A 122,952-nucleotide genomic window follows, 5' to 3' on the forward strand; every position below is an offset into this window, starting at 1 on the left:
ATTGCTACCTGAATAGCACTGGCCGGCATCAGTAAGTTTAGCGTAGTTATTAAACAGGGATTAAGTCTGGGCCCTGAAGCCAGGCGATCTAGGTTGAGTCCTGCTACTGACTGTATGGACTTGGACAAGTCACTTGGCACCTTTGGTTCCTCATCTTTGAAATGAAAAAAAAAATGGTGTCTATTTGTTGAGGTTGTGAGAATTAAGCAAGTTAAAAATGGAAAGTTAATAAATACAGAACTGTGTCTAAAAGTTGGTGCTCAACAAATACTGGCTGTTTTTATAATTCATATTTTATTAGTATTATATCTAAAGCACACATTATCAAACAGCCTTTATACTATAAGAGGTATACAACAACAAAAAAATTTAATTAAATGTATATATTAGTGTTATGTTTACTAAATTAACATTTAATCTTAGAACACACATTATTACTGGTTGTAAAGTCTAATAAAGAAAAAGTGATCTATATTTTATAAAGAATTTTAAATGAATACATAGACTGTTAAAGAAAACAACTGTAAAAATTTCATATTATAGGTAGAACTGTATTTATCTTAATCATGGATTATTACTATACATTTTTTTCAAGAGTAGCCAAGAAAGTCATACATGATATCCAAAAAAGAGCAAAAATAGAATAAATAAATAAAACTCAATTCAGCTTATAAATCACTTGATCCTAATTAAATCATAAGCATATTGTGGAATAAAGCCCAGATTCCTACTGGTAAAATTTCATTTATTTAAAGTTTCATAAAATCTGTTCAGCATTCTATGTTGGTATCTTGGAAATAATCAGCTCTCTGACATTATTTATAAAGTATACTCATTTAAGAAACTGTGAAAATCTCAATACACTGACAAATTGCACCCTCTAGTGGAAAAAAGGTATATTCACATTGAAAAAATCTAGTGTGTTTCTGCGTTGCAACTTTGATACACTCAAAGGTGCTTCTGGCTAAAATTTTTAAAAATATAATTATGTTTTGGGACCTGAACTAATATATATTTTACCATATTAGATATATATTATACTTTCTGGGTCCCCAGGAAGTTTCTCTGAGTTTCAGAGTTCATTATGTAAATAGGACAGTAAATGTCGGAAAAGAAAGAGACCTTTAAAGGAAAATTTTAAAAAGAAAATTAAAAGATATAATTGGACCTTACATGCAGGCATATGTCAATAATTTCTGACAGAATATCCTCACCTATTTATTTAATATAGAAATATTTTTGATATATCATATCTTTTTGTGTTAAAGATGTTTAGTTACTCTATTAGCAACTTTTATCTATTTTCCTGAGCAAAGTCTTTAGTTGGAAAGATATGTAGTTGCTCAATACTGGAAGAAGAATTTTTAAAAATGGTTAAATAAAAGCTGAAACATCATCTACTCCTTTCATAAACTGAAGCAGGGGCATAGGGAAGGGAAAATAACACTTCTGAGAACAGACCATACGTCAAGATCAGTGCTGGACTCAGTATCCCCACTGCACAGCCTCAATTTTATAGTGATTAAGAACAGACTCATACAGGCTGTTATTACATTTCTGTTTACTAAAGTTCTCCTAATGACAAAGAAAATTGAATATGGACTACAAGAGACATGAAGGCATAGTCCACAGCAACTGCCTAAAAGCAAGAAATGTCTTTATTTTTAACACACTGACTGCCACAATAGAAAAAAAAAAATTTTCCTTGAGTCACAGTTTTATTAAAACAAAATGATCCTTTTTAATTTGTTATTTTTTACTGTTTTCTGTGCATGAGTTATATGCAATGCAATCCACATTTTTAGAATTAAATTATAGCAATAAGAACATCTACAAGTAAGGTTTTCATGAACCAACTACAGGGTTTTGTTTCACAAGGCCCAGGCTCAAAACCAGCCTGAGTTAAATACAACTCACATGGCAGTCGATGTGTTAAAAAATCATCAGGCAAATGTTTAATTCTACTTGAATTACATGTGATTTTTTTCAGTGTAAAAATGTTAATTACTGCTAGTAAAATTCTTATTTTTCAAAAAGAACTGAAACACTGAGCATCTCCCCATGTTTTTCACTCGAGTCTGAGAAGCAAAAGAGCTGACACTAGCAGAATGTGTTTTGAATACAGATGGACTCCAAAGCCGAAAGCATCCCACAATATTCTATGCTAATTCTATGGTTACCGACCTCTTGTTCCAGCTTTTGTTTCTCATGAATCTATGTGACACTATCAAACTCAGGCATAGTTATCACCTAAAAATGAGATCCTCTTCTCATCTCTCATCTCTGCTAGAAAGTAGCTTTTCCTGCTTCTTGGCTTTCCTCTCTCTACCACAGCATGACCCGTACAAATCTCTTCTGTTTTCCTGAGCAGCTGCACTCTGTCCTTCGCTTTGCACACCTCACGCACCCTGGGCACAACAAACGTCTGAAGTCCCACTGTGACTACCTTTTATGTTCAGCAGGCTCTGGAGAGGACTTGCAGGTCTCCTTCTTGTAGAGCATTATGCTAAGAAATAAATTTTTCTCCCTGTGTTACCACTTTGCCAAGCATGTGCTGCCCTTGACAAATGGACCTAAATCTTTTCAAAAGAAAGCAAACACAATATTTTTCTTTGTTCCCGAAAACTCCTGTAGCCCATGGCCTAATTCTGACACTCTCCCCGCTCCCTTCTACTTTGATCTCGAAGCCCCCATCTGGAACCTGCCTCAGTGTCCAGCCGTCAGGGAAGGTGTGTTCTTGCCCCTGTCGAATGCCTTCCTCACCCTAATGCAGTGTTTTTGCGTGTCTGGCCCACTTATTATTTCTACTAAGTGCTTTATTTACTTTACTCATTTATAAATCTTTTTATTTTACTCAATTTTTACTTTTTGTTCATCCCTGTTAAAAACATAACCCTCACTTCCTAAACTTTTATTGGCTTTATTCTTCAACCCATTACTATGTTCTTTTTATTCCTTTTCTTTACCCATTTTAGTTCATTTTTTTTCTTTTTCTTTCTTTTATTTTTCTTTCACTCTTTCCACACTAGATAGGTTAGGACCACAATGGAGAGGAAAGAAAGAAGAGTGTCTTGTGTCTAGTGGGGGAAACATATTAATTGGAAAACCCTCAAATAAATGTAAAATTATAGCTACGGTATGTCCTACAGAGAAGAGGTATGTGGTTTTATGAGAGAGTATGACTGGGTTATTAGTCTCTGCAGAGAAATTAACAGAAGTTTCCCTAAAGAAGAGGTCTCATAAAATTTATCAAATATTTTTCTGTACCAGTTGAGATGATTAATGGTTTTTCATCTTTCACTTTGTTAATACGAAGAATTACACATTCATTTTCAAACATTAAATTTTTTATTCCTCTGTTAAATCCAATTTAGTTCAATTGTATATTTCTCTTTCACACACACACACATAACTTGTATTTGATTTCATTTAGGATTTTTGCACCTAAGTTTGTGAGTCTCACCTATAATTTTCATTTCCTGCAATGTATTTGTCAAAGTTTGATGTTACGGTTATGTTTGTCGTTCCTCCATTTTAATTTCTTGAAGAGTTGTATCAAATCGGCAATAACAAATCCTACCAAAAGTTTCTCAAGTTTTTACGTGCTCTAATACCCATAGTTCTGCTGTATCATTTCTTTATTGTATGCTTCACTATTTCATAACTTGCTCTTGTTAAAATTTTTCCCATTTCTCTGGATTTATTTTCTATCTTGTGCTAATCTTCTGTTTTAATAAGAACTTATAATTATATATTTCCATCCATGTTCTAAGTACTAATACAATAACTTTCACTTCCAAATTATTCTTTTGATCTGTATATTTCCGATAATTTCTGTTATGTTCCTTTCAATTATTACTTTACGTATTTTGTTTTGTTTCTGATAATTCTAATATCTGCAGGCTTTGTATATTTAAAGCCTACAGCCACTGTTTTTATAATTCTTCTACTGTTTTAACATTTTATTGCCTTTTCAGTGTGGCCAGTTTTTGTGGGATGCGTCATACAGGTGACAGGAATCTTTGTCTGAATCCATGTGAATGTGAGTTTTTGCTAGGACTTTTCATGAAAGGTATTAAAATGTTATTTATTCTCAATCCCCAAGGAAAATCCGAGGCAGGCACGTTTCCCCAAATCTCTCTCTGCAGGAGGGGTACAGCTCCGCAGCGGTTCCTCCCCTCAGAGTTCGGTCCTCCTGCGTTTCCAGGTGTCCGTGTGCAAGCGACGCGGGGTGGGGTCTCCAGTGTGGCCCCCCCCTCCTGTTTTGTCCCTTCTTCACCTCGGGTCCCCGAAGGCTGCGGAAATCGCACGACCTCGGGCCGCGCCTTCCCCACACGGTCCTCGGACCGCGCCGGGAACTGTCACGAAGGCGGCATCTCGGGCAGTGGCTCCCAGAGCTGTCCTGGTGGATTTTCTTTTTTTGGTTTCCCTTCCTGTCCTACCAGTCGTACACTTGTACGTGGATTTTTCTGATTTTGTCTGGGAATAAAAAGTTACAATTTAGTGGCCGTCGCGTTTACATCTGGCCGTTTCAATCAGAGAAACACCCGGACGACAGCAGCTCGGGTCCCCAGGCGCGGACGACAGCAGCTCGGGTCCCAGGCGCGGACGACAGCAGCTCGGGTCCCAGGCCCGGACGACACCAGCTCGGGCCCCAGGCGCGGACGACACCAGCTCGGGTCCCCAGGCGCGGACGACACCAGCTCGGTCCCCAGGCCCGGACGACAGCAGCTCGGTCCCCAGGCCCGGACGACACCAGCTCGGGCCCCAGGCGCGGACGACACCAGCTCGGGTCCCCAGGCCCGGACGACAGCAGTCGGGTCCCAGGCGCGCGCCGGCGTCCGGCGCCTCCGGCAGCTGCCGTTCGGCGGATTAAGTCCGCCCGTGCGGGTGAGACGCGCCCGCGCTCCTGCGCCCCTGCCCGTGACTTCCAGCTTCCCCTCGTCCCGCCCTGTCGCGGTCCCCTCCGTGGCAAACCCCGGCGTCCCGACCGCGCCGGCCCCCGCCGCCGCCAAAACCCGGAGTAACGGACTCCGGGCGTAGCTGGGGCCTCCCGGGGAGCACGCAGAGCTTACAGAGCATGCGTGAAGAAGGGGCGCGCGCATGCGCATTGGTCCACACAGGGCCGCGCGCCGGTCGCGCCGGGCGGCTCGGAGGCTGCGCGCGCGGCTGACGTGTTCGGCGGCGGCGGAGGCGGCGGGGCTGGGGGAGGGGCGGGCGCGGGGGGAGGGGGAGGGGCCGAACCCGGAAGTGGGTAGGCGCAGGGGCGAGCGCGCCCGAGTGGAGCTCGGCGGCCGCGAGCCAGCGGGGGAGCCCTGCGTTCCCGGTAATGGCCCGGGGGGCGCTGGCCCGGGGCGACTGGGCGGGCCGGGTGGCGGGTTCGCGGGTGGCAAGCGCGTGGCCGCCTGGCCGGGGCCCGCGACAGCCCCGCCGCTGCCTGCGGTCGCCCCTCCGGTTGACCCCGCTGGTGCTCCGCGCCCCTCCCGGGGCGTCTGTCCCGGGGCGGTTTCGCCCCGTCGCTCGTTCCGCGAGCTGCGCCGCGCCCGCCGGGAAGGCACGTTCGCGGGGACACTCGCGTTTCGCGGCCCACGGCCTTATTGTCACCACCCCGGCGCCCCCAAACCGCGGCTGCAGCCCCCCGGCCTGCGCCGGCCGCGGTCCCGGAGGGATCCCCCCTTTCTGCCCGGTGATTTCCACCCTGTTCGTGAATCGGGCCCGGAAGGTGCTCTGGCTGCCTCTCAAATTATTCTTTTGTTGGCTGTCTCTTCTAACCCGGCCCGCCTTGCTCTCCGCCCCAGAATCTTGGCCATGAGTGTAACCTGTGACTTTATCATAATTTAGTTGTCATTTAGAAAGAATTAGCGGACGAATGCCGTCACCTCGTTTAGGATTGCTTTGCCGTGGAGTCGTTTTACGTGGTTCTCGCTCTTTTCGCAGACCATGAAACCCTGGGGCACGCCCCTCCGGAGGCTGTTATTCGAGACAATCTAGTTTTCCTGTATACATCTCTGAAGACACTTATGAAGTTTCTTGTTCTGAAATCGCCGTACTGCAATGAAGAAAAGGAGAAAGGTTACTTCACATCTTGATGAGAAGATCCATCTAGGCTATCATAAAGGTTCTTCGGGAGGAAATGTGGCAGTGGAGTGCGACCAAGTGACCTACGCTCGTTCTGCAGAAAGGCCAACTCCTGAGGCTCTTCGCTGTTATCAGGAACTTCCTCCCTCTCCAGATCAGAGAAAGCTTTTGAGTTCCTTGCAGTATAATAAGAATTTGCTGAAATATTTAAATGATGACAGGCAGAAGCAACCATCTTTCTGTGATTTACTTATCATAGTAGAAGGGAAAGAATTTAGTGCCCATAAGGTCGTGGTTGCTGTTGGCAGTAGTTATTTTCATGCATGTTTGAGCAAAAATCCAAGCACAGATGTTGTCACCCTGGATCACGTAACACATTCAGTTTTTCAGCATTTGCTTGAATTTCTTTACACATCGGAATTTTTTGTGTACAAATATGAAATACCTCTTGTTTTAGAGGCTGCAAAATTTTTGGACATTATAGATGCAGTGAAGCTGCTAAATAACGAAAATGTTGCCACTTTTCAGTCGGAGCTAACTGAAAAGGCATCACCAGAAGAAACACTGAATGAATTAACTGAAAGACTGTCACATAATCATCAGTGCAAATTCTGTAGTAGACATTTTTGTTATAAAAAGTCTTTAGAGAATCATTTGGCTAAAACTCATAGGTCCCTTTTGTTAGGGAAAAAACATGGGTTAAAAATGCTGGAGCGAAGTTTTTCCACAAGAAGATCAAAAAGGAATCGGAAGTGCCCTGTTAAGTTTGATGACACTAGCGATGATGAACAGGAAAGTGGTGATGGGTCAGACAATTTGAATCAAGAAAATTTTGATAAGGAAAAGTCAGATAGAAATGATTCTGAAGATCCTGGAAGTGAATATAATGCTGAAGAAGATGAGCTAGAGGAGGAAATGTCAGATGAATACTCTGACACTGAAGAACAAAGTGAAAAAGATCATAATGATGCAGAAGAAGAACCTGAGGCTGGTGATTCTGTAGGAAATATTCATGAGGGGTTGACACCAGTAGTCATTCAGAACAGTAACAAAAAAATATTGCAATGTCCTAAATGTGATAAAACATTTGACCGAATAGGTAAGAAAAGAAAGCTTTTCTCTCTTTAATGACTTACTTTTCATGGATATTTTAAAGTTGATAATTAAAAACTAAACTTTGAAAGTAACTTTTAAAAAGAGTGCTTAAGTAGGGAGGATACTTTGGTTTTCAATACAGCGTTTTATCATGTTATTTTAAATTTGCTGTGATTCAAGAACTAATTTAAGTATTTGTATTGGCTTTTATTTTTCCCTTCATATCCCAACAGTGAAAAATCATTAGATAATGTATTTGGTATGAAAGACTCCATAGTATCAATAATTGTAGAGCTTAGACTTATATGAAAATTTAATTTTTCAGATATAAGTGCTATTTTTGAGTCCTTAAAGAAAATTAGATTATATTGGATTTAATGATTTATATACTGTTTCCCTTTGTGTATGGTAATATACTCTTTGGTTATTATAATAATAAGTCAACTTTTTTCCTATTAGAAAAGAGTTTGTAGGAAATGTGTTCTCTAACCTTAAGTTTTATGTCCGTACATACTTAATTTCAAGATGTCTAATATTTGCTAGTAAAATAATTATACAAACTTATATGAACTGTTCTAAGTGAATTTTTAAATTTCAAAAATTAAGCTATTTCCATGTAAATTGAAGTTATGAAATTGTAAAATGTATTCTACCACATATAATGATAAAACAATACATAATTAGTGCAATCTGACCTGGTAAAATTACTTATACCATTTAATATATCCCCATATGTCTTGCAGTGTTGAGTTACTTATTTGTATAGCTGGAAATTGGTTTTAAAGGCACTGGTAATCATTTGCAATCAAAATATGTTACAGTATACACTGGCATAACAGTGGTAACTTCTTTTTGCTTTTTATGATGACTTTTGAAATATTTTTCTCTTTGAATCAGAATACTTTTGACAATCCCGTTTAATAATAATTACTATTTTAACTACGAGGCTCTGTGCAAACATGAATAAAATAACTTTTCTTGTGTTAATAGATTGGAAGAGCATATGTATACAAGTAACTTGTTAAAGACAGGCTGGATAAATGCCGTTGTAGAGATATAAACAAATACTATAAGGGTATGTATAGAGAAGAGAACAGCTTTTTGGGGTTGAGGTACATACCTGAGAACATTTCATCTTTCCAATAAACTTCTTAGGCTTTGTACTCTTAGCACATGCTTCCTGTATTCTACCTTAATTGACCTAATTTGACTTGGAGATGAGTAAGCAGGGATCGGTTCACAAATGGCATTGCAGGTCTAGCATGCAGGTCTCAAACTGACCCACTGAACACTATGCCTGCGTAAGAGATGCTGTATAAAGAGAGGGGTTCTGTGTTCAGGTAAGATTGGGAAGGTTGTATATAATTCACAATCTGTATTAACTCTACCAAATTCTCTAGTAAAGAAACCTGTTAATTTTGTTTAACCTAGCATTCCGTTAAATCATTTTACCACAAGACACTTTGGGGGTACTTTTCTTAATGTCCCAGGAAGCTAGAGTTTTCTGCCTATAATTTGAGAAAAGACTGCTCAAGATTAAGAAGCTAATATACCAAGAGGAAGGCAAGGCATTTTGCAGCGGTTTTTTTTTTTTTTTTTTTTAACCAAGTTCAGACCAGATAATTGTGGGAATCAATAGGTCACATTGTAGGCTTATTTCCGCCTACCTTTCTGAATGTACTTTACATTACACCCCTCTTTTGTTTAGCTGCATTAGGGCTGCTTACTTTTTACCTGCACTTTCTTATCTCCGTTATGTTAGCATATCTATGTCTATATCTTACTCTTACACCATGCCAGTTAAAAAGCATAAGTTACGGTGATATCACATTGCCTGCGTTTTTTGAATCCAGGTCTTGGGTGAGTCACTTAAACTGTTTTTGTTTCCTCATAAGTAAAATGAGATGATGCTAATAGTACCTTCTCAAGGGGGAGGGAGTTATTATGAGAATTAAATGGGATAGTTCTAGTGATCACTTAAAATGTTGCACAAAGTCTAGGTGTTCAAGGAATGCTAATTACTTACTATCTTTAATATATTTATTATGATCTGCCAAACTCTGCTAAACAAATATGAAATGATGTATTATGTGTCCTCAAGAATCTTAAGAGTTTAATGAGTACATGCAAAAACACAATCAAGTTACATCAAATATAATCTCATCAGTATAAGTACAGAGGACTAAGGGAATCAGGTTAGGTTTTGCAGATCAGGTAGTATTTGAGCTGAGACTTAAAGAATAGGGAAGAATTTACAAGGCAGAAGGACCAACATGTGCAAAGGCATTGAGGTGTATTGTGTTCTGGGCATTCATGAGGTGTGGTGGTTTCAAGGTGGGCAAGGAGGCATGATGAAAATGACAGGAGGTAAAGATGGGCAAGTTGTGAAGGTCAGATTCTGAATGGCTTGTATGCTATACAGGGGAGTTGAGACTTTATCCAGCAGGTGATCGAAACTGTTGAAAAAAATGTGACAAAGGAAACAGCTGTGTAAGAGTTTTAGAAAGATCGTGCTGGCTTCAGTGTGGAGAAGGATATTGGAAAAGGGAAAGGAAGGGATAAGAGCCAGAGAGATAGGAAGGATCATGTAGCAAAGGACCAGAAAGAGAATACAGCTTAGACTAGAAAGATGAGTGACATGGGGAATGGGATGTAGGATGAGGGTAGAGCAGAGAGTTACACTGAATGCAGGCTAAGTGGACTGGCGATTGGTGGAGTGAAACGGATATGTAGAAGAAGATTCATGTAACTTAAATGTCCTCTCATATCATCTCTATCAGAAGCCCTATTTATTTAAAAAAACAGTTCAAGGTCCACCTTTTTCAATCATCTTCATATCATCCACATTCCTTTAATGGGATTTAAAGATGGCGACCCAGATTTTTGGTTGTTATTTATGTCTTATTAGATCATGAGCCTGAAGGTTATGTATTTTACTCTGGTTAGTATCTTTAGTATCTCAAGTCATTTCAAGTAAGTTTTCAGTAAGCACCTGTTTGCTTGAACTAAGTTGAAAGGTTGGTGTCTGACTTGACTTTGGGCTTGCAAGAAGCCAGTTAGGCATCCTTTCTAAGCTTCTGACTTGGCTGCCTCAGAGTGTGTTCATGAGAGATGAATAAGCTCTGTGACCTTCTGGAACCATTAGCTCCGCAATATGTAATCTACCAATTTGATTCCATTACTTTGGATCTTTTATCCTTTCTGATGTATTTAATAGTTGCTTGGAGTAGGACTCCTGATCCAGTTATATTTTTCCTTAGGCTACCAGCTGTCCTCTCCTCAGCGAATTCTGATGCAAATAAGTCCTTTGACCTTTCCCCTTATACCAAAAACCTGGTGGGTAAAAAGGCAAAATAAGGAGTTGACAGATGGGGTGAGACAGAAAACTTGGATATTGTCTCTATAGAGAACTAAAATCTGTCCTTGGATTAAATTCACAATCTCTTCTAGAGGTAGAAAATGTTCTGTACCTGTTTTTAAAAAATGTGACTCACTTCCATCCTGACAGAAGTTCCACTTGGCTCTTAGTAGAGAAGGGTTATAACTTAATTGCATATTCTTTAGGATATGCCATATGAATATTTCAAGCTACACTTAAGATTTAGCAGTATAAGATATGTAATGAACTAATTTGGTGATGTTTCTCTTCATAAAAACTGCGTACAAAAATCTGACTGTGGTAATTTTGCATGACCCATATGAGGGAATAAAATCTTCACAGGGTCAAATTTGTTTATATGAAAATAGCTTTAGTTTATGACTCCTGATTTGAGACACAGTTCCTGTTGGGATTCAGTTCAGAAAAATGCTGTGGATAAAATTTCTTAATGTTATGTATTTTCTGTTGGCAATCAAAAATGCTTGGGTGTAGTTTAATATTCTGTGAAGGAATACTTTTTTTTATGGAAACTTTCATAAGTTTGAACATTTTGATTTATACATTATTATTGAATCCCCTGCCCCATAAAAGTGAAGAAACAGGTGTAGATGTTGACTTTCTTCTCAGGAATACCCTCCCTATACCCCTACCAATTATTTAAATGTGAAATTTATTTGAAGATGAAAATTTATTTTCCCACTAGTCACTGAAGATCTACCTAGCTCTTCTGGGTCCGGCATTTCCTCAGAAGTTACCTCTCCTGTTCTTGTTCAGAAATTCAAATCCATGGAGAGGACAATTCAAATGTTGCAATGCCTATGTGCATAAAATTTGAATTAGAAACTTAAAAAAGTCTTTAATTTATTTAAATTTCTATATTTTCATTGGTTTCTTTGCTGAATTTATTTAAAATGATTTTTAAAAAATCATTAGGTTTACTGAGCGGGGGTGGGGGGGGTGGCAAAGGCCATATATGTAACCTAAACTTTGATACCCCCATAATATGCTGAAATAAAAAAAAAAATCATCAGGTTTACCTAATTTTGGCTATTTCAGTTTAAATTTCCAAACTTTCTCATTTCTGTTCACTTGGGAATAAAAACGAAGAGATTTAAGCATTTAGAGGTTAATAAGTTATCTTTCAATCTTAAGAGTCTGTGCTAAACACATATAGTTAATCCCTAGTTAAGAATGGACCTGTTCCAAAGATCACTTATAAGGTTAGTTATTTAAAAATCAGACTCTGTAGTCTTGATTTGTTTACTTTCTTTTTTTTGTATTACCATGAGTGTGTATTATTTACATAATTTAAAAAGTGAGTTTTAAAAAAATAAAATGTGAAAACTTTCACAATCAAGGAAAACATTTTTTTTTTTTAAATTCCGTGTAGTGACATTTATCTTTTCCTAGTATTGTTAATAGATCTGATATCTTGAACCCAGCAGGGAAAGTGGTAGTGGTAGGCTGTGTATATGCATGTGTAAATAAGTGGTTGGCTATTGCCTTAGAGGTGGCAGCGAGGAAACAGAGATATTAGGTAATTTTAGCAGTGGCAAGGGGAAAAAAGCAAAGTCCTTCCAATGTTCTCAGGAGGCTAAAATCACTGTTTGATCTGTTACAGTGGATATTCATAAATCAGACTTACCCTTATGTATATTTGAGGCATACCTACATGTGCATATTGTGACTAGTAACCAGTATGATAATAATGGCTTATATTTTTTAGTGCTTACTGTGTGCTGGGGTGTTTTAAGTGTTCTGTATATTCTATTAACTCATTTACTTCTCATAACTCCATGAAGTATTACTAACTCTGGTACAGACAGGTTAAATTATTAGCTTAATTACGATCACACAGTTAATTTAGAGGGTGCCCAAACACTGACTGAGTTTTCTGATGTGTAAAATATACATAGACTATTACTATGGTCTGTACCTAAATACCTGATAGATTTTTCATTCATACTTTTGTTTTTCTTTGCCTGTGATTGATGTCCTTCCCCTTACCTTAAGGAAAATACCTTGGTTTCCTTTGTTCTAATGTGAGAAGTGCAATGTAATTAATTTTTAGATAATATAGTACTTATTATATACAATCATATAGATATGTCTAATAAATAGGTGAATCTATTTTATTTTATCGAGTAGACGACTAATTATTATCTCTTTTCCTCAATGGCCTTGGAGTAGTTGAGATTTTTTTCTAATTTGCATGATATATATAGGATGTATCCTTTTTTAAAATGCCTGACTGAAATGCTGTATTTTCACATTAGTTTCAGCCTGAAGAAAAAATTATTTATACATTTGTTGTGTAGGAGAGAGCAAAGCTAAGCTTTTAATTGAAAATTATTCTTCATATTGATTTTTTTTCTTATTTTTATTGCCTTTTGCTTAGAAGTAGCCTTCACTGAAATTTCTGCTTTAAGCTACTAGATGTGCACATTTACAATACACAGATTACACAGCAATGATAATAGACATCATTAAGTCATAACTTATATGTCAGATACTGTTCTCAGTGCTTTGTGTGTATGTGTGTGTTTGTTCTTACAACAGTCCTATAAAGTGAATACTATTATCCCAATTTTTCAGATGAGGAAAATTTAAAGAATAGAGAGGTTACCTGTCCAACGTCATATAGCCTGCTATTTAGGGAGCCAGGATTCAGGTCCAGGTGCATGCATCTAGGGATATACATAGTGAAAGTAAAGTATGAAAATAATCTTACATGAAGAATAGATCTTTTTCTAAAGGTTAATTTTAAATTAAAAAAACGCATTTAAAATTTTAAGTTCAGAGGATTTGCTAACAGTTTTCAGAAAATTTCCTAAATCTCATAATTTCCAATATTTGTGAACATGAATAATTGTTTTTTTAAATGACCCGATTTTTTGAGGAAAAGTATACTTTGAGCAGTAAGCCCAAAGCAGTTTTTAAGGTTTATCAGAGGTAGAAATTTAGATAAACTTTTTGCTTATTTTGTATGTGGATTTGGGTGTGCATTTTAAATTTGCTAAGTCATGAGATTTTATTCCATTGTCAAATTTCAACCATAGTGTGGCAAATGTACTGAATTTAATTTCTCTCTTTTTGCAGGGAAATATGAGAGCCACACCCGTGTTCACACAGGTGAGAAGCCCTTTGAGTGTGATATTTGTCACCAGCGATATTCAACAAAGTCTAACCTAACTGTTCACAGAAAGAAGCACAGTAATGAAACAGAATTTCATAAGAAGGAGCACAAGTGCCCTTACTGTAATAAACTTCATGCAAGCAAGAAGACTTTAGCCAAGCATGTTAAGAGGCAAGTATTATCTTGCTTCCATATTGTGCCTGCTAATTTAAATACGTAGAAAGCTTAAAAACATCTAGGAGCGCTTGTCTCCAATTCGTTCATTGCTTAACCTTTTGCAGAGACTACAAATTAATTAAGAAAAGAGCAGGAAGCGTTAATTTGTTTATATTTTTTATACATGCTATTGAGATGAAGTTTTTGATTGTTAAAACAAAAATATAGTCTATAAATAGTAGTTTAAGATACAGCATTTTGATTATCCTGTTTTCAGCCTTGGGTTTTGGCAAGGATGTCTTCAGAGGTAAATGGCTTTAGAACTCTAGGAAATTTATTTCTTATACTCAGCTTGTCTTTAACGTGTAAAGGTTTGTGAGATAAAAAATGTTTAGTACAAGATTGTATATTTAACTCTAAAAAATTAAATTTACTGAAATCTGGACTTAAAGAAATCAGGTGAATTACCTTGTAGGTTATCTATAAATAGCTAGGTTCCTGAATGTATTTAAAAGATAATTAGACTTTTACAATTTCTGCATAAATTCAGGTATCCATATAAATTTATTAAAATATTAATAATAGTGATATCTTTATTGTTAAAGAGCTTACATGTGCGTGTCTCCTTATGAAAGGAATCAGTACCTGATTCTTGTAATTACTATCAACAGATTCATATGGAATATTTATTTAAGTAATACAATCTTTTTCTAATAATCTTTTTATTTTTCTCTGATAGGTTTCATCCAGAAAATGCACAAGAATTTATTTCCATTAAGAAGACTAAGAGTGAAAGTTGGAAATGTGATGTAAGAGTTTTTAATTTGTATTAGAAAACCAAAGTTGCGGGGAGTCAGCTGCGCTCCCCGCAAAAGGGGTTTTATCTCTTTCTTCGGATCAGGTCTCTAAGTTGACCACGCCAGTTTGCAGGGAGTTAGCTACGCTCCCCGCAAAGAGGTTTTTTCTTCCGATCGGGTCTCTCAGGCAGGGGTCATCGCAAAGGATGAAAAAATAGTAGGAAACAGAAATAATAATAATAATACACAGAGCCAAAGATATAGTTTATAAAGTAAAGGTTTATGAAAATAGATAAAAGCAGGGTATCCGGATGGGGATATTTCCTCCCACTAGAAATATCTCCAAAACTGAATATCCACACAGGTATTTTATAGGGTAGGTACAGGCTCCCGTTGCCAAGGGCAACGGAATTCACATACTAACAGGCAGTTTGCTTTAGGGTCAAAGTCTTCTAAAAGGCAACTACAGATCCTTTAACTAACTCTAACTAGGGGAACAATGAGTTGTAAAATCTTCTTGGGGCAAACTTTAAGTTTTCTGATAAGGCTATTACTTCAAAAACCAGAGACATCTTGGCTCCGTGATTGTGTTCTTGGAGACAGAGATGATCTCAGAAGTCAACATGAGCTGTGCTTTGTGTTAATTACTTTAACCGCATGGCTCCTTCCGGGCCCGGCTTGGGCATTAGCATCTCTCTCTGATCAGCTCTCATCTCCGGGGGTCCTTGCCAGCTCTGGCAACCCACGGCTCTAGGAAGAGGCCTGCCTTGTCTTTCAAAACAGGTGAGAACCATAGGCCCAGCTTACAGCTGTCTCTTTGAAGTGCAGCTTTTACTGACCAAGGAGACGCCCTCCTGAGACGAGGCAGCTTTTGAACCAACACATTTCTTTTTTCTTTAAGGCAAAGCCTTATGTGACTTCTGAAATCAAATCTTGTCTCCAGAAATACAGGGGGCATTTCTATGACTCAGTATTCTTAGGCCCAACACAAAGTAAATGTAATGTTGCCTTTTGAGAAAGTAAGGTAATTAGGTTTTAAAGTAATATAATTTAGCTTACCTCACTTTTAGAATCTTTCTTTTCTACAAAGCTATTCTAATATTTTTTGTAAATTAAGCATGGTAGTTTAGCTTTTAGATGATAGACCTAAGAAGTGGAAATCCTAGTTTTTATTGTAATCACTATGCCATGTATTTGTAGTTGTGAATATAAACTGACATTACTGTTGTAGAGAGTATAAAATATTAGAATTCCCACTCATTTCTCGGTATCTGTTGCTGCATAATAAACCACCTCAAAACTAAGTGGCTTTAAACAATCATTTTGATGTCTCACCCTTTTGGGTGTCAGGAATCCAAATTTGGGGCGGTGATTTGCTAGGTCATTCTTCTGTTCCATATGGAGTCATCTGAAGTCACTCAGTTGTTTTGAGCTAGTAGATGATCCGGTCTTGTCTGGGGATACTTCCAAAGTGGCTCACTCGCACGGCTGGTGGCTGGTTTTGGTTGATGGCTAAGGTCTCAGCTAGGACCGTGGACCGGGAACTTCAATTCTTCTCCACTTTGGTATTTTCATGAGGCTACTTGAGCTTCTTTTTAGCATAGCAGCTAGTTTCCAAGAGTGAGTGTGTGTTCTAAGAAGGCTAGGTAAAAGCTACAAGACTTTTTATGGCCTAACCTCAGAAGTCCTGGAATGTCATTTCCACCACATTTTCTTGGTCAAACAAATCACTACAACCTGGGTAGATTTAAGGGAGAGGAATTAGACTCTAGTTTTCAGTGGGGGTAGTAGTAAAGAATTTGTGGACATCTTTATCTACTACACCTCTAAAATATTTTTTCAGTCTTTCGGGGAATATTGTTTAAAGGAGTCACCAGCTGTCATTTTTGCCTTCTTTACTCCAAGGATTCGATTTATATAGACAGCAAAATTCTTGCCATTTCTCTGATTTCAGCTTCTAGAAATTGTAGTTAATTATTAACTACAGTGTTTGAATCTGTATAAGATAATGTCTTCTCCTTACTAAGTTTCATCATCCTCAGCTATAAAATGATCATGATAATTTTATCTACCTCACAGGATTATTGTGAGAAATAAGTAAAATAATCTGTGAGTTCCTTAGCATTGTGCTTGGAATATGTGGTATTTGTTGTGGTGTTATTAGTGTTGCAGTCTACCCCGCCTTTTTTAAAACATGATATATGTCAAATTTCTTTAAAAGTTGTATCTTCTGACCACTTCAGGGATAATTTTGAAATGATTTCTTGTGGTTTCTTATTCATATTCTTAAGTATATGGCAACAATAAAAAAGCCTTTTATTCCTGACATATAAGAGACTGAAATACATACTTTATGGATTTGGAAATCCTGACTAGAATTAAGATAGTAAGATTATTTTGTAGCCTATTAGAAATGTAAAGAGTTGAAACTCAGCTAACTTTCTTACTAATTTAAAATAATTCCATGCTATATTTCTTCCAGGGCATTTTTTTTGCACAATTAGAATTTAATTTTACTTTTTGTAAGTTTTCTATTGGGAGAAATTTTCCTTTACTTGAACGTATGTATATTTTTTCTCATTATGAGCTTTGTATTTTAAGTTTTAATTTAGGTTCTCTTACATTTTATCTGCATTTTTATTTAGATTTGTAAGAAATCTTTTACCCGAAGACCACACTTGGAGGAGCATATGATTCTGCATTCTCAAGATAAGCCCTTCAAGTGCACCTATTGTGAGGAGCATTTCAAATCACGGTTTGCACGGTTAAAGCATCAAGAAAAGTTCCATCTGGGTAAGTAAGTTACTTTTTCTTAACGCAGTCATAGCAGTTATTGATTACTCCATCATGCTGGTGGAGCCTGCTACTGTTGAACCACGCTTTTTCTTTTAAAAGCCTTGTTTAGAGCAGTTTTATGTTCACAGCAGCATTGGAAGAAGGTACAGATAGTTCCCATGTGCTCCCTGCCTCCGCACATGTACAGCCTCCCCCACGATCAGCTCCCCCACCGGAGTGTGCATTCGTTACAGCTGGGGAACCTGCACTGACATGTCATTGTCACCCAAAGTCCGTGGTTTACAGTAGGGTTCACTCTTAAGGGTTGGTGGTTGTAGACAAATCTACAGTGACATGTATCCATTATTATAGTATCATGCACAGTAGTGTCACTGCCCTGAAAGTTCTCTTTGCTCCCCCCGTTATCTCTCCTCGCACCAGCCCCTGGCAACCACTCACCTTTTTACTGTCTCCATAGTTTTGCCTTGTCCAGTATGCCATATAGTTGGAATCATACTCTACGTAGCTTTTTCAGATTGACTTCTTTCACCTAGTATATTGCTGACTAATACAGCTGGCCCTCAGAATCCATGGGTTCTGCACTCATGGATTCTGCCAACTACGGATCAAAAGCATTTGTAAAAAAAAATACAACAATGAAAAATACAAATTAAAAATTTAGCATAACAACTATTTATGTGGCGTTTATATTGTATCAGGTATTGTAGGTAATCTAGAGATGACTTAAAGTATATGGGAAAGTAATGCACAGTTTGTATGCAAATACTACACCATCTTATCTAAGGGACTTGAGCATCTGAGAATTTTGGCATTTGTGGGGGAGTCCTGGAACCAGTCCCCTTTGAATACCTAGGGATGACTGTATTCCATTGTCGGGATACTCCATAGTGTATCCATTCACCTACTGAAGGATATCTTGGTTGCTTCCTAGTTTTGGCAATTATGAATAAAATTGCTGTAAACATCTCTGTGGGGGTTTTTGTGTGGACAGAAATTTTCAACTCCTTTGGGTAAATACCTAAGAGCATGAAGGCTGGATCAGATGGTAAGTGTATATTTAGTTTGTAAGAAACTGCTGAACTGTCTTCCAAAATGGCTGTACCATTTTGCATTCCCACTAGAAATGAATGAGAGTCTCTGTTGCTTCATGTTTTCACCAGCATTTGATGATGTCAGTGAATTTTGCTCCATTAATCTATTTGTCTGTTTTTTTGCCAGTGCCACACTGTCTTGATTACTATAGTTTTATAAGTAAGTCTCGAAGTTGCATAGTGTCAGTCTTCCTACCTTATTCTTATTCTTGAATGTTGTGTTGGCTATTCTGGATCTTTTGCCTTTCCATATAAATTTTAGAATTAGTTTGTCAATATCCATAAACTTGCTGGGATTTTGATTGGGATTGCATGGACTGTTTAGATGAAGTTGGGAGGAACTAGCATCTTAACAATATTGAGTCTTTATGTCCATGAACATGGAATATCTCTCTTTTATTTAGTTCTTCTTTGATTTCTTTCATCCAGGTTTTGTAGAGCTTGTGTATGTTTTGTCAGCTTTATATCTAAGTATTTCATTTTTGCGGGTTGTTGAACCACTCTTGGAGAACTTTGAGTACTGGCTTAGGCAAAGGAAGTCATATAAATTGGGACGAGTACTGTATATGTTACAGTTTCTGGAGATGAGTCAACATAATTTCCTTTTTTTTTTTTTTTTTGTTGGCAGATGTGTCAGGTCAGTAGACACAAACTGTGCATTTATTCACAGCTGATTGTTGGATAGGTTTTTTTAGTGCTTGGGATAAGGCATTTTTGTTTTGGAAATGACCCATTTTTCAAGGAATGGAATAAACTTAGTATATTTTGAATTCAGTATTGTATTTGATGAATTCTCTTCCTAATGCTTATTACCGTATAGACATGTGGTCTAGAATTTCAGTGGTCCCCAACCTTTTTGGCACCAGGGACCGATTTCATGGAAGACAATTTTTCCGTGGACCAGGATGGGGATGGGGGGTGGTTGTGGGATGATTCAAGTGCATTACATTTTGTCAGACCTCTCTGCTAATGATGATCTGTATTTGCAGCCACTCCCCAGTGCTAGCGTCCCCGCCTCAGCTCCACCTCAGATCATCAGGCATTAGATTCTCATAAGGAGCCACAACCTAGAGCCCTCGCATGCGCAGTTTACAGGAGGGTTTGCACTTCTATGAGAATCCATTAATGATGCTGCCACTGATCTGACAGGAGACGGAGCTTGTGTAGTGATGCAAGTCCTGGCGAGTGGCTGTACATACAGATGAAGCTTCACTTGTTTACCGGCCGCTCATCCCTGTTGTAGCCCAGTTCCTAACAGGCCACGGACTGGGGGTTGGGGGTCGCAGGTCTAGCTGATAGTATCGTTTGGTAAATTTATGACAGTTAATCCCAATAATGAATGATTGTCATCCCAGATAGACACTTTTCCCCTGTTCTATTCATTGCTTTTGTAACAACTTAGATAAAAATGTATACTTCATGCTTATGAAATTTCTAGATGACATAAAGCTGTCAGGGGCATTTAATACACCAGAAAATGAAAATGTGAAAAAAAATCTGTATGCTATGCAGTAGGTCAAAACAAATTATGTTAAAATTAATTAAGAATAAATACAAAGTTGTAAACTTACGGGAATGATCTGACTTTTAGTCATTGGGTCTTAAAGAACTATTAACATAAAATGGTACGTAATCCAAACTCCTCATTTTACAAATAGGCTTAATAGTAGAGGCTTTTTAGATATAATATGAACCAATAATGTGACATGATTGACAAAAATCAATGTAGTTTTAAACTATATTAATAAAAGTGCATGTTTCAGAATTAGGGAAGTAATAGGCTTATTTTGAACTGATCTAGAAAATTGTGTAGAAATTTTCTGGATACCACATTTAAGATGGGTATTGACAAATATATATTTTAGAGGTGGGTAATTATGGTGATATAGGGTCTTAAACTCATGTCATGTGAAAAATTTTGAAGGATCTTGAAATACTCTGTCTGGAAAAAGGAGATAGATCAGCTGTCTTCAAATACTTTCAGAGTTCTATTGTGCAACAAGGGATACTTAATCCTTGTGATTCTAGTATATAAGACTAGTATAAGCTGGAAGATGATTATTTATCTTTTTAGCTTAACCCTCTTGGAATTGCCTTTACTAAGTTGTTCTTTCAGCAGGGCGCACTGGCTCACGCCTGTAGTCCTAGCACTCTGGAAGGCAGAGGCGGGAGAATCACTTGAGCTCAGGAGTTGGAGACCAGCCTGAGCAAGAGCGAGACGTGGTCTCTATAAAAAATAGAAAACTTAGCCAATGTGGTGGCCACGCCTGTAGCTGGAGCTACTCAGGAGGCTGAGGCACCTGAACCCAGGAGTTTCAAGTTTGCAGTGAGCTGTGATGACACCACTGCACTCTAGCCAGGGTGACAGAGCGAGACTTTGTCCCACACACAAACACACAGTTGTTCTTTCATAGGATTCCACCTCAGCATTTCTAAGACGCAGTCATATAAAAGAAGTTTTTACAAGTTACCAAAACTGTAGTTGGAGACATGTTCATGATTACGTGTTTCATGTGAGAAATTTTTAGAGATTAGTTTCAGGAAAAAGAAGTTTTTATTGGTGAATTGATGGCCACCTTTCTTTCTAAAATTAAAACTTTAGGTAATCATCTTGATCTTACCTTATAGAAATATCTTAACAAAATATAGTAATTTTTATGACTAACAAATTTGCTTCTACCTTTTTTTTCTGTTCCTGATTTTCTGTTTCAACTTTTATTAAATATATCATTTAGTAAATAAATAAACATTCTAATAAGATTGGGTAGAAATTCTAAGGTGTAAGTTTAGTTTCAATGTAAATTTTTTTAAATGTTAAAACTTACAAATGAAAGTAAGTTGCCTTGCACAATAGTTACTTTCCCATTAGTGAAAGTATACAAGCATATAACCATATGCTAAACTGATCGGCTGTTAAAGCTGGTGGAGATGGCATTACTGAAAAGTGGTTGAACTGCAAGATTTTTCAGCATATCAGTAATGAGAAGTGTTCCTGAAATGCTAGGCATTAAGGTTCAGCTAACCTGCTATTTCATGTTCACTGAGAAAAATTTACCCAAGGGAAGTACATACTACATTCAAAGTAGTAAATATTTATTGAACAACTGCTAACTATATGATTAGCTCTGTGTTAAGGTCTGGGGATACAGCTCCCGCCAAGTTAAATTACAGTGCAGTGGGCAATCAAGACAGTAAATAAATCATTACATTATAGTGCTGTGCATACACAGATATTTTGAAAATGACTGCGTAATTCATATAATTTTTAATAAGAGTTGACATTTACTAGGTTAGGTTGACATTTACTAGACGAAGAAGTTTAGTAGGTCTGGCATGATACAGAATTGTAAGTCGAACACTTCATAGCCAGGCTTGTTTTCTAAGTCTGACTTAGCTACTTAACATATGATCTGGAACACCCTCACAGATTTCCAGTTCCTCATTTGTGTAATGGCATTAATAATACCTACTTCATAGACGTTGTGAAGATTAAATGAAGTAATAATGTATAAAAAGTGCCAGATGTAGAGCCAGGCACGGTTTGCATTCTCTTTCTCTGAGTGTTATCTTTTCTAGTATTATAATTATTAATATTTTCAGGACTTTTGAGAAATACGGCTTATGAAATAGTAGCTTTGCATTTTGGGGCCATCATTATTTAAGGGAAAAAACAAACCCAATAGAATATTGCTTTGAATATTTTATATCTCTGTGTATACATATATATTCACGTGTATTTTATATATACATGTATGTATATATCTATACATATGTACATACACGTATAAAATACTCAAAGTAATATGCTATGTTTTTTCCTTAATGCTGTTCAAGAATATTTAATGTTATATATACATCATTTTTTAAGCTTCTTTTGCATCACAACTCTGTGCTGCTTTACCCTTGAATTACTTCATGCTTTTGATAAATAGATCATGAAATTGGGTGTGTATCATGATCAACTGGAGGGCTTATTAAACACAGATTGCCCAGAGTATCTGATTCAAGGGCTGGGGAACCTGTGGCCTTCTGATTTCCAGATTGTTCTTTTATAAGCATCAAAGGAGGCAAGAAAAGTTTCATTTTTCTCTGCTGAACCCCTTTTAATAAAAGGATTTGTTCTGTAAAATTTCAGTCAAAAGGCTGCACTTAAGGACCTGGAAGGCCACAAGTGCCTTAAGGCCATCCATGGCCTCAGGATGTGTTTTGCCAGCGAGTCCGGGTGATGCTGGTCCAGGTGACCCAGGACTGCTTTCAATTACTCGAAGCCATGCTCGAACTATCTATATTCAGATTATGTATTCTGTTAAGTCAGAGGGAAAGGTATCTAAGTACTGTAATCTGGACAGTTAAGGGAGAATTTTTAATATATCTGTATTTATAAGTATAAAAGTTATAGTTTGGCTTTAAAAAGTTGGCTCTTATAATTCTATCCTATCTGAAGAATTGGCATGCAGATCTGCTTTAGTTAAAGTTCCCAGCTTGGCTCCGTAAGTAAAAGCTCAGAGAAGTTCACCTGCATGCAAAACTGGGTATCCAGTGTAGGGAAAACAGGAGTTGTTATTTTCTTTGAAGAACCCTGGTAAGTGACTGAACATGAAAGAGAATGCTTCCTCTCTCCCTTTCCCAGCTGGAGCCTCCAGCTGCACATACAGTTATTGCTTTAGAAGAAATTTTGCTAGTAGATATTTCACTCTTCACCCAACACACATTTCCCATAATAAGCGCATCTTGGCTCTTTTATTTACTTTATCTGTTTATTTCTGACTATACAAATACTGATTCTCCTTTTCCCAGCTTCTTGGAGCCGTTTTTTTTTTTTTTTGGTTGCCGAGTGGTGGAGAGGTTTTTTTTATAGTACTTAACACAGTGCATAATGTGAATTAATAATCAATAAACACTTGTTGAATGAGTTAATACATGACTAAAAATTCAGATCTCATGAAAAGTGAAATATTAGAGATATTAAATGAGAATATGTTAAAAGACACTAATATGATATACAGAGGTCATCTCTAATCTCTAATGTGCAAAACATGTTGAAATTTACCCAGCGCTGTTGTGACTACCACGCAGTTTTGCTTATCGATACATTTCTTAATCCCGGTGTCCTAGCTCCATTTTTTTCCAGTGTGCTATTATGTTTGCTTGTTACAACTGTGGTCCCCAACTGCGGCCCGTTAGGGACCAGGCTGCAGAGCTCTGCTGCAAAACCCGCCCCCGCCATCCATGGAAAAATTGTCTTCCACGAAACCGGTCCCTGGTGCCAAAAAGGTTGGAAAAGATTGGGGACCACTGCGTTAGGATATCTTCTTCATTTTGTCTTTCCAAATTCTGAGACATCTTTGAAGTGTACAGCTTCCTTGAACTGTATTTACTTCTTGTTCACACATCCTTTGTCTTTCTTTTAGTTTGTCATTCAGTAGGACACTGTTCTTTTCTCCAGTTGTTTATTTGGTGAAATCATGGTGAAATTTAGAATCCAGCAAATGTCAATATTACTATGAGAATTCTGGGCCTCATTTTGTAAGACTAAACAGAAATGTTTCACAGTATTTTGAGTCTACTCAACATTACTAAAAGCTTACTAGAAATTGTAGTGTATTTCCAAACCATGAACTCTCTTAGCTCTGGTTTTTATTCTTCCAAAGTTTATTATTACCTCCTTTTCCCAGAAATTTAGTATGTAGCATTTTCTACTTTGTTCCATTGTGATTTCACTAAGAATTGGCAACTTCCATTTATTGGTTTATTCAGCATTTATTATATGTCTGTCAGATGCCAAGCCCTACACTTGGCTCTAGGGATATAGAAATAATTGTAGCTTGTCTTCTAGGAATAAACAATGTAGAAGAGAGTACTATAAACAAATAATTGTAGTGTATTATGACCTATGCGATAATAGTGGTAGGCATAAATTTATAGCATACCTATTAAATTTAAATTAGTATCTACTCTTTAAACTTTAAATGCACACTGTTTTTTCCTTTTTAGGTCCTTTTCCATGTGATATATGTGGTCGCCAGTTTAATGACACTGGAAATTTGAAACGCCATATAGAATGTACTCATGGTGGAAAGAGAAAATGGACTTGCTTTATCTGTGGAAAATCAGTCCGAGAAAGGTGAAGAAATATCCTCACACCCAAAAAACTGAGTACTCTTATGTAGAAAAAATCAATGACTATGGTTTATAAGGGTTAGAGGAGCATAAGGCACAAAATACCTGAATTACGCTTTAATTTGAAATATGAGGGAAAAATTACGTGAAGTAGCGTAGAAGAGACGGAGTCAAGAGTTGCAGGTTTAGATGGTTGACTTATCATACATATGTTATCTTTTTCTGAAACCCCACTAAAAATACATTGAAAGTTTTTGTTTATTTTTTAAAGACAGTAAGCTAAAAGACACGGAGAACAGAAAAGTGACAAGAATGACACAGATTTGGAAGCTACAAAGCAAATGGATCGGTGGTAATGGACTTAATGGATCTGAGAAAGATATTAATAAATCCCAGAGTGGCAGTAGACAAGTATGAGAACCTAGTTTACATGACAGAACCCGCAGAAGGTGCAGGGACTGGCAGTGTGAGGTACCTCTGGGAGGGGGTGAAGGAGAGGCGGGACAAGGAGCACGAGAGCAGAAACCTTACAAGTTTTAGAAGTTAGATCATTGGCTTTTGATTCCGTTGTACCACCCACACATGCGTTGCTACTGGGCACCTCTCCCTCCCCTGACAGTGTTGCCCAACTGGAACACGCCATGTTACGCCATTGGACGCATTCGGGGTGCTGAAAGCAGTGAGCCCCAGGGCGTATCCCTGCCAGTATCTTGGCTTTTAGACTTTCCCCCCAGACTGTTCCCTGAAAATCTGAGCAACATAAGGGCAAATATATTTCCTAACAAGTGTTATACCCAGATGACCTTCAGTGAAGGCAAAGTCATCAAGACCCGCCATGTTCTTTTACCTTCTTACCTACTTTTTAGCCTTTCACACTTAATCATGAGCAGATAGTCAAGGATTACAAGATACAAGGAGGGGAACTTCACCATGGATGATAGAGTTCAACACAAATGGGAAAAAAAATGAACTTTAAGGGAACAGATTAGGAAGGAAGAAGAAAACTTTAAAAAAAGAAGTAAACAATTATTATTTTTTCCCCAGTTGAGGATACAGAATCCACTGGAGTAATATTTTATATAAGCGGATCACGCAAATAGTAATTCAGAGCTGCCAGAAATTCAAAGCACGATGGGCAAAGTACAGACATGGGTGGGAGGGCTGCAGGACAAAGAATAGAGCAAAACACAGAAATATAAGGAGTAGAACATGAGAGGTCCAGGCAAGTGCAAAATCTGAATATTAAGAATTCTAGAAAGAGAGAACAGAGAAAATACAGGGGGGAAAAATCATCTTTGAAATAATCCAGGATGATTTCCAGAACTGAAAGGCATGAGTTGCCAGGTAGAAATGATCCATCAAATGCTCAGGTCATTGATGAGACTAGACCTACACCAAGGCACATCACTGTGACATTTCAGAATACGAAAGGGAAAGGGAAATTTGTATATGCTTCTAGGGAGGGAAAAAGTCCCATATATTGATTAGAATACTTGGACTTTTCTTAACAGCACCACTAGAAGTAGGACCATGTGATAGTACCTTCAAAATTCTGAAAGAAAATAATCCCCAACCTAAAATTTTTTTTTTTTTTTCATTGAGACAGGGTCTTACTCTGTCACCCTGGGTAGAGTGCAGTGGTGTCATCATAGCTCACAGCAGCCTCAAACTCCTGGGCTCAAGTGATCCTCCTGCCTCAGCCTCCTGGTAGCTGGGACTACAGGCGCTACCACACCCGGTTAATTTTTTCTATTTTTGGTAAAGGTGATCTTGCTTTTGCTCAAGCTGGTCTCAAACTCCTGAGCTCAAGCGATCCTCCGGCCTCGGCCTCCCAGAGTGGTAGGATTACAGGTGTGAGCCCTCTCGCCCGGCCTCTCCAACCTAGAATTCTATCCTCTGTCAAATTAATCAAGTCTAAGGATAGAATAAAGACATTTTATAGGTGTCAATCTGCCTTTAATGTACTTTTTCTCATAAAGCTACCAAAGGGTTTGCTCCCCCCAAATGAGAGAGTAGCCCCCTAAAGAGGAAGACAGGGCCACAGGAAATAGGAATTCTAACATGGAGAGAAGTGAAGGAAATTCACAGGGGTGGTGAATGACGATCCCAGTGTGTTGGCTGTGCATCGTGTGTAATGGGTGGCCTGTGCGGTGGGTGGTGTGACTGAGACGTGACGAGGGCTGTCCCGGCCAGACCCTGCGTGCTTCCTCCTGTGACTGGGGAACAGAATGTCAGAGTAGGTCTTACTTCGTGTCTGTACTCTGCCTTTGTCTGGTACCTCCCTGTGCTGAGGTTCCTACTCTTTATTACCTTTTGCTTGATTTAACTGAGGTTAAATTCACAGAAATGTTCTTTTTTGAGCTATGCATGAGAATTAGAGGTAGGTCATGGTAGGCTTAGAGGCATAATCTACAGAGCAGCCTACTCACCCTGGCTGTATTTCTGCCGAACTTTCGGTACCTGATCTACGCTAGCTCTGTCAGGTGCTCCAACTATGGTGAACCCTGTGTTTTCCAGTGTTTACTCATGATTTTTCCCACTGATGTTCCAGAAAGGACTCTGATTACCTCTCGGGGAGGATACACGTAAACTCCAGTCCAGGCATCCTGTTCACATTAACTTCTGGGCCCTTTATCTGATGGTGGCGATATTGTTAAGTTTGTGCTTATTACTACCCAGTTTTTCGAAGGCATATGATATATTGTTTACTTATCTATCTACCTATAGTTAAACAAAAAAAGGAAAGGATTATTTCTGAGCGGGGGGGGGGGGGGGGGTGGAGATGAGGAGGATAAGATCGGGAAGGAGCATGTGGACGCATTCTGAGGTACCAGTAGTGTTCCAGTCATGTTCTGTAGCTTAACCTGCACGTAAGTGTTCAGTACTATTCTTTAAATAGTATATGTAAATTTTATGTAGTCTTCAGTATATAAAAATTTCACAATCAAAAAAATTAGAAATGCCATTTTCTTAAAATAACAGATATTATGGTTGAATAGGAAAATCAGTACACTATATTTATATGAAAACATTTACAGATTGATAAATTATAAAATTTATTATATATTATAAATTCATTTTATAGCTTAAAGATCTTTCTATAAAAACAAAAGACAAACAAGCCAAAAAAAAAAAAAAAAGAAACCAAAAGACAAACTTTCTGTCTTTTTACTATGACTACTTAATAGGTGAGGAATGCTTTTAGGGTTATTTTTGGCAAAGCTGGGCATGTGGTGTTAGTGGGCCTGGCAGAAGGCGCCATCTGCTGGCAAAGCTCTGCCTTTATTTCACACTCAGCTTTTAAACTCACTAGGTACGGGGTTGAAAGAAAAACCAAGCACAGTCACATGTCATGTCCCTTAGTGACTGGTGTATGTTCTGAGAAGTGTGTTGTTAGGTGACTTTGTCACTGTGTGAACATGGAGGGTGCTCACACAAACCCAGGCTATGTAGTATCTAGCCTGTTGCTTCTAGACTACACACCTGTACGGCATATTGTACCATAACACAATGGTGCGTATTTGTGTACCAAAACATATTTAAAGATAGAAAAGGCACAGTAAAAATGTGGCATAAAAGATTAAAAAGTGGTACACTTGCATAGGGCATTTATGATGAATGGAGCTTGCAGGGCTGTGAGTTGTTCTGGGTGAGTCGGTGAGTGGTGAGTGAATGTGAAGGCCTGTACACGTAGGCTACGCTAAATTTATAAAAAATTTTTTTCATCAATGGTAAATGAACCTTAGCTTACTATAACTTTTTTACTTAAATTTTAATTTTTTTTAATTTTACTTTTTTAAACTTAAATTTTTTTAACTTTTTGACTTTTCTATAATGATACTTAGGTTAAAAAACAAACGCATTGTACAGTTATATAAAAATAGTTTCTGTATGTTGTATACGTTTTTTTCTATTTAATGTTTTTTTTTTTACTTTTTAAACCTTTTTACTAAAAGCTAAGACACAAACACACCTTAGCGTGGGCCTGCACAGGGTCAGGATCATCAGGGTCACTGCCTTCCTCCTCCACGTCTTGTCCCACCAGAAGGTCTCCAGGGGCAACAAGATGCCTGGAGCTGTCACCTCCTGTGATAACCATGCCTTCTTCTGGACACCTCCTAAGGACCTGTGTGTGACTGTTTTGCAGTTACCTTTTTCTATAAGTACAGGGACTATACTCTGAATGATAAGAGAACACAGGATAGTAAATACAGGCACTGGTAACACAGTCCCTCACCACTGACTGTTGTGGACTGTGTGTAATTGTACGTGCTGTGCTTGTGTCCGACTGCAGCGCAGTGGGTCGTGCACACCAGCACCACCACAAACACATGAGTAGCGTGTTCTGCTGTGGTGTCCAGGCACCAGGAGCTTTTCAGCTTCGTTACGATCTTACGGGGACCACCATCGTATACACGCTCTGTCACGTATGACTATAGTAGTGACAGGTAAAAGCCCGCAAAATCAGTCATATTTGCCTTTCACTTTCTTTCCCCCCAGAAATGACTTTGCCCATCTTTACTGAGCACTTCAGATACATGGGGAAGCTCTGAGTGCTGGAGCTGCGGGAATTGCTGGTGACGTGCTCAGAGGAGCGGTGGTTTCACTGCAGCCCATCCACGGTCGGTGGGGTGGCTGGAAGACTGAGGAATCGCAATAATTACACCCTTTATATAAATTCCTTTCTTACATCAGCACCTGGAAGCTAGAAATACCTGTAACATTTTCTTTGCCTTAAAACATTTTTTCAACAATTACAGAGCACGTGTTTGGAAGGAATAGTGCTGATAAACTGGATTCCTTAAATATTATTAGACCTTCTCCATCAAAATTTACATCAGTTTAATTCAGTGGACAATTAACATTTTTTAGTTATACTTCTTGTAAGTTTGTATAAGCTGTATAATTCTGAGCAAACCAATGACAAAAGAGGCCAGATTTTTTTTTTTTTTTTTAAGGAGAGAGACATACCAAGCATGTTTGTATACTGGTAAGAGTTCAATCCAGTAAAGAACAAAAATACTGTAGGAGAAAGAGGGGAGAGTTGCCATAATATCTATTAGCTTGAATACCTTTCTAGCACGTTTTCTGGATATCTGTGTTTACTATATATATATAAGCATTAAAAAGTCTTTAAATACATATTTTTAATACAGAACTACTTTGAAAGAACATTTGAGAATCCATAGTGGAGAAAAGCCTCATCTTTGTAGTATCTGTGGACAAAGTTTTCGTCATGGAAGTTCATACAGGTAAGTAATGCCATTTTTCCCTGTATTAAGTAAGGTAAAATTACATATCCATTTTAGTTCTGTTTTCTTATCACTGCTTTAATAAGTTTGTTGAAGTAAATGTTTTTTAGTCCTTATGATATGCAAAGTTGTGGAAAAAAATTTACTGAATAAATTTTTTCTATAGCTTTTATTATCATTATTATTAAATATTTCCTCATCACCAGGTTTACTGAAAGCTTTCCTAAGTTATTTGAATACTTCATTACTTTTCTTTGAATGAAAATTCATTAAGATTCTGGTGTTCTAAACTTAGTGTATTTGTTTACTCTTTATTATGAAAGAATATTTTAGTATGAAAATATGGCAAAATTAAAAACTCTGGGATTCTCAATTTTAGAAAGTCTTCTGTGCATTAATTGTGACTGTAACTCATTTAATTTTATTTATGGCTGAATCCCTGACCACATTTGCAGTTTATGAAAAGTTGGTTTTTTTCTAAATAAATATGCAAATACTGATGAAATGTGTTTACAGGCCAGGTGCGGTGGCTCACACCTGTAATTTTAGCACTCTGGGAGGCTGAGGTGGGGGAGAATCACTTGAGGCCAGGAGTTTGAGAACAGCCTGAGCAAGATTGAGACTCTGTCTTTACAAAAAAAAAAAAAACAAAACCGAAAAATTATATGGGCATGATATGCCATCTATTGCCTGGGCAATAGAGCTGCGAGACCCTGGCTGGGGAGGGGGAAAAAAAAATGGAAGAAGAAATATATGTATATGTACAATCTTAATTTTTGTTAATGTTCTTAAGAATTTTAATTGTAAGGCTTTAATATGTACACTTTCATTTTTAAAGCTTAAACAGAATGTTTCCCCTTGAGATATAGTCTGGTCAGTTTACCAATTTTAGTTTTGGTAGAATAAAGACCTGTTTTGGGAATTTGAGTAGGAAAGCTATTCCTTTCATACGATTGTGGGGATAAAATAATTCAAGTTAAATTAATCTTAATAGTATACACCTTTTGTTATCTGTCTTTGGGTAACTACAAAATGAGCCACATTTTGTTCCATTGTTAGTGTGAAGAAAAGTAGTAGAATATAATTTTCATAAAGTTCAGTTCTTATAAAGTATAGAAAATTCTCAACTATCAATTTGTAATTGGTAACAATTTTCCAGAATAGGATTAGTCCTCAGTTGTTTGCTATGTCACTTGCTGTCATCATCATAGACCTAGTCACTTGTACACTTACCCACTTATCCGATTCTGATTCCTTCCTGAGTTACTTCTACTTTTGATATCTCTGAGACTTGGCCAGTCAGATAACAATCCTAGACATCTGGTAGATTCAGTGATGTGGGTTAAGATCTAATGAGCCAGGAAGGAATATCGTTAGATACTGTGCGGTGTTGGAAGAGGTGAGTGGGGTCCCTGGGTCTGGTGCTCAGAGACCAGGAAGGACTGTGAACGTCACAGACACAGAGCAAACAATACGTATAAGTGGTTGGGGAGACGGCTCAGTTTGCATTACTTAGTCAACATTTGGTCATTACCAAGCCTTTTCCTTCTGTGTCACCAGTTTCAATGGTCTTCAACCTTTTTTTTTCTTTATAGACTTCACTTACGAGTCCATCACGATGATAAAAGATACGAGTGTGATGAATGTGGAAAAACATTCATTCGTCATGACCACCTTACGAAGCACAAAAAGATACATTCAGGTAAGCTGTAGTTTGTGATGATATTTCCAAAGTCCTTTTAAAAAGCACCTGCAAAGAACATTGTAGGACATCATGTTTATGTTGGCTATAATTTTAATAATGTAGTTTATGTTGGTCACCTCTATGTAATGCTGGTTATAAAACCATTTTTGAAAAAGCATCTGAAAAGGACATGATTTTATGACGTGTTCACTATAATTTTAGTCATTTGGTCACCCTTTGTGACTATAAAGTATATTTTAAAGTTTAATTTTAAATAAATTCTCAAACTTTGTGTTTTGCATATTACATGGATATATGTGCAGTAATTACTATTGGTACTTCCCTAAAGGGAAAAGCCATGATAATATTTCTCATTTTCATTGGATTTGGGAAGAAGTGGTGAAACTTACATATTTAAAGGAAAATGAGTATAATTGGATGGTAAAAGTTTATGTTATATTGAAATTTGAAATCCTATTTTTGAAAAAGAGTACCTAAATTATCCTGACCAATTTCAGATCTTTATACTGTATTTATGATTTTTATATTCCGGGGATTTCTTTCATATTTTCCTCTCAGATTGATGTTCAGGAAGTGCTAAGAGAGCCACTCTGTGAGCACATAATGGGAAAGAGCCATCTCTATGAGCACAGTAGAACAGGTGATTATTATTATTATTATTGTAATATAAATATAAAGTATGCAACAGATGGTAATTCTTTTAAAATGATCCCAGTGAAGTAGGTTGTAGTTGTTATCACCACTTGTAAGAGATGCTAAAGGTCTGGTGACTTTTTTTATTGGAATTATGCATTTTCATTTTAGAATTCTAAATTCCTAATTCTAGAGGTCACATGCTTCAATTGCCCACTGGTGTTGAGAGAGTGATTTTTTAAAAACTAAGGCTTTGTAACTGAGTGTAAGAATAGGGATGAAAAATTGGATTCATATAGAATTTCTCATTATATTTGTATTTTGGCTCATGGCAAATGTAAGAAATCCCCACAGACGAGAAATCTTTTAAAAGTGAAGTACAAAGATCTGAAAATGTTCAGGTCCTCTTTGTAAACAATAAAATAGCCTCATCTGGATTTAATGTATGTCTGTTTGAGGTGTTGGTATCCAGACATATATATTCCTAAAAATAATTCGTGAGTTTTGAAGTAATTTCATTTATCTTGCTCTGTTACATTGAAAGGTGGGGTTTGAAGTCTACAGCAGAAGGCTACTGATGCCTTTTCCAAGTGGAGAAAGGATTCGCTTTAAAGTTTAAAGTTGCCTGGTGTGTTTCCCATGATGTGATCTTACCATTTGGTATTTGTTTCTGGAGGGGAAAAAAACCTGAAATGCATATTATAATCAAAATATTTGGGTCTTTATTTTAAGGTGAAAAAGCTCATCAGTGTGAAGAATGTGGGAAATGTTTTGGTCGCAGGGATCATCTCACTGTTCATTACAAAAGTGTACACCTTGGAGAGAAAGTGTGGCAAAAGTAAGTGAAAAAGCAAAACTTCTCATAAGTACTACATTGGTTAAACTTGTTTGGCAGAAAGTTACAAGTTTTTTCATTCATTTTGTTTAATTGGGGGGATAGGTTAACCAGCTGTCTTTCTCTAGCTTCTGTAGCATCTTTGCAGACCTGAAAGAATTGAGCATTGTGTATTTTTTCCTACTTGTTTTCAGTTAATTCAAAGGCAGGGAGGTGGTAGACATGCCTGGATTTGTGGTGGGTAAGTCTGAGACAAGTGTGTTGTCAACCAGTTAGACAGCTGTTATGAGCTAGGGAAAGATGGCAAGAGACTACTAAACCAGGCAGCAGCATTAGTGATGAACAGTGGAAGATAGGTATTTGAAACTGGTTAGGCCCTTACTGGCAGCGTGTCATGATTGGCTGTGGAGAGTGAGAGGCTGGAGCAGTCCGGGGTGATGGCGCTTTCGCGCCTCGGTGGGGGATTCCAGCCCCTGAGGTAAGAGACTGGAGCAGACAGAGTTAACTTACAGCAGGAGATGATTAATTGTTTGGTGTTTATTGACTTTGAGATGCTCAGTGCAACCTATCAACTTAAAATTCGACAGATTAGAGTCTCAATCTCAGGAGCGAAGTCCGGGCTGTGGATACAGACGTAGGGGTTGTGAGTGTATTAAAGCAGGTTATCCGGGGGACAGTGTGGAGAGCAGTGAAGATCAGCCCCCCTCTAACCACTGACTATTTTCTAATCCTCCCTTCTAAGCTTTGTAAAATGTTGACTATGCCTCAGCATCCCCTTCAGTTGCTATTCACTGTTGCAGCCTAACCTCTGGTTTTACTGCTCCTCTCAAACTGTTGTCAGTGTGGCTTCCCTGTTGCCAAATCCAGTAGACATTTTAAGTCCTATTGTACGCGTCATTTGGAATTGTTTCTCTCTCCTTTGAAAATCTGTACGGTGTAGTAGTGTGTGTGAGAATGAAGAGGTCTGTCTGTGAGAGCCTTACCCAGGCGGGGCCTCACATCTTTATCCTAAGTCCACTGTGAGGCAGTTAAAGTGTTTTGTGCGTATTTTGTTCAAAACGTCACTCTGTTCATGCTGCAGAGCAAGATTTCTCAGCCCCCAAACGTGCTGACAGGTGCTGACATTTTGGACCGGGCGGTTCTTGTCCTGTGCGTTGCGGACTGTTCTTGGCACCCTGACCCCTGCCCACCAGGTGTCCGCAGCACCTGTTCTCCCCCCGCCGGTTGTAAAAACCAAAACTGCCTTCAGGCATCGCCCCGTGTTCCATGGGGAACAAAGCTGCCCCCACTGAGGACCAGTGCCTCTTTCTCCGTGTGTCCCTGTGTCCCTGTGACCCTGTTTGTCTCTCTGTTTATATTTACCATGGATACGAATGAATAAGACAAACCAAGCAGACCGGTTGGGAATCTTTTGCCAAGGTTATCGTTGGCACACCTGATTCACTAAATCCAAATAATCTTTTTAAATGTCCGTTTCATCAAGTAGAAGTAAATTCCCAAAGACAGCGATTTGCATGGTGTCTTGTAAATGCTGGGTTGGGTGAATTGAAAAGTGTGAATGGCATTTGAAGCTCTAGTTGCACTATGATGCTATTTAATATTGGTAACAAACGTTCCAATAAAATTCAATGGATATGTTAGCAGACTGTCTTATAAAACTTTAAGTAGCACAGGTTTGATTTAATTATTTTGCCTTGTATTCATTAGATACGAATTGCTTCGAAAGTGAGATGATACGGCTTTCCCAGTAACTGCCCCTTAAATACTAGCCGTTTTACAAATGTCTTAATTCTCACAATTAAATTTTCAGTTTAGGATTAACTCAGAAACACTTCCTAGTGACTATACTATGCTGCTTACTATGTTAATTTTTCGTTAATTTACTATCTTTATTTTTGTCTATTTATCATAAAAATAAAGAACCAGCATTTCAGTCTTCTTTATTTAGGTGTAAAATTTATTTTTTTTATTTATAAGTACAAATTTATAATATTTATTTGTTAGGAAGTGAACCAGTGAGAATAGTGTGACCCTTTTGATAAATGCAGATTTTGAGATTTCTGCAGTTTCTTTTTAATCAGACTCAGCATTTATTTTTTAAGTTTAATTAAGGTATAATTTGCATAAGGTGAAATTTACTCTTTTTAGGGTAGAGTTCTGCAAGTCATGTAATTATCATCACAAGTAAGATATAGAATAGTTTCATCATCATAAATTTCCCCCTTCCTTTTCCTCTTAGCCCACCATCAATCTGTTTCTGTTCCTACAGTTTTTTCAACTGCTTTAAACTGAAAAAGCAGTTGAAAATCTAAAGGCCTCTTTTCATATTTATTTGTTGAATATAACTAAACTAGGGAGGATGAACCAGAGGCAAGCTCAATATTTAAGAAGTATTTCCTTATTTTTTTGGAGTTCTATGCTTTATTAATGTGAGAATTATATATATAGTTGTAAATGTAACTTATTTTCATTATGTTATTTTTAAAAATTATATTGCAAAACTGAAATCTTTTTATTTTCTTAGATATAAAGCAACATTTCATCAATGTGATGTTTGCAAGAAAATTTTTAAAGGCAAATCAAGTCTGGAAATGCATTTTCGGACACATTCAGGTAAAACTTAATGGGTGCTTTATATCTTTTTGTGTGTATAATTGTTCATGAGTAAAATACAAACATTTAAACTTTGTTGTTTTTGGTTAAATTTTGGGGATTTTCCCCATTTAGGTTTCCATCCATTTTATTGAAGTTCATATCATAAGGGCACATATTCTGGTCTTCTCTATTATATAAGCTTCAATACTTTTAAATATCCTTTGTTAGAATTTGAGAAAAACATTTTTTTTTTCTTTGAGACAGAGTCTCGCTCTGTTGCCTGGGCTAGAGTGAGTGCCGTGGTGTCAGCCTAGCTCACAGCAACCTCAAACTCCTGGGCTTAAGCGATCCTACTGCCTCAGCCTCCCGAGTAGCTGGGACTACAGGCATGCGCCACCATGCCTGGCTAATTTTTTCTATATATCTTTTTAGTTGGCCAGATAATTTCTTTCTATTTTTAGTAGAGACGGGGTCTCGCTCTTGCTCAGGCTGGTCTCGAACTCCTGACCTAGAGCAATCCACCCGCCTCGGCCTCCCAGAGTGCTAGGATTACAGGCGTGAGCCACCGTGCCGGGCCTGTGAAAAACATTCTTTATAAATTCATTCTTCTTTTAGCTCTCACTTATAACCATTTATCATATAGTATGTATTCTTTTTTGTCTGGTTCTTTTCCCTCAGTATGATTGTGGATTCTTCTATGGCAGTAGTTTGGTTTTTTTTTTTTCATTTTCATTTCATTTCATTTTCATATCACTATTTATCCATTCTACTTTAATAGACACTTGCTTTATATTTACGTGGTTCTATTATGAATAAAGCTTCCGTGAACGTTCTTGTCCATATCTTTTCATACACCCATGCGTTCATTTCTCTGTATATGCCTGGTCCTAGGCTTTGTGGCTCGTAGGATATGCATATGTTCTGCTTCAGCAGATACTAGGAAACAGTGTTTCAGGGTAATTGTGTCTGTTTAGACTACCCTCTGTGGTGTATGGGAATTCCAATTGCTCTGCGCTTTCACCAACATTTGATATTGTCTTGTCTTTGTGATCTATTGGATGGATATTTAGCACTATCTGAAAGGGGCTTTAATTTGCATTTCTGTGATGAGTAATGATGTGGAGCACCTTTCCTTAAGCTTATATTGGCCATTTGGATATCTACGTTTATGGAACACCACATTAATTGTTCTGATCATTTTCTTAAATTAGATTGATTTTTCCTAATTGATTTGTAGATATTCTTTCTATATTCTGGGTATGAGTCCATTATTGGATATACATATATTACAGGTATCTTCTGCTCTGTGACTAATCTTTTCACTCTAGTAATGGTATCTTTTAATAAACAAAGGTTCTGAATTTTAAAGGAGTCATGTATCATTGTTTTCTTTATAGTTCTTTTGTGTCTTTAAGAAACTTTTCCCTATCCCAAAGTCATTAATATTTTTTTGCTGTTACCTTCTAGAAGATTTATTTTAACTTCCATATTTAGACCCATGAACCTTCTGTAATGTATTTTTGTGTTTGTTAGTAGGTAAGGGAGAAAGGTTTGTCTGTTTTATTAACAGGTGATCATCTAGTTACTCTAGCACTATTTATCTGAAAGACTGCCAGTTTCATAGTGCAGAATTGCTGTGTTGGTTTTTATCCTCACTGGGTGGGAGGAAATCAAATGTTTTGACTTAACAAAACTTTCAGGCTGCTGTAGTGGAAATGAAAGTGAGTAACAATGAGAGCTCGTGTCTGTCAAGCTCTCGCCTTGTACCGGCTCAGTGCTAAGCTCTGTTACTACAGTTCCCTACTCTCCAGCTCGGTGAGCTCCGTACAACTGTCGGTCCACGCGACAGGTCAGGAAATGAGGCTTGGAAACCGGGTGGCTGGCTCAAGGTTTGACTAGTAAGTGGTATAGCCAGAGTTCATACCGAGATCTTTTTGATGTTTAAGCTCATTGTTTTTACCCATTTACTGTTTCCATTTTGTGGTAGCATATAATATAAATGCTGTTATGAAGTTCTTGCAGTTATTCACATGGAAAATTTGCCACTTAAAACCATTGTCTTATCAAGTGAGTGCATTTTACATGTCATTTCATTCTTGTTCATGCAGGTGAAAAACCATACAAATGTCAAATTTGCAATCAGTCTTTTAGAATTAAGAAAACATTAACAAAACACCTGGTTATTCATTCTGATGCCCGACCTTTCAACTGTCAGCACTGCAACGCAACATTTAAGCGGAAGGACAAGCTGAAATACCACATTGACCATGTGCATGAGATAAAATCTCCTGATGACCCTCTCAGTGCTTCTGAGGAAAAACTCGTATCTTTGCCAGTGGAGTACTCATCCGATGATAAAATCTTCCAGACAGAAACAAAACAATATATGGACCAGCCCAAGGTTTACCACTCGGAAGCCAAGGCCATGCTCCAGAACGTGTCTGCTGAAGTCTGTGTCCCGGTGACGCTGGTCCCAGTGCAGATGCCTGACGCTCCCGGTGACCTGGTGCGTCACACGACCACACTCCCGCCGTCCTCCCACGAGCTCCTGTCACCACAGCCACAGGCCACCGACTATCCGCGGGCAGCTGATTTAGCTTTTCTGGAAAAATACACTCTCACTCCTCAGCCTGCAAATATAATTCATCCAGTCCGACCTGAACAGATGCTAGATCCTAGAGAGCAGTCGTACCTTGGAACATTGCTGGGCCTTGATAGCACTGCTGGTGTTCAGAGCATTTCTGCCAGTGAGCATCATTCATGAGTGAATCTAAACATTCCACAGACTGCTTGATGGTTGTGTGCTAACGGTAGCCAAGAGCTGATGGCTTTTAAATTAGTAGGGCTGCTATTTTTTCATTTTCTCTAGTTTCTCAAGTCCTTAGAACAATTTTAAATCAAGAAAACTGTGTGTCTCTGTTTACTGAACATATGAATATTTGGACACACTGTCTGGCATAATATTTGAAGTGAACATTTTTGTGATTTTAAAAATTATTTAGTGCTAATTTTTAATGGATTATCAAACTTTTCAGAATTATTAGCTGCTGACATTATGGATTTTTTTTTTTTAAATCATCAGTGGACATGTTTGTTCTCCTTTAGTCTCGTTCCTCTCTTTTCCCTTCTCCATCTTACAAACAAGGTTAAGACGCATGTAGCCTTTAAAAAGGAATTGTAAGAATGTACTGATGATTGCACCTGTCCTTATTCTACCTTTAGATTATTATTATTTCATCCAGGTTTTTAAATCAAAATTAGGAATTTGAATTTATAAGAAAGTCTTAGATACTTCTATGTTGTCTTTCCATCTGTCCGTAATCTTAGATCTCATTATCCTTTGGATTTCTGACAAACTCAAAGCCAGAAAGCTAACTAATGTAAGATTAGCTTGTTAAGTGTAGACTGAAGTAATTATCTAGATAATTGGTTTTGGCCTATACTTCAATTTTTATGAATAAGAAAGGCAAAAGGTCTAGACATTAAATCATAGAACTTGAAATGTGTTAAAAGAAAAATATGACAATTTTAACTAGATGTCTTTCAAGGTAAGTTTACCTGTTACACTTTGCTATTTCTTTCAGAAACAGTAACACTATTTCACAGCATATATCTTCATCTCACTAAGGAAGGGACAATTAAAACTAATTAATGAAATTTAATTAAACATGCTACTTTTGGTTTCATTTACTTTGGATGATAGAAACTCTGGGAAACAGAGCCTAGATATTTCATGTATAATTGTTAGAAAAGGTGCCAAACAAATTATAAAATTTGTGTCTAGTTTAACTCAATGCTGTTTAATCAAATGGAACCACTACTTGTACACAGATTTACATGTACTCTAGATCTTTATTTTTGCTTTCACATAAGACTAATGTGAGTAACTATCCTTGATTTTTATTTTTGTACAGCAGTTGAGGACTTGGTGAAAGGAAATAGCAGTTACAGCAAAACCTCACTAATTACAATTAATTGAGGAAAAAGTCAGAATTATAAGATACCTTTGAAGACATGCACTTTCCATATTTTCAAGTCAATTTTAACTTAAACTAATATAATGTTTCCTAATAGAGTTGCTTGAGGGTTAGATTAGGCAGGGTTCATTTATTACTAGCATGTCATTTGTATATAGACTACTAGAAAATAGCAGTTTTAAAAGTTTTCTTTTTCAGTTTTGTTTACACTCCTAATTGCTTTAAGCACTTTTTTTGTGTAAACTGTAAAGTCTGGCCCGGCCCTTGTGAAAAAAAAAAAAATCACAAATAAAATAATGAAGTTTTAATGAATAAAGTTTAACCAGTTAGTAATGGGGGAAACCGTTCGCTGAAGCACTTAAGAAGTGAAGGTACTTTACAGGAACGTTTGCAATACTAGCGAAGATAACACAAAGTGGAAAAATGCTGAGAACTGAGGCAGTAAACCAAAGTAGCTCATATAAATAATAAAACCAACCTGAGTTTTGTCTCATTTATCAAGGTTTGGTTGTAATTATCTTAAAACCAGTAGACATAATTGCTGTATTCTTGTTAAGGCATTCTTATTTGCTGTGTGTGGAAATGTTATACCTGGGTACTTACATGGTTGAACTTGACCATATGAGGTACTGTTAGTCTGTTAGTCTTTCAGATTGATTTTTAAAAATGCATATGTTTATGATTTTTATCATACACTGACAAGATTATAACTAAAAATCTTAGTATAATGAGAAGAAATCATACCTAAAAATGTACCTTGCCTTATATATAAGCTAATGTAGAAAAGTCTGGACTTGTGAGAGGGCAAATGGTATATATATACATGTATGTATATGGCATATTATACATTTGGTGGGAGAAAAAGAGGATATTGCATTTTCACATTGAAAAGAATACTTCGCTTTTTGAAGGTATTTACTCTAAGGTTCTTTTAATAATAATGTCCTAACGCTTTAGATATATGATTTAATTGTAGGAGTTGGTTTACATAGAACTTTTCTGGAATACATCTCTTACGAAAAGTGAAGTATGATTATATAATTGTTTTTAGTTACTATTGTAGACAACTTAAACTCGAGCGGTGATTTACTGTTTTATAAAATGCTTTCACATATGTTATCTCATTCAGACCTCATAACCAGCTCTGACATAGAAAGGACATGCTGTATTCCCATTTGAGAGATAAGGAGTCTGAGGTTCAGGTAAAAGGACTCACTGGAGCTCATGTGGTCGCCAGGCGGCAGAGCTGTTTGTGGGGAAGGAAGAAGCTGGCATTAACGAACGCTTGTTCTGTGCCGGGCCCGGCATTCTCTCATTTCATCTTAACCCCGTCTGAGAAGTAGGTGATGTGGTTCTTATGAAGAAATAGTTTCAGTGGGTGAACAAAAAAAGAAAAAACAAAACAAAACTAACCTGCTGCCTCTAATTCCCAAAAATAGAAGAAATTTTAAAATTGTGAAAACCTCATGGATTTGGGCAAACTGAATGTATATAAGCTTTCGAAGTTGGCACAAAAAGTATCAGATGAGGCCTACTCTTTTCAGTTGATCTTTTATAATATTAATATTTGATTTAGAGTATTTTGGACAAATGCTCTGTAACTCTGAAATCCATTTATTTTGTGACTGTACTTAAAATTTTGAGTCTTGCAACTAAGTGTAGCCTCATTCAGAATTTTTTATTTTATGAGCATAATTTATTGTTTTAAATTAATTTTTTAGCAGATAGCAGTTAGCACTTAATCTATAAATTGAATAATTTATCAAGTGCAGAAATTTGTTAATCTAATCGGTTTTGACTTAAATGCACCAAAGATTTTTAGTAGGTATTAAATAGTTTAAAAGAATTTAAATTCTTTGTTGTTTGAATAAATATTTGTCCAAAGAAGCACAGTTGAAGTCCTAGAATAATGGATTTTTTTAAAAAAAATTGTTAGTTTGAATACTGAGATTAAGTATTAAGTGTTTGTGTTTATATGTATAAAAATAAGAGCAGAATACTCTGGGAATAGTCATTAAAAACCAGTTACAAGTAAGAATACTCAGTTTTCCTCAGTTTAGTTAATTAACATGTTTTTAGTGAACACTATTAAATGCTGAATAATAAGCTTATTTTTTACACTACACTGTCAAAATAATTTTTGCCTTAGATATTTTTTAAGTCAAGTTGAGATTATTTTTGTAAGAAACCCCACCTATTTTTTGCAGCCTAAAATGCCATTTAGGGTTTGGTCTTTATGCCAGCAAGATTTAACCAACAACTGTAAGGGTAGTGGTCTTTGCATACATTTAAATAATCTGGACATTTATTGCTGGAAGAAGAGTAGCAAAAATAGCGTTTTTAATTGGTGCTTTATTAAGTGACTTCCTTTTAAGTTACAGTACGTCATGAAACAGGTACACTAATAATCTTCTATCAGTCTTAGAAAGCGTCAGAACATCTTTGTAGGATAACTATAAATTGTTAAGGGCTAATAAGTAATTATCATTTATTGCCTTTCACTGTATAATTGCAAACAAATTAAAAATACAGTTAAACTGGTACGCTTACATGTTTGAGTTTTCTTCCATCCACATCACTCTAACATATCACTGATGAAAAGTCAGATTTGTCAGATTTTGAGCATTAGCTCTTCGACAGTGCGCTTTCATAGACACTCTGCTCCGAATCAAATGCTTTGTGCCTTTTCAGTGATTTTGCTGGCTAGATTATACTGGTTAATAATTTTTTTTTTTTTGGTTGTGGGTCTTATGTTTGTGTGCCTGCTGGTTGGGCAACGTTTTTTTAGTTTGCTTTATGTTTATATAGAGGCAAATTGGTGTACTAAGTACTAGTGTGAACATTTGTTTTTATTTATAATTTTTAAAATCTCTATTGTGGCCTTTATAGTTACTGTGAAGCCACTCCTGGGCCTGTCTCTAGATGATTAGAGGAATCTGACAAAATGAAATAAGAGTAGTGTATTTGCATCTCTGTCTGTCCCTCTCTCTCTCTCTCTCTCTCTCTCTCTCTCTCTCTCTCTCTTAAATAACCAGTTGTGTAACCGTAACCACACAGTTCTGCACTGAATGACTTCTTATTTCAGTTTGCCTAAAACTGAACAAGAGGTGATGGTTTGAGATGAGTTTCTCATTAGGAGCAGCAACATCCCAACCAGTGTATAACTTGAGTTGATGAACTCAGGAAAAATTAGGACTTTCAAACAAAGTTGTATTAGAATATTCTAAGATTCAGTGCCAAATTTAAAATAACTATGTATTCTTTAATAAGGAACAAGTAGCATTTCTAAAACTTTAAGTAGTGTTATGGCAAATGTTACTTGCTGTTAGAGTGAATAATGGATAATGTAAGAATAATTTTTTTAACAATCTCTAGGAACTAGACAACACTTCCTTAGATCCTACCCTTTTGCACATTTCTCTCCTGGTATAGTTTGTAGTGTTTTGGGGGGGATCCCCTCCTTATTTCCTCTAAAATTATTTGACTTCAGATACTGTCTCCCTATGATGTTAACATGTTTTCTACTCTTTCTCTTTGGAAGTAGCATTAGTATGATAGAAATGATAGGACAAAGTTATGTGGAAGATGAGAGAGGTTTTGGTAGAGAGAGTGCTTATGTTTTGCTTACTCTTCATGCTCCAACTTGCTGTGTATGATTCTTGAAAAATCCCAAAACAACTTAAATTTACCCTGTGAAGCCAATTATATAAAGAGAAATTAAGGATTATATTCAGAGCTAGAGGTTATACAAAGAATATAACCTCTTCTTTTTTTTTCCAAATTCTTAGGTAAAGAAAAGTAATATCAGTGTTTGCATTACTGTTGGAGATTATAAAACATTGCTTGCATAAAGAGCATGTACACAACTCATTGTTATTGCACCTCTTTGCTTGGTATTTCTGCTTGCAGTAAAGTTGGACAATGTACTGTGGTATAATTATAACATTTTATTCCTTCCAACAATCAGACTCTTCTTATCCCTTTAGATAAACCTGTATTACAGTTGATGAGGACGGCTGCCAAAAAATGGTACAAAGCTGGGCATTTAGCTCCTCCATCTGTGTAGTAAATGTTCTGATTAAGGGGATTTATGAACTATGTTAGAGTATAAATGCTTTTGAACTTGTTTTCAGTCTCAAATCATAATTTTGGTTTTTAATTAAGGATACTTTTTAAAACAGTTACGAAGAAAAATCTAAAATATCAAAATTCATTATTGTCAACTGTGTGTAAAGTATCTTGTGAATTTTATAGATATTTTGGTTGTCTCATGTTTCTTAAATACAAATGTCTTTATAGAAAAATTCAGTTCTCTGTGAAGAATAGGAAGTGTATTGTATATTGAACTAGTTCTTTGTGTTATTTTGATATTTAAAATAAATATAAAGTCCTTTGGTCCTACTAGAGCGTGTCTAGGTTTTATTGAGCTACATTTTCACAGGGTGGGAACATAGTATTCTGCGTTCCTCCATAAAAATCGAGTGCAAAGGCACTGAACAAATGGAAAACCAAGTAACTTGGGGCACATTTTTTTAAAATTCTATTTTTGAAGCTACATATTATTTTGAAATGCTTTATACAGTAAATGTATAAACCATTAAACTATGTAGTGAATTTTAGGTGTCTAATATAAATTCAAATATTAATGATGACTATTAATGCTTGAAGTAGTTGTGTTGTTTTTTAGAGAGAGGTCTGAAGTATAGTAAAATTCATTAATGAAATAAGTTACTCTGTAGAAAACACTGAGAGGGGCTGCTCTGGCCACCAGTCCCCCTCCTCCCGTACCTTCTGGCCGTGGAGCAGTGGTCGTCGGTTGGAGGGAGGCACTGTCTGTACGCTATAGGACCCATCTCCAGCCTTGCCAGCCGCCGTCTCCATCGGGCACCTTTCACTGAGCCTTCAGTCGGCCATTCTCTGTTACATCTAGGCTGCTGCTTCTGAGTGTTTAGAAGACCAGTAAGTTCTATGGGCATGAGCCCATCTCTGCAAAATGAGTCTGCCGACTGTAGGCACTGTTGTGTGTGAATCTTAGTTATCTATTGCCGTCTAACAAATTATACCAAACTTAGTGGCTTAAAATTACAAGCATTTATTACCTGCAGGTCAGGAATCTAGGAATGGCTTAGCTGGGTGGTTTTGGCTCAGGATCTCTCATGAGGTGGAAGTCAAGCTGTCTGTCAGGGTTGCAATCTCTAGAGGCCTGATCAGGGATTTACTTCGAAGCTCACTCCTGTGGCCTTTTGCCTCAATTCCTCCGGCCTCTCCGCAGGGCTGCGCGGTGATACGGCAGCCAGTGTTCGCCGCTCACCACCACCACTTGCCAGGAACAATCCAAAGAGAGAGAAAACCCAGGATTTAAGTCGCAGTCTTTTCATAACCTAATCTTGGCAATGATATTCCATCACTTCTCTGTTCAGTTGTGAGTTACTAATACCAGTCCACATGCAAGGGATACGAATCAAACTTCCCTTCTTGAAGAAGGGCGTAGGAGAGAATTTTTGGACACGTTTGAAGGCCATCACAGATTCCTTGGCTACAGATAGTGTTTTCTATAAATCCATGGATAATGGGGGCGGATACTTCAGTCTACACTCAGAAGATGCATTTATCCCAGAGTGGCAAAACACTGCCCCTTCCGTGTTAGAAAAGGTCTACGCTAACAACATGCCACAGGTGTTAACAGTTGGCTGTTCCCCCTGGAGGATGGACTTAGATGGGGTGTTCAGCATTGGCCTCCTTCAGCAGGCGGGGGGCTCAGCCCTGGTGTCTCACGTCGGCCTTGGCGAGGGGAAACCGTGCTGAGCCCGTTCTGAGCCCGCCCCCCACTGCGGCTGTGGCCACTTTGTGAGCCCGGTGAGCAAGGAAATGCGTCCCTGAGGAAGGAGGCTGACCTCCACAGGACAGGGTGTCTGGTTTACCTGATCTGTGAGCCCCTTCTCTGCCATGGATGTTCTCCGAGAGGCATTTACATGGGACACAACTTTTACTTCCTAAACCTGTTCTGAGACGTCCTTTTACATACCTCCTCTCCAGACCAACCTGTCACCAAATTTCCATTTGATTTCTTCCAAAGCTTTGACCAACTGGCCAGCCCCTTAGCCATTGCCCATGCGGCAGCATGGAGCTGTACCTTAAGCCGTGTGTTATTCTCCCTTGTGACCGAGCTACTGGGTGTGTCTTGCAAAATTCCCGCGGAGAGCGTTTCCCACCCAGCTCTCCGGCTGCAGTGCGGCTCTGTTCACAGCCGACCCGCCGCGCAGATCCGCCCATAAACCAGGCTTTTTTCTTCCTTTGTGAAATCACAAAGAAGCGCCCAGTTTTCCCTGGGTGTAGTTTGAGAGCGAGAAGATATTTGTTCTAGGAATAAGAGAAACATCAGTTTTTGCTTACTTAGCAATGTTACCTAAGGTGGTGCGGGGCTGCCGCAACGATTACTGCGTTTGCTGTGGAAATGCTGTGATCTCTTCCCTTCCACACAACCTGCTCACAGACCCTAAAAGCCGATTTCGTTTCTGTGCCGCGACTTTCAGGTGGTGGCAGGGCGGCTCCACCGTTCGCGCCAAATCGGCCGAGAGTCCTGGGCGGCCCGATGCGAGCATTTAAATAAGGCGCCGCGGCCTCATTGGCCAGGGGCTGCTGCTCACCGATTGGCCCCTCGGTGAGGTGGGCGGCGCCCGGAGGTGCCCATTGGTGGAGGCGGGAAGTTTAAACAGAGGCAGAGCGCCATACTTGTTTTGCCCCGTCCTGAGTCTGCGGCTTTGTGGGGCTCGTTCCCTTTCTCCCGGCGTGCTGGTTGCCGGAGAAGGAAAGGGGGCGCATTCGCTCCCACGGCGTTCGCGGCCGCCCCTGAGGGAGGGCGGTCGGCCTGCATCTGGGACTCCGCTCTCCGGAGCAGCCCGCTGGAGCCGCGGCGGGCGGTGCGGGCGGAGCTCGGAGCTGCCATGACGACGCGGCGGGCCGGGCGCAGCCGCCGGGAGCCGAGCCCTGTCGAGCCGCGGCCGCCGGCGGGGCTGCGGGGCTCGGCGGCCGGGGGGCGGGCGGCTTCCCCGCCGGTCCTGCGCCTCAGCCATTTCTGCAGGTCCCCTTTCCTCTGCTTCGGAGACGTCCGCCTGGGGACCTCGCGGGCCCTGCCGCTGGCCCTGGACAACCCGAACGAGGAGGTGGCTGAGGTGACGATCTCCCGCCTCCCCGCCGCCGCCCTGGGCTTCAGCGTGTCGCCGCGCCGCTTCGTGCTGCAGGTGGGTCTCGGCGGGGCGCGGCCGGCGGCGCTGCCTCCCCGCTTCCCTCGCCCTCCTCGGCGGGGAAGACCCCTCGGGAGCAGCGGCCGTCCCCTCTCGTCGGTAACCGTGGTGGCCCCGGCCGTGCACCCGCGTCCCCGCAGGTCAGCGCCGCGGCCGCCGCGCACCCGAGGCGGGTGGAGGAGCGTTGGCCGGAGCCTCGCCCAGCGGCCGGCTCCCGTACGCAGCATTGCTTCAGAAGTTGACCCGAGCAGGCGGGCCGGTTAGGGCAGCCTGCTCCCATCGCTTCCCGCCGGCCGCCCTCGCACGCCTTTCAGTCTCCGCGCGCGTCCGCGGCCAAAGCCACAGGCCGGCCCCCCCGCCGGGCCCGCGAGCTCGGCCGAATGTCCACAGGCGCGTGTGCCCTGGAGCGTCCCTGTCCTCTGCTGTCAGAGTAGGGTTAACGGCGCATCGACTTTAATTTTACGAATGTTTCCAGAACCGCTCCCAAGGCTTTGAGTACCGCGGATCCCCACCGTGGAAAACCCGAGAATTTACGTTCGTATTTTGGCTGCTGCCGCCTTTCCATCGAGTAGCGAACCGTTAGCAAGGAGGTCTGAACTCGTCTGCGAATAAGCGCTGCACAGGGTTAGGTGACACTCGGGTCCCACTCGGCCGTGTCACCCGCGGTCCTTGTGCGCTTACAGCTGCCCGCCCCGCCCCTGTTTTAGGGATCGCTGCGGCTTTTCTTCCCTTGGGAGACAGATTTCTTTCCTATCTGCGTAATACTTTAGCTTAGTCCTTTTTTTTTTTTTTTTTTTTTTTGAGACAGAGTCTCACCCTGTCACCTGGGCTAGAGTGAGTGTCGCAGCGTCAGCCTCGCTCACAGCGACCTCCAGCTCCTGGGCTCAAGCGATCCTCCTGCCTCAGCCTCCCGAGTAGCTGGGACTACAGGCATGAGCCACTATGCCCAGCTAATTTTTCTATATGTATTTTTAGTTGTCCAGATAATTTATTTCTATTTTTAGTAGAGACGGGGTCTCGCTCTTGCTCAGGCTGGTCTCGGACTCCTGACCTGGAGCGATCCACCCACCTCGGCCTCCCAGAGTGCTGGGATGACAGGCGTGAGCCACCGCGCCCGGCCCGTCCTTTTGTTACAATGTGAAACTAAGTTGTGTTTTTAGAATGAATTCTGTTTTATAGAGTAAAAATTCACTGTTTTTGTTTTTTAAAACCAGCTGTTTATGATGTCATGTGGTTTCTCCTTTAAAACAAAAGGTGTTTCCCCTGAAAAGCAACAGTGTGTTTTGTGATGTCAGGGTTTGCATTGGGCAGATTCTGTCTTCCCGCCGCGGGGTTCAGGGTGTAGATGTTCAAGTCTGCACTCCGGTCGGACGCCTGGGTCCTAAGAACCAGCTGTGTGACCTCGGCAAAGCTTAAGTCAGTTATTTCATCTGTAAAATGTGCATCATTACAGCGCCCGCTTCCCGGGGATGTGAGCGTTTAAATGAGTTACCTGCACCTGCACCTACCCTGGAACCCAGTGACTGTTCAACAGACGTCTGTGTGATGATGTGGACTTCAGAGAAGTTTGTGGGGAAGGAGGGATTTAATTGACCATCTTTATATTTCTTTTTAAATAAAGTCTTCATAATACAGGATCATTATGTTTGAAAAAGAAATAGTATACATATTGAAGAAGTAGAAATATACAATTAAATTTTTTAAAACCACTCAAAATGATTTGGAGACTATGTGTCCCATTGCTTTCATACAATTAAGATTTTATTATAATTTTATTTTCTTGTGAACCCTGTTATTACTAACGACTTTTTTTCTTATAATAAGCAGATAGGGCAGGAAAAATATATTTGACTTGTTAAATGTTTAGGGAATAGAGTATTGGTGACTAACAGTTATTCTCTATTCTAAGATATACAATGTGTTTTGATTATTATATTATTACTATTATAATTATTTAAGATTTATTCTGATTATAGCCTAAAGAAAAAATTGTGATTTCTGTTAACTGGACACCATTCAAAGAAGGCCAAGTAAGAGAGATTGTGACATTTCTTGTAAATGATGTTCTGAAACACCAAGCTATATTACTAGGAAATGCCGAAGAGCAGAAAAAGAAAAAGGTAATGTTTTAACCATCCTGTGATTTACTCTAAGAAAATGTTTAATAATTATTTTAATAACAGACTTAAAGTAACATACATAATATTATTTAAAGGTAATATTCAATAGCTATCAACTTAGTTGTTATATTTTGCTTATTTTTGCAGAGAAGTCTTTGGGATACCATTAAAAAGAAGAAAATTTCAGCCTCTTCAAGTCATAATAGAAAGGTTTCAAATATTCAAAATGTTAATAAAACATTTAATGTTTCCCCAAAAGTTGACAGAGTTAGGAGCCCACTACAAGCTTGTGAAAATTTGGCTATAAATGAAGGCTGTTCCCCAACAGAAAACAATTCTTTAACACTTGAAGAACATGAATTACCTATATCACCTATTAGCCCTACTTCCAAAGAATGCCATGGTGACACTTGCTTGCCACTTGTTATACGTCGATCTACTACCTACTCATCTCTCCACATTCCTGAAAATGGAGAATTATTGAAAGTGGAAGGTGCCAACATTTCAAAAGATTTTTATTTTAATGAGAAAGTCATAACTAAAACTTCCTTTAATTCTATAAATATTAATGGCCAAAGTGAAGAGAATAGTAAACTTATTCTTACCCCAAATTACTCTTCGACTTTAAACATTACACAAAGCCAAGGAAATTTTCTAAGTCCAGATTCTTTTGTCAAAAATAGCCATGCAGCTAATACTGAACTAGAAATAGCGACATCAGATACATTTGTGAAAGATAATTTGAAGCCTGTGCATTTGGAATCAGAAATGGTATGTGAAATTTATCGGACGATTTTAAGTCCAGATTCTTTCATAAATGATAATTATGGACTAAATCAGGATTTAGAATCAGAGTCAATTAATCCCATTTTATCCCCAAATCAATTTGTAAAAGATAACATGGCATATGTGTGTACATCTCAACAAACATGTAAATTACCACCATTATCAAATGAAAATTCTCAGGTCCTGCAATCTCAAGATTCGAGAAAAAGTGACGTTTTGCCATGTATTACTGAATGTCAGGATTCAAAATCTCCCAAAGCTATTTTTGAAGAACACGTAGAAAAGAACTCAAATTACTACAGTTTTACAAAACAAAATCATCCTAAATTTTCTGCAGTTCAAGATATTTCTGGTTACAGCCATGATAAACAACCTAAGAGACGCCCAATACTTTCTGCTACTGTTACTAAAAGGAAGCCCACCCATGCCAGAGAAACCCAAACTGAGATTAATAAACCAAAAGCAAAAAGATGTCTCGACAGTGCAGTAGGTGAATGTGAAAAAGTAATAAATAACCAAGAAGGGAAAGAAGCTTTTCACTCTTATCTTCCAATTATAGATACAGTATTAAGTAAACCTAAGAGTTATAAAAATGAAATAACTCCCTCTTTGATGACAGCGTCACTTGCTCGTAAAAGAAAGAGTGACGGAAGCATGGGAGAAACAAATGTGAGAGTTCCAGTCACAGAACAAACGGAGGTGCGAGGGATCAAAAGAATCCACTTTTCTCCCTCTGAGTCTAAAACATCAACTGCTAAAAAACCAAAAAAGGTGAAAACACCCATCTCAAAATGTATTAGCAGCAGAGAGAAATTAAACCTGAAGAAGAAAACTACTGGTGAGTCTTGTTTATAAAATCTACTGAAAGTACACCTATAAGGGACATATTCTGTTTCTTTTGGTGTAACTTGTACCTTTTATTTACTAATTTGCTTAGTGGAAAATGGGGCAAATATAATGTCGGGCTGAATTCTGAGATGCAGTCCTGCCCTTATTCAAGCTGTTGATATTTTATCCATCATGAATTTTCTGCGTTAATTTTGATTTTTAAAAAATAGTTGCATTTAAATATTTATTCTAGTTATTGAGTTTTTTGATACCCCTCTTAAGTTACACAGCCAAAGGAAGTACAGTGCTTCATGTGGCCTCACCATAGTGCAGGCCCTGACTGGAAGGCCCGGTGAAATGCCTGACCACCCCCACCCCAACCCAATACCACAGAAGGAATACTGAACAGACCTTTGGATGTTCTGTGCTCCTGGCGGGGTTACTTTCCCTCAGCCTCTCCCCAGTCGTTAGCAGAGTTCTGCATTCCTTTGGGACAAACCTCATTGTTCCTTCCCTAGTACTCACATCTTCACCATCACTGTCTGCCTCATAATAGGACTAATTCCATCATGCCCTTTTGACCCAAATTACCTCATTTGATATTCAAGATCCAGGCAGGAAAACCACACTAGTTATTTTAACAGAATTTAAAAGAATCCTAGGACTCTTTGGAAATACACCACACATCTTATTTCTCTTTGAACATCCCCCAGTTGGAAACATTTCTTACATCCCTCTAGCTCTTCAAACCCTTCTGTGTACCCTCTGGACTCATTGTCCTTCATCAGCACCTGTCATTTCCAACATTCCTTCACGGTGTTACCCTGCTGAGCCTGGCTCTCCCCTGAGAACACTGCTGTCACTGCGATCCTTCTGCCTCAGCCTCCTGAGTAGCTGGGACTTACAGGCATGCACCACCATGCCCGGCTAATTTTTTGTCTATACTTTTACTTGTCCAGCTAATTTCTTTCTATTTTTTTTTAGTAGAGACAGGTCTCGCTCTTGCTCAGTCTGGTTTCAAACTCTTGAGCACAAACGATCCTCCCGCCTTGGCCTCCCAGAGTGGTAGGATTATAGGCGTGAGCCACCTCGCCCGAGCTCTTCCAACCTCTTGTACACAATTTCTCACAAGTATGCTTTGCGCCATCCTTATTTCAGTTCTGTCAATAGACCATATTCCTCAGGGCTAATTTTCATTTCATGAGTTAGCTCTAGTGAATTCCCATCTGGGAAGACTCTTCTACCCTTTTTAGACTTCTTTCCTAGTAGACTGAGAACTACCTAAGGGCTGGGACTTTATCTTTCAAATCTACATATTCTCAGCTAGGTGGAGTCTAGAATATATGCACACAATAAATTGTAGCTGAATCTAGACTTTCGCTTCTATAGACACAAAATAGGTTGTGGTTTATGGTCTGTACCTTCCAGGATTTGGTTTTGTAGATCAGAGTTCATAGCATTAGAGCCTGGAGCACAGTAGTTATTAAGTATTTACTAAATGAATATGATTGTGAGGAACCCAAACTTTAACTTTTCAAATCAGCTACCTATTAAGGGAATTTATTTCATATTTTTAGTGCTATCATTGGTTTCTAATTCATTTTAGATTCATTAGTATTCAGAACTCCTGTATCTAAAACAAACAAAAGGACAAAACCCATTGTTGCTGTGGCACAGTCCCATTTGACCTTCATAAAACCGTTAAAAACAGGTAAGTGTGTATTATGTTTAAACTCTCAAAGTGACATGGAATGAAGTATTAACTGCATTTCAAATGGAAATGAATTGTTTTTTTGCTGTTGTTGAATAAAAGCCTTGAAGAATTGTTAAAGTGTGTAATCAAACTACAATTAAGATATTCTATCAACTTCTGTTTGATACGAGAAATAAGACCTAGTATTTGATAGATCAGTAGAGTGACTATAGTTTACAATAATGTATTGTACATTTCAAAATAGCTAGAAGAGAATAATTTGAATGTTTCTAGCATAAAGAAAAGACAAATATTTAAGGTTATGAATATAGCAAGTACACAATCTAATCTGTACAAATTATATGAATTATCACATGTATCGCAAAAACATGTAAATCTGTTATGCATCAATTAAAAAAAGGTATTATATCAATCAGCCTTTAATGAAATTGACTCATGGTGGTTTAGGATTTTTAAATAACCAGGAAGTATTGCCTTGTTTCTCCCCCTTTTGCTTTGATTGCATCTCATACCCAAAATGCTTTCAACTCTTTCCTGCATGTAGTGGAAAAGCAAATGTTGTTCAGTTTTTTAAAGATGGTTTTACTAGTAAATATGGTTTTATGCTCTATATTGTATAATGATTTAAAGGGAATTTTCTTATGCAATAACCTAATTGTATTCTTAGATATTCCGAGACACCCAATGCCATTTGCTGCGAAAAACATGTTCTATGATGAACGCTGGAAGGAAAAGCAGGAGCAAGGATTCACTTGGTGGCTAAATTTTATATTAACTCCTGATGACTTCACTGTAAAAACAAATATTTCTGAAGGTAAACATTAAATGTTGAAATTTCGTAATACTCTTATTTTAACAGACTAAATTTTTAACATGATTTGTCACTAATTATACATTATTTATTGTATTATAGTTAATGATACGTTTCACTGGTGCATTGGCCTAAATACTAAAAGTTGTGTAGTTAAGAATTTTTACCTACATAGATCTACATACATAAATTTTCTGTACCAAAAGTACTGAAATGTACTTTTTGTTCCTTATTTTCTCTCATTAGCCGATGCAGTCAGTCCTGTGTGGTTTGCCCATTTGGGGTTTATTGTCCCTGCTGTTAAGAACTTCAGTTTAAGAAGTATGTGGGAAAGCTATAGCAATATGAGCAATCTGAAAACCAATTCATATGAGGAATTTTTAGAACTTCAGACATTTGAAAGGTTTTCTTCTAAAAGAGAAGAACTTAACTTTTGTGAGGTCTTGCACATAGGTTATAGGGATTAATTTCAGTTCAAGATAAGAAAAAATTCTGATAAACAGTTCAACTGTCAAACCATCACATAAGCTATCTTTTAAAGTCGTTATTTTTCCGTTGTCGCAGTATTTAAACAGATACTGGTTTGCATTTGTCAGAGAAGCATGTATAGGATTTCTACGTTTATCTACATGTGGCTTGGTTGATCTCTAATATCATTTTTATTTTTCTCAAAAGGAAGCAAAGCCCAATTTTTAGGTCTTAAGAGAAAATGTGTTTTATAAAAAATCAAATTACGTTTCAAAATTGATTTTTAAAAATCACATGTTTTTAGAAGCTTGACTTGGTAATTTATAAAGAGGTGGAAACAGAGACACCAGTTAGAAGGCCATTCCGTTAGCCTGGGTTGGAGGTGGTAATATCTGAACTTGTGTGATGGTGGAGCTGATGAGTAGTTAGAATTGGGATATATTTTGCAGGTGGAGATAACAGGTTGCAATGACAGTGGCCTAAGATACTTGGTGAACGATGGTGCCTTTATTTTGAGATAACAAAGACTAAGAGGAGTAAGCTTGGAGGGGGTGAGCAGTAGATTGTTCTTACTGTCTTAGGTTGCATTTTATTGCTGGACTTAAGACTACGTGGAGATATTTAACCAGAAACATTTCTTCCTTTTGTTTTTATCCAGTAAATGCCGCTACTCTTCTTTTGGGAGTGGAGAATCAACATAAAATAAGTGTTCCTAAAGCACCTACGAAAGAGGAAGTGTCTCTCAGAGCTTACACTGCCCGGTGCAGGTTGAATAGATTACGTCGCACAGCGTGCAATTTGTTTACTTCTGAAAAAATGGTTAAAGCTATTAAAAAACTTGAAATTGAAATCGAAGCTAGGCGATTAATTGTTCGAAAAGACAGACACCTCTGGAAAGATGTGGGTAAGAAGATTGTAGAAATTTTGAGATTAATTCTTTAAAAACACGCTAGAGATTTTGTATTTCTTTTTGTTTCCAGCCTTACTGAAGTATAATTGATAAATAAAAATAGTACATTTTTAAGGCATGCAACATGATGTGGATACATGCGTACGTTGTGAAATGATCACCACACTCAAGTACATACCATCTCCTCACAGTCACCTTTTTTTTTTTTTTTTGCTGTGTTTGGTGAAAACATTTAGGATGTATTCTGTTAGCAGATTTCAAGCATACAATACACTGTGTTTAACTGTAGTCATCATACTTTACAGTAGCTCTACAGAATGTATTTGTCCTACATAACTGAAACTTTATACCCTTTGACCAATGTATCTCCAATCTCCCAAAATCCCAGCCCCTGTCAACCACCATTCTCTCTGCTTCCAGGAGTTTGACTTAGATTCCACATATAAGTGAGATCACACAGTATTTGTCTTTCTGTGCCTGGCTTATTTCAATTTGCATAATATCCTCCAGGTTCATCTGCATTGCCACAAATGACAGAATTTCCTTTATTTACCACATTTTCTTTATACATTTGTTGATGGACAAGTAGGCTGACTTCATGTCTTAGATATTACGAATAATGCTGAAATGAATGTGAGAATGCAAATGTCTCCTCTAGATACTGATTTCATTTCCCTTGTGTATATACCCAAGAGATTTTATATTTCAAAGCTAAATATACGTGCTTTAGCTTTGCTGCCTAAAATCTCACATACTTAAATAATATGTATTTAAGAATAGAAGTATACTTCATTTAAATTATTTCATATAAGCAGTTGTCCTTCTTTGCACTGGTATACTCTCTAGAACATTGCATTTATTATCTCTGTTTGATTAGCAATTTAAGCTTCCTTCCTTTTGACATGCATTTTAGGAGAACGCCAGAAAGTCCTGAATTGGCTATTGTCATATAATCCTTTGTGGCTTCGAATTGGCCTAGAGGTAAGCATACGTTTCACGTTTTGAAAACAATATGTTTTTTATGATATGCTTTTAGTAGAATAGACTCTTTAACAAAATGGGATTAACTTATAAAAGTTATAAAGTCATTAGTTTAGCTTGATTCATCTTTCAGTATAAAATGTAGGTCCATTAGTAAATGCTCATTAGGTAAATAGGCCATGCTATTATATAGCGTTGCCTTATTGTTAAATATCAATTTATTGCATAGGCTCCTAAATATATATAATTTGGTGCTGGATGTAATGACAACTGTAGTAAGCTTATTTTTGAACATTTACAAATGAAAACACTAGGCCATTTTAAATACATTTTCTAATTTAATCCTCTTTAAAACCCAGTGAGGTTATGTATTATTATTTCCGCTTCATTAACAAAAAGAAGTTTAGATGTTGAGTGATTTGTCACATGCCAATAATTGGTCAGGATTTGGACCTCCACCAGTCCGATGCCAAAGCCCAACCTAATAGACCATTTTGATGGAGTACTACTCATAAAAATGTCATCAGGATTTGAGTTATTTACATAGTACTTGGCTCAATAATATCTAGAATGTTAAAACTAACAGAATTAGAAAGCTACTACTAGTTGTTAGTTGGCTGTTAAAAATAAGCTTTTATTAACAAAAAAACCCTCTGTGCTTCCCTTTCCTTTAGACTTTTACTAGTATGCTTTCACATTTTTCTAGGTTTCTTGCCTTCCTAATATGGGATCTCCAATTATTACTTCCATTTATTCCAAGTTTTAGAATAGGAGAGTCTTTGGGGCTGAGAGGGATGTTTGCAATAATCTGGTTTGTATGTACCAATAAATTGAGGCCCAGAGATGACAAATAATAAGCTTACTATGTTCACACAGCTTAATAGTTTCATTTCTTATTTCAATTTTGGTATCCTTTCTCTTTCTATAGTCAGCAAATAACGTATCAACTGGCTCTGCTTCACATATCAAATAATTCTGGAACCTCAGTTGAACTAGAGCCTCCCTATTTTGAGACATAGCTTTTTTGTGGTGAAAGTTAGAAGCAAGAGCGTTAGGTAGAAACTTGCAGAGCCTTTTAAAACTTAGGTGTAGTACGCATCACCTCCACCCATATTCCATTGGTCAAAGCATATTATCTGGCCAAGCACAAACTAGGCAAGAATGTATTAACCTCCCGTAAGAGTAGCACCAAGTCTGTGGTCTATAGTAGGGATGTATACTGTTTTTTACTAGGAATGGAGGGGTGAATAATTGTGAACAATAAAACATTCTACCTCACCACCACACCTTAGGATTCCGTAAATGGACCTTTGAGAAGTTTAAGAAAGCTTCAAAGGCCAAAAAAAGTAAATAAAGATGGATTTCTCTGTTTTGGTAGGTATTAATACTTTTCTATGCTGTCATTGCTATATTCAATGTAGGGTTGCAGAATATAATTTGATATGTTTTTAGTTTTTCCTAATTGCCTTAAAAATTAATAATCGTGTCAATGTTAAACTAATTTTGTATTTACATCATTGATTATAAACAGATCTGAACTTCCCAAATTATTGCCGTAGATGATTTGCAGATGGTTTTCTACTTGTTAACTATTAGAACATTTTGAATATTTAGGTTTCTGTCATATCTGCATGATATACTTAATGGGGCAGTTATAAGTAAACTTGAAAAACATGGCTATATTTGATAATTCTTTAACTTAAATGAAAAAATTAACATGTAAATATGCTTGTCAGATGACTGAGAATTTATCTTAGTGCTGAGATTTGTCTTTTTTCGTTATGAAGGATACTATGTATGCTGAGAAGTACATAGAGCATGTACGTACAGTTTAAAGAGATTATTTAGCAAATAACCCTATCGCTTCCACGCTATTTAGGAAATGGAACATTGCCAGTTGCTGAGAAGGTCATTGTCTGCCCTTCCCCAGTCACGTCCTTTTGCTTCTCAGACATAGCATAATCCTGACTTTGGCTTTAATTTCTTCCTTTTAGACAATTTATGGAGAACTCATACCCTTGGAAGACAACAGTGATGTCACAGGGTTGGCTGTGTTTATTCTGAATCGCTTACTTTGGAATCCTGTCATTGCAGCTGAGTACAGACACCCCACTGTTCCTCATCTGTACAGAGATGGTAAGCGTTTCTGCCTGTGCCCCATCTCGCCACACTGTACGTAAATGGCTTCTTGTCATTCACCTGATTTCTATTTGCATTTTGCTTTCTCAAAAAAACCGATCTAGATAGGTCTCTGTTTCCACTACTATCCCTTCCCTTCTCTGCCCTCATTATTCTCCGTCATTTCCTTCATCACTATTTATGATTATTCTTTCCTGTGAGTTGTCTCTACCTCTCCCCCAGTCGTCCTATGGGGACCATGTTTGCTGTAGTTCGTTACTGTACATCTGGCACCTAGGAAGCGCCTGCACACAGTAGGTGTTCATTAAATACTTTTTGCATGAGACCAACTAAATCTCTTGATGCCTCTGTGCCTGTTTCCTCATCTATGAATTGGAAATATTAAATGGTACCTGTCCCACAGACTTGTGAAGATTAAATGGATTCATACATGTGAAGCACTAAGAAAAAGCACATCATATTTTATTTGTGGTTGCTACATTTCTTTTTCAACTAGCACATTATGATTATTGTCACATTTTAAGGTGAAACCTGCCTTTGATAGATTAACTTGTTATACTGTTTGCTTTATTTAAGGTCATGAAGAAGCTTTGTCCAAGTTTACATTGAAAAAGTTACTGTTGTTGGTCTGCTTCCTTGATTATGCTAAAATTTCCAGACTTATTGATCATGATCCATGTCTCTTTTGTAAAGATGCTGAATTCAAGGTATAGTTTTCATTTTATGCTTCATATTTCATATTTCCCATTTAAGAATTTTGGTTGCTTTTATGGTAAATTTTCATTTTAGAAAAAATATTAGTTTCCAAAAAACAGTACTCTGGAGTAGCACAGGGATGCCCATCTAACAAGTCCCATGAGTGATTTTAGCCGAGCCTGAGTTTTGTGGATTTACCGATCACCAGGGTTCACCTTTCATCATCCTCACCCTGAATGTTGACTTGAGAAGGAACTAAACTATCCTTCTGGGGAATTAATTTTCAGGGAAATTTCTTTACTAATTTTGATGTAGTATATTATCAAATCAGTGCCAGCTTTTGTAGTTATTATTATGAGCAATTTTTAACAAGGTCTTAAATTGGAAATGTATGAAAGTTGCGTTATTACTATATGGTATGAAACTGACAATTTTTTAATACTATTAACTTTATATCTTCATGTGCAAAATGATTTGAAGGATTTTTTATTATATCCAAAATTATAATATTAGAATATAATACCTGCAACTTGTTTCTTTACAGGCTAGTAAAGAAATTCTTCTGGCTTTTTCACGAGATTTCTTAAGTGGGGAAGGTGACCTTTCCCGTCACCTTAGCTTATTGGGATTACCTGTTAACCATGTTCAGACACCATTTGATGAATTCGATTTTGCTGTTACAAATCTTGCTGTAGACTTACAGTGTGGAGTGCGTCTAGTGTAAGTATAAAAAATAGAATTATTTTGCTTGAATGGACTACAATTTTATGGAAAACACCTTTTTTTGTAATTATACAATCTTTCTTATTCTTTCATGTAACAGAATAAATTTAGGGTTAAAAAAATTGGGATTTCTTTTTCAGAAAAATGGTATGCCAATTTTATGCCCAGAAACCTTGTCTCCTCCCCACATTTTTTTTCCTGCTGGGGTGTGACTACAATCTGGACAGGAACTACTGATATCTCAGAACAGAAGCTGAGAAGAGCTGGAAACTAGTTAAAATTATCAAACAGTTATAATAACACTTTATGTCGACAGTGGTCTCCTGAGTTCCATATCATTCGAGACAGTTTTTAATAGTATTGACCTTGTTTTACATATGAGGAAAATAAGATGAAGTGGTAGAATAGATTGCCCAAGTTTTATACATTGGAATTGGGGTGTAAACTCATGAAGGCTGACTTTATATACAATATTTCCTCAATAACAAACTGGAGTGCTCAAAGTTGGCTTTGGTGTGAGTATTGGGGTGCCAGTGTTTGCTTTGAAAGGAGAGGCCTCAGCGTGTTACTGTGGTTGGCCTCTTTAGGATATCTGGATATACTCATTTTGTTTCTAGGGAACTCTCCAATATATGGTATGTCCTTATCAGGGAAACACTTTTGGGGTCAAGGAAAGAGATTTCTTTAAAGCAAAGATAAGGTTTTTCTCTGTGTATTTAAGAAGTTGTTAAGGCTCAAAACAGCCAGTTAAATTGAAATATGGGAAGCCCAGAATTAGTGGCCCTTATAAAATGTCTCTGCTACAGTAAAGCTTGCTGCACTCTTTACCTGGCCCTGGTACAGTCTTGTCAGATTTTAAATTGTTTGTGTGACGGCCAGAATATTGTAGGCAATCTTCATGCTAAAATTCATGTTAAAAACTTAACTAAACAGGAAAGGAGTTATTTGGATGTGCTTATTAATTTCTTTGTTTTGACAAGAGATATCTTTAGGGTGTGAACTAAAAACCTTATATCCATGTGTTATGCAGACCAGTTGAGGGAACTATGAATATTTAAAGAAATATGATTGAAGAGAAAATTCTGTGACATAGATATCTTCTGATATTTGAACAGCTAACTTATGTTAAAAGGTGATTAAGTTTGTTAATTACCAAGCAAAGTAGCTGTGTATGAACAATGAATGTTTCAAAAAGATGCGTGTTAGGTTTGATATAAAAACTTGCCAATATTCAGACACGTCTTTAGGAAGAAACCAGTTCACAGTGTTGGAAGTTTCAAGCAGAGGTCAGAGGGCCGCTTGGCCAGAATGGAAGAATTCTTTAACATTTATGAGGAAGAGATCCCCAGAGTTTTATGAATGTCTGGTTTTTCCAAAAACAACATAAATGTCACTTGCTTCCAGAATTCTAAGTTAAATTTCTGTGAACATCCTTTTTTCTTAACCCACTATACTCACAAGTTAACAGTCTTTGGAACATTACTGCAGCTTTCTCTCATTTGAGCAGTTTCCGTATAGGCTGAGATCATTTGCTGAAAATATGTCACATATTTTTATATTTGATTTGTTCATTTCATAAATTCAAGCCGTCACATCTGTTTTCTAGCCAATAGGAATTCATCTTTTGAGACTTTTTCTTCTTTCCAGGAGAAATAGGGACTGGTTTGATGTTTAGTGCCATTTCTCCACCAAAAAAGACTGGTTTTTTTTATGCTTTTACAAGAGTTGCTGAGGACTTAGCAATGTTAGATGTTGTTATGTAGTTGGTTAGGAATTCTCAATAGTTAAGAGATCGATCTTGCATACCAAATTTCTGTTTTGTTCAGTGTCAGCAAAATGACTGTTCTACTGATCTTTGAGGTCATTTTGGAATACCTGGGGGTGGTTACTCTCTCTACTAATGCCATGAGCGATGAGCTGGTATACAGTTGCAGAAATGTGTCCAACATTGATTGTGTGGTTGGCCTAGAATGATCTTAAGTCTCTCTTTAACCTTTAAAAAGTATGGTTCCATGCATGTTATTATCTCTGCCAGCTTCTTTTAATTATGTACAGTAATCACTTAGGGCTTGCTTTTTCTGGGGAAATATCAGTTATTGTCTAGTGGATAAAACACTAGTAACCTAAATGAAATTAGGCGTTTGAATTCTAATTCTGGTATACATACCTTTTTTAGGTAAGCACTCAAATATTTTTATAGTAGTCTGCTGTGTACACACACACACACACACACACACACACACACGCACACACACACACACGAGAATGCCTGTGGAAACTGATAGAACTGAATTTTAATTCTGTTATCAGTTCTGTCATTACTAGCTGTATGACCACAGGCAATTTACTCAACTTCTTTGAGACTTGGATTCTTCATGTGTTAAAAATGGACTAACAAAACCAGATTGTGGGGTTTACTATGATGACTAAAATAAAAAAAAGAAAGCACTTGTTTGAGGTGTAGAATATAGAACATCTCAGTAAATGTTTCTCCTCTCGACTCCTCACTTCTCTCCTTTCTTTCTTTTCTTTTCCTTTTACCTTTGTAGAACCCTATTATTTTGTGTGCATTTGGGTGTGTATGTCTCACTTTTTCTTTCTTATAGACTTCAACCCCCAGACTTAAAATGAGAAATAACTCTACTTGCTGACTTTGGAGGAACAGAGTTTTGAAATAGTTTTTTTGGAGTTCTTCTGAGCTTAAAGCCTTAAACTCTTGGGATTTATGTGGGTAATAAATATATATAAATGAAGGTTATTTTTCATATATGTTTTTATATATATAGCAATTTTATCTGAAAATTTCTTTCCTGCTAGGCGAGCCATGGAACTTCTCACACAGGACTGGACTCTGTCAAAGAAACTCAGAATTCCTGCAATCAGTCGCCTTCAAAAGATGCACAATGTTGACATTGCTCTTCAGATTCTTAAATCACGAGGAATTCAATTAAGTGATGAGCATGGTAAACAACTCGGTAGAGAGAAAACTTATTCTGCTCAGTGAATATTGATATGTGCATGTGTCATGCTAATGGACTGCCTTTTCCTTTGTAGGAAATGCAATTCTATCTAAGGATATTGTGGATAGGCACAGAGAAAAAACTCTCGGGCTGCTTTGGAAAATAGCATTTGCTTTTCAGGTATTATATATTCGGTTCATTTTGCACTTTTTATCAATTTAGAATACTGATTTATAAAAGCAATTTGAATCAAATAAAGATTACCAATAATACTATCATTTATTGGGGTTTATTCTATCCCAAGGGCTGTGATAATTGCTTTATAGATATTCCAATTTAATCTTCACCACACATCTACAAAGTAGGTGTTAAGTCTACTTCACAGATGAGGAAACTGAAACTAGCGTTTACATCCCTGGTAAGCAGTGGAGCCGAGATAGAACCCAGACTGGGGTGGCCCCAAATCCCCTTTCCTTAACCACTAAACATTCTGTCACTTTTATGTAGTTTGTGTTTGCCCTTTAGAAAAAAAATATGGATTTTTGGGGGGCTGAAATATCCATTTTAGGCATTTTATTTTCTTAGAATTTTAAAATTTCTAATTAGGTTATTTTGTTTACTCGTTTATAGTTTGTCTAAGTAGAAGGTACTTTAATTACTGTGGGCTAAAAATAATACATAGAAAATACAAAGATATTTATGTTTTTTGTGTGTTTCAGGTGGATATTTCCCTTAATTTAGATCAATTAAAGGAAGAAATTGACTTTCTAAAACACACACAGAGTAGAAAGAAAACAATGTCTGCCCTATCATGCCATTCTGATACTGTTATTAATAAGAAAAAGGACAAAAGGACTAGTGGTTCCTTTGAGCAATATAGTGAAAACATAAAGTTATTGATGGATTGGGTAAATGCTGTTTGTGCCTTCTATAATAAAAAGGTAAGTTTCTTTGTTTTTGTTTTAACCTAATATCTTTAAATAAATTTTGTTGAAAGTCAATTAAACTTAAAGCATAAAATCTTTTCTTGCATTTCTTAAATAATTTAGTTTATAAATGTATGCAAAATTTTCCTCAAAGGAGTAAATGTATTATCATATACTATATTTCATCTAATCTGTCTCCAATTGTATGATGCACAATAATTTTATTTATCACTAAGAAAGAAAAAGTGCCCTAGATGGGGGACTTAGTAGAAGATGCTTTCATAGAACTGGGCCTTAAAAGGATCATACTCTTATTATAAAGGTCAATGCAAATAAACCCAACAGGCAAAAGGGACAACTGAGAAACTACCACTAGGTAGAAGGAGGAAGAAAACCTAAATTTAAGTTGTCTTTCTATAATGATTTGTTAGGTTGATACTATATTTCTGTGTAAGATATACTTCTAAGTATAAATACATGAAAAAATATTGCCGTAAACACCTGGATAAACTATCTGGTAACAAATATAAAACAGGACAATGATACAGAATACATGTAACTAAATATGATAAAACTGTTACACTTAAAGAAGTTGTTAGTAGAAAAATTCTTAAATATATGGATAATTTTCTGTTTTAACTAAGTACTAGAGAGCCAAAGTTGGTCATCATTATTCATGGATTCCATATTTGGCATTTGATTACTAGCTAAAATTTATTTATAATATTAAATGCCAAAATTAATCCTTGCAGCATTTTGTGGTCGTTCATTGACAGGTGCAAATGCCTAGGTGCTTATTCCCAGCGGAGGTCGAACAAGGTCCCATTCTGCCTTCTTGTTTCAGCTCTTATATTGTAAACAGTGTCCTTTTTATGATCTATTTAGTGCTGTGGTATTGTGTGTTTTTTGTTGTTTTGTTTTGTTTGCATTATTGTGCTTTTTGTTGGTGATTTCCCTGGTTAAATGGTTCGTAAGCGTCATACTGAAGCATTGTCTAGTGTTCCTATGGCTGTGATGCGCCATATGTAGAAAGTATGTGTTTTAATAAGCTTCATTCAGACATGAATCATGGTGCTTTTGGCTGTGGGTTTAATGTTACTGAACCAGAAACACTCATAGAACAAGGTTATGCATGGATTGGTTGAAAATGAAAACGTGACCAGAGGCTCACAGGATCCTAACTCTGTGTTTCCCCATGAATAATGGTTCAATATTCATAAATTCAGTGTTTATAAATAACAAGAATCCACTGTAATTGTTATAGTTTCCTAAGACTGTCATAGCAAATTACTACAAACTAGGTGGATTAAAATAGAAATTTAATATTCTGTTCAGGCTTGAAGTCTGAAATCATGTTTTGTCTGAGCCATGCTCTCACTCAAGGTTCTAGAGGAGACCCTGTTCCATTCCCTTCTCTGAAGTTCTGGTGGTTGCCAGGCAACCTTGCTGTTCCTTGGCTTATAAATGTGCTATTCTAAACTTTGCCTTTGTCGTCACGTGGCATTCTGTCTGTGTGTCTGTGTCTCTCTCCTCATCTAATAAGGACACCATTCATATTGGTTAAGAACCCACTCTATTCCAGTGTGACCTCATCTTAATTCATTAAATTTGTAATGGCCCTATTGCCAAATAAGGTCACCGTTCTGATTTTCTGGGAAGGACATGAAGTTTTGAGGGACACTTTCTAACCCAGAACGATAATATTATAATCAGATCCTACTTTGAGAATGGTTAGTTAGTATTTTATAATTGAGAATTTGGTTATGAATCTGGCATCATTCTAGTTACTGTTAGTAATTAATGTGATATTCTTAGCTATTAAGAGAAAATAACAGACTACAAAACCATTATGTTACTATCTAAATACAGTTAATTATTTTTCTGGAATTTCCAATCAGGTGGAGAATTTTACAGTGTCTTTCTCAGATGGCCGAGTGCTGTGTTACCTGATCCACCATTATCACCCATGCTACGTGCCTTTTGACGCTGTATGTCAGCGTACTACCCAGACTGTGGAATGCACACAGACTGGCTCAGTGGTGTTAAATACATCATCCGAATCCGATGACAGTTCTCTGGATATGTCTCTTAAAGCATCTGATCATGGTTAGTCCCTTTTTATTAATTAACTTTTCCAATTCTTTGCCATGTCTGATTTTTGGCTGCAACAGTCTAATTTCTCTTTTTCACTTGCATAATAGAAAATACTTCAGAACTATACAAAGAACTCCTAGAAAATGAAAAGAAAAATTTTCATTTGGTTAGCTCTGCAGTTAGAGATCTTGGTGGAATACCTGCTATGATTAATCATTCAGATATGTCAAATACAATTCCAGATGAAAAGGTAAGTAAAAGAAGGGTTTCTTAATTAATAACTCAATAATAAGGGTCTCAGAAGATGATAGTAAGTTGTATATTCTCTGTTGATCGGTTTTCATCTTTTGTGTTTTCTTTTAGGTGGTTATTACCTATTTGTCATTTCTTTGTGCAAGGCTTTTGGATCTTCGTAAAGAAATAAGAGCTGCTCGACTTATACAGACAACATGGAGAAAATATAAATTAAAAACAGATCTCAAACGCCACCAGGTACTCCTAGAAAATGAAAACACTATAGTGTGAATTATAAGTAATGAATTATTATAATTAATTATAATTAATTTCACTTTTCAGTAGTGAATTTAGTGTAAGATACCACTTGATTGATTTTTATGATTTTTGTATTAATATTTTACTGATGTATGGTGTTATTATGATAAATTTAATCATTTGTGTTTTGGGTTGGGGAGGAATGATCATTTCTCCTTATCAGCTGATATTTCATTCATATGATACAGCTTCCATTCTCTGTCTACCCTTTTACTTAATCTGTTCCAGGGGGAAGAGGAATAACTTATCTGCTTTGTAAATTTATAAAGAATACTCTAGGGATGTTTAACTCAGGTTTTCTCTTCTTCCTATTACTAAATAAAATCTAACCTCCTTCCAGAAAACAGGAGTTTTCCATTAATTTTTTCATGCTATGCTCTGTTAGGCTTGACCTCATCTGGTGCTGCTTGGGCCTGGGCATTAAATGTCTGATTTTACTGTTTAATTAGCTCATTTTGTTTGCCATGAAACTGTTTTCCTGTTTACCCTTTATTAGTTTTAAATATGGTATTTTGGTTTCCAATATTTCATTTTTCAGAATGCCTAGGATCTGAGCACAGGGATGGAGATTGTATTTATTGATTCCCTTTGTAACCCCAAAATACAAAAATTTGTATTAACATAAAATATTTTTTTCTTAAGTTCTGAGAAAATCGTCATTTTTTAGAAGTTTAAGAAATAATTTCTTTGGTCAAGTTAAATAAACTGTTTTAATCCTTTCACCTCCCTACCCTCTCTACCAATTAACATATATTTACATTTATTTATTTGGAAAAATTGAACAAAATAAAATAAGCAGCCATGACTAATAAAATTTGTCATAGATATTTTAGAAATTACTTATTCCCAATATTATTTCTCAATTTTGAATTATAACGCATTATGATAAAGTTTAATGGTAGCTGTCTGAAAGAGCTAAATTTTGGAAACTCTTAAAGATAACATATGTTTTCTTATACAGTGTTAGACTTGGAAATAACACTAATTGAAATAATTTGCCCTGGCTCCACTCCAAGTCTTTGTGGTAACTTTGGGGAATAGGTGTAGGGTCCTACACTTACAGATGGTCATTTCTGATGCTCTGATGCTCTGTGCCCTATATTGCCCCTTAATCTGCCTCCTCTCCCACAGCTCATTTGGAGGGTAACTGTACTGTTGAAAGCTTCTAGGAGAATTGTTTAGGAAAGTTTTTGGAGAATACTTTCTCATGGCCAGTCCTTAAGTTGTTTGGTTTATTCTTTTTAGATGACATTAAATAATAAGAGTTTTATTTTATTTTATGTTTTTTCTGAGACAGAGTCTCACTCTGTTGCACGGGGTAGAGTGCAGTGGCATCAGCCTAGCTCACAGCAACCTCAAACTCCTGGGCTCAAGCAATCCTCCTGCCTCAGCCTTCCGAGTACCTGGGATTACAGGCATGCGCCACCATGCCCAGCTAATTTTTTTCTATATATTTTTAGTTATCCAACTAATTTCTTTCTATTTTTTCAGTAGAGACGGGGTCTTGTTCTTGCTCAGGCTGGTCTTGAACTCCTGAGCTCAAACAATTCTCACCCCTCGGCCTCCCAGAGTGCTGGGACTACAGGCGTGAGCCACCTCGCCTGCCCTAAATAAGAGTTTTAGACTTAAAAGAAAGAGATATCAGTTAGAATATATATTAATATATGTATGCTTTATTTTTTGTTCAAGATAGCCTTGTATTGATCAGATATTAATTTAGGATTTTCATAGCTTTTTGCTGGTAAGATTCTTTTTTTAAATTTATTTCTTTAGTGCAAATAAAAATTTTACTGGTTTTTGAAGGTCTAAATTAAAAGAAATTTCTGTACCTTTGGTTAAACATCAACCCAATCATACCGTTGTCTCTCTTCTCCTAGTGACCATGTTCCCTCTCTTGTACAATTGCACTAACAAAAAGGACAGTTTTCATTTTCTGTTTGGAACATTAGGCAGCAGGCTCCCTGTATATCCTAGTAGAAATTTTACAAATTAGCAAGCATATAAATAAACATTATTTTGAGATACTATTTTGGGGGTTTTATCTTTTGCTTTTACGTCATTATTATAATTTATATAAATCCATGAAGAATAGAGTGGCTCAAACTTTTGTAGTGACAAAGAAACATCGGCAAGTAGCCAAAGTTACCTAGTGAAGTATCTCCAAGTCCCCTGACATGTTCCATTTCTCAGCTCTTCCTGTCAACAAATGGGCAGAAACTCTAAAGCAAAGTAAATCCTAGTCTGTGGTGGCCCCTATATGAGACAAAATAAAAGAAATTAGCTGGTAACTGGATGGCTCAGCAACAGCATGAGATTAAAAGTGACACGTGGCCCTACTTAGAGAAGGGTCAGTGACTGCAGCTATGGAAGTTTTCAAATAGTTGCTAAGTTTTTAAAACGTATTTGCTTCTTTGAATGTATATACTTTCCATCTTTAGCTTCTCTAATGTCATATAAAGTTATTGTATTTTAGTTTGCTTGTAATAGAGATGGTATAAAAGCTGAGGTAAGTTTGGATTTACCTTAGCCTAGTTATTCATTCCTTCATTCATTCCCTTCCAGTTGATAGGGGTGTGCTGCTAACTCGATCTCTACAGCCCTAAAAGCCACAGGTTTCACAGGGGCGTTGACAATGATGTTAGGTAGCTTAATCAACTTGTTATATATAACTCCCCTCACCCAATTTTAGAATTGTCTAGTTTTTCTCCTCAGAGGAATGATCTAATACAGAGCCCTTACGTTCCTTAATATTCATTTCAGTCTATTAGTTACCTTTTTTATATGTAAGAATACAGTTTGATCCCGTCCATAGTTGTGTTCTCATACTGTGCAGCCTCCATGCACACGTACCATCCACTGATGGTTATTAATTAATTAGAATCTATAGCTAATCTCTGTGTATAGCCTATAGACTATCTCAGACAACAACGAAAAAGGTTGTCAGACATGCTATAAGTTGTTGCTTTCCACCAGAGCAAATAACTCATAAACTATAATAGTTTCCAATTCAGGTGAAGTGAAGTGATAAATCTAGCCTTGGACAGTATAGCAAAGGGATTAAGGACTCTGAAGCCAGATTGTCTGTTCAAATTCGATATTGCCAGGAGACTGACGAGCCACTGGACCTCTCTGCCTCAGTTTCCTCGAGATCATAAGAGTAGTATCTGCACGTTTGTTAGTGTGGTTCTTGTGAGGTTTAGATGTATCATTCATGAAGTGTTTAGAATGGTGCTGGACGTAAAATATGCTCTTATTCATAGCAGTTCATTGTGAGAAGTAACAGAAATAGGGACACTGGCCTCTCCCGTTCCCAGGGCAGCTGGCTCCCGTTTGACCACTGACGTCAAAGAGCGGATCTCAAATCTCCCTTCTCACAGCCCGAGCCATACTTTTGTTCTCTTGAGTCCCTCTGGCTTAAGGCCACATTGTACTCTGTGCTGAAGGAAGAAGTATATTTTTTTCCTCTTTTGTGTATTGCTTTGTTCAAATTGTAACAAAGTAATGCTACCTTATACTGTATAGCATTTTTTTTCATATAATCCACTCCTTTCCTAAAAGTCAAGCATGCATTTCCTGGACCCAAATCTAAGAAACATACCACACTGCACTTCAAACTGCCGGTATCTTGATTACTGTGGATCAATGATAGATCAAACATGTCTATGATCTTTCTCTTAGATTATTTTTAGAAATCTTTGTTTCATCGTGCAAATATATCTGCAAGCCCACCTATCAGCCGTTTGTACATGCCCAGAGGCGTAGTATCAATATTTGAAAGATGAGCACAAGGAGCCTGGGGGGGATGTTTTATTTCAGGATCAATTTGATTAACGTTTCACAGATGATTATCTTACAAGGATAATTTAAGGTCTTAAGTTATTGTTTAATTCACATTTGCTAATTTTCTTTAAGGAGCAAGACAAAGCTGCAAGAATTATTCAATCCGCTATAATCAATTTTCTAACTAAACAACGATTGAAGAAAGAGGTTAATGCAGCACTGGTCATTCAGAAATATTGGCGAAGACTCTCAGCACAGAGAAAATTATTAATGCTAAAAAGGGAAAAACTGGAAAAACTTCAATATAAATCAGCATCAATTATTCAGGTATAGTATTCTGGACTAATTTTTAAATTTAAAGCATTTTAATGACTTTTAAAGGAAGATGGTAAAATGTAATAAAATTTTTAATGATTATATTGTAGGATTCTTTAATACTTAATGAATATTAAACACCTCTTCATTATCTGCAAAACTCTTTGCTGTGTTTAGCATAAGGCTGAAATATAATTGAAATGCTATTGTACAATTATTAGACTACAGTGTAGTGTAAACATAACTTTTATATGTACTGGGAAGCAAAAAATTTGGGTGAATTACTTTATTGTGATATTTGCATTATCGAACTGGTCTGGAAGCAAACTCATAGTATCTCCAAGGTATGCCTGTATATATTTCAACTTTAGGAGACCCTGTCCAAGTGTTTTTGAAAGTACTTATAGAAATTTAAAACCCACCAGGTGCTTATGATAGCATATGTGACATCATGTCTATGTAAACATTTGAAAATTGTTTAATTTTAGCCGTTCTGGTGGTGTGCAATAGTATTCAGAGTATTTTTAATTTACATTTTCTTATTAATTAGTGATATTGAACACCTTTTCATTTTTGAAATCTTTGGTGAAGTGTTATATCAAGTATCTTTTTTAAATTTTTTTTTCAATTTGTTTGCCTTCTTGTGGATTTATAAGAGATCTTTATATATTCTGGTTATTAGACCTTAGTTGTATATGCATATTGTAAGTATCTTCTCCCAGGCTATTATTTACTGTTCTATGTCTTACTAATGGAATTTCTTAACGTTTTTTTATGGTTAGTGTTTTTTGTGTACCATTTAAGGAGTGTTTCGTTACCCTAAGGCCTTGTACATATTCTCTTATATTCTACAAGTATTAATGTTTTATCTTTGAGGTTTAGATCCCATCTCAGATTAATTTTATCATGTAACTTTTAGGGACCATTTTTTCTTTTTTTAAATGTGAATATTCATTTGTTTCATTCAGCATAATTTACTAAAATAATCATCCTTGCGCCCTTGCAGTGCTACCTTTAGTATACATCAAATATTCTTATGTGTGGTTCTGTTTCTGCTATTTTTTTCTATTCCATTGGTTTTTTTTTTTGGTCTATCTTTGAGCCTTGCACTGTAGCTTTACGTGAAATCTAGACATCTAGTAGGTAGTCCTTCTTTGTTAGTGGCTTGCAAATAAGTTCTCTCAATCTGTGTCTTCTCTTTTTATTCTTTTAACAGAGTTTTTGCATAGCAAAAGTATTTCATTTTGATGAAATCAAATTATCACTTTTTTTCTTCTATGGATTGTGCTTTGAGAGTTATATCAAAGTACTCTAGAAGTTTTATAATTTTCCTTTTTAAATTTTGGCTTATGATGTATTTTGGGTTAATCTTTGTCTAAGTTATGAGGGTTAGATCAAGGTATACTTTTTTTTGCATTATAGATGTCCAATTGTTCCAGCACCATTTATTGAAAAGACCATTAAAATATTTTTGAATCTTTGTCATAAATCAATTGGCCATATTTGGGTTGATCTCCTGATTTTATTGTGTTACATTAATGTATGTGTTTCCTTTGCCAATACCACAGTGCTTCAATTACTGTAACTTTATAGTAAGCCTTAAAATTGGGTTTTGTGATTCTTCCAACTTTATTCTTTCTTCAAAATGGGTTGGGCTATTCTAGTTTCTTTGTCTTCCATGTAGGTTTTAGATTCAACTTTTCTATATCTTAAAGAAATCCTGCCAAATGTTGATTGATTGGAATTGTGTTAAATCCATAGATATTGGGAGGATAATTAACACCTTCACTATGTTAAGTATTCCAGTCCATGCAGATGGTATCTTTCCATTTATCTAGATCTTTGATTTTTTCATAGCTTTTTGTTAGAGTTATACCTAAGTATTTTATTTATTTTATAAGTGTTATTATAAATGGTATTGATTTTTAATTTCATTTCCCAGTTGTTTGTATTTGCTGGACATATTCATTCATCTTATGTGTTAACCCTGTATTTTATAACACTGTCAATTAAACTCAGTTCTGTGAAGTTTTTGTTTTTCTGTTTTAGATTCTTTCGGATTTTCTACATAGACAGTCATGTTGTCTGCCTTTCTTTGTTTCCAATCTATATATTCTTTTTATTTCTTTCTCTTCCCTTTACTTCATTAGCTAAGAATTCCAGTGTGATGTTGAAGAGGAGTGGTAGGGATTGAAATCCTTTCCTTGTTCTCAGTCTAGCATTCACATGATATAAAGGTGTAGTTTTTGTGTTGATGCTCTATATCAGGTTGAATAAGTTTCTTTCTGTTTCCTAGTTTACTAAGAGTTTTATTATGTACGGATTTGAGTTTCATCAAATACTTTTTCTGCATCACTGGGTATGTTAACATATATTGATTTTCAAATCTTGAAGCTAACTTGCATTCCTAGGATAAAGTTCACATGTTAGTGATATATTTTTCTTTTTATAAATTGCTTGATTCCATTTGCAAATATTTGATTGAAGAGTTTTGCATCTATGTTCATGAGTATATTGGCCTATTTTCCTGTACTCTCGTGTCTGACTGTGCACCACAAAGTCCAGCTAATTTTTTTACTTTTTTGTAGAGGCAGGATCTTGCTATGTTGCTCAGCCGGTCTTGAACTCCTGGCCTCAAGTGATCCTCTCGCCTAGGCGTCCCAGACTGCTGGGATTACAACCGGCGTAAACCACCATGCTCAGCTGTGTATTTTATCACTTTAAATGCAATGTAGAAAACTTAGAACTATCTAGGTTCCTTTATATCCCGCACATCATCTTTATGTTGTAGTTCTTATTTATTACATCTATGTACATTAAAAATCATACCAGGCAATGTTAAATTTTTGCTTTCAAACATAATAAATATTTTAAACAGAACATGAGAATATTCTATTTATGCAGATATCTATCATTTCTGTTGCATTGCTTTCATTCCTGATGTTCTAGGTTCACTTAGTTTGCCTTCATTCAAGAATGTGTTTATTTCACATTCATTCCTGGAAGATATTTTTTGCTAGTTCAGTTCTTTTCTTTCAGCACTTAAAAAATGGTTGGTCAGTTTTTTCTGGACTGTGTGCTTTTTGATGAAACCAAGTCATTTGAATCATTATTTCTCTGTAGGTAACGTGTCATTTCTCTCTGGCTATTTTGTGAGTTTTTCTTTGTCAGTAGTTTTCAGTGGCTTGATTATGTTATGTCTGGCCATAGATTTTCTTGAGTTTGTCTTGTTTCATGTTAATTGAACTTTCTGAATATGTAATTTTATATCATAGCATTTAGGAAAATTTGAACCATTATTTCCTCAAAAATACTTTTGTACTGCATTTTTTCTTCTCTGTCTCTAAGATTTTGATGACAGAATTGTTAGAGCATTTGAGTTTGCCCCACAGGTCTCTGGGACTGTGTCTCTGGTTGTTTTTTTTTTTTTAATTTTGGTAATAGTTTTTTTTAACAAATTATGAACCAATATTAATACACTGTTATAAACTGAAGTTTGTGGTTTACAGTAGGTTTCACTCTTTGTGTTGTATAGTTCTGTGGATTTGACAAAGGCATGTTATGTATCCACCATTACATTATCATACAGAATAGTTTTACTGCCCTAAAAATCCTCTGTGCTCCATCTATTTATCTCTCCTCCTTCCCCACCCCAACAACCCCTGGCAACCACTGATCTTTTTACTTTCTCTATAGTTTTGCCTTTTCCAAAACGTCTTATAGTTTGAATCATACAGTATACAGCCTTTTCAGATTGGCAGCTTTAGGGTTGCTTCATGTTTTTTCTTGGTAATTTATTTCTTTTTATCAGTGAATGATACTCTGTTATATGGCTCTACTATAGGTTTTTATCTATTTACCTGTTAAAAGATATCTCAGTTTCTTCTAAGTTTTGGCAATTATGAATAAAGCTACTATAAACATTTGTGTGCAGGTATTTGCAGCTACAGAACTTTTCAACTCCCTTGGGCAGGTACCTGGGAGTGTGATTGTTGAATCCTATGGAAAGACTATGTTTAGCTTTCTAAGAAACTGCCAAACTGTCTTCCAAAGTGGCTGTGCCATTTTGTGTTTCTACTAGAAATGAAAAGTTTCTCTTGCTCCACATCCTTACCAGCATTTGGTGTTGTCAGTGCTTTGGATTTTAGCAATTCTAATAGGTTTGTAATGGTATCACAGTTGTTTCAGTTGCAGTTCCCTGATGGCATATGATGTTGAGCATCTTTTCATATGCCTTTTATGTACTTAACTACATGTCTTCTTGGGTAAAGTATCTGTTCGAATCTTTTGACCACTTTTAAATTAGGTTGCTTGATTTCTTATTGTTGAATTTTGAGAGTTCTTTGTATATTTGGATACAAATCCTTTATCAGATATGTATTTTGTAAATTTTTTATTCCAGTCTGTGGCTTGCCTTTTCACTCTTTCAACAGAATTTTTACAGAGCTAAATTTTTTAAATTTTAGTAAAGTCTAGCTGATTACTTTTCTCTTTCATGAATATAACACTTTTGGTGTTTTATCTAGAAAGTCATTTGCAAACCCAAAGACACTTAGATTCTGTACTGTTATCTTTTAAAAGTTTTATAGTTTTGTTTTGCATTTTACATGTAGATTTGTGATCCAGTTTAGTTCATTGTTGCAAAAAATAAAGAACCAGTGTGTTCAGATTCATTTTTTTTATATGTGGATGTACACTTGTTTTGGCACCTTTTGTTAAAAATAGCTGTTCTTTATCAGTTCAGTGGCCTTTGGTCCATTGTCAAAGATCAGGTGAATATGTTGTATGGGTCTCTTGCTGGGCTTTCTTTCCTGTGTCACTTCTTTATTCTTTTGCCAATTCTATGCTGTCTTTATTACTGTAGTTTTATAATAAGTCTGGAAATTGGGTAATGTTAGTCCTCTAATGTTCTTCTTCAACATCATGTTGGCTGTTATGGGTTGTTTGCCTCTCCATATAATGTTAGAATCAGTTTGCTGATATCCACAGTGACTAGGTGGGATTTTGATTTTGATTGGGATTGCATTGAGTCTGTAGATCAAATTAGAAAGAACTGACATCTTAACAGTATTAAATCTTCCTATCCATAAACACGGTCTATGTCTCTGTTTAGGTCTTCTAAGACTCTGGTTTCTTTCATCAGAGTATTGAATTTTTGCTCTTAGAGACCTTATATGTATTTTGTTGGATATATACCTGAGTACTTGATCTGTTTGCTGCTAATGTAAATGGCATCGTAGCCTACAAATTTGCTATATTTGCTTATTAGTTCCAGGATGTTTTTTCTTTTTTTGTTGATTCTTTGGGATTTCCTAGATAGATAATCATGTTATCTGTGAGCAGTTTCATTTTTTCCTTCTCAATCTGTATACATTTTCTTTTCTTTTCTCTTCTTTTATTGCATTTGCCTGCACTTCCAGTATGATGTTGAGTAGGAGTAGGGCGAGTGCACAACCTTGCTTTGTTCCAGATCTCAGAGGAAAAGCATCTAGTTTCTCACCAATAAGTTGATGCTAGCTATAGGTTTGTATAGATGTTTTTTATCAAACTGTGGAAGATCCCCCTCTATTCCTCGTATTTTTTTCCAACAGTTTTTCTTTTTCTTGTTCAGCATGGATAATTTGTATTGATCTTCAAGTTAAATTGGCTGTTGTCTCCATTCTGCTATTGTGCCATTCCTGTGAATTTTTATTTTGATTATTGTGTTTTTCAGTTCTACTTTTCTCATTTGCTTATTTATCTTTTATGTCTTTATTGAGACTTCCAATTTTTGCATTAGTTCAACTTATTGGAGCATTTTTACTTTAGGTGCTTTAAAGTCTATGTCAAGTAACTTCAACATCTGTGTCATCTCACCATTGACATCTATTGATTGTCTTTTCCTGTGTGAGTTAAAATTTTCCTGTTATGTATTACATCAAGTAATTTTTAATTTCATTCTGGATATTTTAAATGTTATGTTAGCAGTCTCTGTGTTTTGTTTAAAGCCTATGGAGATGGTTGGTATTTTAGTTTAAGCAAGTAATTCACATGGTTGGGTTCAGGCCACAAGTGCTCATCAGCCTTCTGTGGGTAGAACTTCAATGCCAGTTCCTTTTCCAAAGAACTTACAGTGATACCTATATAATGTAAACTTGCTTATGTTTCTTATGACTCTAGAATACAAATGAAGTATATAAATATACTTAGGATTCAGATGGACTTTTGAATTAGCTGCAGCTATGACAATGTTAAAATAAACTACAAACAACAGAGATAAGTATCTAGCAAAAACAGGTTTATTTTCTGCTTTAGTATGTTTATTATTTTTAAGCAGATTGTTAGAAAAATTAGTATTTTCAAGTGTTAAGTACAGAAAGCTATGTCTATTTTACTTTGTGTCCTTTCTTACCTTTTTCAGGGTTATTGGAGAAGATATTCCAGTAGAAAAAGATTTTTGAAATTGAAATATTACTCAATCATCCTGCAATCTAGGATAAGAATGATAATTGCTGTTAAATCTTATAAACGATATCTTTGGGCTATAGTTACCATTCAGAGGCATTGGCGTGCTTGTTTAAGAGGGAAACAAGATCAACAAAGATATGAAAAGCTAAAATCATCATCTCTTATAATCCAGTGTATGTTCAGAAGATGGAGGCGACGTAAGATACAATTACAAATAAAAGCTGCAATAATATTGCAAAAAGCTTTTAGAGAATGGCATTCAAGGAAGCAAGCTAAAGAAGAAAAGTCTGCTGTTGTCATACAATCATGGTATAGAATGCACAGAGAATTACAGAAATATATTTATATTAGATCTTGCATTGTTACCATTCAGAGAAGATTTCGGTGCTTTCAAGCCCAAAGGTTATATCAAAGGAAAAAAGAGTCCATCCGGACCATCCAGAAGTACTACAAAGCATATCAGAAAGGAAGGATCGAGCGTACCAACTATCTGCAGAAACGAGCTGCAGCCATTCAACTCCAGGCTGCTTTTAGGAGAATGAAAGCTCGTAATTTACGTAGACAAATCAGAGCTGCTTGTGTTATTCAGTCATACTGGAGAATGAGACGAGACAAAATTCGATTTTTAAACCTTAAAGAGATTATTATCAAATTGCAGGCACACGTAAGAAAACATCAACAGTTACAGAAATATAAAAAGATGAAGAAAGCAGCCCTTATTATTCAAACTCATTTCCGAGCTTACATTTCAGCCAGGAAAGTTCTAACATCTTATCAGAAAACACGCTCTGCTGTCATTGTTCTGCAGTCTGCATACAGAGGGATGCAAGCCAGGAAAATGTTTATTCACATCCTCACATCTGTTATAAAGATTCAGTCATGTTATCGTGCTTATATTTATCAAAAGAAATTTTTGAGCCTAAAAAATGCTACAATAAAATTGCAGTCAATTGTCAAGATGAAACAAGCACGTAAACAATATTTACGTGTAAGAGCAGCTGCACTGTTTATCCAGAAACGTTACCGTTCCAAAAAACTGGCTGCACAAAAGAGGGAAGAGTGTATGCAGATGAAGGCATCTTGTATCAAGCTGCAAGCTTTTGTTAGAGGATACCTGGTGAGAAAGCAGATGAGGTTGCAAAGAAACGCTGCGATTTTACTCCAGTCTTACTTCAGAATGAGAAAGATGCGGCAGTACTACCTGAAAATTTATAAAGCAATTGTTGCCATTCAGAATTACTATCGTGCATACAGAGCACAGATCAATCAGAGGAAAAACTTCTTACGAGTCAAAAGAGCAGCTACTTGCCTGCAAGCGGCATACAGAGGTTATAAAGTACGCCAACTAATCAAACAGCAATCTATAGCTGCTCTTAAAATTCAAACTGCTTTTAGAGGCTATAGTCAAAGAGTGAAATACCAATCTGAGCTGCAGTCTGCTGTGAAGATTCAGAGGTGGTACAGGGCTTACAAGACTGTTTATGACACAAGAACACATTTTTTACAGACGAGGGCAGCTGTGATTTGCCTCCAGGGTGCTTATCGTGGCTGGAAAGTTCGGAAGAAGATCAGGAGGGAATATCAAGCTGCAGTGAAGATTCAGTCTGCTTTTAGAATGGCCCAGGCCCAGAAGCAGTTTAGATCGTTAAAAGTAGCAGCAGTGGTCGTCCAGCAGCACCTGAGAGCGTGGATCGCAGGGAAGAGGCAGCGGGTGAAGTATGTTGAACTGCGCCACGCAGCACTGACGCTCCAGTCTGCGTGGAGGGGCAAGACAGCGCGGAGACGGATTCACAGGCAGCACAGATGCGCTGTTGTCATACAGGCGTACTACAGAATGCACGTGCAACAGAGGAAGTGGAAAGTCATGAGAGAAGCTGCTCTTCTGATTCAAAAGTGTTACAGGGCTTACAGTATTGGAAGGGAGCAGCATTGTTTGTATTTGAAAACAAAAGCAGCTATAGTGATTTTACAGTCAGCTTACCGTGGTATGAAAGTGAGAAGAAGAATAAAGGATTGCAACAGAGCAGCAGTCACTATTCAGTCTAATTACAGAGCTTACAAAACCAGAAGGAAATACGCAACCTATCGAGCTTCAGCTATTACAATTCAGAGATGGTATCGAGATATTAAAATTACAAACCATCAACATAAGGACTATCTGAACTTAAAGAAGGCAGCAGTTAAAGTCCAAGCTGTTTATAGAGGTATTAGAGTCAGAAGACATATTCAACACATGCACATGGCAGCCACTTCTATTAAGGCCATGTTTAAAATGCATCAGTCAAGAATAAGATACCATACGATGAGATCAGCAGCTATTGTAATTCAAGTAAGATATAGAGCATATTATCAAGGTAAAATTCAGCGTGAAAAGTACCTGACAATTTTGAAAGCTATTAATATTCTTCAGGCAAGTTTTAGAGGACTAAGAGTTAGGCAGACTCTAAAAAAGATGCAGCTTGCAGCAACACTCATTCAATCATGCTATAGAAGATACAGACAGCAAACATATTTTAATAAGTTAAAGAAGGTAACAAAAACAGTCCAGCAGAGATACCGGGCAGTGAAGACAAGAAACATTGAATTTCAAAGGTACAACAGATTGAGGCATTCCATAATATGCATTCAGGCTGCTTTTAGGGGGATGAAAGCTAGAAGACATTTAAAAGTTATGCATGTAGCCGCAACCCTTATTCAGAGAAGATTTAGAACTCTAATGATGAGAAGAAGATTCCTCACTCTCAAGAAAACTGTTGTTTGGCTTCAGAGAAAATATCGGGCACATCTTTGTGCAAAGCATCACTCACAGTTCCTTCGGTTACAAAAGGCAGCTGTTAGAATCCAGTCGTCATACAGAAGGTGGGTGGTGAGGAAGAAGATGCAAGAGATGCACAGGGCTGCCGCTGTCATCCAGGCTGCTTTCCGAATGCACACAGCACACGTGAGATACCAGGCTGTGAAGCAGGCCTCCGCTGTGATCCAGCAGCAGTTCCACGCCAACAGAGCAGCGAGGCTGCAGAGGCAGCGTTATCTCAGGCAGAGACATTCTGCTGTGGTCCTGCAGGCTGCATTCAGGGGAATGCAAACTAGGAGACATTTGAAAAGTATGCATTCCTCTGCAACCCTTATTCAGAGTAGGTTTAGATCATTAGTGGTAAGGAGAAGATTCATTTCCCTCAAAAAAGCTGCTATTTTTGTTCAGAGGAAATACCGAGCCACCATTTGTGCCAGGCATACGTTGCACCAATTCTTGCAGTTACGAAAGGCGGCTATTACCATACAGGCATCTTACAGAAGACTGATAGTAAAGAAGAAGCTACAAGAAATGCACAAGGCTGCAGTTCTCATTCAGGCTACTTTCCGAATGCACAGAACATATATTACATTTCAGACTTGGAAACATGCCTCAATTTTAATTCAGCAACATTATCGAACATACAGAGCTGCAAAATTGCAAAGAGAAAATTATGTGAGACAATGTCATTCTGCTGTCGTCATTCAGGCTGCATATAAAGGAATGAAAGCAAGACAGCTTTTAAGGGAAAAGCACCAAGCTGCTATCATAATACAAAGCACATACAGAATGTATAGGCAATATTATTCTTACCGAAAGCTTCAGTGGGCTACAAAAGTAATACAAGAAAAATATAGAGCAAATAAAAAGAAACGGAAATCTGTTCAACACAATGAGCTTAAGAAAGCAGAGACTTGTATTCAGACAAGTTTTCAGGACATGAACACAAAGAAACAAATTCAGAAACGGCATCAGGCTGCCACTATTATTCAGAAGCATTTTAGAGCCTTTAAAATGAGGAGGCATTATCTCCATCTCAGAGCAACGGTGGTTTCTGTTCAAAGGAGATACAGAGCACTAACTGCAGCACGTACCCACGCAGTTATTTGTACACAGTCTTCTTACAGAGGCTTTAAGGTACGGAGGGAGATCCAGCACATGCACCTGGCTGCCACACGGATCCAGTCGTTCTACCGAATGCACAGGGCCAAAGTCGATTATCAAGCAAAGAAAACTGCAATTGTTGTCATACAAAATTATTATAGGTCATATGTTAGAGTAAAAATGGAAAGGAAAAGGTTTTTAGCAGTTCAGAAATCTGTGAGAACTATTCAGGCTGCTTTTAGAGGCATGAAAATTAGACAGAAATTGAAAAACATATCTGAAGAAAAGATGTCAGCCACTGCTAGCCCATCTGGAGCTAAGACTCGGTGTGGAGCTGTCCAGGGTGAGGACGCTGTGACTCAGGAGTGGGGTACAGCTTCTAAGCTGGCTTGTTTTTCGGAAGCAGAGCATCATTCTCAGAGTCGGGCTGCAGAGCCAATTCAACAAGTTTCCCATAAAATGTTCACAGGAAAACTGGAAATGCAGAAATGTGCTGCCTTGCGAATTCAGTCCTTCCTTCAGATGGCTGTGTGTCGAAGGAGGTTTTTTCGGCAGAAGAGAGCTGCCGTCACCTTGCAGCGGCATTTCAGGACCAGGCAAACCAGAAGACAGTTTTTACTGTACAGAAAAGCAGCAGTGGTTTTGCAAAGTCGCCACAGAGCCCTTTTGTCTGCAAAGCGTCAGAGACAAGTTTACTTGCAAATCAGGAGCAGTGTTATCATTATTCAAGCTACAACAAAAGGATTTATGCAGAAACGGAAGTTTCAGAAAATTAAAAATAGCACCATAAAAATCCAGGTATTTCTATATTTAATATAAAACTTTCAGTCTTTCTTTTGAGCAATATTTGTTAGGATCTATAAAACGAGCTTAAGCAGGTCACAAAGAAATAATACTTAGTTTCAGTGACCGTTTCACTTATCTTTCAAAATGGAACATTTTTTGAGAGTTGAGATAGGGCACCAATGACAATTCACCTAAGACAGCACAAAACTGGGCTTGTTCTGGCCGTGGTCACCCTATGCTTGGTGCATTTCAGTAGGTGTTAGTTGTAGCACTCCTGAAAGAATTTTAAGGAAATGGGAGTTCTCTATTTGGCAAAGTTACTTTTTTAAGTGGAAAATTTAAGCTAAGGTGAAGTATTATTTAATGTAATTTAGGCCAAATAGGATAACTTTATTCCTCTACAAATCCGTTAACCAGAGCTACTTAGGCCAGTAGGCATACTTTATTCAGAGTGTTTAGTACTTCTGGCTTCCAAAGCACTTTTATATTATTTTGTTTGATCTATTCTTCAAATGTGTGAGGAATTTTCTCTCTTCTGTAATAAAATATGAGAGAACTGAGAAAGGTTAACTTGCCAGTGTTGCACAAAGAAAAGCAGAATCAGGAATTAAATCTAGGTCCTTTAGCTATTTCTGTTTTTCCTGCAATAACCTGGACTTTGAATCCAACTATGATATGCTGATATCTTGCTGGGTTGCTGTTCATCTTAGAAGTCATGTTTTATTTGACAGATATCAAGTACTGGCAATACTGGGTGTTAGGAATCGACAGTAAAATATACTTATTAATATTTGCTGTCCTCCACGAACTTAATTGAGCCAAAAAAGTAATGATATTAATAGCATAACATGAGAAGTCTATGTTGCTGGAAACACAGAGAAGGGGAAACTAAGCTAGTCTCGTGGTCAGGGAAGGCTTCCCAGAGCAAGTGACATTTAAGTTATTTAACTTGAAATGTTAAGCTGAAGTAGGAATTGGAAGTAACCAAGTAAAAGGTATGGAAGGAGTATTCCAGTTCCAGGAGATAACATGGAAAAATCCAGAAACTAGAGAGAGCAATAAAAAATGATCTGAGACTAGGTTGGCAATGGACGGAGTAAGACCGTGGATAGATTTATTATGTAAGACACAGGAAAAAGTTTAGTCTTTATCCCGCAGACTAAAAGAAGTTCTAGAGGAGTTTAAGCAGGAGAAGGCTAGAGTCATTTTTTTATTTTTAAAAACTTACTCTGGTAGGAATGTGGAAGATGGACTGGAAAGGGAACAAGTCTGAAAGGCGGGAGACCAGGCTGTTGGCAGTAGCCCAGACGAAAGATTAGGGACGATGGGATTGTGTGAGTTAGTTTGATCGGAAGGATAGAATTGGCATTATATAGAATATCAAAAAGGAAACAGTCATGTTTACGGCGTAAGTAACTCTGAAGAGTTACATTCCCATACACTGCCGCAGGGAACAAAGGAGAGGAGCAAGTTTATAGACTGATGATGAATTCAGTTTGGAGTCCGTGAAGTCAGAAGTACCTAGTGCGTGTTCCCCTTGAGATGTCTCATAAGGCCGTTGAGTATGTTTGTCTGGAGTTCGGGAGGGTAGTGTGAATTTTAGAATTCGATTGGTACGTTATTGGCATACACAGCTACTGGGTGGGCGATCGGGTCCCTCAGGGAGAATGTACAGAATGGGCAAAAGAGGAGGGCCTGGGGACCTGAGCCTTGATGGACATCAACATTCAAGGACATTAGCAAGGTAAGCCAATGTGGTGTTAAGAGAGAAAGAAGAAAACGAAGGCATTATGGTATCAAGAAACCAAGGATTGAGGGACGAAGGAAGGAGTGCTGAAATTCCAAAGCTGCCAACAAGTTCAGAATCGAAAATTGTTAATTGGATATATTAAGGTTATATTCAGCTGAAATGATTGAAAAGCCAAAATAACAGTCTTATAAAAATTTGACTTTTTTCTTTTACGCAATAATGTTATAAAATTGTATTTTACACATGCAGTTTTTAGCTGGTGGTCTCAAACTTTAATGCACATTGGAATCACCTGGAATCTTTAAAAAACACTGATATCTGACTCCTATGTCCAGTCAGTCTGATTTACCTGGTACAGGGATTTGTAACAGCTCCCCAAGGTGATTCTGATGAGCAGCAAAGTTTGGGAGCCCCTGGAATACACTGTGCATTACTGAATAGCTGTATGTATACACACATGTAAGTGTAAACATGTGTATATGATGTATTCAGGTTTATATAAAAGTATATGTATAATATATGAATACATATAATTTGTATATAAATGTATTCATATTTATGTAAAAACGATATGTAATATACTCTGAGTGAGTCAAGGACATCTCAAGAGTATTTTTGAACATACATAATTCTTTTTTGAGACAAAGTCTCACTCTGTTGCCTGGGCTAGAGTGCCGTGGCGTCAGCCTAGCTCACAGCAACCTCAAACTCCTGGGCTCATGCAATCCTCCTGCCTCAGCCTGCCGAGTAGCTGGGACTACAAGCATTCGTCACCACGCCCGGCTAATTTTTTTTGTTCCTATTTTTAGTTGCCCAGCTAATTTTTTTCTATTTTTAGTAGAGATGGGGTCTCACTTTTGAACAGGCTGGTCTCCATCTCCTGACCTCAAGTGATCCTCCTGCCTTGGCCTCCCAGAGTGCTGGGATTGCAGGTGTGAGCCACCACGCCCGGCTATAACGCTTGCCTTATCAACTGAATCTAGAACCTAATCCTGGGATAAGCTGGGGCTGCAGGATTTGTTGTGGGGATATTGGAGTCAAGTAGACTTGGATTCAAATCCCAACTATCTAGTAACAAGTCTTTCTCAATCTCAATTTCTGTGTTTTTATATAATAGAGATTTCAATAAACATTTCACAAGATAGTTCTAAATATTAAATAAGATAGCTCTGCCACCTACTAACCTATGGAACATCAACAAGCTACTCAATGTTTCTGGGCCTTGATTTCCTCCTCTAATATCACCTGACTATATTATTATTAATGTAAGAACTGATAATCTTTAGTGCTTAGTTCAATAAGTTATAGCTGTCACTTAAAATTTTTAGCCACAAGGTGGCCAAAATTATGAAATCTGACCGTCCCATCATAGATAGGAGCTCCCAGTATTGTGCCGCAGACTGGACGTAAACCCCAAAGCATACATGGAATGGGGAGGATTCCTCTTTCTCTTCTCACCAGGAGGTGGAGTAGGTCAGTGTGTTCGTTTTCTATCGGTTCTGCAAAATGGACTGAGGTGGTGAGGACAATGCACATATTCTGGCTTTTCAGACGTACGTATCTTCCAAGTTTTAAATATTGGTTAGGATTTTGTTAGACTGGGCTGGCCCAGGGTAGGTGTCATAAATTACATAGTAGGTGTTCACTGTAGTAGGCACCACTATTCTCAGAGGGTTCACTGTGTACCAGAGTCTGTGTCGTGATATGACTATATTTCTGCAATTTATTTTTGCTGGCATTAACCTTATATTAACTGCTTTTAATACTAATCCTTCCAATTTACAAAAAAAATTGGACAACTCATTGCATACTTTTTATGTTTATGTATTCAATAGGCTATGTGGAGGAGCTATAAAGCCAAGAAATATTTACGTGAAGTAAAAGCTGCCTGCAAGATTCAAGCCTGGTATAGGTGCTGGACAGCACGCAGAGAGTATCTAGCTACATTAAAAGCTGTTAAAATTATTCAAGGTTGCTTCCATACCAAACTGGGGAGAACACGGTAATGTATCGCAGTTCCGTGGGAGAGTGGGAGAGTATTTGTGTGTAGGAGCTAAGTTCTTATATACAATAAAATAGCACGGCTTATTGATTTTTCTTTTAAATGTTTGTTGTGCCTAATTTATATGGTTGGATTTGTTAGTATTTTCTCCGTTAAGGAGACAAAATATGTCTTTTGGACTGTCTTGCTTTTTTCAGAGTGTAGCCTTGATAATATAATTAGTGAAAAATATTCCCTTGTACCCAATTAATTCTCACAGAGATGAGGGTAAGAACAGAGGGCTGGTAAGCGAATAAATAACCTAGTTAAGTCTTGGTTTCCTTATTAGTACTTTGGCCCATTTTATCTGGTAGCTTAGCTTCTGACAAAATTTGTTTTATTAATTTTTTTGAGCTTTATATTATTCTCCATATTCTTTGTTGTTAATGGTGAAGACCCTAACTACCAGCCTATGTTAATTGCATTTCCCTAGTCCTAGTTCATTTCTTATACACACATTTTCAGAAGCTGTTAACAGATCATCTTTTTTCTTTATTTCACAGTATAAGAATTTTTCTTCAGCTACCAGAATTGATGAATTGTTGCATCAGCGATGGTTTTAAAGATTGTTTTAGGAGAGCACATTAGTGTTAGAGGAATTCCTGGATCGATTCCATGGGTGGAAGAAGGGTTTAACATAAAAGTTGAACTCACAGTGATAGAGACTAGGATGATGGTTACCAGAGGCCAGTGTGGGTTGTGGGGAGGGAGGGACAGAGAGGGATCAGTTAATGGAGACAAAAGCACAGTTAGACAGACTGCATAAGATCTAGTGTTAGGTAGCACAATGAGGTGACTATAATTAGCAATACTTTATTATATATTTCAAAATAACTAGAAGAGTGGAATTGCAAGTTTCCTAACACAAAGAAACGATACATGTTGACAGATACCCGATTCCCCTATTTGAGTATTACTCATTGTATTCTTGTGTCAAAATATATGCACTCCATAAATATGTACAAATATTAATAAAAGTTAAAAATAAAAAAAAACATAAGATCCTGTTGCTATATAGCTATTAAGGACCAGTATGTAATTTTCCTGTATCAGATACTGAATATTTCTATTGACAACCTTATTTTTCTAAGAAACGTGGCAACAAAACTAGCTAATCTTTCTACTTTTTCTGCATGACCAAAACAGATCAAAGAGTCTGTCCATTCTCAAGTTTTATCTGTTACCACTATGTTGACTCCTAAAATTTAATCTCTAACACTCACATTTTTTTTTTTATTTTTCTACAATTCTGTTTACAGAGTATCTTATTCAGATATTCTGATGATGCCTGTCTTCCTTTCAAATGAATATCCCTTATTTGCCTCCAGTTCTCTTCCTGACCACTTCCTGTCTGCTCAAAGACTCACGGAGTACAAACTCAAATTTTATACTTTACCCTTTTTTCTACCATCATTCCTTTTATCTAGGTTTTATCTAGATCTGGATAATCATACTTTCTTTTGATCTTGTTCAAAATTCTGCAACATATTAGAATCATAGAACTTCACATTTCTTACCCACTGGACTGTTACCAATTGTAAAATTCTGATTGCTAGAATTTCAGTATGAATTATACTTTTCCACTGTTTTTTATTCTGTCATTGCGTTTCTTATATTTTATTCTCCTCTAGTACAATATTTAAAAGGGGAGGCAAGAAATATTTATTGAATAAATTAATTTTATGTTACTTTCCTATAACTGTTTTAGGTTTTTGAACATGAGAACATCAGCAATTACCATTCAGAGAAAATGGAGAGCTATACTTTCTGCAAGAATAGCTCGTGAGCACTTCTTAATGATAAAAGTAGGTATAGAAAAATTCATTTGCTAAGAACTACATTAGGAAACAGAAAACAAAAAGACTGTCTCTGAGACCTAGCTATGCATTTATTTCACATGCACCTATTACAGTCAGTGTAAAGTTATATTCACCCATAAACCTACAGTTTGCTAGTATTTTTGTGGTTATATCTATACAGCCATACTTTGTTTTATTGCACTTCACTTTATTGTGCTTTGCAGATAATTGTGTTTTTTACAAATTGAAGGTTTGTAGCAACCCTGTGATGAGCAAGTCTGGTTGGTCCATTTTTTCCAGCAGCGTGTGCTCACTTCCCGTCTCAGTCACTTGTCACATTTTGGCAGTTCTCACAGGATGCTGTGTGATGAGTAATCAAAGTGTGCTGTTGGTCTGCCGTGTGTTTCGAAGCTGTAGACATCTTCCCTCAGAGCTGTTTGTAGTGATCATTACGTTCTCCATATCGTAGCTAGCATTTTTGTTAAATGAACTTGTTCTGTAATGTTGGTCTTTTTCCCCCTCACCGTGGAAAGAATCAATAGGATGAGAGAGAACGAGCACCGGGTATCTATTGATCCTGGGTTACACCATTTTTGGCTGCAGACCTTATGATTTTAGAAATAATCTTCATCACCTTTCATATACATGACACATGGCATTCTTAAACTATAAGTGTAAAGAAAATCATCATCATTATATGATCTCATTTTACATTGAGAAACTCAAGAACCTGTAATGGGTTGAAAATCTTTTTATTTCTATTAATGTCACTTGCAAATTTTTCCTTACAGAGACATCGAGCTGCTTGTGTGATCCAAGCACATTTTAGAGGATATAAAGGAAGGCAGATCTTTCTTCAGCAGAAGTCTGCTGCTTTGAGCATACAAAGATATATCCGAGCTAGGGAGGCTGGAAACTGTGAAAGAGTAAAATATATTGAATTAAAAAAATCTACAGTTATTCTACAAGCGCTGGTGCGTGGTTGGTTGGTAAGAAAAAGAGTAAGTATTTTTAAGTAGAATATCTCATTCTTACAAAATGAAAGTATTTGATGTCAAATAGTGTTAAGAAATTTTGGAGAATAATTTCAGAACTAACATGACCATAAACTTGAATTCATTCAGCTGGGGGAGAACCATATAACAAGAGCACGGGTTTTCACAGATTTTTGTTTCACGATCTTACTATTTCCCACAAATGCTCACTATCAAAGATGCAAAATAAAATCTCTATTATGTAATTAGCCTTAACAAAGGAACTGGAAGAAGTATGAGGGAAAAGCTCCGTATGTGAATGAGGTCAATTGCTCTTCAAGTAGCTTTTTGCTGCCAATAAGCAACTTCTGATAGCTTCCACAGCATCTTCAGCAGACAGAATCCTTTTTGGGGAACTCGTGACATTTGGGTTTCTAATGTGTGAAGTACTGGCATAGACAAAATAATTAGATTTGAAGTTTCAAAGGAGAAATCTTTTATGTTTTGTTCATTAAATATAAATTGGAAGCCCAAAGGCCACTGTAAAAAGCTTATGCTACAAGAGTCATGAGCTGGGCCTGGACTACACTGTCTAGTACTGGAGAGATTAATTGATACGTTTTGTCTAATTCAGTATTACCATCTCCAACAGTTCTGCTTGGAATACTGTAACTTTTTTTGAGTCTAATATTTATACCCTTCTCTAATTATAAGTACATTACAAAACCTCAACCAGCTGTTATTGGGTATTCCAGTTAAATTAAATGCTATTATGATTTAGTGAAGTACCCAACATAATTTTGCTTTCTATACCCTGAGTTATGAGTTACATTATTGGAAATATTATATAGTAAAGGATTATAATTTCTTTGAATTATAATATAAATGTAACAATTAAAAGTTAACTTCCGTTTGCTAGTTTATATATTTTAATGTTGAGGTTCTACAAAAATAAACACTGATTATTTTGGGACTCAGATAATTATTAATACTCTTTGTTTTTTCCCTTTAGATTTTAGAACAGAAAGCCAAAATTCGGCTTCTCCACTTTACTGCAGCCGCATGTTGCCACCTATCTGCTCTTAGAATTCAAAGAGCGTATAGACGGCATGTGGCTGTGAAGAATGCCAGCAAGCAGGTTTGTGCAGCCATCTGCATTCAGGTTAGCTTCTCCTTTGCAGTAAAATTATATAATTTTCTGTTAGAAATTTTTGATATATAATAAACAGTTTCCAAATGCCTTACAGCAAGGTCATGTAATACGTAGCCTTTCACCATAGAGCTTTTAGAATGATTTGAGGGTAGAAATAGATTGATGTTTTATGGCACAGAAATAAAGTTGTGAATTACTCTGTGATACAGTTGTCCTCATTCCCACTCCTGCGAGCACAGGGTACCTGTTTCTCTACATCCTCGCCCACACAGACCATCAAAAAACTTTCTGATTTTCGCTGTTCTAATGAACAGGAAATGCTATCTGATTTTTGTTTTAGATTTACTTGATTGCTAGCAATTCTAAAATTTTTTTCATGTGTTTGTTATTTAAGTTCTTATCTGTGTATTCTGTGCTTTTTTTATGTTCTTTTTTCATGCATTTTGCCCATTCTGTTGGATGTTCTTTATTATGATTTATAGGAATTCTTTATATAATCTGGAGAAGAATCCTATTTGTATACATTAACATACAGTTATGTATAAAATATTTAGTGAAAAAACAAATTGCAGAATGACGCGTACAGTTTGATAGATTGTAAAATGAAGGCAGTCTCGTGCAGGGTTAAATACTCTCGCACACACGTGTATATGCACACGCACACACACCCTGCACATGGACTGGAAGGGTTTGCGCCAAGTGGGGCCGGTACCTAATGCTGCAGAGAGTTGAAAGATATTTCAATATACTGTTCTGCTTCTTTCGTGTACGTATATAAGTGCGTATATGTGTATTTTTTAAAAAACCTGAAATAAAAATGGAAAAAAAAATATTTTAAACAGAGATGGTTTCGAGCAAGATTACAACAAAAGAGGCTTATTCAGGAATATCGTAGCATCATAAAAACTGACCATGAAGTTCAAGAATGTCTGAGCCAGCAACACAGGGCTGCGTCGGTCATACAGAAAGCAGTTCGCCATTTTCTCCTGCGTAAAAAACAGGAAAAGTTGACTAGTGGAATCACTAAAATTCAGGTAACCGAAACTAGCATGGTTTTAGTTCACAACTTTAGTTTTATCATCTGTATGATATCTGATACATTAAAAACATAGTCACATACATTTTAAAAAGCTGAGAGGGCCGGGTGTGGTGGCTCATGCCTGTAATCCTAGCACTCTGGGAGGCCGAGGCGGGAGGATCGCTCGAGGTCAGGAGTTCGAGACCAGCCTGAGCAAGAGCAAGATCCCGTCTCTACTAAAAATAGAAAGAAATTATATGCACAACTAAAAATATATACCAAAAAAATTAGCCGGGCATGGTGGTGCATGCCTGTAGTCCCAGCGACTCGGGAGGCTGAGGCAGGAGGATAATTTGAGCCCAGGAGTTTGAGATTGCTGGGACTACAGGCATGCACCACCATGCCCAGCTAATTTTTTCTATATATATTTTAGTTGGCCAGCTAATTTGTGCTAGAATTACAGGCGTGAGTCACCGCGCCTGGCCTGTATTTGTTTTTCATAAAATTGATTTTGCTATTTATTAGAATCTGAATTGAGATTTTAATTGAAATGTATCTGATCATAAAAATTTACTGAAAATATTTACATTGCAGAAATAGATATAGATATAAGTTCAAAACATTGTTGACTAATCTTGAAATTACTCTGTTTTATCTCTTTAAGGCATTATGGAGAGGCTATTCTTGGAGGAAGAAAAATGATTGTAAAAAAATTAAAGCTATACGACTAAGTCTTCAAGTTGTTAATAGGGAGATTCGGGAAGAAAACAAACTCTACAAAAGAACTGCTCTTGCACTTCATTATCTATTGACATACAAGCACTTTCCTGCCATTCTTGAGGCTTTAAAGCACCTAGGTTAGTTTGTTTTAAGAATATTTTGTGTAAAATTAGGAATGTATTTTTACTTTTGAATGTTTAAAAATATTATAATAGTACATTACAAGCTAAAACTTCATTTTTTTGCTGTAAATTTACTTGTGTTTTTTCCCCCCTTTCAGACGTAGTTACTAGGTTGTCTCCACTTTGCTGTGAGAACATGGCCCAGAGTGCTGCAATTTCTAAAATATTTGTTTTGATGCGAAGTTGTAATCGTAGTGTTCCCTGCATGGAAGTCATCAGACACGCTGTACAAGTCTTGCTTAATGTAGCCAAGGTAGTTTTCCATTTTCACAACGGAACAGTCACTGGTCAACAAGCGTGATCCTGCATGTTGAGTTTATGCTTGTTTATCACTAGAACTTAACTAAGTTAGAACCACTTACATACAGGAGTCTTGGGGGAAAGATGTTTAATCTATTAACATAACCATGGATAAAAACATTAATTTTTTATGATTTCATTTCCTTTGCCTTTATAATATTAATAACAATGATGACTATCATTTATTAAGTACTTAGTACATGCTAGTATTTTTCATGCATTGTTTAATCCTTACAGTAATCCTCTAAAGTAGTTCATATTGTTATTCCCATTTTATAGAAAAGATATAATAATAATTATAGAAGTTAGGTTCCTCTCCCAAGAACCTGAGTGTGATAAGTGGTGTAGCTAAATTTGGATCCATTTCTGTCTGCCTCTAGAGCTAGTGGTGTTGCTGTCTATTGCATAGTACCCAAACATTATTACCTCATTATAATCACGTCTAGCAAAACATAATACAGAAAAATACTGCTAAAACTTAGTTACCCTGTAACTGTTACTCTGTGTATCAGAGTTTGTCTTTTGGCCTTGGACTGGTAGCTGATATCTATGTCAAACTATGTTGCATGCCATCAAAGGTATTTAGATAAAAGATCTTCTCTAACCAACTCCTCAATCACAGCTTTACCCGATTTTCATATTGAGAGGTAGTGGTTAATAACATAGACTGAAGTCAAACTACCTGGTTTTTAAATCCCAGCTCTGCAGCTATTATAGGTTACTTAGCTTCTCTGGGCTTCACTTTCCTCAACATATAGTACCCACCTCAAATTGTTATTGTGAGGATTAAATCAGTTAGTGTACATAAAGTGCTTGATACATAAACATGCCATATACATGTTAACTATTAATGTTTTGTTATAATTTTTATCTTAGTATCATTATTATTTGTTACCATGCAAATTTCAATATGAATCTAATGATACAGTTAGATAAATGAAGCATGAAAAATATATCCTAGATTTATTAGTATCAAATTTATTTTGTTGTATAATATTTTAAAGCAGGCTCACCTTCCTCTCAAGGGCATGTAATAGGGTAACTAATCAGATCTTACCTTTATCATTATCTTACTCTGATTAACTATCACCGATAAGGTATTTTTTTCCTGAGACATTCTTACTAAAATGGTCTTTTCTTTAAAAGGTTGCCCGTTTTGTCTTCAATTTTGTGTTCATTTTCTGAGATTTTAGATTTGATTCATTTTATGTGGAACTTTTACAAGTAGTTGGGAAAGAAAAAGATTAAAATGCAAATATACATATAACTTTTAATTTCATTCTGTTCTCTTTAAGTATGAAAAAACTACTTCAGCAGTTTATGATGAAGAACATTGTGTAGACACGCTATTGGAGCTTTTGCAGATGTACCGGGAAAAGCCCGGTGACAAAGTTGCAGACAAGGGTGGAAGCATTTTCACAAAAACTTGTTGTTTGTTGGCTATTTTATTGAAAACAACAAATCGAGCCTCTGTAAGTATTAATCAGATACCTTTCTTTAAGCTAATTTTTCTATGTTCTTAAGTCTCTGACTTTTATACTTTTCCTTTAGTAATTATCAATCTAAAATAGAGTTTTGTATGTGTTAAAACCTGCTTTTTGCACTGATAAAATGAATTCAGGATATATATGTGAGTTGCTTCTTTCTGACGTATTAAAGAAACTGAATTCTGAAAACAGAATTTATTATGGCCCCATAAGGAACTATTTCCCATTTACTAGAGAGAATAACAAATTAACAAAATAACAAAGAAAACCAGATATGTAAAACTTCTTATCCTCCTGTTTGTGACCAAAAATATATTTCAAGCTTGTCTGGGGTGAGACCTCGGAGTTAGTCTTTCTCGGTGTCAGAGTCAACACGGGAACCCGCAGGCCATGGCTGGATTATGACCTTTCGCCTGACAACAGTGGAAGCCACTGAAAGGTTTTAAGCAAGGGGATGATATTTTTCAATTTAAAGTTTAACATCACTCTGGCTGCTGATTTAAAAACGAATTTGGGAGAGCATGTGGGGGTGTAGGGAGACCGTCAAGGAAGGAGGCAAGTGTAGATCCATAGTGATTTAGGCAAGAGACTGTGCTTGACCCAGGGTTGTGTGGGTGACTTGGAGACTCAGAAGGGGTAGCTTTGCAAGACTTGGTAACTGGATATGATAGGTGTATTCACTATAATATCTCCTTTTTGTATTCAGTGTGGAGTTGTGTACAACTTTTGAATATTTTCTTTATTATTGCCTTGCAAATTAGTTCATTATTTAAATCAGTCTGCCTGCTGAACTTGGAGAGCTTTGTTCTTAATTATTAAAAGCTCCAAAGTCTATTACAGAGTGTTTATTTGGTATGATTGATTTTACTAGTTTAGAAGAGATAAAAATTTCATTCTTATTAGTTTTTAATAACTGTACTTTTATTTTTTAGGATGTACGAAGTAGGTCCAAAGTTGTTGACCGTATTTATAGTCTCTACAAACTTACAGCCCGTAAATATAAAATGCATAATGAAAGAATGCTTTATAAACAAAAGACGAATTCTTCCGTAAGCATTCCCTTTTTTCCAGAAACACCTGTAAGGACCAGAATAGTTTCAAGGTAAGCAGATAAATGTACTTTATAATTATGTGTCACCATTCATTCATTTAACAAATATTTATTGAGCACTTACCATAAGCACAATATTATGCTTGACAACGTAGAAACAAAATATAAACAAGAATAGAATATTTGGTAAATGTAAAGGATGCAATCTCAGTTAATAATGTACTATAGCTTTGGGTATTTAATAGTTATTCAACAAATTCCTTATATTAAATAGTTAAGAATTTAAGGCTAAGAAACTTATCATAAGTTCTATCTTTTTTTACCCCCTGCATGAAGGACAAGCTACTCTGTTTAAGAGCTGCCAAAAGTCCTTCTTGGTCAACATGCCAACCTCCAATCCTCCCATGATCACTCTGATTCTTGAAATGTCTCCTGTAGAACTTCTTTTTGAGACCTTGTGTTAATTTCTGAGGGTTATTGTAACAAATGACCACAAACTTGGTGGCTTTAAACAACAGAAGCTTATTCTCTTACATTTCCGAAAGCCAGAAGTTTAAAATCAAGGTGCTGGTTGTCAGGGCCGAGTACTGCCCCGGGAGGCTCGAGGGTACGGTCCTGCCTTGGCTCTCCCGGCTCCTGTTGGCTGTAAGTGTGCGTGGCTTGGCTTGGGCTGTGGAAGAGTCCGGTCTCTGCCTCAGTCTTCATGTACGTGGCCTTCGCCTCCTCCTCCCTCCATGTTTCTTACAAGCACATGCGTCATGGGATTTAGGGCCATCCCAAATAATCCAGGATAATCTTCTCTTGGGATCTTTTACTTAAGAATATCGGCAAAACTCCTCTTTTTCAAATAAGATAACAGCCTCAGGTCCTGGGCATTAGGTCGTGGATATGTCTTTTCATGGGGCAGCATAGAGTTCAGGGAAACGACAATGAGTAAACAAGAAAGTGGATAAGTAATAAAGATGGTGGCAACCGCTGAGGTAGTAACTTGCAGCTCCTGCTGGAGGAGGACGCCTGGGACATGGTCCGTGGCTGGTGGTGTTCAGCTGATCCCTGCAGGATGAGAAGTAACAGCAGGCGTTGAGGAGTGGGTAGGGTAGAGTGGGGATGGGTGTTGATCATGGGGTTTGTTTTAGGTAAGCCTGAGAAACCTATGATATCAACAAGAGGAAAATACAAATAAGCCATTGGAAAAATTAGAATCATTTGGTTCTGGGCAGAAGAACCAGGCTAGAGATATAAATTTGGGATATCATTAGTTTCAGGATATATTCTAGGTAGCACGTAATGCCAGGAGATGAATGTGACTACATGGAGGAAAGAGAATATATAAAAAAGAAAGTCCCAAACTGAACCCCAAGTAACCCTGATTGTTCCAGAAGTCAGGTAGAGAAAGAGCTAGCCAAGAGCTCTGAAATGGAATTGCTAACCAGACAGAAAACATTCCAAGGAGGGTGCCCTAACAGTCAACTATGTAAAATGCTGCTGAAAGGTCAAGTTGTTTGAAGACGAAAAATGCCCGTTGGATCTGGCGAGATAGAGGTCATTGGGGATGACAGGCCAGATGAGGAATGAGAACAAATGGAACACACCAATGTATAGACATTTGGATTTTTAACAAGGAAGAATAAGAAGACGAGAATGCATATGGTCGGGATTTATGTGAGAAGATGCACAGACTCCCTCTGATGAATACTGTTTTCTCAATGAAGTATCGATTATAAACTCAACAATTTAGAAACAGCTCAGAGGGTATGGAGAGGGCATTTGAAAAGCGGAAAGGAATAAAATAGTCATCTTGGAGGGAAAGGGAGCATACTAGGCAATTTCAAATCCCCATTTTAGATTTGTATTATTGGCATAAAATAAAATAATAGCCTGGTTGTGTAAATTTTTTTAGCAATATTCAGCTGTACAGGAATGGAGAAGGCAGATACTTTGATTCAATCTGGAATCAAAATAGGATTTTTCAGATGAGTTCAATAGGAAAGAGAGAGAGAACAGAATTAACTGCCTTTGCAAATGGTATGATTATATTTTTGCACCTGAGCTAGGTAAGAAGCAAAGTGGGAAGAGCATTCTGATGGACAACGGCTACGTGTGAGGTCAAATGAGCCGGTGACCTGAGTGAGGTGGGAAAGTGGCTCAGTGCCCGTGTTAAAGCAGATGAATGATGGATGAACCAGAAGTCATGGTCAGAGAACGGCGGTCTCCACATTGAGATGTCACTGGTGGTGCACTTTCTGAAGACGGCAAAGTTTAATATGTGACCATGTGACAAGGGATGGGTTGAGGTACAACAGAAAGAAAGCAGGACAAAAACTGACCAGCTTGTTGGCTCTTTGGCCACATGGATGTTGGTGTTGCTAAGAATGGTGACAGGAGTTAAGAGAAGAACCAGGTTTACAAGGAACAAGACACTGGGAGTTTGGTCAATGACTGAAAGGGAGTGATGAAGCCAACTACATAGCAGAAGCTTCAAGAAGCCAGCATTGTTTTTTAGGAAGCATGGAGACAAATAGTCTGGAACTAATAATGGGCAATATATGAAGTTCTCCCACCTTTTTGAGACGGTTGTAAGGGAAATGGTGTATTCAGAAATAGCCACATTTAGTTAAGACCAAAAGAGTGAAGGTAACTCTTCAAAGAAGAACTTTATTAATGCCAGATTTTTTTTTTTTAACAGACTTAAGCCAGACTGGGTTTTGAGAAGAGATAGCATGGAAGAAATCACGGACCCCCTGCAAGCTATTCAGATGCTGATGGACACGCTTGGCATTCCTTACTAGTAAATGTAAACATTTTCAGTGTATAGTATCAAGAAATATTAAAGCTAATTATGAATATGTAGTGCTTTTTGCTGTCTATATACAACTTTTAAAATCTGACTTTGTATTAAAATAGAGGCATTTAAGAATTTTAAACCTAATTTGTCTGAAATTGTCTGCTTATAATTTCATTAGGATAGACCTAAGTATATTAATGTATTAAAGAATATATGAAAATTAACTGTGGAGATTATTTTCTTTCTTTGTCAATAAAAGTTTTTTAGGAGCTCTTGGGACTCTATTTTCCAAAAAATGTATTTTTGGTTGACTCTTCCATTGCTTTGTTTTTTCCTTCATTTACAGAATTTTAGTACAAATAAATAATCTATTTACTTTGGTAAGTTATACTGCTAGGAAATAATTGACCAGGGTAAAAATGTTGTTGGTATTAATTTCCTCTAAGATGGGTATAACCAATTAGTAGCTGCATAAGAAATATTTAGATGAAGTTATATTAAGTCTGTTCTCTTGATCTTTGTTTTCTATTCATCTCATCTATTCTTCCTCCCACCCCTTTTTTTTGTTTTTTTCTGACCTTTTTGGATTAATAGGGTTTTTTTTAATTTTTTTATTTCAGGAAATTATGGGGGTATAAACATTTTGGTTACATGATATAACTTTGCCACATCCCAACCATGATTTGAGACATGCTGTCCCCCCTACAGTGCTCACCGTGCCCATTAGTTGTGAGCTTACCCATCCCCACCCCCCCGACCCCCAAAGAGTATCACTACCCTGTGAGCACCTAGTGTTGGTCAGTCAGAGCCAGTTTGGTGGTGAGTACATGTGGGGCCTGTACTTCCATTCTTGTGATACCTCACTGCGGAGGATGGGCTCAAGCTCTAACCAGGAGAATATAAGAGGTGCTAGATCACCATCGTTTCTTATAACTGAGTAATATTCCATTATATACATATAACATTTTATTAATCCACTCATGAACTGACGAGCACTTGGGTTGTTTCCACATCCTTGAAATAGTGAACTGTGCTGCCATAAACATTTGGGTGCAGATGTCTTTATTACAGAGTGACTTTTGTTCCTTTGGGTAGATGCCTAATTGCGCTATTGCTGGATCAACTGGTAGTTCTAACGTAGCTCTTTGCGGTGTCTCCAAATGCTTTTCCACAAAAGATACGGAGCACTTCACAAATTTGTGTGTCATCCTTGCGCAGGGGCCACGCTAATCTGCTCTGTATCGTTCCAATTCTAGTATACGTGCTGCTAACGCGAGCACGATCAGATAGATGGTGGTGAGTTAAAAACTATCTGTGATATCATACAAATTCCTATATCGTATAAGAACCTTATAACATACGTTTCTCCCTTCCCTGCCTTTATGCTGTTGTTGTCAATATTTTACTTGTAGTGTGTTATAAACCGCACAATAAATTGTTATATTCATCTTTTTCCCTTTAAATAATTAATTCTTAGAGATTTAAATAATTTTTAAAATCTTTGTATTTACTCATGTAGGTGCTATTTTTGGTGCTCTTCAGTCTTGGTGTAGATCCAGATTTGTGTCTGACTTCTGCCTGAAGGACTGCCATTAATACTACTCACAGTGCAGGTTGGCTGGTGAAGAAGTTTTTCAGCTTATGCATGTCTGAATTTTTTTTTTAAGCTCTTTTGGTCTTCATTTTTGAAAAATATTATTACTGGGCTTAGAATTGTGAGTTGGCAGCTTTTGGGTTCTTTGGTTTGGTTTTGTTTTATGAAACTCGACTTAGGATTTTGTCCCTAAAGCCATTTTTAGTAGTAGTCTTTTAGGGATCATCAAACTGTGGAGTAGTAAATTATCCTGAACAGTATTCCTATAGCATGTTTTGAGGTAGATACTATCTTTACCTTTGTTTTCGAGATAAAGAGATGTAGGTACAAAAAAACTTGTCCTTTTCCAACTTTACAGCCTGGATATGGAGATTATAAGTCAGACTCCAAAGTCTTTACTCCAAACCAGTGCTACATTAACAGTAAGGAAACAAACAAAACTAGACAGGAAATTTTTGAAAAAGAAGACTAAAGTGTGAAGACTAGACTTACTAGCTACATATATTCTAGAGTGAGGGTAGTTAAAAGTATGGTAATAAAAAACATAACTAGGGTAAACAATGAAACAAAATCTAAAAACTGACCTAAATATATATGCAGGAATTTAGCACCTGATAAAGATAGGAATTCAGATCAGTGACAGAAAAGGTGAAATATTTGATAAATAATTGGAACAGATTGTCAAGTCTAAGGAAGAAAAGGTACTTATCTGACACCATTCACAAAAATTTATTTTATATTCATTGATTATAAATGAAACCAAAGAGCTACTGTAAGACAATGGTGATTTTTTTGAAAATAATATTGTAATGATTCTAATTATGATACAAATCCCAAAAGTCTTGAAGAAAAATTGATTAATTAACTTACAAAATTTGCCATAATAAATTCAAAGGAATAAGGAGCATGCCAGGAAAAGTACATACAACCTAAAATCACAGAGAGGTTCCATTTTCCTTAATATGTAAAGAGTTCATCCAAATCCATAAGGAAAAGGCCAACAGTTCAATAGAACAAGAGCAAAGAATATGAGGACGAAGGCAGAAGCAGAGCCAGAAAACAGATTGAGAAGCTTCTGATTATTCCAGACAGCTTTGACTTCTTTTACGACATGGGCACTTCCGTGATATGGGCACTAAAACTAAACCAAATGGCAGAAGGATTGGTACCATATAGAAACATTTTTAGAAAAATGAAACAACGAAAACGTCAGAAATTTTGATGTATTTCCGTAAAGTTATTCTGAGTGTGCCTTCCTCTCCTGCCTCCCCTTCCTCCTCCTCTTCCTCCTCTTCCGCCTCTGCTGCCCTGATACAGCAAGACCAGCCCTTTCCCTCCTCCTCCTCCTCAGCTTACTCAGTGTAAACACCATGCGGATGAAGATCTTTACGATGATCCACTTCCGCTTAATGAGCAGTAAATATGTTTTTTCTTCTTTATGATTTTCTTAATATTTTTCTTTCTCTAACTTACTTTATCGTAAGAATATGGTATATAATGATATACCATACAAAACATAAATCAACTGTTGATGTTATTAGTAAGGCTTCCGGTCAACAGTAGTGTATTAATAGTTAAGTTTTGGGGAAGTCAGTAGTTACATGAAGAGTTTGGACTACACAGGGGTCAGTACCCCTAACCCCCCAGCCCCCCACATTGTTCAAGGGTCAACTTTATGAACAAAAAATGGCATATTATACAGCCTTAAAAAAGAAGAAAATCTTGCCATTTAACGCAACAAGGATGGACCCGGAGGACATTAAAAGCAGCGAGACAGCCAGACACCGACGGACAGGCACCCCGCTCTCACTTAGGTGAGGAATCTGAAGTGGTCGGACACAGAGAAGCAGAGCAGAGTGGTTGCCAGGAGCTGGGGGAAGGGGCAATGCAGAGGTGTTGGCTAAAGGACACAGAGTTTCAGTTATGCAAAATAAATAAACTATGGAGATCTAATATTAAAAATTAAATTAGTTGAAGCATATAAAAATTAATAGAAAACTGTAGTAAAATGTTAATAGTAGAATCCAGGCAGAGGTTTTGTCTGAAAATTTTCAAATTAAAAAATCTTCAGAAAAAGCAGATGCTATATTGTTTTCCTAAATTTTAAATTACTCAAATTTTCACGAACAGAGTAGAATGGATAGATAATTTGTGGCATATTCACAGAATGGAATAGTATATAGAAAAGGCTCTATGTACTACATACCAAAATATGCATGAATCTCAAAAGCAAAATGTTAAACAGAAGGAGCCAGACATAAATAATGTATGACATGATTCCATTTTTGTAGTGTAAAACCAGGCGAGACTGATTTGTACTGTTAGAAGTCAAGACAGTGTTTAGCATGAGGGTGAGCGTAGGCGGTGACTTGGAGGGGGATTTGAGTTGCTGGTGTATTCTGTTTCTTGTTCTGGGTTCATGCGTGTGCTCGGTTTGTGAGAATTCTTATGGTATGTGTACTTTTCTGTTACTATGTTATATTCTAATAAAAAGTTACAAAATTAAAATAACAGCTCCTACCTCACAGTATTATTTTGTACTTTAAATTAAAACGTGTTAGCATGGAAGCTTCATGGGGGCAACAATTTTAATTTTTTTTTTTTTTTACTGGTAAATACCCCAAGTCTCTGACATGGCCTGCCATATAGTGGACATTCAAAATGTTTTCCATAAATGGATGATAATATAGCACAGTACTTACCTCACTGCCCGCCACAGAGTACAAACTCTCTAAATGTTAGACATTACTCCTGTTAATAATACTGTTCTGTCATTTCTTGAGACAATTAAAGCCGTTTACCTCTTTAAGGAGTGCAATCTAGGCAATAGCATATTTTAACATCCAGTATCCTTTATCTCATGTTCCTAAGTTCATCTCTTCACATGGTCAATATTAGTAAAGATCAATGGCCACAAATGAACTTTACTCTATGAACTTACAATCGGGAGTTAAGGTTCAAAATTTACCCTTTTTTAAATGCAGTCTGTGTTAATTATTTATTCTGTTGCTATTGTTGCTCTTATTGGTTATCATGTTCTTATTGGACTCTGACATGAACAGTAATGTCAATTAATATAGTTGTGCTATTTTAACACTATTTGAAAATATTTTAAGTGAAATATAAGGCTTGTTACAAAGGGACTTAGACATATGCTGTAAATTATTAACTTTTTTTTCCAAGAGAAGTATTATGTACTTAATAACGAGTCCCTGGTGCTTTAGAATTGTTAAAATCTTTATGAAGCACACCACTGAAGATGAGGTTGAAAAACTTGGCTTTTATCATCATATTAATAACACCAGGAGAACTCTATGCAGAAGGTAAAATTAATTCCTAATATCCTTTATTCTCTAAAAATATAAATGGAGATTCAAACATTTATACAACTTGAGTTTTAATGTACCTTTTCATTTTGATATATCAATTTTATCATGCATACTTTTTATAAACATTATTTGTTATAATATTTAGACCTTATCCTTTGAGCAAAACTGGTAAACTATTATTTTAGTAGCATAACTTAGAAAAACAAAACAGAATGCAAACCCTTTGTATCTCTGTTTTGAGGCATAGGAGATTAGGATGTAAATACTTTAAAAGGTTTTCAGCCTAACAATATAACCATTCATATGTTAACCTTAATTCTAGTTTCATTCCTAACACTGACAAAACTTGTACAATTTAAATTCTCTTTTCTTAAGGAGAGAGTTTAATGTGGTAAATTTGAAAAAGAAATAACCATAAATCATCAGCAAGATTTTCTACTCTTGATATTTTGATTTTTATACCAGTGATTTATTCATTGGTTGGAGTCATTAAGTAGTGATTAGTAGGAGTACTGTATAAATGATTATACAAAACAGGACACTTTTAAGAGTAAAATGAGTGCTCTCTTAATAATTACGTTTGGACAACAGGTGTAAATTAGGCCTGTCTAGACAAATCAATACCTATGGACTCCGAGCTATTAGATACCTGTAAAACCAGACTGTCTAGTGTGTAAGATTAGTGTGAGAGTGAAAGGTAGGCAGTGCAGATGTGTGTTATTTGGGCACAATTATCAGTATTATTTGGCTGTAGGGTTAAAAATCCAGGGAGCTCATTTAGCATGAGCAAGAGTGAATATACAAATTAGGAAACCACAGCCATAACACTTTTCTGAAATAAACATTTTAGAGAATTTGTGAAGGGAAAATATACAAGTTATAATTGCCTTTTACTTGAATGCTTTACTACAAATTTTCTACCAAAAAAGGTCTGCAATTAAAATTATGAAAGTGAAATAAATAGAAGTCAGCTTATTTGATACTTTTGATTCTATACTAGGATAATTTCTGCATGAATAGTTTCCTTTGGTTTATTTCTGTGTCTAAATAGGGAAATGCCAGCTAATATAATTGTCTATTATCTATACCATGAAGACATTGTAACATTCTAGCTAATTATCTAATTACGGTTACAGTCTTATTTCATACAAACAAGAAAGTCTAAGCTGCTTGAAGACAGAGACAATGATCTCATTGTCACATGCTTTCTCCAGCCCCCATTGGGAACCTCAGGGGCAAGAATTGAGTTAGTTGCACCTTTCGTTTCATGATATGCAATCATTATTGGCCTGGGAATGGATTCACTCTTGCTTCATTTATACATTTTCTGCCCTTATCCCTGATCATGTATCCAATTTCTCCTGGGGCACACTATAATGCTTTGATGTGTTCTTAAATACATAAATACTTTTATAAAATATGTCTTGTTTTGCATATGTGTTTTACATTCACATAAATGGAAACTTGCTGTAGGGTTTATCTTCTTATTGTTTTATTGTACTTGATACTGTTTAAATATATTTCCATGTTATTGACACTATTTTGCTTCTAACTGCTGCCTGGAGTTTCATGTATCCGCTCTTCCAATGATGGACACATAGTTTCTCCAATTCTCTCTTAACCAAAAATAACTCTGAAATGAATAATATAACACAATCACCTTATCTCTCTATAGAACTTCTTTAGCCTGCGTTCACTCACAGGTGGGATTAATTATTGGGTCAATTCTTGCACTTGATTTCTGTGCGTAGTGACGTCCTACTTTTGCAGAATGGCTACTTCAAAGTATAAAGTCTCCAAGAGAGGATGTGACTTGTTGCGTCCGTTACCCTCACTCACCAACACTTCATATTATCCATTTTGGTACTATTTGCCAAGCTGTCGTTTAAAAAGTGATAAGCCAGTTTTATTTATTTGCCATTCTCTGGTTCCTAATATGTTTATACATCTCTTCATATACTTTTTTAGATATTCAAACTTCTGTGATTTATAGCTGATTAGCATTTTCCTTTGCTTTTTGCCTTTTTATAGCTGATTTGTGGAAATTCTTTGTAGACTATAAATTTTAACTTCTTGCCAATTTTAGACATTGCAAATTCCTTCTTCTACAACATTACTATGTATGTGTTTTATTGCCAATGACTTTCATTGAAAGATATCCATAATTTTTTTTTTGTCTCTGAGATATAGTCTCGCTCTATTGCCCTGGCTAAAGTGCAGCGGCATTAGCAGCAGCTCACGGCAACCTCAAACTCCTGGGCTCAAACAATCCTCCTGCCTCAGCCTCCCGAGTAGCTGGGACTACAGGTGCACACTACCACGCCCAGCTAAGTTTTCTATTTTTTGTGGAGATGGGGTCTTGCTCCTGCTCAGGCTGGTCTTGAACTCCAGAGCTCAAAGGATCCTACTAGAAATTTTTAAATTATATATACGACTTGCATTATATATGTATTAGAAAGTGCTGTTCTTAGAAAGTTAGGGAAAACTTCCCTGAGAAAGTGGCCTGCCCAGTTTTATTCCAACTGATATTTGTTTAGAGCCGTTTTATGATTGAAAAAGAAAAGGAGTGCTTGGATTCTCACAAAAGCACCTTAAAAATTTAAGTACTCATTGAAGTGTCTGCAAAAACTTTTAATGTAAAAAAGTATTGTCACTTGATCACAAATTTTATGCTCTTAGATGTTTTTCCATTTTCAGCTTGACATTTACTCATTTCAGAGAAACCCTGTGGTTTTCCTCATGTGGAAAATGGAAGGATTGCCCAATATTACTATCCTTTTAAAAGTTTTTACTTTCCAATGGACATAGACAAAAAATTGTCATTTTTCTGCTTGGCTGGTTATACAACTGAAACTGGGAAACAAGAAGAGCGAACCACATGTACAGCAGAAGGCTGGGCTCCAGCACCAAAGTGCTTCAGTAAGTCAGCTGAACGTGTCAAATGATGGTTGCAATACGCAAATAAGTTAGTTCATGAAAACAAGAGTCCAATAAAATATGGAAAGTGGTTAAACCTTTTTAGTAGAGGAGGACAAAATTACTGGTAAACTGTCTTTTTACAAAGCAAAGGCATACTTTGAAATTCTGTAAATAATGCTTTGACATTAAAATATTATTTTCTTCATTTGTTTTTAATAATGCCCAGTGAAGGGGGTAGGGCCACAACTGCAATTTTTATTTACTACTTTGCAAGGGACATAGATGTAAGTTATTTACGTTAAAGAATGAGGAACGTACATGGATATGTATACATAGGAAGTCAGAAAAATACTCAGGACACTGGCCTCAGGAAGGACAAGATCGCAGTTCTAGAGCTTTATCCTTTGCAAGACTCATCTCTCCCTTGTGTGCCGGCTTCTTTCATCATAGCCATTGTTGGTTCATCTCATTATTTTATGTCAGGCTGTACTCTCGTCAGGCTACCGATTGGCTTCCACTGGGTCAGGTGAACTTTTATCCTAAACTCTGTTTTCCAGCGTGAGGGGCTTCGGTTGAGTCAGTTTCATTTAGAAGAGGAAGTTGGGTACATTGGTCACTGTGGGTGAGATAGCTAGTAAACATGTCTAAAAGTAGATGTGGTAGGAGTAACTATAATGATTACAATTAGTAAATACCAAGAAAGTCAATGTCAAATCCATTTTCAAAAAACTTTATGCAGATATTTCCAAAATTAAATCAAGAAATTATAGAATGAAAATTATTTCTCTCTCTCTCTCTCTCTCTTTCCTTCCTATTCCAGCTAAGAATACTATACTTTTATCTTAATTTTACAACTTAGTAAAGGACAAGCTTAATTTTATCAAGTTAAGCAAATAAATATTTCTTTCCCATAGAAAAATGCACAAAGCCTGACCTGAGAAACGGTTACTTCTCTGATGTAAAAGTGTTGTACAAAATTCAGGAGAACATGCGCTACGGCTGTGCCTCAGGATACAAGACCACCGGCGGGAAGGATGAAGAAGTGGTTCAATGTCTCGCTGACGGGTGGTCAACTCCCCCAGCCTGTAGGCAGGAACATGGTATGAGCCTAAGAGTCATGTCCTAAAACTGAAGATAAGCGCTTATGAGGCTAGTATTTCCTTATACTGATAGGTATTTTTAACATAATTTATTTTTCATGATGTCTGCAAATGCAGGAAGTTGATATTACATTGCGTTTCTCAAATGCTAAGTATTTTCTTAATCCAAGGGTTCTCAATGCCTACAGCACACCTACTCCAGTAGTTCCTACTTTGTACTAATATTAATAAAAAAGAATTGGAGGCCTGGCGCGGTGGCTCACACCGGTAATCCTAACACTCTGGGAGGCCGAGGCGGGCGGATCGTTTGAGCTCAAGAGTTTGAGACCAGTCTGAGCAAGAGCGAGACCCCATCTCTACTAAAAAAAATAGAAATTATCTGGGCAGCTAAAAATATATGTAGAAAAATTAGCCGGGCATGGTGGCACATGCCTGTAGTCCCAGCTACTCAGGAGGCTGAGGCAGGAGGATCGCTTAAGCCCAGGAGTTTGAGGTTGCTGTGAGCCAGGCTGACGCCACGGCACTCACTCTAGACCAGGCAACAAAGTGAGACTCTGTCTCAAAAAAAAAAAAAAGAGAATTGGAATGTAGTAAAATCAAAGAACTTTAATAAACCTTTCTCTGCAACATCTATAAATCACTATTTCCTTTATTACAGAAGAATTCGAGATCATGCATGTTATTTTATTATATATTGTAAACCAATGTCAGCTATACTTAAATATAATTCAATAGTTTGACTATATATATTTAATTAATACGTTGTATGCTGTTTAAATTGTACAACTCCACAGAGAGCACATACTCAAAAAATTACTACTGCACAAGCCCTCAGGTGGACGGTGGCCTTGGGGAGGTGCTGGAGACTAGAATTTTAAGAACAGACGACAGGTAGAGGCAGGCCTCAAGGTGCCTCTTTTTCAAGTTTGCCAAGTGTTGATTCTGCCATATGGTTTTAAGATTGAGTTCTAATATATTTTGAAATTTCTTTTTAATATTCTAGGACATTAACAATTTTATGAGCTCATAAAATAAATAACTTTAATATTTTTAGAAACATGTTTGGCCCCTGAGTTATATAATGGAAATTATTCCACAACACAGAAAACATTCAAAGTGCAGGACAGAGTCCGCTACGAATGTGCCACCGGCTACTACACAGCCGGAGGGAAGACGACGGAGGAGGCCGAGTGTCACACGCACGGATGGTCTGTCACCCCGCAGTGCACCAGTAGGTTCTCGTCCTGCATACACCTCCCTTCCCTCTGAAAACCTCATACAGAAGTGTGTATCAGTTGTCGTGCTAATTATGTTCTATGTTTCATGCTTTTTTTGCTTCTGGTCTTAATTATGTTGATAGTCTCTGATTATTTAAAGCTCTTGTGTTGGAAAAATTCATTTTAGCTCACAGAATTAAATTAGAATAAGCCTAACGATATTTAAGATACAAAATGAATTCATAAGCTTTTATTATTTAAAACAAATATGGCAAATTTATTAATGTCTCCTCTAGATATGGCATCTAAGTACTAAGTAAATTTTGTTCCAGCAGAAAATATAACTGTGTTGACATTTTTATTCATTCTTTCATTTTTAGAGTTAAAGTGCTCTTCTTTAAGATTAATAGAAAATGGTTATTTTCATCCTGTAAAGCAAACCTATGAAGAAGGAGATGTAGTTCAGTTTTTCTGTCATGAAAATTATTATCTGAGCGGATCTGATCTAATTCAGTGCTATAATTTTGGTTGGTACCCAGAATCTCCTGTATGTGAAGGTAAATGCTTAAATTTTGTACTCGCAAATACAATATCGTGTCTTTGTCAGCTTTAATCTCTAAGAGCCCTGGAAATAACTAGACCCAGTTTCCCTGATCGGGTGGTTTGGGAAGATACTTTCCCTGAATTGGCCACGTTTCCTGATGTGAGAATTTTATCTCTAAAACGGTGTCACGGAGGGCGGAAAAGGCAGAGGAATATCACCCACAAGTGAAAATGGAAAATGAGGTCATGTAGTAAAAGCTACCCCAAAATGCAATAGCTGTAGTCCCATTTCCATCACGGGATGTGTTCAAGCAGGTGCTATGATTGCTCGTTAGAAGACACCAGCTCATCGCTTGCTTAAGCACGCCAACAGCGCAGTATGAAGAAGGTGCCAGTCCAGCAGAGGAAACAGATAGGAAAACACAGCGGCTCTGACGTGGCAGGTGGTTTAATAAAATCAGGAGCTGAGGGCTTGCATAGACACTAGAGATTCTGACTGGTGTGTTGTGGAATAACATTCCTGGAGGTGATGGGTCATATTTGAACTGGACCTTGAGGATGGGGAGGGCTGGGAGAGGCAAAGGGCCTGGTAGCCTCTGTCTTATGTATGATATGGGACATAACGTCAGTACTGACGGGCGGGAGAAAGACGTGAAGGCAGAACCGGGGACAGGGCGGCGAGGACGCGGAACAGCTGCCGGGAGCCCGAACGAGGGAGCGGGCCGGGCCGGGCCACGCAAGGGATCGCCCGGAGCTCTCCGAACTCTCTAAATGCGCTGAGCCAACTTTACTGGCTTTGTGATTTTCCAGTCGTGCTCAGCAGCCTGGGTACAACAGTAGATAGGAAGATTGCTAGCAAATTTTCTGTACCGTATTGTTTCAAAAATAAGCGGCAGCCCTGTTACACCCTCCCTGTTCCCTCCGAATCAGCCAACATGCTGACAGGGCTGTCACCTTCTCCAGCAGACAGTCGTGGTCCGCAGGGGCAGCGGTGTGATCAGCACAATAGTGGTTCCCTGCCCCCAGAGGACCCACATCCTGATCCCTCGCATCAGTGACTGTCACCCTGTGTGGCCAAAGGAGCTTCGCAGTCGCAGACTGAGAGGCAGGAACGTTGTCTGGGGTCCTGCCCGGAACCCTGTGACCGCGCACGTCCTTATGCGGGGAAGCCGGAGGGACACTGGCCTGCAGAGGGGGGTGGAAGTGACGATGGCAGCGACAGGCTGCAGCGACGGCAGGCAGGGTCGCCGGCCCGGGGACACGGGGGGTTTCGGGGGGCTCGGAAAGGCCGAAGGGAGCGCAGCCCCCCTACACCCCGACACCCCGGTTTCAGCCGGCGACACTGACTTTGACTTCTGGGCTGGAGAAGAGGATAAATCCGTGTTGTTTGAAGCCGCTAAATCGCGGTGATCTGTCACAGCAGCAGGAGGGGACACAGCCGGTGTTTCAGGAGGTTTAACTCGGGGAGACGCGGGTGCAGGAGCGGGTTCCCCACCTGCCATCCATTCATGTCCCACATTCCAGTTTCCTCGTCTGTGACGAGAAAGGGATGGTGGTTCCTGCTCAGTGACGCTATTTTGGGACTAAGTGGCTAATGAGATAATGTAATATACCTGCTGCTTCCGTTTTCTCTCGGTGCGTAACGACGTCGCCGCAGACTCAGCAGCTTGAAACAGCCCGAATGTGGAATTTCCCAGCTTGCGCAGGCCGGGAGTCCGGGCGTGGTATGATGACTCCTCTGCATCGGTGTCTAACAAAACTGCCACCAAAGTGTCACCGGAGGCTTATAAGGGGCCTCAATCTTCTTCCCAGCTCATTGTGGTTGTTGGCAGCACTCGGTGCTTTGCAGCTGCTGGACTGAGCCTCAGTTTCCCCCGGCTGCTGGCTGGAGGCAGCCTCGGCCCCTGGCCGGTGGCCTCCCCGGGTGGAAGGTGGCAGGGTGGCCGGTGCCCCTTCCAAACCACCAGGGAGGGCCGGTCTCTGGCAAGACAGGCGTCGCACGGTTGTGTTCCATGATCCCGCACACACTCACTACCCATCCGTCATCTGTGCCGTGTCCTGGGGGCCACAGGCAAGTCACAGGTCCCGCTCACGGACGGGGACCACACTGGCACGTGGCCCTCAGGAGCTGGGGACCACAGCGGTGCCCCTAGAATCTGTCTGCCACACCTTCCACGGTGCTCGGCACGATGAACACTCCTACCAAAGCTTTATTGTTTTTTATAATTATATGACTGTGTATGCTGATATGTTTCCACAAGGAAGAAGAAATCGATGTCCCCCTCCACCTTTGCCTCTAAACTCCAAAATACAAACATATTCCACAACTTACCGTCATGGAGAGATAGTTCGCATAGAATGTGAACTTAACTTTGAGATCCAGGGGTCTGGAGAAATACGCTGTGAGAACGGGAAGTGGACGGAGCCCCCCAAGTGCATTGGTGAGTCGCCCCTGGAGTCAGCTTCCCGGTCACGAGCCTGCCCGTGGAGCCACATGATCCCTTCCCTTTCAACTGTTCCTTTTCAGAAGGGGAGGGGAGGACGGCCTGTGAGGAGCCCCCCGCCATCCAGAACGGTGCAGCAAGCCTGCGCTCCAAGGTTTATTACCATGGGGACAGAGTGACGTACGGATGTGACCGTGGCCACTATCTGCGGGGATCAAACGAGATAACTTGTCATCGTGGAAAGTGGACGCCTCCCCCTGAGTGTGTCGGTACGTGCGCCTCGTTTAACGCCAGTAGCCAAGCCCATGATGCAAGATTTTCCTTGCGATTGTTTGACCCACACACTGGTTGCAAAGACCACAGCTCGGGGGAGCTGGACATGCATGCGCCCCTGCCCTGCTGCTGGTCTCTGTGTTTGGAGCCACCTGTAGAATTTAAGCCAATGGAAAGAATCTGGGAATTTAGAAAAACCTATTTGCATGCGTTAGTGCGAGGCACAGTTGTCTGCCCCGTGCGACCTCGTGGCCTGCCAGCCTTAAAGGATGGCACCTAAGTAAGGATGCGGCGCTCGGGAAGTAAAGAGAAGCGTGAGTGTGATCTGTTAGTGCTCCTTCTCCCTCTGTGTCCTACGAAGTCAGCGCAGCGCTCAGTTCCTGACTTGGGGTGAGTCCTGCCCACGCTTCGCAGCTGGCGGTTCTGACCTTGCGCCCTCTGAGACGGGTCCCCGCTCTCATTTCACTGACAAAACCACCAGGCTGCGCCGTCACCCCGAGGTCTGCTCTTCCCGCCTCCTCCCCATTTCTCCCTCGGATCCCAGAGTGATTCCACAGATGTGTTTATCTGGGATCCTCATTGCACAGGACAAAAGCTATGAAGGATGCTAAAGAAATTAGCCGAGTAAGAGAAAGATATTAAAGAGAGAGAGAAAAAAACGGATATTTCATCCATGGGTTGATTGAGATCTGAGAAGAAGAGGAAAGAGAAGGAAGAAAATAGAAGTGGTTAATGCCACAGGGGAGTTTTAGAATTGACCATAATCTCTAGGTTGAAGAACATAGTTTCCCTTTCTACAGATTTTAAGAATATCTATTAATATATCATAATTCCTTCACAATCAAGAAAAGAGAAAGTATATGCATAACTTGTCCTTAGGCAAAACATTTGCTGTTTATTCTTGCTTAGCAAATTTCTAAAACACTTAAGCTGAATAACATTTCTCTCATTTCCGATGAATTTAGAAATCAATGGTCCTAAATTATATAGTACGGATATTGAGATACTATAGTATGTATGACTATATTCTATCATTATATTGTTATGAGCTCATGTTAATTTTGAAACAACCTCTTTTCCTAGAAAATAACGAGAACTGCGAGCCCCCACCTTCTGTAGTGAATGGAGCAGTGGTGGGTGGGCTGTTGGCGAACTACACGCCGGGTTCCTCCGTGGAGTACAGATGCGCCGAGTATCACTTGCTGAGAGGATCGAAAGTGTCTCACTGTGAGCGAGGAAGGTGGTCCCCCCCGCCGCCGGTTTGCCTGGGTAGGATCTGAAGTGGAACTTCCAGATCACGAGATTTAGAATTTTGATTTTTTTCTATTAAGTGTAAAATTATCTATCAGAGCTTATTCTGGTTTATAACCCTACCATAAATAAAGTAGTAGTTGTCTTAATCTTTGTCAACTTTAAATACTTTAATGTTGACATTTTTTATTGATTCAGTGAGCATTTATTTGATTTATTTAAGCATTAGTTAATTGTGCATTTTCAATTTTCTTAGTGGCCACAGTTTATTCATGAGTTGATTGTTCATAGTTTAGTCATTTTTCATATTCATAAGATCTATATCTGTAAAAATTATACACTTCAGAATCATGCATGTTGTACCTATTTCCTTTTTCTTTTTATTTAGGACATTTTTAAGTATATATAAGTTTGAAAGTTTGAAAGAGCTCAAGTTTTAAATCTTGAGCTCTTTCAGCCTTTCATTTGTGGTTTGTGCAGCAATGTGAAAGCTGTTCCCATCCAAACTCAGACACATCTGCACCTGTAAATTTTCTATTGTTCTCGTATTTTCATGTGTTTGACAGTAAGTTTTTGATGATGTGATTGATATTGCATTGAATGGCCATATAGGAATCTCTGAGGATAGAGACTGGATTAAAATGTTAATGGAAAAGCTAATAATGAAACAGCTTCATAAGGAATAACAAGGTTTAAAGAAATATTTTATTCTGTATCTAGAGTGATTGTCTCGAGACAGTTAGGCCCAGTGCTAATGAACTGAAGCAAATACCGAGTGAAGATCAATCACTGTCCTCAGGACAAGAGGAAAGAGCCTTGTGCATCTCGCTTATCCACTGAAATCTGAAGAACAAATCTGGACAACAGTGTGATACGGAATAGAATTTTCTTTCTGTGAATTATCATTCCAGACATTATAAATTTCTCTAACTTCTCCCTGCTCGTCTTCCCTGCTCTCACTCTACTCCAGCCACTCTGGTCTCTTTATTCTTCCTCAGACAAGCTAAGCACGTGCTAACCTCAGGGCGTTTGCACTGCTTGTTCTCTCTGCCTGGAACACTCTTCCATCAGACAATGACATGGCTCCCTTCTCCACCTTCTTCAGGTCTTTGTGCAAGTGTCACTTCAGATTTAGGCCTATTCCCATCACCTTAGCATGCAACCTCTCTTCCCCCAGCCCTTTTGATAGCATCTCCCATCTACTACTTTTTTTCTTTTTTCTTTTCCCCCTTTTTTTTTTTTTTCTGAGACAGAGACTCTCTCAATTGCCCAGGCTGGAATGCTGTGGTGTGATCATAGCTCACAGCAACCTCAAACTCCTGGGCTCAAGCGATCCTCCCCCCTCAGCCTCCCGTGTAGCTGGGACTACAGGCATGTGCCACCATGACCAGCTAATTTGCCCTATTTTCAGTAGAGACAACAAGAGCAAGAGACGCTGTTGCTCAGGCTGGTCTTGAACTCTTGAGCTCAAGTGATCCTCCTGCCTCGGCCTCCCAGAGTGCTAGGATTACAGGCATGAGCCACCGCACCCGGCTCACTCTTTTTTTCATCCAATTTATCTTATGCTGTAGTTTAAAGATGGCCATGAATTATAAAATTCATGTATTTATTATATTAATTATGTACTGTGGATGTTTCTCCCAGTTAGAAGGTAAGCTCCGTGAGGACAGGTGTCTTTGTTTTATTAAGTATTGTATATTGAGTGGCAGGTTTTCTATGCACAATAAATATATTTTCTAATTCAAAGTTTTTATTTTATGGAAAGAAAATCATTACTCTAACTGGATAGTGGCCTTAAACAATATTTTTAATGTTTCAAAATAAGCAGTTTTAAATTGCGACACACTGAAGACCATGAGAAATGTATAAATTTATTTGATAGTAGTAAAGCATATATTTTCTTATATAAGTGAGGAGTTTAATAATGATAAATGTCAAATATAAAATATTGCTTGTGATGTCTGTCATAATTTTTATTTTAAAAATATATCACTTTTATGTTTGTCGGATGAGTGAAGAATTTAAAATAGCATTTTGTTTTCAGAGCCCTGCACCGTGAATGAGGAGTACATGAACAGAAACAACATAGAGATGAAGTGGAAATACGAAGGGAAAGTCCTGCACGGAGATTTGATAGATTTTGCCTGCAAGCAGGGCTATGCCTTGTCCCCGTCCGCTCCACCGTCAGAGTTATCCGTGCAGTGCAATAGAGGAGAAGTGAAATATCCTTTGTGTCTTAGACAAGGTAAAACAATGGTGGTTTCTGATAATTTCTTACTCGATCAATGCCTGCCACCTGGGTTGGAAGTTTATATACCTAGATAGAATAACTACGCTGACATCCTTTAATTCCAATAAGTCAATTTTATGAAGGGAACAAAATCAAGAGGTTTTATAAATGCCACCAGACCATCAGAGAATTGATCACGCTCATGTGAGCACTCAACGACATTGTAAAACATCACTTTACTTAGGGTTGCTGGGGACCATTGTCTCAGAAAAGGGCTTGATGTACAGTGTGAGAGACTGTTTGTACTGCCTGGATTTAGCAACTTGAGACAGTCTCACCCTGCTGCTCTGAGTAGAGTGCAGATACATCATCAAAGCTCACAGCAACCTCAAACTCCTGGGCTCAAGGGATCCTCCTGCCTCAGCCTGCGGAGTAGCTGGGACTACAGGCGCACACCACAAGGCCCGGCTAATGTTTTCATTTTTAGTAGAGACGGGGTCTCACTCTTGCTCAGGCTGATCTCGAACTCCTGAGCTCAAGCAGTCCTCCTGCCTTGGCCTCCCAGAGTGCTGGGATTACAGGTGTAATAAGAAAAAAAGGAAGACAATACGTACAGAAAGCATGGCTTCGAGAGAAATCTCATGCACTTTCACTTTCGGCTAGATAAAAAGGGAAAAATAAAATCATAATTTTTAATACTTTGATAGTTTTAAATAAGTCTTTGAACATTGGAACATTTGATTCTGATTGTAACAATAAATTTTATGGTATGATCTTGTTGCAAAAATATTTTCAATATCTGAAAATTATTTGAGAACTGCCTAAAAAACGCCTTTGCATAAAATAGCTCATTTTATCTCTGTAGCAATTATAAAGGCACTGCATGCTCATTATAGCAATTCATTGTATACTTTAAAACTTATTTTTGCAGAGTCTAAAGGAAAGTGTGCATCTCCTCCACTCATTAAAAATGGAGTCATAATTAGTTCCCTAGTCGGAGCCTATGAAAACGGTTCCTCGGTAGAATACAAATGTTTTGATCACCATTTCCTACAAGGGTCCAGGGAGGCCTACTGTCTGGAGGGAGTGTGGACTACACCACCGTCGTGCTTAGGTATGAACCACTAAATATGCTTCTATCTAATAACGTGAGACTATGTATTTTTAACTTCTGTCATTTTGGGATTAACGCTAATATAATGCTTCATTCACTGCATCTGTGCTATTTCATTAGTGTGCCTATTTAATCACTGGTTTCTATTCTTCCTTTTAGATCATAAATAACTATAGTCCAGTTTGCTGTCATTAGTATTTATTGGGTGCAAATCATGTCTCAGGTGCTCGTTTGGTAGGGCCTATAAGGTGAATAAACCACAGTGGTGTAGGGAAACGTGTTAACAATTTTTATTTAATGTGGTTGGCACTACAACAGAAAACATCGGTGCAATGGGGGAACGAAGACAGAAATGGCCACCTGAATAGGGAAAGATGAAGCGTGTTAACACCGCTGTAGTAAGGCTTCCCAACACCGGTAGCAACACTTACCAAGGCCCTCGGAGGCATAAAATAGCATATCTATAAATAATAAGGAAGCATTTCTTTGTTTCCGATTCTGACTTTTCTTTATTTTTCTTATCTTATTTCACTGGCTAGGACAGTGTTGATTGAAAGAGGTAGTGGATATCTTTGTTTCCCAATCTCATAAGTAAAACTTTAATTCATCTCTAAGTGCAGTGTTAGACTTTTAATAAAATCAAGTGAAAGATATAGAAAGCTTCTCTTTCTATTTTACTGAGAGCATTTTTAAGAGTCATCATCAGGTGTGTAACTTTAGCAATATCTGTTCAAATAATTACATGATTATTACTTTTGTGTTTTCCCTGCAAATTTAGTAAACTTTATAGCTTCTTTGAAAATGTTAAAGCGTAATTGTATTCCCATGGAAATCCCACATGGTTGTGATGAGTTATGCTTGTTATATATTGTGGGATTTTATTTGCTAATATTTTACTTAGGCGTTTTGTATCTATTTTCGTGAGAAGGATTGGTCTTTCATTTTCCTTTCCGGTTTAGTATAAAGTTTATGCTGACCTCATGTGAACTGGGAAGTATTCCCTCTTTTTTGTTTCTCTGGAATTTGTGTAAGGTTGGTGCTATTAATTTTAAGAGTTTGCTAGAGAAGTCATCTTAATCTTGAATTTTCTTTGTGGAAAGACAGATTGACAGCTTTAATTTGTCTAATAGTTGTTAGGTTATTATCTCTTCCGTCAGTTTTGGGAGAGTGTGGTTTCCTGGAATTTGTCCATTACATCTAAATTGTCAAATTCATTGACATAGTTTATGACATTCTCTGAGCCTTCTCTGTAGTTCTCGACATATCTTGCTATGGTAAGGTCTCTACATTTTATTAGACTTTTCAAACAACCAACATTTGCATTTGTTGATTTTTTTACCAAATGTTGCTTTCTATTTCATTAATTTATGCTCTTTATGATTTCCTCTCTTTTACTTTCTTGGATTTATTTTATTACTCTTTTTCTAGCTTGTTTAGATGGATACATACTGATTTGCAGCTTTTATATTTTTTTCTAACACATGAATTTAAGGATACAAATTTCCCTCTGAGCACAACTTTAACTTCATCCAACACATTTTTATATTTTAGATTTTATTATCATTCAGTTAAAAATTTTTATAATATCCATTTTGATATTTCCTGTGTGCTCTGAGTCATTTAAAAGTTTCTTTTTAGGTTCTAAATATTCTAGTTTTCTTTTGGTTACTGTTTTCTAGTTTAATTCCACTGAGACACCCTTTGAATTATATCTGTATTTTCAAATTCATTGATACTTGATTTATAACAAGCAAGTATTTGCTTTAGGTAAATGTTCTTTTGTCCTTGAACAAAGTTAACTTTGTCACTGTTGGGTTCACTGTTGTTGTATATACGTCAGTTGGATTAAATTTTGGTTTTAGTGTTCATCCATAGGTGTACTGATTTGTGTTTGTTTTTCTATCAATTGCCACGAGATGTGTGTTAAAGTCTTACTTGGCATTTTAAAACATTTCTTATTTTAGTTCTGTCAGTTTTTGATTTTGTGTTTCAATGCTATTTTATTAGGTTCACACAAACTGAAACATATTAAGTCCTGGTGTGTTAGCACTGTATAATTTTAAAAGAGCCCTTCTTTATCTACAGTAATGCTTTGTTTCGTTTTTTGCCTTGAAGTCTACTGTAGCTACACCTGAGGGCTTTTGACAAGAATTCACACAGTATACATTTTTTCATCCCTTAACTTTCAACCCTCTGGGTTCTTACTTTTAATGTGCATCTCTTATAAACAATATATACTTAGTTTATTTTAAAATATTAATTATTTTTAATTAATTTTTTTCTTTATAAAGTATTATTTAGTCTATATATTAATATAATTACTGGTATATTTGGGTATAATTACCATCTTACTATACTAGATATATATCCTATCTGTTCTATATTCTTTTTTCTCTCTTTAAATTTTTTTTACTTTCTTATGGATAAATCCATTTTTTTGTTATACTATTTCATCCTCTATTAGCTTGTTAATTATACTTTCCTCTAGTTTTCCATTAACTGTCATCGTAGAGATTATACAATCCGATCTCGATTTGTACAATCCAACATAAATTAGTACTTTTACCACTTTTCTAGGACCTTAGAACACTTTAAACTTTATTTACCCTTCCCGTTTTTTGTATTATTGTGTCATACATTTTAATTCTACATATGATTTGTTTCAAAGATATTGTTAACTTTATTGTTTTGTCCAATGATGTTCTTTTAGATGTACCTACAAATTTATCAATGCATTTGCTCCTCGTCTTCTCCTGTTTTTCCCTGTTTTTCATTAGAATAATTTTACTTATTACTGGTCTACCTGCCACTAAAAAAAAAAAAAATTAAAAAAAATTTTACTTATGCCTGAAAACAATTGTTTCTTTATTATCTTCTCAGTTTTTGTTAGTCTGCGAGTATTTTTATTTTCCTTCATTTTTGAAAGATATTTTTACCTGATATAGGATTTTGATTGGTCCTTATTTTCTTTCAGTGCCTTAAAATATGTCATTTCATCCTTTTCTGGTTTTTATAGTTTTTGTTAAATAGTCAAATGCCGTTCCTAGTGGCACTTCTTTGAAGGAAATATATCGTTTTGTTCTCTGCAGTTTTTCAGATTTCTCTTTGCTTTCATTATCAGCAGATTATTTATTTTGGCCCAGATATGGGCTTCATTGTACATTTTATTCATACTAATTCGAGTCAGTAGCAATCCTTGAATTCTGATGTGCTTGATGTCTTTTATAAGTTTTAAAAATGTTTGGCTAACATCTTTTCAAATGTTACTTTTGTTACATTCTCTCTCTTCACTCTTTCTGTGATTCCATAACACACATATCTTTTGCTATGCCTTTGTCCCTTTAAATCCATATTTTCTCTCTATCTTCTCTTTATTTCAGTTTAGTAAACTTTACTAATTTTTTGGTAATTTTCTCCTATCATATCTTTCTTTCAATTTGGTAATTTTCTGCCAGTTTAGTCATCCTCTCTTTAGATGTGTCCAATCTGGTTTAAACTCATCTATTGAGTTCTCGATTTCAGCTGTTATTTTTGCGTTTCTAGAATTTCCACTTCATACTTTTTTCTTTTTTGTAGATTTGAGTTGTCTGATGAAAGACTCCATTATCATTAAGTCCTGTCTGTAAACTCCAGTATCCCTGGATCATCCTGTAGGCCTATTTCTGTTTTCTGATACCATTCCTTGCTATTTCTGTGAACAGTTGATTGAATATCAAATAGTATCTATGAAAAAATTTAGGAGCTTGGGATGATGTCATTTTGCACCAAAGAATACTCATCCCATCCTCTGGCTGAAAGTTAGGATAAGAGCAGTTGGTGTCAATCCAATTCGAAATGAAGCTTTCTCTAAGTTTATTTTCAGAGCTGTTTGCCCTGAGTCATAGCAAGTAACCTCCAGGGCTCTTTGCTGAGTTTGCCATGTGTGCCAAAGCTCCCCCGAGACGGGCTCTGATGTCCCCAGGAGTCTGCCAAACGCCCCGTGGAGCTTTTGATTCACTTTCTGCTGGATCTTCATCCTCTCCCTCTGCACAAGTCAAGAATAGGCAACTACCTCAGCGGAAAAGCCAGTGCAGGGGTCAAGCTCATTTCTTTATATCCCCTGAGTTCTGTATTTCTCAAGTCCTGGCTGTCCTGGCCAGAGCCAAAGTCCCTGTCCCCGTCCTCACCCTGTGAGAGTCTCAGCAGCTCTCCTGGCTCCGCCTGCCGACATTGTCTGGCCTCTCGCTCAGGCTGAGCATCAGCAAATATCCAAGAGGAAAGTGGCACATTGGATCTTGAATTCATCTGAGTAAACTCTTTCCAGAACCTTAGTTCCTCGACTGCCTCGGAGGTTCTCTGATATTTTAAAATACTTGCTTTTTTGCCTGTGTTTCAGATTTTCTAGTTCTTAGTAGAAGTGCTGGTCTGAGATAAGCTACTCTGCTATAGCTGAGAGCATAAGGTCTATGAATCAATTTTTGAATTTGTTTTAATAAAAATCCCATGTTTTGTAGAACAACGGCATTCTAAATTGTAGCACTATTTGTACTCATTTTCAAAACTATTTTCCGGTGACCTTAAAGATTCTAAGGAGTCTTTCTAATAATTCTTGTTCATTTTTATTGTCTGTAGCAATTCTAGCATAACATTTTACGCTTGGGCATTTAATAAATACTTGAAAAATGACTTAATGAAGTAGTCCCTTCTTATCTGTAGTTTTGCTTTCTGTGGTTTCAGTTACTCATTGTCAACTGCAGTCTGAAAGTATTAAATGGAAAATTGCAGGGATAAACAACTCATAAGTTTTAAGTTGTGTGCCGTTCTGAATAGCGTAGTGAAATCTGTTGCCATCCCCTCCTTCCCACCCCAGAGGTGCCAAAAAGAAGCCACAAAAGTACTTTCTTTAAGTGAAAAGGTGAAAGTTCTTGACTTAATAGGATAAGAAAAATAAGCGCATTCTGAGGTTGCTAAGATCCACGTAAGAATGAATGTTCTGTCCGTGAAATTATGAAGAAGGAAATAGAAATTCATGCTGGTTTTGTTGTCACACCTCTGCACAGTCATGATAACTGCTGAGTTAGGATGGAAGAGGCATTAAAGTTATGGGCAGAAGACTTGATAATTTAAAGAATCAGTATTTTTATCATGGGAAAAAATCAAAGAGGTTTGCTGGGTACCCTAATGCATATTTTAAGTTTTTGTTTTGTTTGTATTAATCCATATGAGAATGGACACAATAGTACTGTCCGCGCTTAGAATTTAAAACATCCCAATCCAATCTTGATATTCCTTCATTAGAAATGTAGAAGACAGGAAACTGAACCCCTGTGTATGGCATTGGTTTATGGAGTTCGGTTCAATGTCAACCATCGGGCTTGTGTCTGCACTTCCGTAAAATATTATCTAGCCAGCAATTAATGATTTGTCTTGTGAGTATTTTATTTGAACTTTATGAAGAAGAAAAAGGGAAAAGAACATTGTTTCAATGACCATGAGTAACTGCCAATGCTCCTGAAAAACACCTTTATTTTTGTTTTCTATCTTTGAAAAACCTAATGGCCTAAAACTAAGTGACAGGCAGGACATATCCTTTCTCCAAATCCAGGACCACAGAGACAAATGGTGCAGTTTTCTGTGAGGTTTGAACATATTTTCTGACTCAGAGGTTGGTTCTAACTAACTTGCTTGCCGTCCACATGCCTGGGAGTTTTGAATTCATCACGATTCCTGTCAGGACTGAGATGTATCAAGATACTTTTCTTCTTTTTTTTCCCCCCTCCCTCCAGAGCCTTGCACGTTATCTTCGGTTGAAATGGAAAAGAATAATTTACTCCTGAAATGGGATTTTGACAACAGACCACATATTCTCCACGGGGAGTATGTTGAGTTTCTTTGTAAGAGAGATACTTACATAGCGATACCATATATTATGGAATCTGAACTGAGAGTGCAGTGTGACAGAGGGCAGCTAAAATATCCACGATGTGTTCCAAGAGAAAGGTGAGAAGAGGCTTTCATCTAAAGCTATTTATCTTTGTCGGATTGTTATCGAGAATCATTATGCTATAAATTTCAGAAATGTTATGTTCTACAACACCCCTACTTTATGGCCATTGGAAAGGAAAAAGAATAATATTTTTCTTCATTTTTTTTTTTAAAAAAGCACAATCTAAGAAGTATTAATTAATTCAACAAGTTTTCTGTGTTGTCTTCAGTCAAAGCAGTGCTTGCCATAATCAAATGCCATTATCAAGTTCATGACACTTTGGCAATTGGAAAAAATATATCAATTTTTATGTGTAACATTTAAATGGGCAAAAATTAACCTATATGTTCTGAGATAAGAAAAAAATTACATTTTCTCCTGCTTCTTCGTATAAGGTCATGCATAACTAATAAAAGTTGGAAAACAGTTGTATGAACCCTTCTATAAGACAAAAGCATATTAATAATCATTATTAAAATTATAGTATTTATTTTCAGGACCACATTTGTATATAACTATTGGGAATCACTGAAGAGTTTCCTCATATGACAATTTAAAAAATAAATTTTCTAGTACTTATGGAAAATAATCTTGTTCTTTTCTTAGAAGAATATTAAAAGGGTATAATAAAATGATATAACCATTTTATAGGATCAGAATTTTGACACTTTTGCAGATATTATATAAAATGGAAATTATATTTGGTGTTCAAGCGAGAATATTAAATAATAACTAATGGCAAAATGCATGTGGTCCTGTTCTAGTAATTGCAAACAATAAACTATATAAACTACATAAGTACAACTTTTTAGATACTTTGAACACTCTAGAAAAAAAATCGTAAGACACACTGGTGAAACAAATTTTATTTTTATTTTTAATTGTGGTAAAATCACAGTGGAAAAATTTTATCGCTATTTGAATGTTTTAGTATAGCATGGATTTTCATTTCCAAGAGAAAAAGGAGTAAATAACTTAGAAAAAAAAAGTTTAAAATGGTGTTAGTGTAGTAAATGATATTGAGTCTTTAAAAGGAAACTAGTGGTTTGCTCTTATTAGTACTTAATTAAAACAATGACTCATTATACGAAATGTTGAAGGGCCAAGATCGTAATAAATACTTGACCAGAATTGATGCTTATTTAAAAAATCTTTCTCTCTATCTTTCTCATCAAGGATTCTGTCTTATCAAGAACCCTTGAGGACATAGAAATGAATGGCTGAAAGAGCGTTGGTATTTCAACGTATCATAAAATCCCATATAAAACATAATTTTTAGAAGAAATATGTTGAGTTAAAAACCTTTAAGTTTTTACTTGCTTGAGTATATGAATCTGAATTGTTTGGGCTGAACATTTTCTTTATTTGTAAATAAAAGATAAAAAGAGTTGCTTAATTTCTATGGAAATTTCTATGGATGATTTAACATATAACTAAATCTTTATTGTATGTCTTCCATCTGTTAAAAATTAATCCATACATCAAAATATTTCCATTTTCTAATGCCTATTGACTGGACTATATCATTGTCTATACGCTGTATGTGCAAAAATTTCACATTCACATTTGTTATCTCCTACATTAATATTAAAGTTTTTGTTGCTTTTAATTCAATGTTTATATCTATTAAAGAACCAAACACACTCAAGATTAGAAACTGTTATGTTAGATGATTTACTTTATTAAATGCAGAAGAGACTGCCCTTCAGACTCGCTAAATGTAAGGAACTTTTAAAATTAACTGTAATATTTGCTACAATTGCTGTACTTGTTTGTAGTAGCTACTCACATGTTCAAATATTGTTAAAGCAACACAAAGAAAGAATGACCTTTTTTGGAAAGTGCATTTTACACTTTCCAAGTAATGGTTTTTAGATCAGATACATCGTTGGACTTGTGCAGATTATGGTCTGACATCGGTGGGTCCCACAAGCACCAGAGAATGGCAGTGTTAGTATCGCCGAGGTCTGCTGGAAACTGAAACAGCAACTTTGTCACTTCTCCATTTGAAGTGACGGTTATACTTCTAATTGTCATTTTAGCTCACTCCTAAATGCCTGTGACAGCACTGTCTGGTCACCAGCTAGCAGGACCCCGGTTAGGACTAGTTGTTGGTACGAGAACGTCAAATTTTCCTCTCTAGAATCTGTCCAGTTCGTATCATCAAGATCTTAGTGCCTCTTTATGATGACAGCCTTCACACCCCTAAACTATCACACAATTCTCTCGTGCTGGGATACGAAGTCGTTTCTTCTGGAAATGAAGCCACAGCTGGCCCTAACTCTGTGGGTTAAACGTTAATCCATGCAATAGTCAACATGCATATTTTACAACTGTCCTGAGTTCATATTCCCCGGCTTCCGTCTCCCGCTTCCTCGCCTCCCGCGACGGCTCTTCCCGCACGCTCCGCCCCGGGCCGCGCTGCGGTTCCTTCCCATGTGGGGCTCAGCGGGGTCCGTCCCCCCGCGCCGGGCTGAAGGACACGCGGTGGGGACGAAGGGGGGGTGGGGGGGGACGCGGGTGCCGGGGACGGAGGCGTTGGGGACCGCAGGGCGCAGGGGCGGGGCTCCGGGAGGGGCGGGGCTCCGGGAGGGGCGGGGCTCCGGGAGGGGCGGGGCTCCGGGAGGGGCGGGGCTCCGGGAGGGGCGGGGCTCCGGGAGGGGCGGGGCTCCGGGAGGGGCGGGGCTCCGGGAGGGGCGGGGCTCCGGGAGGGGCGGGGCTCCGGGAGGGGCGGGGCTCCGGGAGGGGCGGGGCGCGCTGCTCTGCGTGTCACGTGATCTTGGCTTGTGTTCTCGGCATTGTGAACGTTATAATATGGAGACTCTGGATTCTCTCAGATTTCTCATTTTTTCTTTTAACAATTTGGTTGACTCAGACTGAACACTCTTGA

General features: G+C 37.5%; 3 protein-coding genes and 1 non-coding gene across 5 annotated transcripts; 3 read left to right on the plus strand and 1 right to left on the minus strand.

Moving 5' to 3' along the window:
* The first annotated feature begins 4,804 nt into the window (after positions 1-4,804).
* Positions 4,805-44,049, plus strand: ZBTB41 (zinc finger and BTB domain containing 41). Of its 2 annotated transcripts, none has more exons than XM_045536313.1 (11): positions 4,805-4,890; positions 5,938-7,177; positions 13,652-13,859; positions 14,584-14,653; positions 17,287-17,434; positions 24,523-24,652; positions 29,805-29,900; positions 31,496-31,602; positions 32,971-33,076; positions 35,598-35,686; positions 37,777-44,049. In XM_045536313.1, the coding sequence occupies exons 2-11, from the start codon at positions 6,055-6,057 to the stop codon at positions 38,430-38,432; spliced, it is 2,733 nt and encodes a 910-aa protein (XP_045392269.1). In that variant the 5' UTR covers positions 4,805-4,890; positions 5,938-6,054; the 3' UTR covers positions 38,433-44,049. The 2 variants fall into 2 exon arrangements, with proteins under 2 accessions (XP_045392269.1, XP_045392268.1); XM_045536312.1 differs by lacking the exon at positions 4,805-4,890 and adding an exon at positions 5,247-5,326.
* Positions 44,050-46,589: 2,540 nt separating this feature from the next.
* ASPM (assembly factor for spindle microtubules) lies at positions 46,590-96,148 on the plus strand. The gene is made up of 28 exons (XM_045536317.1): positions 46,590-46,886; positions 48,866-49,009; positions 49,157-50,633; positions 52,230-52,334; positions 53,005-53,151; positions 54,275-54,520; positions 55,440-55,507; positions 57,502-57,643; positions 58,223-58,353; positions 58,887-59,062; positions 61,883-62,028; positions 62,120-62,205; positions 62,745-62,966; positions 64,850-65,057; positions 65,153-65,295; positions 65,409-65,537; positions 69,510-69,704; positions 76,093-80,835; positions 84,409-84,575; positions 86,323-86,419; positions 87,205-87,414; positions 88,400-88,549; positions 89,383-89,574; positions 90,223-90,415; positions 90,559-90,713; positions 92,056-92,232; positions 93,180-93,349; positions 95,985-96,148. The coding sequence occupies exons 1-28, from the start codon at positions 46,590-46,592 to the stop codon at positions 96,085-96,087; spliced, it is 10,419 nt and encodes a 3,472-aa protein (XP_045392273.1). The 3' UTR covers positions 96,088-96,148.
* Positions 96,149-97,256: 1,108 nt separating this feature from the next.
* LOC123627159 lies at positions 97,257-97,363 on the minus strand. The gene has a single exon (XR_006731163.1). It is a non-coding gene; the product is annotated as a U6 spliceosomal RNA (small nuclear RNA).
* Positions 97,364-100,893: 3,530 nt separating this feature from the next.
* On the plus strand, positions 100,894-121,591 carry F13B (coagulation factor XIII B chain). The gene is made up of 12 exons (XM_045536314.1): positions 100,894-101,000; positions 103,725-103,925; positions 104,840-105,025; positions 106,080-106,256; positions 106,623-106,799; positions 109,047-109,226; positions 109,313-109,498; positions 110,586-110,771; positions 112,798-112,998; positions 113,915-114,097; positions 119,863-120,076; positions 121,239-121,591. The coding sequence occupies exons 1-12, from the start codon at positions 100,937-100,939 to the stop codon at positions 121,270-121,272; spliced, it is 1,989 nt and encodes a 662-aa protein (XP_045392270.1). The 5' UTR covers positions 100,894-100,936; the 3' UTR covers positions 121,273-121,591.
* The last annotated feature ends 1,361 nt before the right edge of the window (positions 121,592-122,952 follow it).

The sequence above is a fragment of the Lemur catta genome, chromosome 23 (assembly GCF_020740605.2).
Source record: "Lemur catta isolate mLemCat1 chromosome 23, mLemCat1.pri, whole genome shotgun sequence".
NCBI classification, from domain to species: Eukaryota; Metazoa; Chordata; class Mammalia; order Primates; family Lemuridae; genus Lemur; species Lemur catta.

Bases quoted from the DNA above. Each gene is read 5' to 3' on its own strand.
- ZBTB41 (XM_045536313.1), top strand. From the start codon at position 6,055: ATGAAGAAAAGGAGAAAGGTTACTTCACATCTTGATGAGAAGATCCAT. The intron at 14,654-17,286 runs GTAAGAGTTTTT...ATTTTTATTTAG, and splicing joins GTGAAAGTTGGAAATGTGAT to ATTTGTAAGAAATCTTTTAC. The intron at 33,077-35,597 runs GTAAGTGAAAAA...TTATTTTCTTAG, and splicing joins GGAGAGAAAGTGTGGCAAAA to ATATAAAGCAACATTTCATC.
- ASPM (XM_045536317.1), top strand. From the start codon at position 46,590: ATGACGACGCGGCGGGCCGGGCGCAGCCGCCGGGAGCCGAGCCCTGTC. The intron at 62,206-62,744 runs GTATTATATATT...TGTGTGTTTCAG, and splicing joins AAATAGCATTTGCTTTTCAG to GTGGATATTTCCCTTAATTT. The intron at 80,836-84,408 runs GTATTTCTATAT...TGTATTCAATAG, and splicing joins ATAGCACCATAAAAATCCAG to GCTATGTGGAGGAGCTATAA.
- F13B (XM_045536314.1), top strand. From the start codon at position 100,937: ATGAGGTTGAAAAACTTGGCTTTTATCATCATATTAATAACACCAGGA. The intron at 101,001-103,724 runs GTAAAATTAATT...TACTCATTTCAG, and splicing joins AGGAGAACTCTATGCAGAAG to AGAAACCCTGTGGTTTTCCT. The intron at 109,499-110,585 runs GTACGTGCGCCT...CTCTTTTCCTAG, and splicing joins GCCTCCCCCTGAGTGTGTCG to AAAATAACGAGAACTGCGAG.